This window comes from Nannobrachium achirus, assembly GCF_963921795.1.
Source record: "Nannobrachium achirus genome assembly, chromosome: 4".
NCBI lineage: Eukaryota > Metazoa > Chordata > Actinopteri > Myctophiformes > Myctophidae > Nannobrachium > Nannobrachium achirus.
In genome coordinates, this window is record NC_137813.1 from 37,423,303 (window position 1) to 37,531,392 (window position 108,090).

At 41.2% G+C, this 108,090-nt stretch overlaps 8 protein-coding genes across 10 annotated transcripts; 5 read left to right on the forward strand and 3 right to left on the reverse strand.

Annotated features, from left to right (window-relative positions):
* Positions 1-6,435: 6,435 nt before the first annotated feature.
* Positions 6,436-7,358, reverse strand: limd2 (LIM domain containing 2). The gene is made up of 3 exons (XM_080723772.1): positions 7,313-7,358; positions 6,892-7,028; positions 6,436-6,774 (listed from the first exon to the last, which is right to left on the reverse strand). Exons 2-3 carry the CDS (start codon positions 6,966-6,968, stop codon positions 6,615-6,617), a joined length of 237 nt encoding a protein of 78 aa, XP_080579898.1. The 5' UTR covers positions 6,969-7,028; positions 7,313-7,358; the 3' UTR covers positions 6,436-6,614.
* An 18,978-nt stretch (positions 7,359-26,336) lies between these two features.
* On the reverse strand, positions 26,337-35,918 carry ddx42 (DEAD (Asp-Glu-Ala-Asp) box helicase 42). Its single transcript, XM_080724169.1, has 18 exons — positions 35,870-35,918; positions 34,600-34,824; positions 34,309-34,459; positions 34,065-34,126; positions 33,682-33,718; positions 33,177-33,329; positions 32,813-32,917; positions 32,584-32,703; positions 32,307-32,483; positions 31,999-32,127; positions 31,785-31,884; positions 31,635-31,682; positions 30,905-31,002; positions 29,153-29,429; positions 28,804-29,030; positions 28,592-28,702; positions 27,987-28,097; positions 26,337-27,868 (listed from the first exon to the last, which is right to left on the reverse strand). Exons 2-18 carry the CDS (start codon positions 34,815-34,817, stop codon positions 27,170-27,172), a joined length of 2,823 nt encoding a protein of 940 aa, XP_080580295.1. The 5' UTR covers positions 34,818-34,824; positions 35,870-35,918; the 3' UTR covers positions 26,337-27,169.
* Positions 35,919-36,968: 1,050 nt separating this feature from the next.
* strada (STE20 related adaptor alpha) lies at positions 36,969-46,863 on the forward strand. Of its 3 annotated transcripts, XM_080723893.1 has the most exons (12): positions 36,969-37,099; positions 37,839-37,904; positions 38,247-38,304; positions 42,167-42,269; positions 42,879-43,000; positions 43,449-43,557; positions 43,688-43,811; positions 44,099-44,270; positions 45,042-45,146; positions 45,233-45,489; positions 45,830-45,872; positions 45,971-46,863. In XM_080723893.1, the coding sequence occupies exons 4-12, from the start codon at positions 42,218-42,220 to the stop codon at positions 46,124-46,126; spliced, it is 1,140 nt and encodes a 379-aa protein (XP_080580019.1). In that variant the 5' UTR covers positions 36,969-37,099; positions 37,839-37,904; positions 38,247-38,304; positions 42,167-42,217; the 3' UTR covers positions 46,127-46,863. The 3 variants fall into 3 exon arrangements, with proteins under 3 accessions (XP_080580019.1, XP_080580021.1, XP_080580020.1); XM_080723895.1 differs by lacking the exons at positions 37,839-37,904; positions 38,247-38,304 and having other exon boundaries at positions 36,994-37,099; XM_080723894.1 differs by lacking the exons at positions 36,969-37,099; positions 37,839-37,904; positions 38,247-38,304 and having other exon boundaries at positions 42,162-42,269.
* Positions 46,864-47,018: 155 nt separating this feature from the next.
* Positions 47,019-51,160, reverse strand: rnf113a (ring finger protein 113A). Its single transcript, XM_080723897.1, has 10 exons — positions 51,046-51,160; positions 49,960-50,039; positions 49,749-49,847; positions 49,300-49,407; positions 48,893-49,002; positions 48,675-48,781; positions 48,479-48,568; positions 47,909-48,002; positions 47,308-47,414; positions 47,019-47,169 (listed from the first exon to the last, which is right to left on the reverse strand). Exons 1-10 carry the CDS (start codon positions 51,146-51,148, stop codon positions 47,102-47,104), a joined length of 966 nt encoding a protein of 321 aa, XP_080580023.1. The 5' UTR covers positions 51,149-51,160; the 3' UTR covers positions 47,019-47,101.
* Positions 51,161-51,819: 659 nt separating this feature from the next.
* rundc3aa (RUN domain containing 3Aa) lies at positions 51,820-65,943 on the forward strand (the record flags this gene model as incomplete). The annotated part of the gene is made up of 11 exons (XM_080723813.1): positions 51,820-51,929; positions 59,976-60,103; positions 61,355-61,488; positions 61,727-61,812; positions 62,325-62,414; positions 62,747-62,827; positions 63,021-63,186; positions 64,086-64,243; positions 64,522-64,635; positions 64,973-65,079; positions 65,801-65,943. 11 exons carry the CDS (start codon positions 51,820-51,822, stop codon positions 65,941-65,943), a joined length of 1,317 nt encoding a protein of 438 aa, XP_080579939.1.
* A 3,394-nt stretch (positions 65,944-69,337) lies between these two features.
* On the forward strand, positions 69,338-79,602 carry fam117aa (family with sequence similarity 117 member Aa; the record flags this gene model as incomplete). Its single annotated transcript, XM_080724346.1, has 8 exons — positions 69,338-69,460; positions 71,011-71,159; positions 73,589-73,688; positions 73,846-73,955; positions 78,518-78,634; positions 78,769-78,982; positions 79,112-79,292; positions 79,389-79,602. Exons 1-8 carry the CDS (start codon positions 69,343-69,345, stop codon positions 79,600-79,602), a joined length of 1,203 nt encoding a protein of 400 aa, XP_080580472.1. The 5' UTR covers positions 69,338-69,342.
* A 2,126-nt stretch (positions 79,603-81,728) lies between these two features.
* Positions 81,729-91,087, forward strand: slc35b1 (solute carrier family 35 member B1). The gene is made up of 9 exons (XM_080724092.1): positions 81,729-82,276; positions 82,786-82,889; positions 83,147-83,277; positions 83,697-83,727; positions 84,617-84,774; positions 86,043-86,169; positions 87,766-87,872; positions 89,795-89,948; positions 90,324-91,087. Exons 1-9 carry the CDS (start codon positions 82,149-82,151, stop codon positions 90,371-90,373), a joined length of 990 nt encoding a protein of 329 aa, XP_080580218.1. The 5' UTR covers positions 81,729-82,148; the 3' UTR covers positions 90,374-91,087.
* A 1,240-nt stretch (positions 91,088-92,327) lies between these two features.
* Positions 92,328-95,013, forward strand: ndufa4a (NDUFA4 mitochondrial complex associated a). The gene is made up of 4 exons (XM_080724414.1): positions 92,328-92,471; positions 93,227-93,315; positions 93,790-93,850; positions 94,700-95,013. Exons 1-4 carry the CDS (start codon positions 92,427-92,429, stop codon positions 94,754-94,756), a joined length of 252 nt encoding a protein of 83 aa, XP_080580540.1. The 5' UTR covers positions 92,328-92,426; the 3' UTR covers positions 94,757-95,013.
* Positions 95,014-108,090: the final 13,077 nt, after the last annotated feature.

Sequence of the window (108,090 nt, forward strand, 5' to 3'; positions counted from 1 at the left end):
GTTAAAGGAGGGGCGCTGTGCTGTACTGTTCTGACAGACAGGAACATATATTGAGAAGGGCACTATTGTGCAGACTAGACACACACACACACGGTATAGCTGCTCAGATTCACCGCTCCACTTCGAACCGAGGTTTGATTTTTTCTGTTACAGAGCCTTGGGGCCCCAGGCTGTCCTGCATAGACCACAGTAGTGCATCTGTTGACCACTGTACTACATCTATAGACACTACATTGGTCTACAGATGTATTCAAGTGGTTTACAGATGCACTCGAGTAGTCTACAGATGCACTAATGTGGTCTACAGATCACAATATTGGTCTGCAGATGTGCTAAAGTGATGTACAGATGAACTAGAGTCGTATACAGATGCACTACAGTGGACTGTAGTGCATCTGTTTTGACCACTGTACTACATCTATAGACACTACATTGGTCTACAGATGCATTTGAGTAGTCTACAGATGCACTAATGTGGTAAACACAACACAACAGTGGCCCACAGATGCACTAGAATGGTCTACAGATCACAACAGTGGTCTACAGGTGCACTACAGTGGTCTATAGATGTAGTACAGTGGTCTATAGATGTAGTACAGTGGTCAAAAGATGCACTACTGTGGTCTATGCAGGACAGCCTGGGGCCCCTCAGGCTCTGTAATAGCTTGCCCCTACACATCAGAGCTGCCCACTGAGACTGGCAGTCCATGATCTTCCTTTACTGATGCTAATGTTTTGCTTATGTTTATTTTGATATTCTATGCTATTTATATTGCATTGTTATGTCTTGTCTATTATTGTTTTTAACTGTACAGCACTTTGGGTGACCTGGTCAAGTTAAATGTGCTTTAGAAATGAACTTTTAATTGTGTTGAGGTGAGATGCAGTGCAGTGGTCTATATAGATAGATAGATAGATAGATAGATAGATAGATAGATAGATAGATACCTATTTTCCTCCACACACATCGACATTGCTACCCTTGCCTGGAATCGAACCTAGGACAACCAGGGGCTCTGGTTCCCCAGGCGGGCTCCCCAACTATTCAGCTATACTGCCCCTATAAAGACACTACAGTAGTTAATGTATGTGGTCTAAAACAGATAAACATTTTTACATATTTACATATTTTACTGGATTCAAAAAACAGCATGGTTCTTACCCAACACTGCATGTGATTGTCCTAAATTTGGCATGTCTGTACAGGGGAGGCTTTCACACATTTCCGTTCACATAAATCGAGGTGAAAGCTTGATTGTCCATTTGGAAATTGGTGGTGTCCGTTTATCCCTTGCCAAAAGGGACTTAAGACCTTGTGTAAATCCGCCTATTGAATTGTCTGCATTTTAGCATTTATTTGAGTATTGATGATCCATAAATGTACATATTATGTCACTAGCCATCTCCCTCAAGGCCTCATGCCAAAATGAAACTGACAAATTGGACATTTGTCTCAGAATAATGTATAGTTAAGACATTATGTAGATTTTTTCATTTGCAAAGATTCACTATAGCAAACACTATGCAAGAATAAACATACATGTGTCAATATTTGAAGTGGGGAACATCAACATTTGTTTACTACACATGTTGAAGATTGTAAAAATGCAAATGTTAGAAAAAATATATCAATAAGGTGCATGGGGGAGGAGTTGTTGTGATCCAGTTTAGGCGAATTTTAACTTTTTTTGTGTTTATTTGGGTTTTAATGCACTAAACATGATTGAACCATGGCAAATCTTTATATCAATCAATTCATCTTGCAAAGACGAACATAAAATGGGGTGGATGGTTTCTGTCGGATGTATGGTTCAGGAGCTATGTTCATTTAAAGCTATTAGTTTTCACAGCCAAAAATCCAGGACGGACACAACATATGGTTAAAAAAAACATATATGGGACAATAATTGGATCTGGGAACATCAAAATTCATTAACTAGACACCTTAAGGATTCTAAAAAGGTAGGTTAGAAAAATATATCTTTCGGGTGCGCGGGAGGCATATCTTCCTACCAGACTATATAGGCTGGCCCCAGGCTACTGTAGCCCATGTATCCGTGTATGTATGTATGTACCGGTATGTGTGTGGGTCTGTAGCCTGAGTACCACTGAGTGACCAAAGAGGGTTGTGTGAGTCTAGCCTGAGCATCAACTGCAATACACACACACACACACGCACGCACACACACACACACACACACACACACACACACACACACACACACACACACACACACACACACACACACAGTAGTGCTGTTGCGCAGCCTCCACGACCACCGCTCAGTTCACACGGGTGTGATTTTTACACCACTGCTGCTGTTTTCATCCCACTGCTTCTGGGTTCATCCCTCTCAGTCCATGGGACTGCCCTCAAGTTTTTGTATTGATATAGGCCTAAGTCATATTGGAATATGATCTGATCTTTTCATGTCTTATATGTATATATTCTTTCTTAAAATTCAAGTTACAACCAATAATAATATATATTTTTAGGCAAACTTCATTGTAAGATTCAAAATCAGAAACGTCATTCATTTGCTTCCAGATCAGCAAGGCCTACACGTCAAGAGAAGTGTATAAGCTATGCACAGCACATTATTGTTTTTGTAGGTATAGCTTTAATGACCAAACTTTCAGATTCAGGTCTGAGCTGAAGATACTTCTAGGATAGCATCTACTTTACACATTTAATCTTAACATACACAATTAAATGACAACCAGTCACTCAACACAAGCACGTATTTTTAAAAATGTTTTTATTTTTTCCAAAAGCATGTAAAAAATGAAAATTTAAAAACTATGGAAAGGAAATGCACAAACATGATTGCGTGTGTTTGTGTTGAAAGATAAAGGTTACATTTTAAAATGCTGTAAACCAACTGAGCTCAAATGAGGATGTGAGGAGGAGAGAGAGAAGGTTAGAAAGAAAACACAGCCCAAACGTTCTTTTTGCTATAAGGCCACCTCATTCCACAGATCAAGTTTATAAGTTTACGATATAGAATACTTTTTTTTTAAAGAATGCATACAGCTAAAATTTGTCAATGACAACAGTGACACCTGCATAAAAGACAAAAAATTAAGTCAAACACTGAGATTTAGCACAAAACTAAAATGAGTCACACAATAAGTCACAGAGCTATCATTCACCTGAGCCTCTCTTGGCACCAGTGTAGAAAAATGTACCTTCTTCACTCTGCAATTCACATTGTGCAGTTGTACCTTGGCGCACTGCTTTACAGAGAATGACAGAGACAATATGGATGTAGTGGAAGTATCTATTCTAGAGATCACATCCTTGGTTTCAAATCATGCAGGGACCCTTTTTTTTAAAATAAAAATAAATATAAAATATACACTCTGACCGTTGGAGTTATGTAATTATTGTGTGGATATTATTAAATATCATAACAATGAATGCTGGTTGTACGTATGAAGTATCAGGTTTAATATTGGAACTCTTAAAATATTTCCTTTATCAACTTTGAGTGTATAGATCCTTACAGGTCCATTTCCCAGAGTTTAACACAGAGTTGTTTCTGTGAAGTGGAGGTAAGGAAATTCTTTTTTGGAGGTCTGTGCATTTAACCAAACTATTGTTTGAAAAAGCATTAAGGTTTGCTATTATTTACTAAGGCTTCTCTTTTTTCCTTTCTTTTTAAACCAAAAAAGAAAAAGTGAATTTCTTTATTCCCATTATCCACAGCATGCTCAGATTCACAGTAAACCCTCAAGTCACAAAAGGTATTTGTGTCATTCAGGTGTCAGTCAAGTGTCAGTGGTTTTTAGATTTTATTTCCCGTATTTTTTTAAACAATAGATATTTGAATGGCTTTAGTCTCATTCTTTGTAAAGAACGAATCAAGTTGTTTTGTCTGACTAGTCTAACTTGCCTCATCAGGGGCAGCTAAATAAAAAGTGACTGATAGTGCAGAAGCTTCTGCACTGCAGACTGAGGCAACTCACTTATTCAAAACTTTGAATACAAGCTGTAATGAGTTCAGGTTTCAGGGCAGAATTTAGGGCACATTTTTGATATTGACTGTCACACTACCATCTCCCCAGCAGGTGGCAGTCTGCACTGGGCTTTGGGTGCACTCACTGCACACTGCAGAAACCCCAACCTCACTGGGGATGGTTGTTTTAACAACCTCTGTTCAGTTCAATTCAGTACTAAGATAGGCCTATAGGTCCAGGTGCTAAGAAGCATTTAGCTAATAAGACATGAGATGAGAACAGGAAGGCATTTTCTTTTAAAGCCCGATATACTACTTTGTCCTATACGACGGTGTCGCCTGCCAAAAATAGTCGACCTACAAGCTCACAAAGTGAGGATGCTACTCATGAAGCTTGTAGTTCCGCCACTGTCATCGCACGACACCGTCGTACGGTACAATGGAGCATACATTATGCATAAGGGGATTCTGATTCCATGCTCTCTGGATGGGACTTGGAGACATTCATAAGAATGATGTAAAATGTGATCACATACTGTGGCCCCACAGTGCTCCTCCAGCTTACTAGCACACTCAAATACAGCAGAGAGAGAAAAAAAAATAAACTATTAGAGGCTTAACATTAAAGGCAAATAATGGAATATGAGTGCCATCATGTTAACTGGGGTTTCTACAAGGGTTGAGCCCTATCCAGGAACATACTCACTTTTGACAGACAGAAGTGGAAGTTAACAGATTCACCAACAAATTCAACTCATTTTGGATTTAGTTCTGCATTTTAGAATATAGAGATAAGAGAGGTGTATTGACAAGACCTATGTTTCCCTGTGTTTAACATCTTGCCTGGTGATCATGCATGGCCATAATGTGCAAGGCAAGTACAGTAGAATATAGTGTGGTACGTTCACTAAACAAGACTACAGCAATATGTACAGATCATATACAAACGACAATCTTAAAAACCCATTAATATTTCAACTATAAAAGCTCAGAGAGCATCAACTTAGGCTGTGACATCAATCAAATCCAGCAAACACAGAGAAAGGAGTGCTTCTCAGAACTTTTAAAAACAGGTATAACTGATTGTTAATGAAATGGAAAACACATGACCCAAGTCATCTACAACACAAGAGACTAACAGTTATAAGGGAATGGGTGATTCATACGTGATCGACTATTTATAATAAAAATCGATCAGTTTACAACATGTCGCTCAATATACATACCATGTATTTTCACATCATTTTTGTCGAGTGGCACTTGTTGAAAGGGTCGCGTGAAGAGTATAAATTACCCATAAGCCTAGTTCAGACCAAAGATCAGCCTGAAAAGACTCTTTTAGGCTACTAAGACCCAATCCCACTAATAGACATGCAAGAAAAAACAACAAAAAAAGTCATGCCTGTCATTAAGACAAACAAAACATGGAATGAAGTGGAATAACTACTCAGAGAGAGAAAGTTAACAAGAATGGTGAGCTACTGCCCATGTGTGCGCTCATTTTACAGTACATTGTACCCTGTTCGTTTCTCAAATATTTGAAACCTGACAAACTGACAAGTGTCATATTCTGACAGCAAAATCTAAATACAGAGGACTATTTTTTATTTGCGTTGTTGTGTAAAATGTTATAATAAAATAAAATTAAACTCCAAGTTTGCAAGTGAAAACCGTCCCTCAGAACATTGACCTGAGTGTATGCTCTACTGCAAAGAGTGAATGCTTTATAGCCTCTACTGATATGTTTGCCTTAGCATACAGTTTACTGATGAAAGAAAAAGATGCTCTGAAAGTAATCAAATATAACAGGGGTCTTCAACGTTTTCAGGCCAAGGACCCCTTAGTTGAGAGAGAGATGAAGCAGGGACCCCCACAACCTTATCATAGATTCCATAGTTTAATTGTTTGACAGCACAATCACCAATGTATTTTGTTTGGATTCATGTTAATTTGCGTTTTCAGATATTTAACCACTTGAACCATCAATACTTAATAAACTTGACCTTTCGGTCTGCTCTTTTTCCCCTCTACACCAAACGTCTTTGCCAAAAATAGCCGATCTACAAGCTCACAGCTGCGAGGCGTTGTGAGCTTGTAGATCTGCTATTTTTGGCTCAAGTTCTCTGAATATGGACGTGAGGATTCAAGTGGTTAATATAAAAAAGGAGACAGAAAAAGGTTTCTATCACACAAAGATTTGGAGGACCCCCTGTAGTAACTCTGAGGACCCCCTAGGGGTCCCGGACCCCCTGTTGAAGACCCCTGACATATAACAATCAAACTCATTAAAAGCTAGTATGATTATAATCCCAAACCTCCAGCAAAAATGCAACGCTGGGATTGTTGAGAAGGCATTTGGTCACAATCAACAACCAATTCCAAAGAGGAAATGTAAAATAAAAAAATGTCAACGAAAATAAGATGTAAAATAAAATACAAATAAAATAAAAAGCCACTCAATGTCTGGCCAGTCAATTACTAGGCGTTTGTGCATGCGTGTACCTGTGTTGATGATGTGGGAAAATTATGTACGTGAAAGATTTAAGTGCACGCTCCATATGAGGCATGTGTTCTTCGAGACGAATTGGAGGTTTAATGTAGAATAGAGGAGGAGAAAGGCAGGGACACTATGGGTGGGGACACAGGCAGACATGATTATGTGGTCTTCGTTATGGTCTCCGTCTCCTTGGGGGTCCAAAGCTCCTTGTGCTGTTTACGTCCAAAGCCCTCGTCATAGTTGCCTTTGCTCTTGAAGAGCTGCTGGAAATGGGCTTTACAGTAGAATTCACCCTGAAGAGCTGCGAAGGTGCCAAGGCTACAGGGTGGGCAATTGTAGGGTAAAATAAAAACAGATGGTGATCAGGAAAGTCATAACATAAAGAAAGTTACACATAGTTGATGGGGAAGAAGGAGAGAGAATGCAGAAACTCACCTGAGTTTGGTGTTGCAGTGTTTGCAACAGAAGCAGTTGGAATGGAATATCTGACTGTTGGCAACCAGTCTCTCCATTGGGTAGACCGTCTTCTCACATGAGGAGCACACTTCCTTCTGAGTCTTAAAGCTGAAGGACTGAAAACATGAATGCACCATTTTACTACTGCCCCAGATCCCAGGTGTTATCTAGTGGCTCAACAAGCCAGTACATGATGCAACACACAGAGATACTTGCAACAACAACTTTCCTTCCAAAACAAAGTAACATGTAATAAAGTTGCATAAATCTGGATAGTATAGCAAGTACATTATATGAAGATGATGAGAATGAAAGGGATCGACTAGGACAGCAGGAGTATCAGAGACAGGTTAATACAGGAACATGAATTTGAGATGAGCACACCTCGAGGCATATTTACCTTAGATCGCTGGACAGGTTTCTCTTCAGTGGTGGTGCTGCTTCTGTTTTCCTGGGAGGAAAGAAAACATAATGACATTTACACCACTATTTCAGTAACAATTGATGGTGCAAATGCAAAGATAATTAGTGTCATGTCATTATGTAAATGACATGACATGAAACATTCTTGTCACCGTCTCTGATTAGATCTAATAGTCCTTCCATGATGTCCTTATCAGTCTTTGCTCTCTATCAACTCTCCATCCAGGCCTCCATCTGTCTCCATATGTGCACCCCTCAGAGAGGATCAAGTGCCTTCTGTCTGGGTATGTGAGCCGAGCTGTGGGACGCTCTAGTCTGCATGGGGGCTGCCCTCAACACTACACCATGGAACCAGTATCCAAATACTGACTCATAGAACTGATCGTCACATACAGGTACAGATTACATGCCATGACCATTGGGTATGGGAGTCGCAAATAACATTTCAGCCATGTTTGCAGCCTTTCATCATCATGTTAATGAAGAAAATTATGATTTAAATATTTCAAACTGGGGCGCCCGCTGGCCTACTGGTCCAGGGCAGGCGCATGCCAAATAGGCTTTGTGTAGCCTGCAGCAGGTCGCTGGTTCAATTCCCGAGCCCGACCAGATTTGCTGCATGTCACTCCCCATCTCTCTCTCAGTTAGTCTACTGTCCTGTCAATAAAGGCATAAAGGCCCAAAAAACATATCTTTAAATATTTCAAATTGGATTTGGTGATGGATATTTATATAGTAAGACCAGCTTCTTCTTCCTTATCCAGATAAGGGGAAAAACTAAAGCAGTGCACATCTGCTTTGTTGCAGCTTCATAAGATTCTTCTACTGTTCAGCCTCTGATGATGACCCATAATCACAGAGTATACCAAACGGGTACTTTTCACATTTCTGGCAGCCTTATCATACAGGTCAACAGACTCAGCACATTTTTTTTAGCTTTCCCTGCAGGACATTCTGCAGGCTAACCAACAGATGTGGAGATTGTCACCTACTGTAATTGCAGCCAGGTCAAAAGTTTACGTTTCAACGGGGCAGATGAACACATCCCGAGGGCCCAGGCCAGGAGGCCAGCAAGAGCAAAGCCTCCTGGGTCTCAGGTGTCAAACCTGGCCGGGGGAAGCTGTTCTGTCTCAATGATTGAGCTGCTGTACAGTACATCTGCCTGCGTTTCACGCCAGTTGCAACATGCACAACCTCAGCATTTGAACCAGAGTAACAGGAAGTTTGACTGGGTAATAAATAACATGCATGCCAACACCAAAAGCCACTTAAAACCGCTGGTGCACATGGAAAGAAGGGTTCCTTCTGTTTGGGAAGTCCTTACTAACTTGACTTAAAACCATGTTATGTAAGGGGGTCAGCTTGGAGAGGGGGAGGGGTCGCCCTCTCAAAGTTGGACAGGACAGAGAAGAAAGCCTCCAGGGAGACAACAGCTGAGCTCTGTGTTTGCAACTGCCTTGACTTGCACAAGTCCCTGCTTGTAGGTTTGGAGAAATGCAATGTGAACAGCACACTGTGATGGAAACTTCACCACATAACACTTCAGTGATTGGCAGGCTTGGGAGCAGCACTCCACCTCCCCTCAACAGTTACAATCGGCTGAAACTGAAATGAGAGCTCTATTCATTCAACCAATTAATCAATTATGTTGCAACTAATACTTAATAATAGTAATACCAATACTTCAAGTTCCACTGAGGGTAAATCCACCCTGTTCTACATGTATCTGCAATGCCACCACAGCTGACTGTGCATTATAATAAGCAACAGACTTACAGCATTAAGGTTGAGAAGACAATCCTTATTATCTGTAAGTGATTCCAGTTATCTTCTAATTTACATTTTCTATTTTGTCACTGATTACTTTCAAAACTCTTCATAATCTTTGCCAGTCAATGAAGGGTCAGGAAGTTAAGCTAGGGTTTTATCTTAATTGGTGACCTGTTTTTGGAATGGCTGGCACATTGAGAGAGTAAACCATGTAACTTCCTTAAGATGTAATCAGTAAGAAACCATCCTTTTCCTTGTTAGGCCAGGATCTTGGTAAGCTCAGTGTGAGAGATTCCCAAAGCGTTGGAAAACACCCGGTTCACCTACGACGAGGCTTAAGTACATGATTAACAAGTCAGGACATTTTGCATGCAAGAATAAATGAAGTAACAAAATACAAATTTGCCCTGGGAAAATGTTGATTCTATTGACAGCATTTCACAGTAAAATCATCAATGTTAGAGTGTACAAATGAAACTGTAAGGAATGGATCTGTAAGGATCTATTTGGTTTTATTTGTACACTCTCTTAGTTAAATGAACGAATGTACCATGCTCTTCCACTAAACAACTAATCAGGTTTCCAGAAGAGTGTGTGCGCCTTCCGTTCCGTCTTCTTTTGCCTTATATGTACATGAGGAGAGAAAAGGATGCAATTGCCACAGAAGAGCTACAGTAGAACTTGGCAGGAAACGGTGATGACATGTCTGTCACCCTCCGTCTCACAGAATGGGGTAGTCAATATTACGGTAATACATGTTCAGATAAATGTATAATATATTATAAATAAATAACTGACAACAAAAGGGGAGTGCATAGTCCATCAGACAATGAGAGATTGATGAGAGATTAGTCTTAAATGGTCATGGTGCATCACTACCACATAAGTAAATAGATAACTTGTGCAATAATGTAATAAGTTAAGCATGTTCCTTTATTAATGTAGAAACAACCTGCCAAACAAAGACAACTATTCACACACACACACACACACACACACACACACACACACACACACACACACACACACACACACACACACACACACACACACACACACACACACACACACACACACACACACACACACACACACACACACACACACACACACACACACACACACACACACACACACACACACACACACACACACTTCAAGATTTCACTTTTAATTTCTATAACAGCAGCATGTATCTAAGTGCACAGACTGTGCCTTCCCCAAATGTTTTGGAGAGCTTGGTTGGCCTGTTGCGCACAGATCAGTGCTTGAGACTCTTCTGTTGAGGAACCTATAATCTTATTACTTTCCCAAATCCCAATGCCTTCTCTGCCCAGGGCACAGGCCCCTGTAGAGTTTGCAGAGTGAAACCCTGCGCCATCCCATCCCAACTTCTTAAGTCTACATTGAAAATTCCTGAGTGTTAATTTAACTCAGAGAGTACAAATGGAACCAAATGACAACCGATTTGTACATTTAAATTTACATGGCTGAGATGTCGTACTTTACTGTACAGCCACATCGCAACAGATACGCAGAGCGAATAGTCGCTTAGAAATCTGTTATTTTTGGCCGAGCGACATGGTCATATGACAAAGTATTATGCTCTCTTATGCAACAGCATGGGAGGACTACTAGCCTAGGGTGTAGTTTTTACAAATTACAATACATGCCTGCATATTAGCATGATGATGTGTGGATTGTAGTGGTGAAAACGGTTCATAGTAATCTTCACAATAAAAAGCTGTGGAAGTCCAGCATGCACCAAGATGTAAACCAGGCCTCTCTCATGCCATATCAGTGTTGCCAGTGATATCAACTGACAGAATTCCGGTTCATTTTTAGAGCCATTACAACACCACTTTGGAATATTACAAGGGAAAAATAGACAATTGTGGTTATGAGAAGTAGCCTATGCATGCAACGTGGAATTCCTGTAGTGAAGTTGAACGACTCTACAACAACAGATAAGCCTGATTTATACTTGGTTGTGCAGCGTGTCACGCAATGAAATGTACAAGATGCCGCTGATGCATTGTAGGCTTGTAGATCAGCTATTTTTGGTGCATAACACCATTGTACAACTAAGTAAATTATGAACGAGGCTTTGGCAGACTGTAGGACAGGGATGCTTCATGCTTACTAAAGTTCTGCACACAACTAGCCCTACATGGCAAACATGGAGAAGTCTTGTGCTAACAAACGTCAGTGGTCATTCATTCCAACATCTCTCCCACTCGTCCCTTATTTTTAGAACAGCGACCACCGTCTGATCCACTTGGGGGATGGAAAATAAACATAACAAATATGAAGTACCTCATTCCTCATACGCATCAAAAACACTGTTAATAGGCCTACAGTGTCAAATAAATAATAACTCCAAATGACGATCCATTTCAAGTTGATACATGGCATTGGCTTCAAGTTAAATATTTTCCTACTTCAGATAGCATCTTCGATTGCACTTTTTGGCCATGCCTTGCAGACATTGGCCCAGCTCCAGTGATGAAAACCGCTGCCACCGGGTAGATATATAGCCTTGCCTAGACAGTATTCTTCCATCTATTGCACCGAACATGAAGAGACAGAGTTTGGTTATGTGGGAAAAAGTACCTGGAATGAAACTATAAAGATAAAATATTTGTTTTGCACTCGGTGCAGAGTAAAATCACCAGTGTTAATTTAATTTCTAAGCATGTAGCAATTTCACTGTAATCTGGGTGATTAAGTATCAAAACAAAAAGGGACTGGATGTTTTTGTTAAAGTGTTAAATAGCGCTATAATCTCTTAGTAATAATTTGCTATAGTGTTTAATAATTTGCTATAGTGTTTTTGTAACAGGACAGGAGTCTCCACATCTCTCCAGCTCTTTAGTAAAGAAAAAATCATTTTAAGGTCAGGATACCAGTCAGGAGATGGATCTCAGACATACAGGATATAATGATTAATAAGTGGATTATATAACTAAACAAGCATTTCGATTTTTGTCATTGTTGAGACCTTTTTTTCTCCCCAATTTAGTTGTTCTGACAATTGATACCTCCCCACAAACATTTCTGTGTTGTTACTGCTGTTGTATCCTACTGAATACTGACTCACCTACCAGTGAGGAGCCCCCACCGGGAGGACGTAGAGCCTTCCTTCTACTCTTCCCACCCAACACTCCCTACTAGGGCATTCACCAAATAATCGAATATTCGAGTATCAAAGTCGCTATTCGACGTTGTTCACCGAAGTCGAATATTCGCTTATTTTTATTTTTTTATTGTTTTCTCTTTAAAAAATATATAGTTTATAAAGCTTGGCTAGATAGGAAGTCATAAGAATGAGTTGTCAATGCCCCTGGTGGATGAATTTGTTAATGCTCTATACCAGGGCTTCTCAAATCTTTTTAGGCTGTGACCCCCAAAATAAACATATTTATACTGGGGACCCCCACCCTGACAAGCACTTGGAATTTTAGGTATTAATGTGACTCGGTTCCACAGATAGATATTGTGAAAATAGCAGATCTACATGCTCACAACGCCTCGCAACGCAATGTTTGCCTCTTACTGTCCCAGCGTTACAGCAGAACAACTGGAGTGCGCGCGAGCAACTTGGCCGCACCGCACGGACAGTGTGTGCGTGCGTGACGAAGTTGCTAGCTCGGCACGCAGGATGTGCGCGTCCAAGTTTCTTGCTCGTGTGTCTGCACACAGAGAGCAACTTTGACATTGTCACATGAATAATGTGGAGGTGAACCAAACTAGTTCCCTTTTCTAACTTCCTGTGATGGAAACTACAATCAACGAAACAAGACAAAATGCACTTGTTGCTTTGGGTGCCATGTTTGGTCAGATAACTTACACAAGTCTGGGGAGGCCACTTCCTGTGAGGAAATGAAGTGTGTGAGATTGCTGCTGCAAGACAAGTGTCAGAGACACAACGCTATATAAGGCCTTTCTCATCATCATAACCACTTAGACCCATTATACTTTGTCGTATAGTATGATGATGGTGTCATATGACAAATTACAAGCTCACAATGTAAGCGTTGTGAGCTTTTAGTTCAGCTACTTTCACAAATGTTCCTTTTAAAGATATTTTGGGTCTTTTTCTCCCTTTATTCAAACAGTACAGTGTGACAGGAAGCGAGAGAGACAGGGAGCGACATGCAGCAAATGCCGCCGTCTCAGGAATCAAACCCTGGTTCATCCTCAGCCTACACTAGAATCTATATTATGTGGTATGCACCTTAGGGCAACCCCTATTCAATAAATATTGAAATTCTTTGAAAGTTTGTGCCTATTGTGACATGCTGAAAATAAGGGACACTAGGTTGGAAGTGGTTAGAGCAGGATGAAATGCCAACTCTGTGACAGATGTGCTTCTTCTAATACAGTGTTTCACCAGTGTGAAAAAGGTTAGTTAAAGCAGAACTCAACAGATCCATGTTTTGTAAATGTCAAAATGCAAACCAAGAGCTCTCTTTTACTCAAATAGCCTTGAAAACTGTGGAGACAAATCCCAGAGATGTTCTTCATAGTAACACCTACTTGTTATGTCAAGAGTCTAGAACTGAAGTCACTGAGCGGCAGAATAACATCGCTTAAATGTTCACGACTTTACGTTTATCTTATTCTTTTCTTAATTTAATCACATGAACCATAGTGTTCCTCTCCCTATATCTTGACATAATAGGCAAGGTATCTGCAAAAACAGGCAAACATTGGTGAAAATAGACTATCTACAACATATGTCAGCTCATTGTGAGCTTATAGATTGGAATTTTTCGGCCTAGAAATTTGGTGTAGAGGGGAAAAAAGGAGGAGACCATTTTAATTTACACAGTACTCACTAATGTGAGTATTGCATATACGTCTAATCAACCCAAACTTGTAGTCAAAGTTAATCATTCAACAAAAGCAGTGGACTGTTAGAGTACTCTGATGCCATTTACCCAAATTACTACAGGATGGCTGTACTAATTAACATGCAAATTGAGAAGGATGTTGCTTACTATTTCAGCTGACATGGAATGCAAAGCATCTGTGCAAAGTAACTTGTATGTCATCTTTCTTACTAGACCATAATGAAGCCTTCTAATGACAATAATGCTAGTGTGATTATTCTCACTTAACACATTTAAAGTGAGCTAAAGAGTGAAAGGTATACAATGTGTTCAGAATTTGAAGCATGTATTGACTTGAACAAGCAATAACCCAGGGAGAAACCACTGATATCTACACTTGGAAGTCTCTCAAGTCAAGATTAGAACCTGCCTTTTAAGTACCAAGGCAGATGTTATCACAAAGATTGAGACAGAGAGGGACAGGCAACATTTCACAACTGAAGCCTGCTGGGGGATTGGAATTCAGGACAACAGGCCTCATCACGTCCACAATATCTACCATGCAAATGTCTGGTTTACGTCTCACTACATTTTACACTACTCATAACAGATGGCTCCTGTTATAGGTAGGAATGTTTTACAAAAGCAGATCTACAAGCTCACATGATGCATCACAATGTGTTTTGATTTGCTTGTAGAGCAGCAAAATAGAATTTGTAGTAGTTATGTCAAGTGGTTAACCAAAAGGTATACAGGTTTGATTCCTGCAACTGCATGGGGACCCATCAACAGCAACTAAACACAGCATCTTGCTCAAGAACACGTTGACAGGACATGTTCTGTCAAAGTGTCCTTGCGCAAGATGCTGTATGTATCCTGTAGTGTAGAGTAATGTTCAAAGATGACAAGATGGTTGGTTTCGGCTACAGGGAGACATTGAACAACAGAGTAGTAGTTCAGGGTTGTCTCCAAAAGTCTCTGGAGGCATTTCTGCTCCTGGTCACGCATGCTTGCTCGCAGGAGGCAATATCTGGGTAAAACATAGTATAAACAAAACACCAGATGAGTGGAAATATCGGCACTACAAAGAAGAGAGAGGAAAAATATATAGAAATATATAATTTATATATATATATATATATATATAATATAATTTCCACATAGTTGCTAAGGCGTTTTGCTCCATGCCTAAACACATTACCAACCGCCAGCCTCATGTAGCCAAATAGTTAATTTCCACTCCATTTCCACTCATCTGGCGCTTCTTTTCTTTTTCTTTTTTTTTTAAAGATTTGTTTGCTTTTTATGCCTTTATTTGATAGGATAGTAGACTGACAGGAAATGAGGAGAGAGATGGGGAATGACATGTGGCAAAGGTCATCCGGATCGGGAATCGAACCGGCGACGCCAGCAGGCATCATAGCCTAGTATGTGGTATGCGCCTTGACCACTAGGCCAGCGGGTGCCCCTGGTGATATAATACCTGCCGATTTTTGATATTGGCCGATACCGATGTCCATCCCTAATAGTGACTGTAGCGCAGGGGTCTTCAACAGGGGGTCCGCGACCCCTAGGGGGTCCGCGGAGGTACTGCAGGGGGTCCGCGAAATGATTGCAACATTGATTTAACATTTATGTTAAAAAATAAATCATGATTCTATCCATTTTGAATAGCTTGAATACATGATTACTATGCAATTGTTGATTGTTGATTGTTGATATTATTGACATTGGTTCTCAGTTAATAAGTTGTATGTTTAGAAATGGTAGTGGTACGACCCACCCTGCTCGCTGTAACTTGTACATGTTTAAAATAAAAAAATATGTCGTAGCCCCGACCCCCCCACCCTACGAGGTGGTAGGGGGTCCCTGCTCCATCTCCCCATCAGTTTGGGGGTCCCCGGCCTGAAAACGTTGAAGACCCCTGTAAGCGGATCACTCACAGTCAAGGAGGCAATCAGAGGAAAAACACCTGCTATACATTTTGATTATGATAAAATATGTTAAGGTCCAGTACACATGGCAATTTAATAGAGCAAGTTCACAAACAACCTAGCCTACATTATGCAACAGATCACTCTACGTAACACTAAATATAAATACTGAGAAAACTGAGAAGTTTGGACACATCCTGTAATGCAATGTGAGAGTCTCTCGGGTCCCTTTGGAGCAATTAAATGACAATTATTGGATTATCTTTGTCATCTTACTGGAGATGATTCACTGGAAACATTGGTGAAAACACAGACTATCTAGGAATTGCATTAAGGCCATCAGAGATTGGGTTTAAACTAAGTGACAAGTGAGTAAGAACAATGCACAAACAAATGTTGCAGTTCAATGTGCATGTTGTGGAAACGTAATCCGAGCATACTGCCTGAATCCCTTTCACTTAACATTTTTGCGACCCATTTTAGCATTGTTGTATTCATCATGGTTAGAAGACTAACCCTCCTCAAACAAACGCCACTTTCAGACATTCACAACAAATCGGGTCTGTATGCCAATCAAATCTTACTAGTATACTAATTTTCGACTTTCATTCAGAGGAAAGCTGTTAACAGTGTAAAAGCCATTGATTCCTGTTATATAGTCAGTCAGACCTTTGATGTAACTCAATCTAGAATACCAGGTGGCCAGTAGTATGTGCTGCACAGTACAGACAGGAAACCCAGACAGATCCTTGACTGTTTTTTGTGGTGTAGTCAATGAAAATGACCATAATACTTACTTGCCCCTTGCCACACACAGGCCAAGGCTATAATTATACAGGCAGCTGTAGATGTGGCATCTTGAATGGATAAAAAAGTGGTTTGACAAAGCCACAGATAACCATGACAAAATACACATGGTGTAGAAGCAGGCTGTGACGTTAAACGTGTGTACAGTACAATATACATCCTTCCTTCCGCCACAGTCTACAAAGCAGCACCAGTATTTCAACAAGGGTTTTAAATCCAGTCGCTTCATTCATTCAGTATTATTGCAGCTATCTCGACCATCAGTGGTCGTACTGGTCAATGAGTTCATGCGCAGCACTGGATGCACAGACAGAACCCTATTCTTCACTGGCTGTTCTATATACTTGCTTTACAGACATTTACATCAGTGGTTCTCAATTTTTTTCATGTCAAGCCAAGGACCCCCAAATTGACACCCCCATTTGAAAAGATACGCCAGGGATCCCCATAAAAATATTTTGCGGCTCTATAGCAGTGATTCATTCTCAAGCATTTTGTTTTCAAGGACCCCCAGTTTGACATTCATTAAGCTACGGTAAGGACCCCCCATTTAATGGCATTTCTATCTCTGAGACCCCAATTTATATTGTAATAAAATCAATAATTTAACTCTGATAGTGTACAAATGGAACCAAATAGACCCGTTAGGGTCCATTTGTACACTCACTGAGTTACCCCTGGGGGTCCCCGGACCCCACTTTGAGAACCAATGGACTATGCATGCACGATTATGAGAATCCACACTTCGAACTGTCTGTGCCACCAGGCAGCCAAGCCAACATGGCCAGGGGACATCGATAGGTCCGTGAAATGAGCAGAAAGAACGTTTCCGGTCTGGGCGCTAGCAGAAATAAGCCGGGCTCCAGCCTTCAAAATAAAAGTGCGGTAAATAATGTATATTTAAAAGACACAAATGTATTTAAAAGATGAGTACATGATGTATGTCTCTATACTAGTGTACTTCTAATTGTCCTAACACATTTTCCAGGTTCTTTCAGATTGAAATTCGTGGAATGCGAGCTATTAAAGGCCACTTAACAAAATTAATTCCATTCCAATTCAATTCGTTCTACTGTAATCCCATAAAAGAGCTATCATAGGCTAGAGCAGGGGTTTATCTGTTTATTTTGACAGGACAGATGCAAAGTATGGTAGGCTACTATATTAATGTAATTAATGAAAATATACCTGTAACAACTCACCATAAAAGTGCTATATAAAAATACTCTGTTGCAAGTAAAAGTCACAGAATTCAAAATATACTTGAGTAAAAGTACAAAAGTATTGGCATTAAAATGTACTTAAAGTATCAAAAGTAAAAGTAGGACTACTCATTGTGCAGAATTCCCATTTCAAGTTTTCAAATGTTTAAATAAATATCTTTTGAAAATAGCAGATCTACAAGCTCACAATGCGTTGCATCACAACTCATTGTGAGCCTGTAGATCTGTTATTTTCAAATTAAAATTGAGTACAAAAAGTGCCGTTTTCAGAATCTAGTTGGCCCTGGACAGCAGACGGCTCGCTGCGTCGCAACTTTGGAGACATGCACGCGTTCGGGGAGACCTGCTCTATCACACCACACTCTCCGCTAAGCGGGAGAGGTGTAAAATCTATTTCTGTTGGCTTTCCAGTGCAGCCACCTGCTCAAAAAAGTTGACATTTTCAGACATTTTCAAACTCTAGTTGGCGCTGGAGAGCAGACGGCTCGCTGCGTCGGCACTTTGAAAACACGCACGCGTTCGGGGAGACCTCCTCTATCACACCACACTCTCCGCTAAGCGGGAGAGGTGTAAAATCTATTTCTGTTGGCTTTTCAGTGCAGCCACCCGCTCAAAAAAGTGACATTTTCAGACATTTTCAAACTCTAGTTGGCGCTGGAGAGCAGACGGCTCGCTGCGTCGGCACTTTGAACACACGCACGCGTTCGGGAAGACCTCCTCTACCACGCCACACTCTCCGCTAAGCGGGAGAGGTGTAAAATCTATTTCTGTTGGCTTTCCAGTGCAGCCACCCGCTCAAAAAGGTGACATTTTCAGACATTTTCAAATTCTAGTTGGCGCTGGAGAGCAGACGGCTCGCTGCGTCGCAACGTTGGAGACATGCACGCGTTCGGGGAGACCTCCTCTACCACGCCACACTCTCCGCTAAGCGGGAGAGGTGTAAAATCTATTTCTGTTGGCTTTCCAGTGCAGCCACCTGCTCAAAAAAGTTGACATTTTCAGACATTTTCAAACTCTAGTTGGCGCTGGAGAGCAGACGGCTCGCTGCGTCGCAACTTTGGAGACATGCACGCGTTCGGGGAGACCTGCTCTATCACACCACACTCTCCGCTAAGCGGGAGAGGTGTAAAATCTATTTCTGTTGGCTTTCCAGTGCAGCCACCCGCTCAAAAAGGTGACATTTTCAGACATTTTCAAACTCTAGTTGGCGCTGGAGAGCAGACGGCTCGCTGCGTCGCAACTTTGAACACACGCACGCGTTCGGGGAGACCTCCTCTACCACGCCACACTCTCCGCTAAGCGGGAGAGGTGTAAAATCTATTTCTGTTGGCGTTCCAGGTTTCCAGGTGCTAAGTCGTATAAAGAAGCGTGGTGTATAAAAATGACTAGAATCTGAAAATGTCACCTTTTTGAGCGGGTGGCTGCACTGGAAAGCCAACAGAAATAGATTTTACACCTCTCCCGCTTAGCGGAGAGTGTGGCGTGATAGAGGAGGTCTCCCCGAACGCGTGCGTGTTTTCAAAGTGCCGACGCAGCGAGCCGTCTGCTCTCCAGCGCCAACTAGAGTTTGAAAATGTCTGAAAATGTCACCTTTTTGAGCGGGTGGCTGCACTGGAAAGCCAACAGAAATAGATTTTACACCTCTCCCGCTTAGCGGAGAGTGTGGCGTGATAGAGGAGGTCTCCCCGAACGCGTGCGTGTGTTCAAAGTTGCGACGCAGCGAGCCGTCTGCTCTCCAGCGCCAACTAGAGTTTGAAAATGTCTGAAAATGTCACTTTTTTGAGCGGGTGGCTGCACTGAAAAGCCAACAGAAATAGATTTTACACCTCTCCCGCTTAGCGGAGAGTGTGGTGTGATAGAGGAGGTCTCCCCGAACGCGTGCGTGTTTTCAAAGTGCCGACGCAGCGAGCCGTCTGCTCTCCAGCCAGCGCCAACTAGAGTTTGAAAATGTCTGAAAATGTCACCTTTTTGAGCGGGTGGCTGCACTGGAAAGCCAACAGAAATAGATTTTACACCTCTCCCACTTAGCGGAGAGTGTGGCGTGATAGAGGAGGTCTCCCCGAACGCGTGCGTGTGTTCAAAGTTGCGACGCAGCGAGCCGTCTGCTCTCCAGCGCCAACTAGAGTTTGAAAATGTCTGAAAATGTCACCTTTTTGAGCGGGTGGCTGCACTGGAAAGCCAACAGAAATAGATTTTACACATCTCCCGCTTAGCGGAGAGTGTGGCGTGATAGAGGAGGTCTCCCCGAACGCGTGCGTGTGTTCAAAGTTGCGACGCAGCGAGTCGTCTGCTCTCCAGCGCCAACTAGAGTTTGAAAATGTCTGAAAATGTCACTTTTTTGAGCGGGTGGCTGCACTGAAAAGCCAACAGAAATAGATTTTACACCTCTCCCGCTTAGCGGAGAGTGTGGTGTGATAGAGGAGGTCTCCCCGAACGCGTGCGTGTTTTCAAAGTGCCGACGCAGCGAGCCGTCTGCTCTCCAGCGCCAACTAGAGTTTGAAAATGTCTGAAAATGTCACTTTTTTGAGCGGGTGGCTGCACTGAAAAGCCAACAGAAATAGATTTTACACCTCTCACGCTTAGCGGAGAGTGTGGTGTGATAGAGGAGGTCTCCCCGAACGCGTGCGTGTTTTCAAAGTGCCGACGCAGCGAGCCGTCTGCTCTCCAGCGCCAACTAGAGTTTGAAAATGTCTGAAAATGTCACCTTTTTGAGCGGGTGGCTGCACTGGAAAGCCAACAGAAATAGATTTTACACCTCTCCCGCTTAGCGGAGAGTGTGGCGTGATAGAGGAGGTCTCCCCGAACGCGTGCGTGTGTTCAAAGTTGCGACGCAGCGAGCCGTCTGCTCTCCAGCGCCAACTAGAGTTTGAAAATGTCTGAAAATGTCACCTTTTTGAGCGGGTGGCTGCACTGGAAAGCCAACAGAAATAGATTTTACACCTCTCCCGCTTAGCGGAGAGTGTGGCGTGATAGAGGAGGTCTCCCCGAACGCGTGCGTGTGTTCAAAGTTGCGACGCAGCGAGCCGTCTGCTCTCCAGCGCCAACTAGAGTTTGAAAATGTCTGAAAATGTCACTTTTTTGAGCGGGTGGCTGCACTGAAAAGCCAACAGAAATAGATTTTACACCTCTCCCGCTTAGCGGAGAGTGTGGTGTGATAGAGGAGGTCTCCCCGAACGCGTGCGTGTTTTCAAAGTGCCGACGCAGCGAGCCGTCTGCTCTCCAGCGCCAACTAGAGTTTGAAAATGTCTGAAAATGTCACCTTTTTGAGCGGGTGGCTGCACTGGAAAGCCAACAGAAATAGATTTTACACCTCTCCCGCTTAGCGGAGAGTGTGGCGTGATAGAGGAGGTCTCCCCGAACGCGTGCGTGTGTTCAAAGTTGCGACGCAGCGAGCCGTCTGCTCTCCAGCGCCAACTAGAGTTTGAAAATGTCTGAAAATGTCACCTTTTTGAGCGGGTGGCTGCACTGGAAAGCCAACAGAAATAGATTTTACACATCTCCCGCTTAGCGGAGAGTGTGGCGTGATAGAGGAGGTCTCCCCGAACGCGTGCGTGTGTTCAAAGTTGCGACGCAGCGAGTCGTCTGCTCTCCAGCGCCAACTAGAGTTTGAAAATGTCTGAAAATGTCACTTTTTTGAGCGGGTGGCTGCACTGAAAAGCCAACAGAAATAGATTTTACACCTCTCCCGCTTAGCGGAGAGTGTGGTGTGATAGAGGAGGTCTCCCCGAACGCGTGCGTGTTTTCAAAGTGCCGACGCAGCGAGCCGTCTGCTCTCCAGCGCCAACTAGAGTTTGAAAATGTCTGAAAATGTCACTTTTTTGAGCGGGTGGCTGCACTGAAAAGCCAACAGAAATAGATTTTACACCTCTCCCGCTTAGCGGAGAGTGTGGTGTGATAGAGGAGGTCTCCCCGAACGCGTGCGTGTTTTCAAAGTGCCGACGCAGCGAGCCGTCTGCTCTCCAGCGCCAACTAGAGTTTGAAAATGTCTGAAAATGTCACCTTTTTGAGCGGGTGGCTGCACTGGAAAGCCAACAGAAATAGATTTTACACCTCTCCCGCTTAGCGGAGAGTGTGGCGTGATAGAGGAGGTCTCCCCGAACGCGTGCGTGTGTTCAAAGTTGCGACGCAGCGAGCCGTCTGCTCTCCAGCGCCAACTAGAGTTTGAAAATGTCTGAAAATGTCACCTTTTTGAGCGGGTGGCTGCACTGGAAAGCCAACAGAAATAGATTTTACACCTCTCCCGCTTAGCGGAGAGTGTGGCGTGATAGAGGAGGTCTCCCCGAACGCGTGCGTGTGTTCAAAGTTGCGACGCAGCGAGCCGTCTGCTCTCCAGCGCCAACTAGAGTTTGAAAATGTCTGAAAATGTCACTTTTTTGAGCGGGTGGCTGCACTGAAAAGCCAACAGAAATAGATTTTACACCTCTCCCGCTTAGCGGAGAGTGTGGTGTGATAGAGGAGGTCTCCCCGAACGCGTGCGTGTTTTCAAAGTGCCGACGCAGCGAGCCGTCTGCTCTCCAGCGCCAACTAGAGTTTGAAAATGTCTGAAAATGTCACCTTTTTGAGCGGGTGGCTGCACTGGAAAGCCAACAGAAATAGATTTTACACCTCTCCCGCTTAGCGGAGAGTGTGGCGTGATAGAGGAGGTCTCCCCGAACGCGTGCGTGTGTTCAAAGTTGCGACGCAGCGAGCCGTCTGCTCTCCAGCGCCAACTAGAGTTTGAAAATGTCTGAAAATGTCACTTTTTTGAGCGGGTGGCTGCACTGAAAAGCCAACAGAAATAGATTTTACACCTCTCCCGCTTAGCGGAGAGTGTGGTGTGATAGAGGAGGTCTCCCCGAACGCGTGCGTGTTTTCAAAGTGCCGACGCAGCGAGCCGTCTGCTCTCCAGCGCCAACTAGAGTTTGAAAATGTCTGAAAATGTCACCTTTTTGAGCGGGTGGCTGCACTGGAAAGCCAACAGAAATAGATTTTACACCTCTCCCGCTTAGCGGAGAGTGTGGCGTGATAGAGGAGGTCTCCCCGAACGCGTGCGTGTGTTCAAAGTTGCGACGCAGCGAGCCGTCTGCTCTCCAGCGCCAACTAGAGTTTGAAAATGTCTGAAAATGTCACCTTTTTGAGCGGGTGGCTGCACTGGAAAGCCAACAGAAATAGATTTTACACCTCTCCCGCTTAGCGGAGAGTGTGGCGTGATAGAGGAGGTCTCCCCGAACGCGTGCGTGTGTTCAAAGTGCCGACGCAGCGAACCGGCTGCTGTCCAGATTCAAATTTGTGTAGGCTATGCACTCCAGTGAACAGCATTTATCCATTTATCATGTTTTTATGTTATTAAAATCTTTCTTTTTTACACAGAAACCTAATTTGCATTTTGTATATTCGTTTAGATACTTAATCTATATTTTTAACGTCCATATTATGGCAAATTATCCGTTTTTCAACGTTTTTCAATGGCTTTAGGGGTACTCTTATTCTGAAGAGATCGGCGCCGGAAGCCTTATTTCTGCTAACGCTATTTCTGCTCATTTCACATAGGCGACATCGATCACCATCAATCACACACCAAATCTACCGAGGAAGAGCTCGCAGATTCAAAGACAAATAGAAAACCTCCATAGAAAAATAGACCATTAAAGTGGGGGGCGCGAATAGCATCATATTATGCAAGCAATATTTCACCCATATTACCTTCGTGAGTGATTAATTAGCAAGCAAGCTAACGTGAACTAATACAACGTTTAATAATAGGTTGAAATCTGAAGCGCGCAAAGCAGAATATATGAACAACAACAATCGGCGTCGGCTCGTTTAGACGCTCTTTGATTGATTAGAATGGAAAATAAAACCATATGTTCTCATCCTTAAAGCCCAAGTTGATGATGGGTCAGAATCAAGACTGTGTGTGTATGCGGCTCCTGCGGGGCTAGCTTTAACATTAGCGAGTGGACGGACATGAAGCTCACCCATGAGCTCACCTCATCACACAGAAATCAGAAATCTGGCTCGATCTACAAGCCGATCCACATCGCGAGGCGACGCGTTGTGCGCTTGTAGATCGGCTATTTTCTGCAAATCAGGCTAGAAGGAGGAGAGGCTGCAGAGATACACACACCAATGGATGAGGAGGAAACGCTTACCATCTGTGCTCCCTGTCTCAGTCTCAGAACGACGACAATGTGGTGGTGGGCTCCGTTCACTCAATATGCAGGACGTTGACGTTCCTCGTTGGTTTCCGCGTGTAATGTAATGTGTGTGGTTGAGGATCAGTGCGTGGCTTTGTTATAGATGAGCTTCTTGCCACACAGAGCCGGCGAGTTACCTCCTCAGTGAGCTCGGTGCAGCACCACCCCTTGTCGACGTCGTCGTCTCGTTTTTCAAGTCGCTTTCCCACTGTTTCTTTTTTTTCCTCTTGCATTTCAGCAGGAGATTGCACGCTATTGGTTCTTCATATTTCTTCCCCCACCCCCCTCCTCGCGTGTCCCCTCCCTCAGTGCTTGCACGGTTCTTCTAATCTAAATGAATGTAATCTCCTACGAGCACGCCGCTTTTAATGCATTTCAAAATTGATGATTAGATGGATTATAAAAACAAAAGGATGCAACAGCTCGACATAAGTATCTATCTGTATTATGTCAATGAGTCCTTGTCCCTTGTATGCCCATATATGGATATATCTGACTGTATCTGTCAGACTGTCACTGTCATTCATTGTCCCTTTTATGCCCATATATGGTATATGATATGGAGATCTCTGTATTTATCAGTCCCTGTTCCTTTTAAGCCCTTTAATAATATATGGAGAGTCCCCTCATATAGCGATCTCTGTATCCATCAGTTCTTGACTGTCCCTTTTATGCTAATATATATGGATATCCATATCCTTGATGTCTTCACTCAGTATATGCCCATACAGGGGCATGGCCCCTTTTTTGCTCATATATATGAAATAGGATGTGATCTGTGTAATATTGTGTACAGTAGCCTATAAGACCTGTAAAACCCATGCATAAATCATGGCAAAGTAAAAAGAGAATGCATATTAGAGCAGAGATACAACTAACATTAATTATATAGGCCTAACTATTAAGAAATACCATACAAATATAATAAGGAGGACAGCAACAATAAGGCCTGCCAGGAGGAAATGCTTTCTCAAACCAGGTGCATTTCAGTCAAAATCATGTGAATTGGCTTCGCCAACTCCTCACATGGCCACAGAGGCAATGACAACATTTGACCTCACTGACTTATAATAAATAAATAAATAAAAGTTAAAGGAAGGGGGCTTTATTTGGCAATATACTGTAGATTACCTGCACCCCTCCTCACCCCCTTGTCAGACCAAGTGAGCATTATAATGGTTAATGTGACCATTATATGACCATTCCAACAACTCACAGCCCCAAAGACACTATTTTAACCCCACTGATTCTGAAAACAGAATTTAAAGGATGGGGGCATTATATAAATGTAGCCTTAGTGCCAGGAAATGCATGGTCCTTCGCATATGTGGAGAAACGGCCAACTAATAAGACTTGTATCTAGACCACACCAGGGCTGGGCAACTTTGATGATAGAGGGGGCCACTCTATTTCCACACTCACTCCAGGGGGCCACATTGCATATTGTTGCTGTCGACAGAAACCTCTTATCTCCATATTTGAACGTAACTTATTTCGTAAATTGATGTCCCACTCCATCATTCTGCTCTCACGAATAAGTAGCTAAAAATAGCCAGTCTACAAGCACTAAACATGTCGCAATGCAGCGTGTTAGGCCTACTTTATGAACTTTGTTATAAATAAGTTGGCCATAAAAAGAGTACAATTTTAATACTAGCCATCAAAAACTATACTAATATTGACTGAAGTAATTAAAGGAGGTCCTGTTTTGCATGTTTGGAGTTAATATACATCAGTTTTCCGATATTAACCTGTGGGCCTGATTAAGTGAAAGTGGGGGCCGCATAAGTAGGACTGGTGTGTTGAGGAAATCATCAGTTTTTTTTTGGCAGAGATTACATATTAAAAGTTTCACCCGTCAGCAAATATGCATACAATTGCACATTAGGTTTAGCAGACAGTTATTCTGGTCTTGGCAAATCAATTATCCACCTAAAATCTATTTCAGGCAAGAATCTTAAGGCCAGACCACACCAACACAACTAGTCGCAACTCCTTGCAACAAAACGGTTTTACGGTCAGTGCAACTGCCATTGGGGATAATGGTTGCATGTTGCAATGGTGCAGTCTAGCCTTGGCTATTTGGAAAGTAAACTTCCCAATAATATAGACCAATCTTTCTCCCTTGAGTACATTGACTAAATGGACCAACAAAACAATAGTTAATTAAACAGCCCACTAGAAAAGAAAAAGAAAACACACAATAGGATGACAGTGTAGCAGATTTATTTTTTAGAACATTTTTTCTTTCTGTATGAATGCATATAACTGAGCTTTTAGCTGCACAGATGATTAGCTGGGGCAAATACGCTGAGACACACAGATTTACAAACAGCCATCGATAATAGATACAAAAATAGATGAAAAGGAAGTCTTAGTCAAAACCTGACATCCACTCGTGAACGAATGCTTGAAAATAACCTTTTCATACAAACAAAATGCAGCTTGATGACATCAATTCCAAGAGAATAAAAAACACTAAATGCCAAGGAAAGGCACTTTGCTAAAACTCGACAAAAAAAAAAGAAGAAAAAAGAAAAGAAAGTTATGACATGTACATAACCCAAACACAATTCTTCATGGAACACCTTAAAAAAGCACTGTCTAAGAGTTAGCACTGTAGATTTTAACAACACACTTAGCAAATAACCATTAAGAAAATACGTCATCAAATCTTTGAGCACAAAAAGCATGTGGAGATGTATAAGAGAAGAAAAGACAACCACCAACACAATTTGGAGAGCTCTCTGACAAAAGAATTAACTCTATTGCTCAACTGGATTGACATTGATACAGTGATGAACATTATCTGAAGCCAGATTTAAACAGTCATGATATTATTATGTATTGTGGCTGTGAGCTGCATTATGTGGGCCTGTCTGATGTCAGGAGGGGTTGGAGCCCTATCACAACTTCCTCACCAGTATCACAGTATCATCCCTTATCGCTCATCACTCAAGACTACATCTGAGGTTCACCAATTAATTATTAAAGTCGCTTGCTTGTGCCAGCCTTCTGATATGCTGTCCGACTCTCTGTCTACAGATCCTACTGCTGGGTCCAGATGTTTTGTCTTTTCTTTTTCTTTTTTAGTTGTCCCACCTGCTCTTTTTACGCTTTGGTGGGTCTGGAACAGCAAAGCTGTCTTTGCTGTCCCCCTTCCCCTCCCCGCTAGCCTTGTCGCCACATTCCCTGTCACCACTCTTCCAATCATCTCGGTCTCTGTCCCTTCTGCTTCCTTCTCCCTCCCCGCTAGCCTTGTCGCCACATTCCCTGTCACCACTCTTCCAATCATCTCGGTCTCTGTCCCTTCTGCTTCCTTCTCCGTTGCGGCTGCTGCCGTGGCGATCCCTGTCCCCTGGACGATCACGCTCTCTGTCGGCGTGGCGGTCTCGGTCGCCGTGGCGATCCCGCTCTCCTCCGCTGCTGTGCCGGCGCTCACTCCTGTCGCCATGGCGGGAGTGATCGTCTCCATGGCGCCCTCTGTCATCCCCATGCCTATCTCGGGAGCTGTCCCTGGGTGTGGGTGATGTTGGGGCAGGAGGAGGGGGGTATGTAGTTTGTGAACTGGGCTGATTGTTGGGCACCATGCTCAGGGAGCCAGCACTGGTGAAGCCAGCCAACCTGGTTCCACCACTGACAGCAGGTGGAGGGGCCATGGGGGAGGAAGATTCCGTGGGCACCGTGCTCAGGCTTCCAGCACTGGTCCATCCAGAAGAGCTATTGGACTTGGTGGTGAGCTTAGGAGCGACGCCAGTTGCAGCCACAAAGTGGTTCTTATACTGGGCCTGAGGAAAGATGAAGACTCAGAGATAAATGACAGCCATGATGAGGGAAAAACTGAACAAGAACACATGGAGTCATTGAGGACTCAACAGCATACACAATGAGGGGCAGTGGGAATACCTGAAAGGCTTGTTTCATTGCCGACATGCGGTCTCCCATAGCCCCCGTGGTTGGTTTGCTAAAGCTTTCAAAGCTGCTAGAGGAGGAAGATGACAACCCACTACTGCGTTCCTGGAAGTGAATACGACAGTTAGTAATATTATGAGTCACACTATGACTTTAGTCCATCTATAATAAATGCCTTTTCTATGTACAAAGCTCTTTTGAGTGTACTATTGTGTACATTCATGCAAACAAGTGATTAAGCCAGCATTGATCAGACAGCTTGCTTTATAAAATTCTGTTAGGATAAGTGTCTTCTAAGACAGAACTGAAATTAACTCATTTACGGACACCATTAGCGGTGGTAGTTCCCTGGCACGCTCTTTTTAGTTTTTCTTACATTTTAAAGGTACGGGGCCGATCACAAAAGACTGTTGGTTGATGCGTTGATAAAGTATTGTGAGCATTTTGTATCACGACAGCTACTGTGCCAAACATGCATAGTTTTTACTTGCATTGCAATACCATCACTCAAATGTTTTACATATAGTTAACATAATACAAAATCACAAATAGCAGATATATTACTATATTAATATACAGGTGAATAGTTTTGAACTCACTGAGCTTTCAGCTCCCAGGCCGGGTCTCTCTCTGTACCCCAAACCACCTCCTCCAATATTCATCTTCTTTCCTTTACCACCCTTGAAACGGGATTTTCTAAACCAGGGATTCTAGGTGGTAGGAAAAAAAGAAAGGATTGAACAACATTACAATTTTACTGTGTGAAATACACAGATGCAGTTTATTTTAGAACCTTGCTTATGTAATTCACCTGCATGGCCAAGTCCATCAGCTCTTTTGACACACTCTGGTTGGCCCCCTCCATATTACGGACGAGGTCACCAGCGAATGACGTATCTTTATTGGTGAGGAGGGTGTAAGCCACACCTTTTTCTCCAGCACGACCCGTTCGACCAATCCTGTGTGTATGCGTGTCAATGTCTCTGGCAACGTCATAATTCACTACAGTGCGAATTGATGGGATATCCAAACCACGAGCTATGGATAAATACAAAAAAAAACAAAAAAAAAACAGGAGATTAGGCATCATTAAAGGACTATATTAATTTGCTTCAGTAGTCAAAACAATTACCTCCCTCACTCTTATGACTGGCACACACCTGCAACATCAGTGGCCACCAGAACGGGCAGGTTCTTCTTTTTGAAGTCTGCAATGACTTTGTTCCTCTCACTCTGGTCCATGTCTCCGTGCAAGAGACCTAGACTGTGACCTTCCTGGGTCAGATTAGCTGCTAGTTCATCGCTGTTGGCTTTCTTAGTGACAAAGATAAGAACGGAGCCAGAGGATGTGAACTCAACCAAACGTCGTGTCAACCAGCTCCACTTTTCTGCTCCACTGTGAAACAGCTCCACCATCTGGGTCACATCTTCATTGGCCTGCAAGAAGAGTGTGATGGGTGATTAGTAGGGGTTTAACAATATGGTAACCGAATCGAAAAATCTATTTTAATTTGCAACAATCTACTATATCGATATGCAAATAGCAAAATATCACACCGTTTGACAATGCATATAATCGGTATCGAATCGTTTTGCAATGCAAATAATTGATTGTATGGATACTAAGTACTTGTGCCTTGTATTTAGCTAATTTAAGAATAAAAATGAAAAAGAGGGGTCTAATTACTTTTCCATTCCATATAGCTACTCGGACCAATATCGTCCATGTATCGTATTGTCAACCATGTATCGTGATGTGTATCGTATTGCTATTAAAAACTCTTTTACTGCCTATGACTAGTTTGACGAATTATATTAACTAGCCCTTACCCGTTCAAAGATATGAGCTCCGAAATGATGTGCAGTGTGTGGGTTATGGGATGTGCACTGTGCACACAGTATATGAGGGATGGAAAGTAACTTTAACTGGTGCTTGCATGCTAATATGTGGGAGCATCAATGTAAGAAATACCCGTTCCATTTAACGGCTACAGAGATACTGTGTACCGATCTGCATGATTTTTGGACATCAACTTTAACTGGTGCTTGCATGCTAATATGTGGGAGCATCAATGTAAGAAATACCCGTTCCATTTAACGGCTACAGAGATACTGTGTACCGATCTGCATGATTTTTGGACATCATCTGTAACAGGGCCAGAACCCCCCCCCCCCCCCGCCCGCCTGCCTGCACACACCCCCCGCCCGTGTGTGTGTGTGTGTGTGTGTGTGTGTGTGTGTGTGGGTTTGTGTGTGATTGTGCATGGCCTGAACAACAGCGCCCCTCCCTTAACATGTGTGGTCACAAAAGGTACTGTAGGCTAAATAGATATAGATACACCATAAAAATGCTAATATACAGCATACGATTTGTGAAAGTGACAAACGGGCTTCACAGTTATGTCAGGTGTGTTCATATGCTGATGGTGATGCGTTTTCAGATCAATTGCTCCAGCCACCGAGGAGAAACGCTGAGACAGACAGACAGACAGACAGACACTCACTCACTCAGACATTCGCAAAATTATAGTATAGATGGGTCTACTCTGCCTATTTGGCCTAATTTAGTCATGTTTACTATCTAGTAAACATGATTTTAATCGTGATACAACCCCATCTTTCAAACAGGGCAGCCATCTTTGTTTACATAACATGTAAAACATAATGGTTGCTATCTCATGAATGCCTGAACGGATTTCCAATCGGTGCATGATCCGTGCACTATAAATGACATGGCAGGGAAACCTGAAAGACGGCATATTCAAATTAGCAGTGGGTGAGTTAAATGTATCGTTACACCCCTAGTGATTAGGCTCCTTTGCTCTCTAACACCAGAGAAGTACAGTATCAGAGCTGCTTAAGTGTATTAGGCAACATGCTAACACTTTAACAGGTGCACAAACTGCACATACCTCTCCTATGTCTCCTTGCACCACACGAATGGGATCTACCAATATGTCTCTGGCCAGCCGTTCTATCTTCTTTCGGAAAGTAGCACTGAACAGAAGGGCTGTAAAGGCAATCATGTTTAGATTCAATGGAAAATGACAACTAATGTTGTACGTTAACACTGTATATCAAATAGAATATTTTATACAACACACTCGACTAACATTTATTACTAAGAACTGGGTGCTAAATCCCTAGTAGTTAATACTAATTAACAAGGCCAGATAGCGCTCCTCCATCTTACCAATATAATATACTGAAGAGGGGTAGTAAGACACAATCCTTCTCTAGCTAGAGTGAGTCGTATATACTTGTGATACTCTTTCCCTATGATGGGTTGAATGAGTTTATTTCATTTGATTTTCCTATGAAGTGAATGTAATTTCTATATTTTTTTAAATAAATAAAATGATATATTAATCTACAATGTGATCATGGCTCCCTCTGCTGGGAGGAAGCCCTATTGTGCTAGGTGATATTACCTATGACCCAACTGCCAATGTAAACATCTGTATGGCAATAAACTGTCAATATGGAGAGTGCTGTCCTTCTTAATTACAATGTATCATAATATTTTTTATTTACCTGTCAATCTGATTCTTGATTACAATGTCTGGCATAATAAACATTTTCCTTTTTTATAGTACCGATGTGACATAATACACACAATCACATTAAAGGTTATCCACTTACTCTGTCTATCTGGACGGACATGGCTAGCAATAGACCTCACTTGGTACTCTGAAATACAGAAAAGTATCATAAGAACTCAAGACAAAAAAACACAAATATATACATATTTAATATATATATAATTTTCTTCCAATATTTTAGGCAACCCACCAAAGCCCATATCAAACATGCGATCTGCTTCATCAAACACTAGGTATGAAACCCTCTGCAGGGATGTGGCCTTCTTTTTCACATGGTCAATCAGACGACCCTGTGGGCATACATAAACGGTTAAAATTATATTTGCAGTAGCACATTAATATCCCTCTTCTAAAAATACATAGATTGATGACATCCAGAGATCTGCTAACTATTCCTTCCTTACCGGGGTGCACACCACTATTTCTGCCCCCTCCTGAAGAGCCTTGGCTTGCTCCCACATACTGCCTCCTCCGTAAACTGCCACTGAACGCAGAGAGTAGATTTTCCCAAACCGCTTACATTCTGCATGGATCTGTACAGAATTTTTAGCCATATTGAGTCATTTTAGTCATTTGAAACTTTCTCCAAGATAGGATCACTGTATTCTTGATTTTATCATATAAAAAATGATAGATTCTTATTTTGTCTTAGTATTACAGTATGTGTTTTAATGTCTTCCAATAAATCTGAGCCCACTTCCACAGTTCTTACCTGCTGACAGAGTTCCCTGGTAGGGCATACTATGACCGCTATTGGCCCCTCTCCAGCCTCTAGTTCCTTCTGGTCCATGATATGAACTAACATGGGCCAGATAAAAGCTGCAGTTTTTCCACTACCTGTTTTAGCTATTCCAATCATGTCACGTCCAGAAAGGGCTATCGGCACTCCCTACATCCAAGACAACATAAAAAATAGGTAAGATTAAAAGAAAGGAACAAAATGAGTTATTTGTGGCATTATTTAATTAATTCAAAACATTTTACTATACCTGACACTGAATAGGTGTGGGCTGAGTGTACTCAGACTTGCGAATAGCTTGCATTAGCTGCTCATCAAACCCGAAGTGGGCAAAGCTGGTACATGGTTTAGGGGGGGCTGCACCAGATGCCTAGGGACAGTAAAAAGAAGATGTAGGAGAATGATAAATGTGTTAAGTTGCCTAGATTATAACAGCACACATTTCAAAGGCCTAAATAACGTTTACATCCTGGACTTACCCGCAAGTTGAGTTTCTGTCTTAATTCCAATTCTTGAATTGGTGTTAAAGAGTTGAGTTCTTCATGCTCTATATAGAAATTCTTCTCAAATGGTGGATAGTCGATCTACAAAAACAAAAACATGTTAATACAAGTGACAAAGATCATATTGCATGAAAGACTTTAATCTAATAATGGCTTAGCTAGTGATGGCAAGTCACTGTGTTTTTTTTATTTTATTATCCAGATCCAGATTTCACACTCTTCATTTTCACATAACCAAACATTTCAGGCCAAAGGTGGTTCTGTGCTGTCAAGTAATGTATATATTGGAGGGGACATACAAAACAAATCTAAAGATGCTCTATCAGTACTAAAATGTTACCTCAGAATGGTCAATGGGTGGTAGAGGCATGATGATTTTCTTGGTGGTTGGGGGAATTGGGTTCCCATCACTGTCATAGTCAATGTTCTCATCCTCTTCCTCCAGTGTCAGCCCGGCAGTGGGATTCTCTGCCATGTATCGAAAGTATGCTTCCTGTGGAGAGTACAGAATTACTTTGTAAAACACTGGGCTAGCTTGCTGCATAACACAGCGTACATGCTGCACTCATGGAGTGACCTGACGGGACGGGACATTCATCTTCATAATTAGAAGTCAAAGTTAATTTTCAGCATCACACATCAAACACATTCTCATGCTTATTTTGTCACTTCAACAGTGTGAAGGATTATATATGTTCAAAGAAGTAAACCCTTGATGATGATTAACCAAATACGCAACCTGCATGTTTAGACAAGAGGGGTGAAAAGTGGGAGGGGAATGGTTGAAATGGACACTTCTCTGATCAGAGATGTAGTGCATTAAGAACTTGGGATGGCTCACTCACTTGTTCATCTTCCTCTTCAATGTCATCACGAATACCCCTGAAAAAACAAGCGGAGAAAAAAAACTTCCCTGCGGCTCGTTCAAACACCAAATGCAGCCCACATCCCACTATGACTAAGGTCACTTATCCGATGAAAGCCTGTGTCAAATGGAGTTTGTCACATGTCATCTGAGCCAATTGAAGACATTAAAAATAATGTTCATTGTAAACTATCGGGATAAATTATTTTCTAATAAAAAACAACCCCATGCCAATTTGTCTTGATCGATTTGTCATTAGATGATACAATGATACAAATTTGGCCATCTGCATAAGGACCTTAGAAAGGACTAAAACAAATAAACACAAACACACTAGAAAGAATAAACAAATACACGTCTTACTTTGCAGATTTCTTCTCTTTTTCCTTTTCTTCTAGTTTCCTCATGTCTTTGGCTGCTTGGCTCTGGGAAAATGACAGAACATTTAATTTGGAACCAGAAGGAAAATCTAAAGCACACCCTCTTAGGTCTGCACTCTGCAATAATTTGTTAACAGTCTGTGCGTACTAGTTGTATGTACTTGTTCATTTTTATTTTAAACGTATGTCAGTTGGCTGCTGATATGTAAGTATGATGCCCCTCTCACCTCGACCTCGGCCATGAAGGCATCAAGCGGGTCGTCCTCGCTGTCAGAGCCACCTCCAGACTGTAACTGTTGCCGTGTGGGTGAGTTCTCTGCCGGAATATATGGCAGATCCATATTGTTGCTGGACTCCTCTTCATCATCCTCAAAATACCTAGATGATGAAGATAAAAAAAGGCATGGGAGAGACCTTTTTTTATTTTTATTTTTTAGGAAGCATCAGAGCCTATTGAATTTATGTTTGTCACGATGGTACTTCTACAGTGCAATATTTATGAACAGGGGCACACTCACGCATTTTCTTCATCAAAATTGGCTCTTTTTGTCCCTATTTTGTAAAATGAAGGAAGCTGCTGGTTTTTCCCATATCCCCCACTTGACCCCGTGGCTCCAAACGTTGTGTTAGAGGCTTGAGGGAGGCGAGGTTCTTCTTTTTTCCCAGAACCTCCGAGAGCGAATCCTCCAAAACCAAAGCCTCGCTTCCCCGCAGGACCACCCTTATTCCAGTTCATATCTGCACTGTAGTAGAAAAGAGAAGGAAACATAACACAATAATTTATGGGACTGACCTACAAAATCAAAATGTGACACCAACTTCATAATCTCAGTGCCCCAGAGTAACTCAAGCACAAGGTCACAGTGCTTGATAACCGGTTAGGTAGAGTGTTTATTCATTCCACGAATGGAACCACGGGTACATTGGGTTGCATTTGTGGACTCTGAGCAACACCAACTATTGGCAGCCTATACATCCAAACAGAAAGGTTAAACTCACCAACAATACAGTATGGAAAGCTTAAATTGTCCTCTTAATGTCTGTAAAGTGCTTGTTTCATAAAAAAACACTGTAGACATGTTATGAGCTATACTATACTTTCTGTCAAGACATTCCGTGTAAGTGATTATTAATAATGCTGCATTACATTGAATTACCAAGCCAACCATTAGCTTGGCTTCTCTCAGTGTGAATGCAGCATTAGAGTTTGGAAGTGCTGCGTACCACCTGTTTCTGAATATCAAACAATGCAGGAGACAGCAGTTGCGACATTAAAAACGAGCGCTTCCAAACTCCAACACTTAGAAAAATAATCACCTACACGGAATTTCTTGACAGAAAGGTCTGCGGCGGATTTTTATCAAACAAACACTTTTGCAGATAGAAAGAGGATAATTCAAGCTTTCCATACAGTAAATGTTATGTTGGTGAGTTTAACGTCGTTTAATACAATCAGATAGCACTTTTCTGTTTGGATGCATGATGGGCTGCCAATGGACGTGTTGCAACTCTATATTCATTATATTAAAAAAATTAAATAAAAATCTAGAGTTGCAATTTGCGGCTAGAATGAGACCATTGTGTGTGACCACCAGGACGCCGAGGCAAGGCGTCTTGTTTGGGCCGCGAAGCACGGCGACAGACCGAGGCTCGACGACGGGCTGGCGGTGCGTTAGGTAATGGTTTCAGTTGGGTCGACCTCCACCAAGCGGGCCGCACTCTAACGTTCTTAGTTCAAGCTGTACGCGTTTATAACGCTTACAGGAGCACAATGGACGACATATTTACCTGTTTTCTGATCCTAAATTATTATTATGGTCCTCTGTTTTTCCCAGATCCGTCCGACCTGTTTTGACGTCATTTACTATGCGACGAAGCAGGCGCACACATCGTCCGTCATCGTTTCGATATGCATTGCTATTCATCCGTACGGCGGTGTCGCGCGCCAAAGACAGCAGATCTACAAGCCATAAGCCCACGATGCTCCCCGTTCAGGCGTCCACCACCAGCGGCGTCAGTTCAGAAAAAGCTAAGGTATGGCAACATGACTGGTGTCTTGCACGCGACACCATGTTGCCATACCTTAGCAAAAGGCACGATTACAGTACATTTTATTATTTCCCCCCTGTAGCCAAGGTGGCAGCTGCCATAGCTTGCCATACCCAATTGACGCCTCTGTCAGATTGTAGCAGTGCAGTGGTGGAAAGTAACCAAGTACATTTACTTAGGTACTGTACTCAAGTACAATTTTGAGTTGATTGTACTTTACTTGAGTATTTCCAATTTCCAATAATTTTACTTCTACTCCACTACATCTGTCAGATAGCCTGACACTCAGCCTGAATTGACATTTCGTTTCACTCCATTAATATAGTACTTTTCCTCCACTACATTGATTTATTTGAAAACTTTAGTAGGCTACTAGTTACTAATATGTAGATTGATTATTATTACAAAACATACATAGCCTACAACCACTTCAGCCATTTGACAATAGCTAATCAAATCATGTGAGCTTGTAGATCTGTTTTCAAAAGATTTTTTTATTACACTTCAAATCATCAAATGGGACATTCATAATATTACTTTTAATTTTGTTTAGTTTTTAAGTACATTTTGATACCAACCAATATATCTATATATTTTTTTTTAACTTTTACTCCAGTCAATTTTGAATTCCAGACTTCTACTTGTAACAGAGTACTTGAACTAAATTTCGGTATTGAAATTGATACTTAAAAAATAAAATAAAAAATAAAATAAAAATCTGAGTAGCTTTTCCACCACTGGTGAGCTTGTAGATCTACTCATGTCGGCACGCGACACCGCCGTACGGGCCTTATAGTACAAGCTCCAGCCAATCAGAGCAGAGAGCTGTCACCCCGCTCTGGAAAGGGAAGGGAAAGATAAAAGTGCTGTGTTGTGTGTGTTAGTTTTATCCTCCCCTCATTCACTTCATAACGGTACTGATAGCAGACCTATTCATATCCCGCTGCAGCTTGAGAACACATCCCACCGGTAGGTTGCATTGGGGGCATTTATCTGAAACTGGTCTATTCACGATTGTTAATGTGATTTATGATTACACAGGCTAACGTTAGCTTGTTCCCTCCAACAACATGGCAGAAAAGAAGAGCCGTCGTCAAACCCATTAAAACGTCGCGGTTTAGCACCACCATCCAGCGAGCCTCTGTAGAAACGCTTTCGCTGCAGCGTTGAAACAACTCGTTGGTTGATTTCTAATAACGCAGTTATTACTGAGTGGAGACACTTGACACGTCATTTTAGCGGCAAGCGCTGTTGTTAACGCCAGAGACATAAGTGGGATTGGCAATGAATGCTTGAGTGAGAGACCGTCACTCACTGAATATATTGTGATTTTTTTCATTGAAATATATGATTATAAGGTTTCTCAGAATGTGTGTGTGTGTGTGTGTGTGTGTGTGTGTGTGTGTGTGTGTGTGTGTGTGTGTGTGCGTGTGCGTGTGCGTGTGTGTGTGTGTAAACAACTGACAACATGCTATTGCAGAAAGTGATTGATTAGTGCTAATAAATCACTTTATGCAATAGTAAGTTGTCCATCTCTGTTCACTGGAGTTTGCAGTTCCTTCCTATGGAAGGTCCATCCCTTTTTTACATTGCATCTATCACACTGACATAAGCATGTGTGTCTAAATACTAAAATATGTACATTTTCTTGGCATCAGGAGTTTATGTCTATACATCTTGGTCACAGTAGTTGTACTTTTCTCCACAGATATTCCCTGGTTGGGTTTTTTTTTTATTATAGTTTATGCTGTCAACTGGATCCATGTCTTTTCTCGTAAGTGAACAAGTCAAGAATACTGCTCATCATGAGCACTACTTAATCTAATCTGTTCTATACCCACATTGCAAGCAGTACATCTGTTGTCAGCCACCTCCAAAAGGGGAATGCAGGCTTTACTTGTTATTTTTTCCCCAGTGAGGTTTGTTTTATGATATTAAATGTTACCTATTAATGTTTAGGCTATATTCAGAAATTTTGTAAATCACAGCATCACATACTAGATAACCTGTAGAAGACATAATCATTTGAGAACAATGGAAACTGTAAAACCGCTCCTTACATTCTTTTTGCATTTTCTCTTTTTCCCCCATGTTTGTAATTATACTTCTGTGTCAGCGTTGGGTATCAGAAAAATTGAGTGTGGAGAGCCTGCGGGATTTGGAGTTATTTGGAGGTGAGGCCCCAAAAAAATCAAGTGACCAAAGTGCTCAATATTCTTAAGCCACAGCTTCACACATCACGAGATGTACAGTATCGTTTGCAAACACACACCAAAAAAACAAACCAACATTCAACAGAAATTGTTGCTCTCAAAAGGAAATTGGTTTGCTTCTACAATCAACACTGTTCAAAGCATTGCAGTTATTATATGTTAACTTCTGTTCTGCAAGTGTGGTTTAACCCCAAAGCTTTTGTGCGCTTCTGTTGTTAGATAGGTGGGCAGTAATACAACCAGTCATGTGTCTTGTACTGTATGCTTGCTGCTCTTAATCAATGCTGCTTCTTTCTATTTTTATCCAGAGTGACACAAAGGTTGTGTCGTTTGTGTCCTAATTTAGGTTGTTTGCCTTTTTTTTCATCTTTTTGCATAGATTGATTTATTATTTTATTTGACAAGAATGGAGAACAGTACAATATTTGACAAGAATGGAGAACAGTACAAGTATAGTCAATACAATTGAACATGTAGTACAGTACAAGTACAGTTAAACACCCTGCCTAAAAGGAACATCCCAAATAAGACCTTTTACGGTCTTTTTTACGTTGCCCTCTGTATTTAATTCATGGACATAATAAATAGCAGATAATCAAAAGCATCATCATGAAGTTACTCAGGTTAGGGAAAGTATATAATGTCAATGTCAAATGTAACTCATTTGACTATATTAAACTTGATCCTGACAAGATAAAATGAACTACAATTCATTTTTAATTGGCACGTCAGGTTTTGTGTAATTTTAAAGCCTGAAGATTATCTATGCAGAGTTTTCATGATAAACCTTATATATGAATTGAACAACATTTTAACAGCTGAACATTTAAAGGACGAGGAAATAAAATGTCTTTGGCACAGAGATTATGAAGGTTTAGGTGTCAAATAAAACATCTATGGGGTGGTTTAGTCTTATGTTTTGCAAGCTTTGCCTCATTGTCATTTTTACTGCTGGCATATCATTGCATTATGGTGCATGTTTGTACAAGCATTTAATTTTTGTTTTGGATGTGCTCTGTTCCCATCATTTGCATTATGCTACGTATTATGTGGAAGAACAAAAATACATGCAGAGGCTTACATATTTTATTTTCTAAATTCCTACATTGTAACATTTTGCTTTCAATAGTGTTTTTATTTTTTATTTTAATTAGTATATGTGAATTATGTACTTTATTTAGCTTAGATAGAATTGAAGTTTGTTGAAACAAACTGACTGACCAAATCAATTATAGTGACAATATTTTATTTTGAGTAAACAGTGATTGTACCTCCGTGGCAAATAATTTTGGCCAACATGATACTTCTACTATATCCAGCCCAATGATCAGGTTTAGATTAAAGTCATTTGTGATAAAGTCATGATCACGTTCATCCATCAGTAAGACTGGCAGTGGCTCGTACTGGTTCAAGAGCCACTTTATACATGGGTCCTTCTCTTGTGCTGTGTGTGTGTATGTATTTTATTTCATTGATGTGGTTTTTCTGCCCCAGAGCAAGCTCAGGGACCCTCTCACAGGAAAGTAAGTGTGGTAAAGTTGTCACAACTTTGTCATCCCCCGTGAACCTTCTATGTGTGTGCGTGCATGCGTGTCCACATTGTGAGAATACACAACGGTATGTAAAGGACCACCAGCCCTGAGGCTGCGCATTTTCCATGCATGAGCATCTGGTTCATGACACTGCTTAATGGCCATCCCACTTCACTCACCAGGGTAACTATTAGAGAAGATGGGGGGAAATGGTAGAATCTTTGTGCCGACGTCAGTTGAACAAAATAACAAATATTTATACTGGTCAAAAGTAAGTTCACCTCACAGTTACAAGAACAACGAGAAATGGCTTAATATTTACTACGGGCGGTTGCCACCTGGCCAGGCACATCATCCATTTTCACTACACACACATACAATGGATTCTCAAGGCTTTTCGGTTCAGAGAGAGGGGTTAAATAAATGGGTCTGGACTCAGGCTTTAGTGTGGTGTTTGTATGTGGTGTTCCAAATAACACATTTGGTTTGGATATAAACAGTGTTTAGTCCCTCACTAAAAGTTGTGACTTAATCTTTATGAAACTGACAACTGTTTAATGTTGTGTGAGTAACTGAATGTTTTGACTTTTGACACTGTCTGTTTGTTGAATTGGTTGCAACAATATGTCACACTTGGGGTTAAATGTCAGCTTGTGACTGTAGGTTGGATGGAATGGATAAAGTTCTGTTGTAGCAATGCATGGCAACCCCTTCTCAGTGCGATCATCATGGCAATCGTAATGGTACCTGCAGAATTAGAATGGATAGACTGGGAATGTTTTTAAAGTCTTTATTTGTACGTAGTAATTTGGCTGGTAAATGATATGAACATGACATGACTGCTACTGCATGTTTGCTGCATTCATGCCAATTTACAAGGCCTATATAAAGACTCCGGCTTAATTTTGGCTGAAGGAGCAGCAACCGAGGCTATCCATTTTTGGTCGTACGCACTGTTCACACAAACTGCTCATACAAGATTCCCCAAATTCTATACTAAACATGGCAGCTCTTTTTATACGCTCTAATTCTGGGATCGTGCCTCTTCACTGGTCACCATGGAAACTCTGCAAATGCTTAGACAGCTTTTTGACTCCCCACACCTTTTTTTTTTTGCACTGAGAAAAGATGATGCTGTCGTTGCTATTTACGGTATCCATTTCCATCATTTATATGGCTGTTTTGTTAAAAATCGGAAACCTTTAAATATACTTTGCCGCACAACCATTTTGAAAAGAGTCGCTCAAAAAACTACTTATTGTCAATGTCAACTGCCTTTTTAAATTTGAAAATAACATTTGTATGATGTGTTTTGAGGAAGCACAACTTGTGAGAAATATCTGGTTCCTACTTCCTATGAGATATCGTGTGCCTGTAATATCAATACATTGACCTAATTTATGCAATTAATGTATTGGCCTAAATACCCACTTGTGTTTGCTATGAGGGGACAACTTGCCAGTGCTGGATTGATTGTTGATTGGTTTGTTTTTAATGTTTTATTCTCGCTGTGGTGCCATTGACAAGCCATGTGTTGTACTAAAACACTTGCATTATTCAATGTACTGTGGTGTTGGAATCCTTAAGCAAAGTCAGGATTACAGATGACTGAAACATTTGTTCATGTCATCTGTAATGAAGGAGAGTGAGCTGTATTCTAATGAAGACCATGTACGCAGTTAATCGACAATGATGTACTGACATTACATTATATCGTCACCGTCGGGCAGAAAATCTCCAAGTTTCAAATGTGTACGTTTTTTTCACTAAGTAAAGCTCTGCTTCATCAGACATGGCCGTCGCACAAAAGTAGTGAAAACAGCTGATCTACAAGCACACAACGCCTCACGGTGCGAGGAGGTGTGTGCTTGTAGATCGGCTGTTTTCACTAGTTTAGTAAAAAAAAAATGATAAAAACGAACGTTTTTTGACATACAAGGTTTCCACCCGGCGACAACGACAATATGAATTTACCATCGAGAATGTCATTCTGCAGGTATAGGCCATAGCTTAATGGCTTGTGAATATTCCTGTAAATCAAAAATGATCATGTACAACAGTTGTGCCATGACAATAATTAGTGGACAAATGCTGAGATGTAATAGAATATAATAATGTAATACATACATTTATAACAAAAAACAGTGAATTGAGGTACTTGTGTGAGGGTGGACTGATTCAGACAGAGATGGGTACAACTTATTGAGTCACAAAATATAACTTCTAGTTCTCATAGGTACTTGAGGCAGTGCTGCACATTAGCTTCCATTAACCTTCATTTTCCCCCCCAGGCCCATGAAGACAGCCAGGAGAGCCTGACCTCACTGCCCCGGAGGGACACCATGGGTAGCTTCATGCCTGACAGCAGTGCCTATGAGCTCCTCACCGTCATCGGTCAGTAAACGCTAGAGACACTGCCTAATATTTAGCTTAACACCAGCACTGTGCTGTTTAAGACCTGGAACGCATCCATGTCACCGTAGATTTTAACCACTTTAACCATTATTGTTTGCTTTAACTATTAAAATAACAGATCTACAAGCTCACAGCGTGCCCCGGGGTGCCGTGCTGCGAGCTTGTAGATCTGCTATTTTCTTTTTTTAAATCATGACATTTGTTACTCCGATTTTTGCTTCTGGGGGGTCCCTGATACATAATATTTTGAGATGGGGGTTGGCGGCCAAATACATATAATTCTAGGGGTCCTTGACATGAAAACGTTTAAGAACCACTGACATAGAAGCATGCGTTTTTCAAAAACCGTAGAAGGATTTGGAAGACATTTATAGAATCGGGTCAAAATATTCAAAGACTTGCACACATTTTCAGGACTTTTTATAAATAGCAGAGCTACAAGCTCGCCCGCGCTGTGAGCTTGTACATCTGCTATTCTTTAAATGTTAAAGTAATAATGCGCTCCAGGTCTTAATGGGAGTCAGGGAAGGGATGAAGATGTCTTTTGTGATGTTTTTCCCCCATTGCTGACCTGTATGTACGTGTCAGGTCGAGGCCTGGAGGACTTGATGACAGTGAACATGGCCCGGTACAGGCCCACAGGGGAACACGTCGCTATCCGCAGGATTGACCTGGAGTCATGCACCAATGACATGGTTACCTACCTGCAGGTATGTGCATCCTTACTATCTCCTGGGTCAACCACGCCTCTTTAAAAGAAAATCACACCTGTGTGAAGTGAGAAGTGCTGCTGCTGTTGCTGATGGTGATGGACCCACTTGACGTCACAGGATAGGGATCACATATCAGTATTTTGATACCATGGGTAAACACATAGACATACACATAAAGTCACATATTGTAGTGGTTGGAGCCGCTCAAAAGTTCTTTATTGTTCCTGGGGAGCACATGTGGGGGTGATTTTAGTTATCAACTGTTGACCTGATATCTTGATATTAATACAGTATATGAATAATGACTGTTATTAAAATGTAAAAGCCTTTTCAGCCTATCTTGCCTCATTACTGTACATCACATAACGTATAACAAATTTTGGATATATACGGTAACTTTTTCCATCTGTTATTTAATGGTGTTCTCTCCATCTCTCCCATGCAGGGTGAACTACATGTGTCTAAGTTGTTCCATCACCCCTATATTTTACCCTATAGGAGCATCTTCATAGCTGAAAATGAGCTATGGGTCATTACACCCTTCATGGCTTATGGTGAGAAAATGAATCCTACAATGTACAGTATGCTACAGTATGGTGATTCAATATTGCAAACAAATGTATGTGAACATTTCATAGGAAATATGAGACGCTGACTTTTCCCCCCTGATTGATCACTCTCCAGGGTCAGCTAGAGATCTGATCAGCTCTCATTTCACTGAGGGGATGAACGAGCTGGCCATCGCTTATATTTTGCTTGGCATGCTCAAAGCTCTTGAATATATCCACCACATGGGCTATGTACACCGGTAAGTCCTCTATGTGTGAATATCCAGTACATTCCATCAGTAGATAGAGAAGTGTATAAACGTTATTACGAGAAATCTCACATAATCACCAACACAACTCAACAGGGTAGGTCAGATATTCTTGGCTCAGTTTTTACTGCTCCAAATTGGACAAGTCTCACTTAACAATCACCTCTAGAGCGCTTTGACTGGATACTGTAGTTTGAATTGGGGAGCTGTCCCGCACATACATTTGTTTTTCAGTGATGTTGCAGACCAGTCATTTCTTGCTTCTCTTTTCTCTTTAGGAGTGTGAAGGCCAGCCATGTGTTGATCTCTGCTGACGGACAGGTGTGCATGTCAGGTCTGCGAAGCATCTTCAGTCTCATCCGTCATGGCCAGCGGGCCAGAGTGGTCCATGACTTCCCCCAGTACAGTGTTAAAGTTCTGCCCTGGCTCAGCCCAGAGGTGCTGCAGCAGGTAAGGCATTAATTTCAGCAACACCTTACTGTTACATGGTACCTACGCTACTATCATGTAGAAAACTATGGGAATTTTCAAAATGCATTTTCCAATAACCTTTAACTTTCTTATTCAGTATGATGTTAATTGATAGAAAAAAATCTCATACGTGCACAGTACTGTTTTAAGTACATTAAAATGCACTCAAGGGTGTAATAATATAATACGGTGAATACAGTTTTGTGCTATTGTGGTGTGGTATTGTGTATACACTATTTTCCATAGGTTAATACTGGAGTATGTCAGCAAATTGCTGAATAAATGTACACATTTGACACTTATTCATTTATGAATGAAGTTTGCAACCATGGTGGTGATATTGTGAACTCAATACTGCCATCATCTGGCAGAGTCAGGTTAGCTGAACTTGTCCATGGTGTAAAACACGCACGCGCGCGCGCACACACACACACACACACACACACACACACACACACACACACACACTTCTTCTTTCTTTAGTCTCTTTACTCCAATAGTTAAATAGTCCAACATAGTCATTGAGAGTGTCAGTACTGTGCACTTTGTATGAGAGTGAGCACTGAGCAGATGATCTAAACAATGCAGTATCGTGAGGATACAATGTAGACTGCATTATGATTCTGATTTAATATGTTGGATGTTAACTTTGAGCTCATATGATCTAAAATATATAACGGTGAAAAAGAACAGAATATTGAAATCCTACTACAGTAATTTCTTATTATGGTTCATTTGTCTTTATCTCAGAATCTACAGGGCTATGACTCCCGGTCGGACATCTACAGTCTTGGCATCACAGCCTGTGAGCTGGCCAATGGGCATGTCCCCTTCAAAGACATGCCAGCGACACAGGTGGGAAGAGGCTTGATAACTGTGTTCACATATTTCTCAGGTACAGCTACCAGCCCCTTTCCAACTCCCCCTGCCTTGCTCCACAGATGCTGCTGGAGAAGTTAAATGGGACGGTGCCGTGTCTACTGGACACCACCACTATCCCACCAGAGGAGCTTTCCATGAAGCCGTCTCGCTCTGGTGCAGACTCTGGGATCTGCGAGGGCCCTGGGGCCAGCGGGGCCGGCCGCCACTCTAATGGAGAACCTTCCTCCTCCTCGTCAGGGCATCCTTACAGCCGCACGTTCTCCCCGCACTTCCATGCCTTTGTGGAGTTTTGTCTACAAAGAGACCCTGAAAAGAGGTGAGCCAAACGTTGATGCTATAGTACATGTATATGTTTAATAATATGGTGGAGAGATAAACACCTCCTGGGGTACTGCCCATAAGTCCTACTGTACATCTCATTAGTCCGAATTTAGTTAGGGTTAGGTTTAGGCATAGTTTTACTGACGTTAGGGTTTGGGTTAGGTTTAAGCATTGTTTTACGGAGGTTAGGTTTAGGCATAGTATTTTTCACCAGGTTAAAATCACCAGATTCTGACTAATGGGATGTAGGAACAATGAGATTTTGGACCAATGCCATGGCACCAACTTACTGATGGTCAAGTAATTAGTAATTAAATATGAAATTCTCCCTTCAGACCGTCTGCCACAGCTCTCATAGGCCACTCCTTCTTCAAACAGGTGAGTAAAAGATAGAAATAGTAAATATTAAAAAAAAAGACAAGTTAAAACATTATTACGTTTCCATAAACTGTCAAAACTGTTTTTTTCAACCCCAGATTAAGCGCCGGCCATCAGAGGCCCTTCCCGAGCTGTTACGGCCTGTGTCGCCCATCACCAGCTTTGAGAGCTCCCAGCCCCAGGACTCCCCATCTGGCCTGGCCAGCCTGGAGTCTGGCCTCAGCCACTTGGATGTAGACGATTGGGACTTCTGACAGTGGAGTGGAGATGGGAAGATGTATAAAAGGGATTTTGACAGCAAAATACTCTGAGCTTTTCTTTTGTAACGCCCTTCCCTTGTAAATAATTCATATCTTAAAAAACTAAAAAGGAGTGTCTCTTCTCTGAGTGACTTAAAAGCCAGCAACCATTTTGCCTCTTTGATGTCTCTTGCAAGCTTTCGCTCTACTAGATATGCACAGACTGTTGCACTGATGACCTCTTTCTCACAAACACGCGCCTATGTATCTACCAGTTGTTTTCCACTCATTACAAGCCACCTGGAGCTGCAACAGGACGACCCCTCAGTCTACTGGAGCTGAGCAGTTTATGGATCTAATTTTAGATACAGTAGTATAGCCTTGTGCTAAAAACGACCATGAAAGATCAGAGGAAAGCTGCTAAATATATTCAGAGGGGGATACTCTACCTCTTGTATGATCACAGCTACTTGATGTGACTCCATCTGCTTCATGAACATCAGAAGTGCACAGTTTTGCACTTCTGATGGAAGGGTCCACTTGTTGGTTCCAAGGTATGACAATATACAGCATGCGTATGCATCCCTTACAGAAGGCCTCTGCCTGTTTTATGTTGTCCCATGATTTGCTTGTTTTATGTTACAATATGTGCTATGTCCCATGGGGTATTGCACAGGAGTTAATGTTTATTATAAGAACGAAGGACTGTCTAGTTCCCGAAACAAACTTTGGGCAATGTTACAAAAAAGGTGAATGTTATAATGGTGCTTGTTGTTGGGAAGTTTATCTGATTGCATGTACATATTAATGGAGACCAGAAAAAGGTGTTACAAATGTCAATATTGACTATTTTACTTGATAATAAACATTGTTCACTTATGTCTTGATTTTAACAGCAACAATCACATTAACTATGTAAATCAACATTTTATTCCAAATTGGTACTAGTTTACAATTTACAAAGGGGAGGGGGTTGTGCACACATGGAAGCTAATTTTCCTCATCAGACGGCGGCTGGTCTGTCATGGCCTGATGTTTCTGGATCTTTGTCATCAGTTCTGGAATAAAAGGGAAATCGGAACACTCAGGAGAATTAATTGATGTTGATGTGTCAATTTAATATATGTAATAAGTCGCTAGTAACAAATTATTCCTCTGATGCTCCCCATAATATGTATAGTATAGGATCTTCCTACCTTTAGCGGGGTTGAAGACACCATTGGTTTGTGCGTTGCACACATAGCAACGTTGGGACTTGCGGTAATGCTGTAGTGCACAAGCCTCGCAAAAGTAATGTCTACACCTGTGGGAGGAAATGTTTGCGGGTTAGCAAATGCACAGTGGTTGAATTATCTCCACACAGTTAGGGCTGTCACAATTATTACATAATCGTCTAATCGCAATTATTTTACATAATCGCGAATATTTTTCATAATCGTTTCCATGATGGAAAATGTTCATATATATTTTTTTAAGTAAAAAAAATAGTGGAAATAGCAGATCTATTTCCACTATCGGATAGTGAAAAGGAAATCGACTATTTCAAAAATGTTATTTTTTTTTTAGTATAAAGTTGTCAAATATGTCAGTAATTTCTTTGTATATTTAGGTTATGTTTCATATCTACCGTGTGCAACTTCAAAGCCTAAAAGACAACAGAAATGTAATTGTGAACGACAAATACACAATTAAATCGTCAATCGCAATTATTTGAGTGAATTAATCGTCATGTAAAATGTAATAATTGTGACAGCCCTACACACAGTACACGGCAGTAGTCCTGAAGTAGAGGCTTACTTTGTGATAATGGGGTTCGTGAAGGAATTCCTGCAGATGAAGCACTTGAAAGGAAGGTCCTCCTCATCACTGCTCACCTCATAGTTCTCTTCGTCTAGATGAAAACAAGTGTGTTCAGGGATGCCATACTTATACTATGGAAGTTGGCCGAGCATAAATGCAACACAGCCAACACTAATCTACGCCTAATCTTCTCAACCTGTGGGTCGGGGGGTCCTCAGATGATTAACTAAGTGCAACATTGTTTTCTCACTCAACAGTAAACAGACTAACATAAAGTTTGACTGTATAGGGGGTTTATGCACTTTTCTAACGTGACAATTTAAGGATTAAAAAAATACCTCAAAAATGACAAATGAAACATTGGCCAAATTGCCAAATATTAGAGACGGAAATTTTGAAAATAGTCGATCTATTTTCACAATAGAACCGTGTCATACAAAATGTAATTGCTCAGCTCTTAGTGCTCGTCAGGGTGGTCCCCAGTTAAATATGATTATTTTGCAGCCTGAAAAAGTAGAGAACCACTGATCTACGCAGACAGAAAAGCATGTTTCTTGTCATACTCACCATTAGCTCCATATCGGCCCTCATCCAGCTCTCTCTCAATCTGCCAGCCATGCTTGTAGTCTGAGCGGTCGTGCAGGAACTTGCAGCTGTCTGTTAAACAGGAGTGAAGCTCATGGTAATATTCCATAGTAATGACTTTTGTTTTTAATGGAACAGAAGACCAATCTTTCAGCCTCTACACTACAGTATAACCCACCTCCAAAGCCACAGAAGCCAGTCTCTTTGTAATCTTTGCAGATGTCTGGCTGGTAGTCCCACCTGACTGTGGCCCTGAGGTGTTCAGGGGCCCGAATTGGTCCGTTCCTATTAAAAAGGGGCGGGAAAAACTATCTCTGTTATCTGTATTTTGAATTGACGACAGGACTGGAGAATTGGTCTCGGATGTACAAAATAAATATGATTTTGAATGCTCACCTAACCATGCCCGAGGAAGCGTTACCCATGGTGGTGTCTTTCGGCTTGATGAACTTGGTATAGTTGTTGATTCCACGATAGATTTTATCATCCTCTTTACCTTCTAGCTCCTGTTAAGAGGGGGGGGGGGGGGGGTGGAGGAAAGAGAATCCCTATGAGGGTAGAAATATGGCATGCCGAGCTAAGACCGTGCAGTGGAAAAGCACCACAACAAACAGGAAATATAATAGCCAAGTCACCTTGACAGTTCTAGAGAATGTAATGTGTGTATCAAGAGCATCTGCTGTCTCAGAACTATAAGCTCTAGGTACAAATATATTATCTCTGATCTGAACCTGCCATTGTTGACTTTTCTAAACACTGCAAAGCAACCACAAGACTTTGATTATTCTCAGCATTCTCCTTACCTCCTGGACTTTCTGACTCCTCTCAAAGATTGCCTGTGCATCCTTGTCCCTCTCTGTGTCCAGCTCATATACAGCGGTTGCACCCATATCATCAGGCCCTTCTGGTTTCTTTTCAGAAAGAGCAGGAGGTGGGGACAAGAGCAGAGTGGGAGAGCAAGAGAATGGGAGGGAAAAGAGAGAAACGTTTAAAAAGCTTTTATTGGTCAGGTCAGCTGAGATGGTATGCAACTAACAACAAAGTAATAAGATATGAACACAAAACATAAATATTCTATGTAAAATCAACGAAATCAAACATACTGAGACAGACAAAATGGCTAGGGAGACTACTGATGAATAAAGTACCATATGTGACCCAGGGCTTGATTTGTGTCAGTTTTATAAGCACCGGCACCAAATAATTTACAAATTAAGCACTGATGTGACCCATAAAACCTCTTTGAACTCACTGCTGACCGTGTAGACTTGTAGGAAACCGTGATCTTCTTCTCCTCTTTGTCACCTTCACTATCACTGGATGACACAGCCTCTTTCTCCACTTTCTTTGTCTGTGAAAAGAAGACAGACTGTCAGACTGGCCTCAAGTGAACGAAACAGAGGCTGGCTAGGCTGAAGTGTGGAACAAGGGTTTAGTCAGACGATGTAAAATGAACACACTACCCTCTGAATCATAGGGTTCAGTCGAGTTCCTTTCTTCTCCCTTCTGACCACACTGTTCTGGTCTTCATCGCTGTTGCCATCTGAGAAAAAAATTAAATAAATAACCCATCAAGCGTCACGTCACGTGGAAACTTAAGGAAAACACACATTGTTACGCGGATGCACAAACAAACAAATGCCTAAACAAATCAGTCACCTGGTTTGTTATTTGTATTTGAGTCTGCCAGTCTGGAGACTTCCCCCCCTTTCAGATGTCTGATTGTGATACAGATCCATCTACAAGAATATATGTATATTTGTGTAAAAGTTAATTTTCTTCTGTAATCCCAGGGTAGATGGCTGTGTTGACTCTGAACTTGATAAAACACAGTGCTTCCATAGGTTGTTAAGCTTTATGGAGACCATGATTTCCTTTAGCCAGAAGCACTTGGCACCTGCCCACAGAGACAAAACTACTAGTAACTAACTGGTGTACTGACCATGGTATTACTGGGCTTAACTGACCAGCCAACTGGCCTGACCTGAACCCCACAGAGAATCTGTGTTGTATTGTCAAGAGGAAGATGAGAGACACCAGACTCAACCACACAGATTCTGTATCATAAATCTTTCTTTTGAAGTAATATTCTAATATTTTGAGAAATGGATTTTTGATTTTCATGAGCTGTATGCCAATTGCCAAATAATAATAAAATAAATTATAACAAAAAAAGGTTTTGAATATTTCACTGAATTCCAAATAAATCTTCTAATGGATCTGTATGATGTTTTGCAGCATAGTACTACTGTGTATATTTGTCTGTAATGTATTATCTCATGTGCTTTCTTGGATTTAAAACCTATAACTGCTGTACTTTTCCTATGCGAACTGCTAATAAAGTTTTCAATCAATCAATCAATGAGCTGATTTCAGAGACTGCTGTTGTGTTAGTGAGCTGTCTTATTGGAGTCTTTTTTCAGTGATTCAAGCTAGCTAGCCTAGCAGCAGCAGTAGCCTAGTGGTAGTAATAATAAATAATAGTATTTTTCTAGTCTAATAGGTACAGAGAATGAACATGGTAGATTCCGTTTGTGACAACCTCTTACCCTTATCACTGTCGCTTGCTTTTCTCTTTCGTCCGGAGAATTTCTTGGTAGATTTCTTGAACAAGAATGTGCAAGAAGCTTTAGGCTCTTCTGAATCCGCCATTTTCAAAACAATGTAAAAAACATCATGGTCAAACTGACGTCAGTGACTCCTAGTGGCCTGGAGCCAGTATGTTTGAAGGACAAGTTGCGCTCTCTAGTGGTCAATAACAAAACTACCACTGCAATTTTATTCTAGCGTATCGTGCAGAGGCGTCAATTGGGTATGGCAAGCTATAGGCAAGCTATGGCAGCTGCCATTGAAGGCTTGCCTACAGGGGGGGGGGGGGTGAACTTCTTAAAATAAATTCATCGTGCCTGTTGCTAAGGTATGGCAACATGACTGTTGCCATACCTTAGTTTCTTCTGAACTGACGCCACTGGTATCGTGTGGCGCTGGGTGATAGACCTACTGATATAATACCAAACGCATCTTTAGTGAATAGTGACAACAGACTGTAGCCTACTGTAGAACACCCTTATTCTACTAAATAGATGATATATATTCATATTATTTTAGGAATATAATTCATATCTTTTCAGTCATCAATCATTTCATTGGATCTGTGGGGGTCTGTGTCGTGTCCGTGGCCGGTTTCATTGAGTGGCGCTGGAAGGAGTTGTTGGCATCTCCTCTCCTCCGATCCTGGAAGCGGACCACAGCGGGCAGCATTACGACCGACGCAGGCTCCAGGAGGGAGGGGTCCGCCCAGAGCAGCCAGCGAACCCGAATGAATGGAGTCTTCTGGCTGCATCCACACAGCAATGGCTATGGGCTTGACATCGAAAAAGGCATCAACCCGGAGCGTCGGTGTGGAGCGGAAAAATCTCATCACGGTTTGCAGGTATCGTCACAATGCAGCCCGTCTCTGCGGGCGACACGACATTCACATTGACAACAAATATTACCATTCCTTGCATGCTTCACGGTCCTCTGTGTCTGAGATCGTTCAAGAAAACATCCGGACAGTATTATTAAGGTAAAAAGAAAAAGAAAGACAAGGCAAATAATAATATCTTTTTTCTTCAAGGCCAATTATCACCATCGTTATTTTGTTAAGAGATGGGACTGGAGGCAGGTGCGTTTTCACCTTGGTACCCCGGACATGATGACACTGACACTCTGTTTAAATCACTTATGTTAATTCCAAACTATAGGCCTGTATTGTAACACCGTGGCATAATTATGTCATTATTCATATCATAACACCTTCGCGATATGGTATATGGCAGTATGGGCCTTTATTCCATCACTAGCTGAGTGATGACGAGGGCCTGTTTTGGACAAGGACATTCTGAGGCTTTGACTGTGCTGCTAGAATGTGGAGGCTATTATTGATCAATGATCATAGCAGAATGTATATTGATACTGTACTGTAGGCTACTGTAGACGTTGCAGTCTAGCTTTAAGAATAAATTATGTCACATGGTGGCCTGAGAGACTTAGCCGAATAGTCTACAGTTAGCCATCATTGTTGAGGAAAATACCTTTATTTACACAAGGTAAACCTTATACATGTTTGCAATTGAATAGTCAGTAGGTTAAGCCTAGCCTTCAATCAAGACTATCAATGATGTATTTTATCGAGTCTGACTTTTACCTTCGTATACATGACATGCATGCAACTGTCAGATTGATAACATGCATCTATGATATTCTTCTAGATGCAGGCTACATGTTTATATAAGCTAGGCCTACATGTTTATTTCCCTGATCTAGCACTTGACTGAGCTTATCATGTTTATGTATGTAGATGGTTACTTGAATTTGATCTCATCCTATGTGTATCATATCACGGAATTCTAGATATTGAGTATGCTCATTGCAGTCCTCCTTATGAAAAGTGTCTTGATAATTGTCTCAAGTGAATGTACAGCATTTGTTGTGGAAATTAAAATAAACCCACACAATATTATAAAAATATTCAGACTCTGAAATAGACACACAATCAAGCAAGTGTTTTATTACAGTACCTTTCTGTCAAAGGTTCACCTGTCTCTTAGTGACACATACATTGTAACTGAACATATAGCATCACACAGTGCATGCTTCAAAAGAAAAAAAGTTCTCACAACAACAGACATAAGACAGCAAGAAAGATTAGAAAGAGCACAAAAAGACAACTGTTTGTATTTGGCCTTATTTCAGTGACTGACCATACTAAGACCATTTTAATCCAAACATTTAAGACGAAAGACAGAGGACACGAGAGACTGAAATAAAGTCCATCAGTAATGCTTATTACACAAGAGTCCCCCCCACCCCCATTTCCTAATGGAAGACATGACATTGATTAGGTACAGTTTGGAAGGCACTTCTTCCTGGCGTTGAATATTTGATCAAATATCTGAATCACTGTCAGGTCTGCAGATCTGTTGTTCAGTGCTGACGACATTTGTTTCTAGAAATGGCCATCAGGTACATCATACATTTATTTCTCTTCTTCATATCAACCATGTATTCTGGTGACAGTAGATGGCATTCAAGTAGTTAACGGTTGTGACCTCAGGTTTTGTGGCAGAGATACTGTAGGCTACTTGCTGTCACATGTGGCTGTGCATTGTGTCATGCTAAATTGCTGTGTCCCAGCTATCATGTTTGTGTAGATCAGCAGGGTGGCGTTGCTTTTATGCAATGCAACGACACCGTATACAGCCTTGTTTCTGCTGACAGAGATGCAGCTACTTTCAGATCCGTAACCTCGCTAAAGCTCACATTAGTGCTCAGTTAGAACAACAGTTCAAGCATTTTCTTTCTAATACACGTGTATATAAAGTTTAACATCTGTTCCTTCACTATTACATCATACACATTTAACATACAATCAACACACACAGATTAACATTTTTTCGAATCCCTTAGAGTTCATTTGATGAACTCACTAATCTTATGGGACTTAAAAGGTGGGCTCTTTTGTGTCACTGTTTTAACAGATTTTTACCTAAAACCTATCCAGGTTGGGGGTCATGCAACTTTGATCCTTACAGGCTTGATACAAGAATCATTCGTATTGTAATACAATGTTCGTTCAGTGTTATATCTCATGGGAGGGGGGTCTTAAATTAGCGTTATAGTCCCATTGAGAGTTCACTATTATATCTATTTAAAGTTATTTTTTACCAGTTCTGGCATAGTTTAGTTACCAGTACTTGTGTTTCTAGGCTCCTTTGATAGATGTATCATGTCAGAGGGTTTCAGGGCCCCATTTACTATGTCATATGTGACAGAATGTACATTTATGATGAGACATACATATACAGCAATAGACATTTGTTCTTATAATAAAGGAAAACCTGCTGAACATTTTTAAAACACCATGGGAAATATTTTCTACTTTAGGTTTATGTCATAGATTTGGCCTTGATGCATTCATATGGTTTAAACAAAATGAAATTAGAACTGAGATATGCATCTTTGCCAAGTTTGGAATCCTAGGAATATACTCATGAGGTCTGTAGACCTGTTTCAATAAATGTTTCATGCCTATAAAGATCAATTAATTGGATTAGGCCTATATTTATTATGTCCGCGGTGATGACAGTTGACTTTGGTCATGATCTCACATATCGTTGCATTGTTGCTATGGGTATCAGCTTTTGTCTTACACTGGCTCTCAGAGCCAAGATGCAGTAATCTTTTAAGAATTTACACAAGATTCCATTTGATATTACTCTGGTGTATTGAAAAAGCCTACTGTAAACCAGGGAAGTCAGCAGTCACAAGTTTCTTTTTTTCCAGGCCATATGATGTAATTAATGTACAGGCCTAATATTTACTGTTTTTCTATTTTTTTCATTATTCTTGCTAAGGGCTCTCATGCCGAGGTCGATGACTGGATGAACAGTGTTGTTGTCGACACAGGGAACCTAAGGAAACATAGACAAAATTGATGAGACTTTAGAGAATGTTCTAGATTTTCTCACTATTTCTTCCTGCAAACAAAGGGAAGATGAGAAAAGGAAGGAAGGAACGTTGGTGTGTTGCATTCTGTCTGAGGCTTTAAGTTGTCATAATCCTAAATCTATATATTTATAATTTATACTTTGTCATACAACAAAATACAAATTAGCCATTAGGTGTGGCTCAACAATATTTCAGGTGCAAAGTGCTAAGAGTAAACATTACACACTGTAGCACTAGCACTTTCTATATTGAAAGTCTGAGATGAGATGAGATGAATGGGTAATTAAAAATTCTGAACAGCTTAAAAGTGGTCACTGCCATTACCCTTCATAGACTTCACCACTGCTAACGTGTTACTCATACTTTAAATTGGACTGCTTCAAACATGCACGTTGAAGCAAGCATTTCTGAGGCAATGCTCTAATTTCCCATGATCTCCTATAACACCCAAGTACTTGTCTTGAACAGCATATGTTTATAAAGATTTTAGTATTTTTTGTGTTTTTGTCATTTGTTCCTTGTTTAAGAAATCTTCCATATTGTAATTATTCACAGTGACATACTGTTATCTTTCATGTTACTCCCCCTGTTAAATACAAACTAATATCTGCACTCAGTTCTCCCCATCCAGCACCCTTTTTGCCATCTTGCGCACTGATCCATTCTCACATACTCTGACCATAAAACACTTTGCCTGGACTCTCGTTCACAGGGGGAGAGGAAAGGAGACACACCCTCCTTGTACTATCTCATATTTCGGTGTGTTTGGATATATGCCCAGAAATCATAAGCATTACTCCCATTATACGTTTCCATTATAGCACAGGGGAATCTCCTTGTCTATACTCGTGCTGTCTGGATGGAGAATGCTGATCCAGTACAGGACTGGGCCTCTCCACCACAGTCCAGGTTGTTAAAAACAAACACACCCTCAGGTGGGGTGATACAAGTCTGTAGCCACGGAGAAGTCCGCCTGTGTCAGCTGTTCCAAGACTAAGGAAAGAGAGAGGCAGGAAGAGGAAGAAAGGGAATGAGAGCGAGAGAGAAAGAAAGAAAGAAAGGAGTCAAGGATGGGCTCATGGGGAAATGTGAAAAAGTAATGAAACCGAACACTCGAGGAATTAATTAAAGGCTTGATCTGTTGGAATAAGACATACAGTAGCTGCTGACACAGTATGGTCCATTTAGACCAAATGAACACTCAGGACATTACTGTGCAGATGAATTATTGGAGGAGATAGAAGTTGTTGCTGATCAAACAGAGCTGTGTAAGTAAGTACAGTAGAAGAACAAGAGGGCGTTTGAAGAGAGTTGCGAGTGGGCCTGGCTGGGATCCAGAGTGAGTGAGAGGGGGCACAAAAGACTCTTGTCATAATGCCATGCAGTTGTTTTTCAGTGTCAAATCGTACCAAGAGCATGTTGCTGTGGCAGTCCATCGATTTGCATTTTGCGGCATGCCAGTAATTCCTACTTGTTAACTCCCCTTCACACTAGAATACATCGTCCACTTCTAATCATTTCAATATAACATCAGCTTTTGTTACATGAATTGCATCAGCACAAATTATAATGTCATAATATCAATGGTGTCTTAATGTCAGCCTTATTCCTTATGATGTCATGATGTACATTTTGAAACAATTTTCTGTAACTGAATCCAACAGACACACTGCAAGCTTAGCTTAGCCCCTGAACTATTCTGCAAGCTTAGATTAGCCCCTGAACTATTTGAGCTTACTAGAAAAGTGTTGACTGCTGAATTGTACTGTATGTATGGCAAAGCAGAGTCTATGGGTCACAGTGGAGAGCAGCATCTACTGGGAGGCATCCTAACTAACAAACTACAAGTGTAGCATCCTCTACCTATTTATGACCACCACCCAGGAGGACTGTCCTACATGGTTTGGTATAGTACATAATTTTGATAGAATTATGATGCTACTGACCTGCTTCCTCGATAAATCCTGCATGATCAAAAAAGAAAAAGTTCCAGAAACAAATGTAATCCAGTTTTTGAAGTAAATTTCGATAAACCCTGTGCAGAAGTTGTCATGGCGTCTCTATGTTCCCTGTGATGGCGTTGTTCTGTTTTGTCTTTTTGTGTCGTGGAGATAACTGCCAGCCCCCCCACCCATTGATGAGACCCCCTCTCATCTAGAGGGTTTTGCGTTTGGGGAAGAAGGCTTTCCGAAACGAAGTGGTTGTTGTGCCCCTGCTGAACGAGGCACCCCCAAGGTTGATCTTGGTCTTCCCAGTGACAAAGGTTTGGTTTCCCAGGGATGTGGTCTTCCTGCCCCGGGTGATGAAGGATTCTCCCATGGCCAGTGTGGATCGAAATCTCTTTATTTTGGTGCTGCCCAACGTGACGGCTGTCTTCCCCTCGGTGATGCTGGTGTTGCCCATTGTGGCGACGTTCGTCTTCCTGACCCGGCTGAGACGGTTGTTTTCGGGGTTCACTCGGCACAGCGCATCGCACACTCATGCAGCACACCCTGCTCTGCGAGCCCTTGGGTGTGATAGTAACAGCAGCTACGTTCCAGACCAAGCCAGAAATGCTAAGCACGGTTAGAGCTACCCCCGTGTCACATAATACTTTCGTTGAGCTGGTAAACGTGGGCTCTGGAAGGCCACATACCACCCATGTGTCCCTGTGAATGGACAGAGGCAGCCGTAGGTGGCCACAGCCTATCTGGGGGGACCAGGACAGTGGAACGATTGTCCCGTCACCACGACGACATGGGACAGCTGAAGGAGACATTGTTGCACAGGGGACAATCTGTGGTGACATCACTTTAATCTGAACCATTGTTCCTTATGTCACCTAGTTGTAAGACATTGCTTCTGTGAAAAACGGCATATTGCATACTTGAAAGGATCATGCACGTGTAAGATATGAAAAATGTAAGGTTGTATGTGTTCATATTTCTCAGATATAGCTGAGGTTTAAAATGTTAACATTACTGTATAATATTTTCATGTCTTAGCTTTCCTTTGAAATATGGGTGTGGCTCAGTGTTTTCGCTTCAGATTTGTTTGAACTTTCATTGAAGTCATTACTCCATTTGAGTCTATATTTTCTTCCACCTTTTGTCAGTTTGATCACATTAATATATATATATCTAAAAAGTCAGAGTTGTTTAAAAAAAATCAAGCCAAGTAATGTTTAAACATTGTTACTTTTATAAGCACTATTACATCAGACAGTCTTCTTCCTAAATACATATTTTCCTAACTATTTTGCTGTTGAACAGCATAGTTAGCATAGTTATTTGAAATGCATGCAGACTTGGAAATATAGACCAGCATGCATGGTGCAAGGTGGTAAATACCAACATGCAAAATGAAACATGCTTTAGCACCAAAGATTTCTGAATGAACAATACAGTATATAGGATGGGGTTCTTAGGAGAACAGTGCTGATGGCATGCTCTCTTGTGTGTCCACATACATCACACACACAGCTCTGTCACACTTCCCCTCCCTGCCAGCAAATCCTCATCTCATTACAGGCATAATTTGAATAATGATCACAGCATGGCTGTGGAAAATCTTTCTCATTTGAATGCAAGCCCATTAGACTTGCAACTCATTTTGCACTTACCGGTACACACAGTGTTGGATATACCTTTCACAATTAAGGGACAAATTAATTATACATTGGAACTCCTGATTCACAAACATAGAGACATTATATTGGCTTTAAGCTACTGACCTGCTAAAACTGACACGATAGATATCCAGCAGTTTTGAGTGTGTGCACAGTATTCACGTGTGAACATTCCAGTAGAGGTTGCTGTGAGTTTCTTTTCCCCTTGTGAGGGTGGTTTTGACCACGGACACCGACTTGGCTCCATGGGTGAAGGTCACGGTTGTGAGAGCGCTTGTGGTCTCGCCTCGCGTGACAGAGGTTTTGCCCACCGCTAAAGAAATATTGCCCAAGGTTATAGTGGTTCTGCTCCAGGAGATCGAAGATTTACCCCAGGAGAATGCGTACTTAGTCTTCAGGATCAAAACCCTGCCTTTAGTGAAGGATGTCTTACTCGACAAGTATGTGGTTGTCCACTCATCGTTAGTGTCTTTTTTCAACTGCTTTTCCAATTTTGACGTTTTAGCCTTGGTCCCTGGAGTTCTGTCCATTTAGGTGGTTCTGCGCTTGCCCATCAACGCTTTGCGGAAGGAGGTTTTGGTGGTTCCTCGAGTGAAGCTGGCTCGTCCCAAAGCTACAGTCGTCTTTTCTCTCTGAATGGTGGAGTCTCCCATGGAGGTCTTGGTCACTCCCCTGAAGATGGAGGAGTTGCCCATGGAAACGAGAGTCTTACCCCTGGCAATAGAGGTTGTACCTAGGGCCAGGGCAGTCTTGCCCTCAGTAATGCTAGTGTTGCCCATCGAACCGGAGGCGGTGAGCCCTGGTCCGTGCCGGATTTCTTGCTCTTAGCATGCAGCCTCCTGCCTCTGCCTACAGCAGGGGTCCAAAGCCAAACTAAAGCAGTGGCAGAAACTGCCCTAAATAGATCAGACCATCGTGTATAAAGGAGGGGGAGGGAGTATTTCATCATTCTTTGATTATGGTCGGTCCTCTTTTGAAAGACCCAAAGTGACCTGGAAGCCCAAGTGGACAAAGGCTGCAGCGCCGCTGACCGTGTCATCTGCCACTGGAAGAGACAGGGTGTTAATTGTATGGTTGTCATGGTAACACTGCCAAAGAACTGAAGGGTTACATTGTGCAGCACACAACACAATCAGGGTGACCTCAGTAGCATCAGATGGCGTGGCTCCCAAAAACCCTACTTCTCGCTATTGTTCTGACCTTCAAATACAGTAGTACATTTGTCTTGGATGTTAGTGCTTGCTGCTTGCACAGTACACTTTGGCATTTTATCTTATTTTATACATCAAAAGTAAATTTCCTTCACATGACTACAGTGCAAAAAATATTGTAATTACTAAAGTAATGTTTTCTTAAGTTCTGTTTTTTGTTCTTGTCCAGATTCTCTGTGAAGACTCTCCTAGAAAAGTACACAGCAGAGCCTATAGATGACTCATCTGAGGAGTTTGTCAACTTTGCTGCCATTTTAGAACACATCCTCAGCCACCGCTTCAAAGGTAACACAACAGGTAACATACAGTAGCCTATGTCATGTCACAAAGACTAAATTAGTCCACTGATCAATTCAAACTACTTTGAATGAGTGTCAGTAAAGGTGAAGAACAAGCAATATCTAAGATATCACATAAGAAGTTAAGTTATGAACTCTTCATATGCTTATTGGCCAAAATGTGGTGTGGCAGGGGAGTGCGTGGCTTCTCATAAAAAGGTGCGTAAATTCCAAACATTTGATGTAATATCAAGAGCAGTGTTGAATTAGTCCGGGGTATGGCGCGCCCCCGCCGCCCCATATCTTTTCTGAGCAGGGGTCACGCCTCTCACACAAACGGACATGCATTGATCCCAAAATCCCCATGTTCACACCTCGCCAACGCTTAGTGTCACAACAGGGTGTTTTAACCTGTAAGAAGCCTGTATGCATATCAATAGACCTGTATAGTAGGTGTTGAGTGACGTGCGTGTGACGTCTCTAGATAAGCGACCCCCCCAAACATTGAATAACCAATGCACCACTGATCATGAGCAGTTGAATAATGTTTTCTCATTTGGCAGTGAAGAACTCATGGGATGCACACCAATTCACCCTTTGTCAGCCTTCTGATTGGTCCCTGACTGGCCAACCAGAAAAATCATTCTCTTTTGCTACTGGGGGCGGAGTTATGCAGTGGGACAAAGTCCTCATTCTTTCATTCAAACCAATAGAAAGAGTGTAGTTTTAAATTGATATTTATTTTTATTTTCTATTAAATTCTTTGCTTTGTCATGATAAATAGGAACATTTTGGAACACAATGGAGTGAATACACAGTGAATATTTGTTGAAATGATAAAAAAAAAAATCACTGTGTGGATTACTAGCCTTGCATAGACATCTCCTGGCTAGACTTCTGCATTGTGACTGATGCGGAAGTCTCGGTAGGAGATCACCCTGCTGCTGGCGGTTGAAGGCTGAATTCCAGCCGGGAAAGAGGCACTAAAAACGGACACATTGTGTTGGCTTGTAGATCTGCTATTTTCAATAGCTTTTTATACATTTGAAAACATGAAATGAGACATTCCGGATAATGAGTACTTTTACTTTTGGTACTTAAAGTACATTATAGTGCCAATACATTGGTACTTTTACTCAAGTACATTTTGAATTCCAGACTTTTACTTAACAGAGTATTTCTATATTGCAGTATTGATACTTTTACTTAAGTAACAAATGTGAGTACTTTTTCCATCACTACTCATCACTGTGTTTCAACCTCGGACCAGGTTCAGGAAGTTGGTTCAGCTCAGATGGCCAGCGCAGTTTCTGGGAATACATCCGGCTAGCATGCAGCAAGGTGCAGAACAACTGCATCGCCAGCATAGAAAACATTGAGAACATCAGCACATCACGAGCCAAGGCAAGGATGCTGTGTGAGTGTGTGTGTGTGTGTGTGTGTGTGTGTGTGTGTGTGTGTGTGTGTGTGTGTGTGTGTGTGTGTGTGTGTGTGTGTGTGTGTGTGTGAGCGCGTGCCTTTGTGTGTTTGAGTGGGACAGAGAGATGGGTGGGGCATAGAGAGAGAGAGAGAGAGAGAAATCCCTCTGTTCCTACTCACTACTTTCTCAATCTGTGTGCATCATTCTCTGCCCACTCTGTAGGGTCGGGCATGGATTCGAGTTGCCCTAATGGAGAAGCGCCTGTCTGAATATGTGGCCACAGCCCTGAGAGACACTCGAACAACCAGGTCAGACTGACCACAGCATCATTTAATAAATGATAATGATGTTTTTGGAAGAAGAAAAAAAAGATTGAAGAAAAAAAAAAAAAAAAAAAAAAAAAAATATATATATATATATATATATATATATATATATATATATATATATATATATATATACACACACACACACACATATATATTGTTGTCAGGTGGAAACCTTGTATGTCCAAAACTGTTCATTTTGTATTTATAATTTTTAAAACGATTTAAACTAGTAAAAATAGCCAATCTACAAGCACACAAGGCATTGTGTGCTTGTAGAACTGCTATTTTCACTAGTTTTGGGCGACAGTCTTGTATGACGAAAAAGCGTGCACGTTTGAAACTTGGAGATGCAAGGTTTCTGCCCGACAGTGACTATATTTGAACATTTCCATTTGAATGCACTCAGTATCCTCTTATATTGAATACAGTCAAACTGAAACTTCACACTATCGTATAATGCTTAGTGATAATGACAGCTATTCATGTGGCAGGAGGTTCTATGATGACGGTGCCATAATGCTGAGAGAAGAGGCTACAGTTCTCACAGGAATGCTCATTGGGCTCAGCGCTATTGACTTCAGGTGAAAACCCGTTTAGTACTTCAGAGTAGTCGTCCTTAAAGATGTTCATCCTGGGATCCACATTTTTGTTAAAAATATTCTCACCCTTTGAACCCAGCTTTCTAAAAAATGTAATACACTTTATTTTACAATGTAGCTGCCGTACCATACATCCTTAAATGTCCATTTTGAGTGCTGACACACACTTTCCACTTTCCTCTAATGTGCTTACAAAGCACATTCGAGGGAATACAAGAGGGAAACCTCTTGTATTAAAGAATGGAATAAAAGCTTTAAAGAACAGCCTTAATATTTCAGTCTCTTTGTCTCTATCTGTACATTTCTCTGTACAGTTTTTGCCTGAAGGGGGAGGTACTGGATGGTAAATCTCCAGCTGTGATCGACTTTACACCTTACCTGAAGTTCACCCAGAGGTGAGACAGACCCAGCTGAACTATTTAAACAACCAGTCTGGACAACCATAGCTGTGTTTGTCTATGTACCATAAATGTACTGTACAGTATATACTGTGCGTATGTGTGTGTGTGTGTGTGTGTGTGTGCGCGCGTGTGTGCGTGTGTGCATGTGATTGATGTTGTAACGCTCTCTTATGTTTTTGGTGTGAAGCTATGACTACCTGAGTGATGAGGAGGACAGACGTAGCGTAGACAGCAGTAACAGTGAAGAGAGCGTCCCAGAGCATCCCTATATCCCCCTGGTCACCGACGAAGAAAGCTGGAGCAACAAGTGTCGCAAGATGGAGCAGAGATTTAAGATTGTCTACGCCCAGAAGGTGACCGACTAAAGACCAGTTGAAAATGTGTTTCGTCCTAAATGATGATGGAAAGTGAAGAGGTGGCTAATTTTACAATTGTTTGTTGCACTGGTTTGTGACCTTTCACAAATTGTGCTTATAATTCTTATAAAAACACCAAGGCGCATTCACTTAGTCAACTCGTGCTAACTAGTGATCTTTCTGGGTTCCCCTGTTTTATTGTTGTAAAGTATTTAGAAAATATATTTATTACTCATTAGATGCATTTGTCTCTCCTTTCCTATTAACTAAATCAAATCCTTGATTTAGTTCATCTCCCTGCAGAACGAGCACCCTGACCAACCTGTAGGAGTTGGAACCCCCGGCCAAACCCCTAGTCTCTGCGGTGCTGTGCAGGAACTTTAACCCTGCAGTTATAGTACATGCATTTGTACATGATACTCTCAAGGAAATTGGGAGTAATTATAGTGCGCTGCTTCTGTAATGAATGATGCAGTGGTTCTCAAACTTTTTCATGTCAAGGACCCCCTAATTGACACCGCCGCAGACCCCATTTGAAAATATATTCCAGGGACCCCATAAGAGAAGATTTGTACGGCTCTAGTGATTCCCAACCATTAAAATCAATGTTAATTTAACTCTGAAAGTGTGCAAATGGAACTAAATGGACCCGCATTTGTACACTCTCTGAGTTACATACTCATAACGGTCCATTTGGTTCCTAACTATCATTTAGCCAGGGACCCCATGGAACTCCCTCAAGGAGCCCACTTTGAGAACCAATGTAATGATGTATCATACAAATGATAGATCATTTGTATCACCATTGTGTGTCCACAATCACTGTTTTATATTGTTGCTATATGAAAATTGTTCACCCATCAAACCGATCCCATTTACCTTTGTGTGTGGTGCAGGGTTACCTGGAGGAGCTGGTGCGTCTACGGGAGTCCCAGCTGAAGAACGTGGAGTCAGAGAACAAGCGCCTCAGAGCCATGGTAGAGGAGCTGACATCTCAGAGCCAACAGGAGAAGAAGGAACTTGAGGCTGTTGTCCTGGAGCTACAGGCACAACTGTAATTCTCACACACACACACACACACACACACACACACACACACACACACACACACACACACACACACACACACACACACACACACACACACACACCACACACACACACACACACACACACACGCACGCACGCACGCACACACACACACACACACACACACACACAGACACACACACACACACACACATGCACTCAGGCACTGTAATAATGAATTTAAAGTGCATGTTATTTCTGAATGGATGTAAATGAACGTGTCTTCCTATGTGCTTCCATCAGATCATCCCTCATCCCCTGTGATTCTGCCCACCTGGCTAAGGACCTCTCCATCCCCCTGGTCAACCAGTGGTCTACCATTAAAAACAACCAGAGTGATGTCAAGTTATTCCGCAGGTAAACATACATGTGATTGTTTCTTTTACTTAACAATAAGATAGGTGACTTTCATTTTATTTTAATTTCAGGAATTGTGAATTTAATATTATTTTATTTCAAATAATTTGTTATGACATGGTGAATTAGATTAGAGTCGGTAGGCTATCACTGCACAATCATGGCATGATGAAATTGACTTTTCCATACAGGGACATATAACTATACGTTGACACCAAAATACACAACTGTAATTAGATCAAAACTGAACTGACAGCACACATTGCACGATAAGCAAGTAATGTAAATATTGACCAAATGAGTACAGACGTTGTTCAACAAACATATATTCATCCAGGAGGAGTTTCCACAGTTTGGAACAGCTGTCTGCAGACGTCAGCCTGAACTCAGACTCCCAAAGGACAGATGGGAAACAGAACGGAGACGCTGCCTGGTCCTCAGCAGGTATGACATCTTTGAGAATACTTATAATATGATACAGAATATTCATGTGTTTAATTAAAGCATGTACATATGTCCAGACTGTAATGCAGTGTCTAAACAACACACAGATGCCATCTGTATTTCGTGGACTGAAACAAACTCCCCAACCCCAACACCAACACATACTGTACATCATTCAGAGGCATTCACACAGCCACGTGTACGTACGCACACATACAAAGGCATGCTTGAGGCCTGTGTGTGGAGTGTTTTTTGTGTGGGAGTTTCAAGTTATGCTGGACTCAAACTCCAGGCTCCAGCCAACGAGACAATGTTTTATTGTACAATTTACAACTACAGTTTAGGCAAAAAAAGCGAACATTGTCATGAATTCGAAACAAATTGTTGTTTTTTTTTGTATTATTTTTCAGTAATATCATGAAGAAATAAAATAAATTCCATACATTTGAAAACAAATGTTTAAGAAGTAGTGAAAATAGACGATCTACCGTACAAGCCCACAACACGGTGCAAAGTGACACATTGTGAGCTTGTAGATCTACTGTTTTCACTAGTTTGGGTCCCGGGGCAAACATCTAATCTCTCTTTTGGTTCTCGAGCTTAAAGGTTTGGGAACCACTGGTCTAAACTACATGCTATCTACAGCAAACAATATACTTTGCTTTTTATCTACATAACTACATATCTGTATAGTTATATTTCTTCCATTCTCTCCCTCCAGGAAAAGACTGTACCCCTTCTATGCTGGGCCTGTGTGGCTCTCTGGCATCTTTGCCAAGCTCCAAGTCCCTGGCTAGCCTCAAATCCAGCGAGTGCTTGGTCAATATCAGCACTGACCCCAGCCCTGCAATCTCTCCCAGCTAGGAGGTGCAAAACAACAGTGCTATCAGTTGTGCCGAGACCAGAGGCAGGCTGGAGCCTAATTTATACTCTGTCGTACACCAGTGTTGCTCAGCGAAAGCAACACATTTTCAAGTGAAAAACACAATGCCATGGTCGTACAACAAAGCATAAATTAGGCTTAAGAGCCAACCTCAACCCCCCCGCCAGCCTTTCTGCCTGGTGATGCTGCATTGACCGTGACTAAACCACCTAGCTAAACCCACTGCTTCTTATCATTATCAGTCCTGGCATCGAACACTAAACATGCTCTACATCCCAGTGGTACCATGAGAATAGAAGGCAATCTCCTATCAGTCACCATCCCTGGATCTTTCTTCAAATGGATGTAATATTTTGACGAAACTCAAAGGATGCACATTCTTTGGTTTTGTCCTTGCTTTTTTCCCCACAGTACACATACTCCCACTTCCAACTGCAATATCTGTCATACCATCAGGTCAAGATCTTGTGGTATCCCGGCACACATCTGGAGTATTTCACTTCAGAACTTCAGTTGAAAAATAAGAAATACATGCACATCCAAATTGTGGATTGGGCAAATGCTCGCACACTGCTGGGCTGAGTGGGCTCTATTTGAAGAAAAGTATTAATTGCACCCTTGAAAGTGCTGTGTGACGCTACACGCCCTTCATCAGACAGTCTGATGAAACGTCACACTGCACTTTCAGGGAGCACAGCACTGTGAGAGTTTGTTCATTTCACTTCAGAACTTCAGGACATTTTAAACTAAAGCATCCATTTACATACTGCATTTAAAGCCTTCTCCTACCCTGGTCCTTCTCTTAATGTCTTTATTCATCCCACTGCTTTGTTTGTGTGTCAGTGTGCCCTTGTTGTCGGCCTGTTTCATTATATTTCTTGTCAAAATGTGACCATGGCTGTAGTTACGCGTCTTTGGATGCATACAGAAGCAGATTGATAATATAACAGTTGATGATCATATTCACAGATTAAGATTGAGAAAGACAGAGTTTAAGATTAAGAAAGACTGGCTGTCCTTGTGTTAAATTGATACTGATGCTGAGTGTTACTAGAATAGCATTAAAGGCTAATGTATGCTTTGGTGAAAAAGTGGCATGTGACAAGTCACTCTTTTACGAGGTGTTTTTGTTGTGTGTGACGGACTGGGATCAGTATCACAGTTGGGGGTGGGGGGTTACCCGCATCTTGAAATGCCATTATTCTGCTTGAGAAATCAAACAGTACTGTTACAGTATGTGTAAATCTGTGCAGCAATTTATTGATCCTATCAAATGTTATGCTTAGCACCTCTGTTAGTTGACTTTATTTGATAGAATCTTCCTGTACAAATGTATTTTACTTATATATTTTGTTGTTTTATGACCAATGTTGTTTTTTGTTGCAATAAACTGTCCTTTTCTGTTCTATACCTGACTGTGTGTTTGTGTAAGCTACAGATATTGTGTAGAAATTAATTAGTGAAAGAAATATTTGCATAAAAACTGGGACATTTTGCACTAGACTAGAGAGAACCACCTGGTAGATGGGAATGACCTGTGCTATGGCACCATCTTGTGGTATGTTTACTTACATACCACTAAATTCTTGGCAGAAAAAAAATGTGTTCAGTCATAAATTTCAAATATCTGCACTGGTATCATGAGCTAAGACAAGGTGAACAGCTGGGGATTTTCCACACACATCTATTTCCTGAGAATTACAGAAAAGGAAATACAGTCGGTGTAGATGCACAAGTTTGGTTATTTGAAACTCTTGAAAATTCTTGTTACCCTTGGTACAACATATTTTCAGATGGTGGTCCGCGGCCAAATAACTGAATGCAGACCACTTACTAGAAATAAAGACAATTGTTCTATTATGTCCTATTAGCATACATTTTAATGTGGTTTTGATATAGCCTACACCCATAGGCTACACAGTAGTATTTTAAATTGTGCTGTCAGCTGCTATCGCTTACACTTCCATCCAAAATGAGTAATATGCTGGAGCCAAAAAGAAAGCTTGTTGTATTGTTTTGGTGTCAGTCCACTAACCTCTGAAGACATGTTGACTGCATGAGTAGGTACTATAAATGTCCTGCCAGATGTATTTACTTTATTACTACTATAACTGAGAGCCCCAGTTAGGCTGAACAGAACTTGATCCAGCAGCATCAGACCTCCCCTCCTTGAGGGGGTTTGAGGAGGTTTGAGGGGGTTTGAACTACAGAGGAGGTGCAGCATGCAGGGGTGTCGCACCAAATTCTGGGCCCCGGGTACAAGGATTCACTGTGGGGCCCCTGTGCTTTAACTATTGAAAAATAGCAGATATACAAGCTCACAGCGCGGCACTCGGTGCCGCGCTGCGATCTTGTAGATCTGCTATTTTTGAAAAATCATGAAAATCTTTGAATATTTCAAATCCTTTTTTTGAAAAATCTATGTTTCGAGGTCAGTGGAGCTCAAACCTTTTCATGTGAAGGACCCCCAAAATGATATGTATTTGGCCACGGACCCCCATCTCAAAATATTTAGTTTCAGGGACCCCCCCAGAAGCAAAATTTGAGTTACAAATGTTCGCTTAAAAAATACATATATTCAAAGATTTGCACACATTTTCAAGACTTTTCAAAAATAGCTAAAGTATAAAATAATTAAGGCCCCTCCACCACCTTGGGCCCTAGTAACTCAGTCCCACTTTCCTACCCCTTGTGACGCCCCTGGCAGCATGCATAATATACCCCTGCTGCACCACCACACTGACTGGTGGAAAGAATTTCAACAAGTGGGTGGGAACTCCCAGGCTTTGGGGGCTTACCCCAAGAGAGACAGATGGTTCTTATGACCAATACGTATCAAGTAGTAGTCTGCACTAACCAACCGGATAAAGTTTTTGCCCTTCGCATCGCCCCCAGGAATAATCTAGTATTATTGCAGAGGTTGTGCTCTCTTGTGTTGTCACTTGGCACAAGGGGGTTATAGGCAGCAGTGGACATGCTTGTGCATCAATGAATAGTTAGCCCAGGTCTTTGTGTGAATGTGTGTGCGCTTAAAAGATTATGTAGGCTATATTGTACGATGTGTGCTCCATTAATAACAAGAACCACTCAGCTCGGGTTTTTTTTTTTTTTTTTACTTTTAGTTTCCGAAGATGAGGGGAAATCATGGTCATCACAAAAGAAGGCTCTTGCTGGCTAGCTAACGCTAACCATCATTTTGGATAATCAGCCGAAAATACTCTTTTGAAGTTAAAAGCCTGTTGTGAGCTGAATTTCCGTACAAGAAGAGGTGAAAAATAAAGCACTCCTTCGAAACTCCAGCAGTCCCCTTGCTGAAGTTGTGAAAAGAGTGGTCGACAGACAGACAGACAGACAGACAGACAGACAGACACAGTTGGGGGATGTCGGGCAGAAGTGGAGCGGTGGGTCGGGGGGGCAACAACTGCCTGCAGCCTCTCAGAGCTACAGTCCCCTTCCAGCTCCACAATAAAGTACTGCTCTGCAAAGATGTCAAGACAGGTAAATATACCACAACACAATAAAGACACCTTTAGCCTATTAATAAAGATGTTCAATTCACCAATAATGTGCTTTTTCCTTTTATTTTGTTGTAGTTTGTTTGCTGTCACTCAGTGGTGTAAAGTAACTAAGTACGTTTAGATTTAGGCCTACTTACGTACTGTACTTGAGTACAATTTTGAGGTGTTTGTACTTTGCTTGAATATTTCGAATTTCCAATACTTTTACTTCTACCTCACTACATATTCCAAACATTGTACTTTTACTCCACTACTTGAAACATTAAGTTACTAGTTACTTTGTAGAATGAGTATTACATTATTATTACAAAACATACATTAACCACTTTAACCTTAATCCTTATATACTGCTTTTTTCCAAACATTTGTATACATTTGTACACTTGAAATGGGACATTCTGCATACTGAGTACTTTTACCTTTGATACTTTAAGTACATTTTTATACCAATACTTTTGTACTTTCTCTCAATTCATTTTTTGAATTCTGGACTTTTACTTGTAAGAGAGTATTTCTACATTGCAGTATTGATACTTTTACTTAAGTACAAAATGGGAGTACTTTTTCCACCACTGGCTGTCACTATGACTGATCGATAACAGTCAGACTCGGAATGATCGATTTCCCAAGGCCTACATAGACTCCTCGGTCCTCAGCCTCCCCAGAACCCCTGAGGCCCACCCCTGCGCATGGGCTTGGCTGTTTACATGAACTGTAGCATGTTGAAATGTTTTGAAACAAAGTTGTGGCAAGCTCAGTTGTCAATTTACCCACTTGGCAATTGTAAACATTTTCTAAAGGAGAAATACTTAACGTTAAAACCGTGCCACTAGAAAGGCATTTGTGTTTAATTTGGATACTCAATCACCACTTTGCACTCTGACCCCTTGTGATCTCTGTTGCATGTGCCATGCCAGCAAAGCAGCAGGTTTAAAGGGCCCTTTGTTTTAGTTCTGGTCGCCCTGTCATTCACATGTGTCTGACTGTAACGATGAAACTCAAGTGTATATGCTATGGTGTTTATTTATACATCCTGGCTAGTGGCTACCCTCGGAAGTGGGGTGTTGGGAAGCTGTGTGTGCGCGCTCACAAGTTGGTCTGTCTGTGGGGGTGGGTTGGGGGCAGATATAGTGGCCTTTGGGAACTGTTGCCAGGCTCTTTCAGCAGCATGTCTGTGGACAGATTTGCTTTAAGCTCAGCAACAAGGCTCACACCTGTCAGAGATTACAAAGAGCCACCAACACACAAACACCTACTTCCACCGCAGGAAGAGAAGTGTAGTTTAAGTTGTAGCCTAGGGGGGGGGCTGCTATTTTTTTACACAACTACCTCTGCTGTTGCTTAGGCGTCTTCTATACCAACTCTTATTATTCAGATTTGCATTGTCGTCACAAGCATCACGTTACTACATGCATGAGTTTGCCCGAGGGAGTTTCCGGTACTTATGCAAGATACAAATACCGGTAGTTTGGTGACCATACACTATACCGTTCAAGTTATCTGTTCAATATGTTTATTTTATCTCTCCAGAAGCTGACAGGACCAAGTCTCGTCCCCCGAAACCAACGATCCGCCGGACCCTATCCTTGGATGCAATTGTTGGACCATATCTATTGGGACAGTGGCCCAAGGAGTCAGAGAGCCCAGCCGTTAATTGTGTCAATGACAAGGCAACACAGGTGGGCTCAGTTGAAAATACTTTAAACTTCGTCATTTAAATAAAATCTCACAAATGTATTTCTTATTATGCAGGCTCCGGGCTATTTCTTATTTATTGTTTTGTTCAAATGGCAATATCACTGACACCTGACCTCAACTGATCTCTCTCTCTCAAAAAAAAAAAACACTTTGAAAACAGGTAATTCAGTATAAAACAAATGTTCTACTTATTGCTTATCTTAAAGGTTTCTAAGCTACAGTATCTGAAATTGTCTCTGCAGGTGTTTAGCGGTTCCAGTTTGACGCTTTGAGCAAAAGGCAGCGAACTGGAACTAGATGTTTTGTTCTTTTCAACCAAGCTCTGCCGTCTCCCCCAACTGTATCTACCCCTAACTAGTGCACAAAAGGCTCCGCTAAACTTCCCAGCTCTCAGCTACATCTTCATTCTCGACACAGTTTAACCCGAACAAACCCCTTTGCCTCCATTGTGGAGAACAGACTCCTCCTGACCTCATTATACAGACACCCCATCCCCCAGCACGCTCCAGATCCTTGCCCACACACACACACACACACACACACACACACACACACACACACACACACACACACACACACACACACACACACACACACACCACCGTCGCCCCTCCCAGCACTGAGCCTCCTGGCATAGTTTCTCTTCATTAAGTCTGTTGATGTAACTGATTATTGCCATTATGTCTAAAGCCATATGAAAGAGATGCTAAAACGGCAAGATTATGATTACACACGTTGCATGCACAGTTGTCTCGCTCATTGTCAATGCTGTGTCTAGAATGTCTATGTTCTGCAATGTCTTGTTCTTGGAAGACCTTGTTAATTATACTTTATTGTCAATTGTCATTGTTCTATCATTACTGTTCTTAAGTCCTTGTATGTATGACCCTTACACTTGGCAATAGAGCTTTTCAGAATTTAGCTGAATTTATGATTATTTAACCTGGCTATAAGATGAGTCTATGGATATTTATACTTTATATCGTCATAAAGGAATGTGTGAACTAATAGTTTCAAACATAAGGCAGAGCTGGTCGTTGAAACATTAGCTCTGCCACACTGAACGTTCTGTCACCTTATTGAGTCTGTCTTTTTATAGGTTCATGTCCCATGATCCCCCCACGTTCATGTTTTGTGGAGGAGGGAGGGGGTTGGGCAGTGCTAGTTGTAACTCTACACCGACGTCACTCTCACTTATTTAGCCAGGCTGTCTGATTAGAAGCCCACTACAGGGTAGAAGATGGCGTCCCCGTTTCACACTTAAATGTACAATTCCCTCTTGTAGTGAGTTGTGTCATCGGCTTGGAGTAAGATGGTGTTTCTGACTGGTGAGGAAAGAAGAAAGACATGAACCTGTAAAAAGATGAGAAGAGAGATATGCGGGCTGATACCCAGAGGACAGGTTGGATATTGGCCACCAAAGACACCGAGGACATAGCCTAGCCATGCAGTGCTGTGTGCGCGTTGCCATGCTTTATTCTCGCTGATGTTGGCTCATGAATGACACAGGCCTTGACATTGACTGGAACAGAACTCCTTGCATACAGTAGTCAAGGTTGTGTGGAAGCAGTTGACTGGAAGAGTAGAGGAACTGGATTGAAGGGTCTGACAATTGCCCAGCTCAGAACGGGGCCACACTAGAGGATGAGCCACCATGATTCAACCGCTTCCCCGCAACAGCCAGCAGCACTCATTCCAGCCGCTGCCACAAAAGGATCAAGAGTCAATGTCAAGAAGTCGGTATGAACATTCCTCCGTTAGGTGTGGCTTCTCGGCCCCCTCTTGAGTGAAACTAGGACGTTATTGATGCGATTGGCACAAAACGGTGCACAGTTGATCTAGTTGTCTACCTGTTGATCTGTGTATTTGTCACAAAACAGTACACACTGCACAGCAGTTGATCTAGTTGTCTACCTGTTGGATCTTTATATTTGTAATGTGAACACGTTTACTGTGTGTGTGAGTACTCGTGAAGAAGTTTGTTTGAATGCTGATAGTCGCATGTCTTTTTACTGACTGTGATGTGGTTTTGTGGGGTTGCTGAGTGGCAGTCTGTGTTTTTCTCTTTGCCTGCCTGTGCACAGCTGTTCGGAGGCAGGTGTGCAGAGACAGCTGTGGAAGAGACCACGTCTGTCCTACATTCAAAGTAGCTTTAGTGTTGCTTAGGGTTCACTGGGTTTCATTGTCAAATAGTTTTTCTTCGTAACAGGGCCTCAAGAAAGTAAATCCTACCGATTGCCAGAATGACAAATAAAACCTACTGAAGCCGTTTTATGCCTACTGGACCAAAGTCGCCAAATGTTAAATGTCGTACTCTCTTACTTTGTGATTAGTCACTTCATGTTAATGTTTCATACTTTTTTGCATTTAAATAACAAACTGTAAAAATGTATTTTTGGTTTCTCTAAAGACACCGAGCTCTTGGGCTGGGGAGACCCGGGGAAGAAGGACTGTTGGTGGACATAAGCGCTCTGCGTCATGGGGCAATGCAGAACACTTGAAGGAGGCATGTACTTTAATGCTTATAATATCGCACGCACAGATTTGACTGTGTACACATGCAAACACTGTGCTCCCCACCAGTGACTTCTCATCATTTTTAACCCCTTCTTTACCTCTGTAAACATGCTCCTGACCCCCTTTTCACTCTACTGTGCCCTCAGGTAGCCAAGCTGAGACATCAGTTGCAGAAGCGTTCCAGGCATGCCCCCCCGCCAGCGGGATCTGATCGCCCCCCTCACCCCCTACCTGGGAACCAGGCAGCAGGAATCACTCAGGTATGCAACGCAACGTCGTTGGGGGCATGCGTACAAGTGGCTAAATATGTCATTTTTACACAGAATAAGCCCATTCCCAAGATACAACGCAACCTTTCATGGTTGGATGTGACTGTGGCTAAAAGTGTTACTGTTAATAGCAATAAAGAAACTGCTGGCTTATTGTGTCTAAAAAGACATATTTAGCCACTTGTACGCATGCCCCCATGCGTACGCATGCCCCACATTTTAGCATGGTAAACGTGATAAAACAATAGAACGAAGCAAATGAAAACATTTTAACACTCACCTTTTCTTTTCTCTAATTACAATCTAAAATATGAACCCTTGTTGTAAAAAAACAAAGTTGTCCTTTAAGTAGAGTGAGAAAAGTCTGAAAGTGATTGCGCTTTAGACCTGGTCTAAAGTCTAGTACAATCCCCCTACATTCACCAACTGTAATCTTTGGAACCCACGCATGCTGCTTGCAATCAAATTCGAATCACTAACATTCAACATGGTAGATGGCATTTGCTGAGCTGGGAGGCACCAAAATGTAATCTGTGGTCAGAAAGGAAGAACCTTTTTTTCTCTTCCAAGCACTTGATTTTTAGCTTTTATTTTATCATTATTATTATTATAAATATGATTAATTATAATAATGTGACTGGTAAAATACAGTATGATAATTATGTTATGCGAAAAATATGCCCATGAGTAATTCAGAGACTTACAGCCCCTTTACGACTAGATCAGTGGTTCTCAAACTTTTGACTCTCATGGGCACTCATGTAACAAATGTTTTCATCTACGGCACCCCTGAATAATTTGTTTTTAATCTTATGTCATATACGCGAAGTAAATATGCAAATCTTTCCCAGTAAGATGCAGTAGGCCTATGTCAACCCCAGCATCCCTATTCTTGAGGGGGGAACGTTAACCAAAAATAGCCAATCTACAAGCTCACTACAACAGGGTTCCCACGGTCATGAAATTCCTGGAAATATTTTGAAATTAGAAATATATTTTTCCAGTACTGATTTTTTTTTTTGGAATTGATCAAGGGTCCTGGAAGGTCCTGGAAAAAATAGCTTTGCATTGTTTTTGGTTATTGATTTTGTTAACGTATTTACTGCCATGACTTTGAGGGTTCCCTGCCACGATTTTCATACCTTTTGGCATGGGCACGTGCGTGTCCATTGTGCACGATCCGCATGCATGCCACAGTCCGTTCGCAGCCCGCACGTTTAATTTTTGCTACACTGCCTGTCTTTGGGCATTGCACATAGGAGTAAGCGACTTGTTATTGCGCTGAATTATTGTTATATAGTCCTGGAAATTGGATTAAATATTCTGGAAATGTTTTGGAAATTCATTGGTAAAAATGTGTGGGAACCCTGAAGGCTGGAGACTATCGCTCGTGTCCATCCAGCCAAAGAAGAACCACTGCCTCACAATTTTCAAATTGGCCTCATGGTGGCTCTATAACAGGGCCCTTCAACTGTAGGTCATATTATTCAAATAAGATTTAGGGATTTCTTGGATCATGACGCAACTGACTGCCCATATACTTATATTTGAGTCAGACTAGATTTTCGGCCATTTCTCATTTTCTTCAAAACACACTGGTAGCACTTTATAATGAAGTACCTCAATAAAGGCTAATTAACAGCTAATAAGGCACTTATTAACAATTAATTAACAGCTAATAAGGCACATTAACAATTAATTAACTCTTATTCAAACGTTATTAAACTGTAAATAACTAGTTAATTATAATGAATTAACAACTAATTAAACACTTATAAGATACTTATTAACCTTAATATGTGCTTATACATCTTAATAAAGCAATAATAAGGGGGGTAGTGTATTATGAGATACTTAATCGCTATGTGCTTGCTTATAAGTTTCTTGTTCTATCTTAATTAATAGTTATAAATGTATTATAATACTATTTAGATTTATAAATGGTTAATAATAGGCCTACTTAATTAATAATTATTAGTCCCCTTATGGGAAACGTAATATCCGTTGAGTCCTAATAGTGCATTTATAAACCCTTTACTATGCACTTATTATGAGATCAATTAACACTAACAAATACTTAATAAAATCTTTATTATAACAGTATAAACAACAACAAGTCATTAATTAAGCCTTTACTAAAACTTTATTAGGAAATTTGCAGCCACCTATTCTAAAGTGGGAACACATCGGTTACACCCGCCACTCCGACATTTCTCACTCTCCTTTCCGACATGTCTCCATTCCGACACAAACCCTACCCTTACCCTAAACTTAACCTCTATGGAAGTGTCGCCACTCTGAAATTGACTTCTTATTGTCGGAATGGAGAGCGACACCCGAACACATCGTATAAATGTTAACAAATCCTTTATAAAGTCTTTATTCACAATTGCCATTGTTTATAAGGACCTTATTAAGCATTTGTTAACGTTTATAAGAAGTGATCCCACTTTAGAATAGGTGGCTGCAAAATGTTTAATTAAAGTGTTAATAAATGCTTTATTAGGGTTTTATTGATGTGAATAACACATAGCTTGATTGTTTATAAGGACCTTATTAAGGATTTGTTAACGTTTATACAAAGTGTTCCCACTTTAGAATAGGTGGCTGCAAAATGCTTAATTAAAGTGTTAGTACATGCTTTATTAAGGAGTTTTAATGTTAATAACACTGCTCCATTGTTTATACATTGCCTAATTAAAGTGTTAAGGCTTTATTAAGGATTTGTTGATAATAATACACCGTTAAATTGTGAATAAAGACTTTATGAAGGATTTGTTAACGTTTATACGATGTGTTCGGGTGTCGCACTCCATTCTGACAATAAGAAGTCAATTTCGGAGTGGTGACACTTCCATAGAGGTTAAGTTTAGGGTAAGGGTTAGAGATAGGGTTTGTGTCGGAATGGAGACATGTCGGAAAGGAGACATGTCGGAGTGGCGGGTGTAACCGATGTGTTCCCACTTTAGAATAGGTGGCTGCAAATTGCCTAATAAAGTGTTAATAATGGCTTAATTAATGACTTGTTGTTGTTTATACTGTTATAATAAAGATTTTATTAAGGATTTGTTAGTGTTAATTGATCTCATAATAAGTGCATAGTAAAGGGTTTATAAATGCACTATTAGGACTCAACGGATATTACGTTTCCCATAAGGGACATTAAGTCTTATTAACCATTTATACATCTAAATAGTATTATAATACATTTATAACTATTAATTAAGATAGAACAAGAAACTTATAAGCAAGCACATAACGATTAAGTATCTCATAAATACACTACCCCCTTATTATTGCTTTATTAAGATGTATAAGCACATATTAAGGTTAATAAGTATCTTATAAGTGTTTAATTAGTTGTTATTTCATTATAATTAATAATTATGTACCTTATTAGCTGTTAATTAATTGTTAATAAGTGCCTTATTAGCTGTTAATTAGCCTTTATTGAGGTACTTCATTATAAAGTGCTACCAACACACTTTTTGCTACAACTTTTGTCCAAAACTCACACAAATTCGTACACATTATGTCTGAAGTTAAGATGTATCAGTCAGATCTTTAATATTTGATTCCAATTAGCTATAAGTGCCTTCCAAAGTTTGTGAGCCCTAGGTATGCAACCTGACCTGACCTGACCTTGTGGACACTTTTCTAGTATTTAAGATTGAAACACAATGTAGTGGTTCAAAAAGCAAAATAATAGAAAGTTACAGTAATGTAAACATCTCTAACACAGAACAGTAGCCTAACTAAACCAGTATAATTTGACATTTTGAGGGGGCAACAATGTTCACATTTATTTGTGTGTGACTGTACAGTAGTAGGCCTATACAGTATAATGTAGTATATATTTATGTATGTATGACAAATTACTTACAAATTGAAAGTTTCATACCAACGTGAATGTTTTAGTCCAGGCCTTTTGAGGACCTCCCAGGTTGTAGATGGCCCTGCGCATGTTGCTGTTGCTAAGCGGACGTTCATAGAAAGAGCTGGCAGAAGCTAGCAACAGAGCTATAAAAAACAGCAGTGCTTTTCTTAGGAACTGGTGTCAACTGACTGGGCATGTGCCATGATATCACAATAAGACAATTTGAAACTAACATACCACATGGAACAAGCACAGCCAGAACATAATCACCGACAAGACCATGTGTATTCCCCGCTGATCTTTTTAAACCCTTTATTCACAGCTCCCTTAAAGGACCATCCATACCCATGTCAAAACATTTGATTACATTACAGACTATTCTATTCACAGCGACCATAATATTGTACATAATCATAGACCCTTTTCCCATTAATGGCTTTTATGTTTAGATATCCTAGATCTGTTTACTTTCATACCGTACTGAAAGCGAACAGATTCCAATTGCTTCCTCGAAAATCTAACAAACCATTGTATCCTTTGGGAAATGGTTGGCAATATTGTCAAGTATACCATGAGTAGTAGTCAATGAATTAAACAGGTATGGTCCTTTAAAGCACAATGAATGCATATTTTAGCACATTGCTTTAGTCCAGCTTTTTTGTTATTTTTTCCATAGACATTGCCCCTGATTCCCCTGAACAGACTGGCCTCGCGGCTCAGGCGTAGCGTTGAAGGTCTGAACCTCGAGCTGGAGGAGGCGTTTGTGTCTGAGAAGCCTGAGGATCAACATGAGGTTAGAACCCTGAGCTACTCTTTCAACGCTCTGGCTATTCACAGCTTGCAGAACGCAAACTATTGGCACTCCCTTCTTTTGTAATTTTAGTTGGTAGTTTGGCACCTCTCCCTCATCTCTCCTGAATGTTTCAGATTTTGGATGTCCCAGATGGCCACAGGGCACCTGTTCCTGCCCAGCGATGTAGCAGTGGATCCCAGAGTGACCATTCGCCAGCCCCCATGGATCCCTCCCTTCTCTCTCCATCTCAGTCTCCATGTGCCTTGGACCTCTCACTTCTGTCTCCATCACCGCCCCCACGTCCTATGAACCCAGCACCCTTGTCTCCTTGTCCCATGGGAGGGCCAGGTTAGAGGACAGAAAGTTGTTTGTTTTGTTTGATTGTCGATTTGGTTTGTGATAGATGCTAGATGTTGGGTTAAGATAGAAACATGTTTTCTTCAGAAAAGTAATGTTTAGTTTGTTCCTTTTGTGCAGAGCTGGTGGAATGTGAGACGCTGTGCTCTTCTGTTTCGCCATCACCTCCTCCGGTAGCTCTCCTTCCCTCTCTGTTGCAAGCCTCCTCCTCTTCTGCTTCCCCTCGTCCCAACAAGACCTACTGCTTCCAGAGAGAGCCACCAGAGGGCTGTGAGCGAGTTTGTGTTTGTGAAGAGGCAATGTAAGTAATATGTACCTGTATATTGATAAATAACTTGATGAACATTTTGATGTATCTGTGTTATCTGTTTAATCTAATACCTCTCTCTACTTGCAGGTCTCCATGCCAGGCTGAGTCTTCCATCCAGCCATCCTGCCCTGACCCTAACAAGGTTAACTTTACCCCTCATGGGGGCTCAGCTTTTTGCCCTGTCAGTTTGCTGAAGCCCCTTTTACCTTCTATGGACCTTCTCTTCCGTGGCTTGTCAGTCTCTCCTGTAACGGGCTGTCCAGGTCAAGCTTCTCCTACCAGACAGCTGGGCATGCAATAGGAGGACATCTGAGTAGAGAGCCATATGGACTAAACAGCACTGTAAACAACGCCTGGGCATGCCCTTGGTGATGGAGAAGAAATGAATTATATATTTTTTTGTTCATCATTGACGATGGATACCCATTGTCATGGATACTGGATACTCATTATCATCTTGTCCATTACAGCTGTAAAGTCATGATCAACTGAAACAGAACGTCTGACAATGAACTTATGTTGTTATACTTCACTGGTTGATGTTGCCAAGAAATGTTTGGTTTGATTGATCTTGATTATTATTTACTCACCAGAGAAATGGACTCAATGCTGATATTTGTTCCATCAGCACTTGATTTGTTGCGATGTATGGGTCATATCCTAGGCTTGCTCTATATTATGGATAACAAAAAGGGTTATTCATTTTTTATACAGATAACTGAATATTTGACATGAATGATCTTTGATACATTTGAATGGCATTTTTACTCAGCCTTTCATTATGTTGCAGATACACATCTGTCTGCTTATGAATTCTTATTTTGTTGGTGTCAATGTGAGGACAGATTCAATTCCTCCTGGCACTTGGTACATACAGTGTGTTGTCTGCCATTACCACCTTGATGTTAAGTTTAGATTAAACTCAAAAGTCAGTCAACACTCAATAGAGAGTAGAGACCGAGGACAATCTCCCAGCTTTTGTTGTCGGCTAAAACTGGGTGGAAACTGTAATGGCGCTTTAATTAAAAGAAAATGCATTGCAGAACCAATCCATTGTCTTTAGGTTGGCCCTTCATATTGATGTGGTGACTGACATGATTGGTTTCCAAAGCAGTGGGCTGAGCTTTGTTATGGCTTATGGGCCACTCTTGTCACTGTTACAGCAAATAGATTGCATTTAGAAGTCTGGAGAGGCATCAGTAGGTGGAGATACACTGGCAACACATGACTAGGTTTATATGGACAACCTTCCAACCTAGTTTGATAGAAACAAACATCACCAGTGGATGAATGACATAAATACTCAGTGGATTTGTTATTGCATTTTTTTTTAGATAAAATATTGACACGATATATTTTCTGTTTTCATAGGCTGTGTATTTTGTGGTGTTTTTGTATTCAAAATTTCTAATGAGATATTTTTCATTTACATTTTCTCGAGGGAAAAAGGACACTGACAATGCTATTTTTTTACTCAAGTATAAAATAGGCAGATCTTTTCATGATAATACAATCTTATTATATGATGTTTTAATTTACATTATGATGTCATGATAGACCGTTTCATGTTTACATTTCCAAGATTTATTATTTACATACAGGATAATAAAAGCTAGTATTTCTCAATCCAGGCTGACAAAAAAAAAAAAAAAAAAATCCACTTGGCACAAATGAAATATTTCAGGATGCAATGATGTTTTATAATGACATTCCTCTTCCCCAGTACCTGTCACACTTGTCAGCCTGTTTCTATGCAATGTTAGGTTTAAAAGAAAACAAGGGCTTTTGTTTTGCCATTATTTGAAAGTTGTCGTGGCTGATGTATTTGTGTAATTCTTTTCGTCTGAGGTGAATGGTTTAAGAAGACAAGTGACTCGTACTTTTAAGGAAAATAAAATGTAAACAACAATGCCGATTCTGCCTTTGTATAGTTGCATGAATAGGCTACAGATAGGTACAGATACAGATAGGCGGTCGCTTTGTTGTCATCTTATCCTGTGACACGTGTAGTTGGGGGTTTTAAGTTTAAGCACCGCCTTTTGCCCAAACCTGTCTACGTGATTGGTCGAAAATGTGGTTTTAGACCTTTATTTGGGCCAATGGCATTCCTCCACATCCGAAGACGATAAAAAGCTATGCGACATTTCACAGGAAGGCCCACTCACATTTGAAATAGTTGACCTGGTAATGCCTGGTAATGAATATCGCCAATTTGTAAAAATCCAAAGTAATGTGTTGAGCATGCGACTGTTTATTAATAACATAGTTTAATAAGAGATCGCGCTGTACCACGTAGTCTTCCTTATGTATATATTTGATTAAAAATGTAGCTTAGGGTCCTAATCAAAGATCAGGCCTGGTTGTTGACACCACTTTCCGAAACCCCTTCTTCTGACACAACACTTGCATTTTTTCCTCAGATGAAAACCTGATGATAACTACGCCTTTTCTGTAGCGTATTTGAATGCATTTAGGAATATCATCTATCCTAGCAGGGTTGTTTCTAAACGACACATGACCTGGAGCAGTAACAGTCAGTAAGCCGGAGGTGGTATACTATAAAACAAACGAAATGGATCAACAAACAATAATGACATGATAGTATGTAGTTTGTTGTCAGTGCAGCAATCTACAGGGTTCCTCCCCAGACTGAACGTTAATGGTGTACCGGCTGTTTTTACAGGGTTGAGCCGTGGTTGTTGTGGTTGTTTATGTTGTAGCCCCGTTGCCTTGGGGTAACGCAGCAGCATTATTGTGGATCGGGACGTGGGTCTGAGGGGCCTGGCAGGGACCGGAGGAGGAGCAGTATCGGTTTCCATACCAGGACTGACCGTCATAGAAGACAGCATGGCAGCGGGGAAGGGAGCCACCGGGAAGCCCGCCTCGATGTTACAGAACGAACGCGTCCGATTCACCGTGTGTTTCCTGGGGGTCTTCGTTTGTTATTTCTACTACGGCATATTGCAGGAGACTATGTGAGTTGCTATGGTACCGTGCAAAATCCGAGTGTACACATGTAACCAGAATGGACTGTAACAATCCAAATCTGAGTGTACAATGTACATGCTACACATGTAACCAAGTGGGCTCGGGTCCATTTGGTTACATTTTGTACACTATCAGATACAAATGGATAAAAATACTGAGGATTTTTACTGTGTTGGTCAAATCAAATATGGATCTATAGTGACCAGATTTGTTGTTCATGTTTCTCTAGCTACAGTGTGTAAAATACAAATAGCATGACAAATGGTCTGTTGCTGCCGAGGTCAGTAGAGGGACAGAGATTATGTTACATATGGTGACTTGTAGTAACCAGTGTCTCACCCAGGCACTGCTCTTCAAAATGTACAATGTACTTACTTTGCATGTTTTTAATATTACATGACATTTATTTTAGATTCCTGTACTATGGTGTGTGGTTGATTTTCTTGACCATTGCAATCTGTGGTCATTATCACTGCTGTTTCTTTCTGTCATTCAGCACTCGGGGACACTATGGAGAGGGTGACAAGAAAGAGAACTTCCGATTTGCCCAAACATTGGTCTTCATCCAGTGCATCATCAATTCTGTGTTTGCTAAACTCTGTGAGTACATAGCCACAGATGAGAATAGCCACAGGGACCAGGAAGCATGACACCACATTATAGCCTCTGAGGGAAAACTATGAGGTGTAACTTTCACTACAACCTTTGACATTTGTATAGGACTCTGGAAAAGCTTAACTGAAACTACAGCGAATAATGTATTTCATAACAATTTCAGGTTTCCACCGTTACATTTAAAGTCGGCAGTATTTTATGTTTGACAATATTTTTCCTGCATTCCTCTTCTTCATCCCCAGTGATCCAGTTTTTTGAGGGCTCCAGACCGGACCACACCAAGAGCTGGCTCTATGGGTTGTGTTCGCTGTCCTATCTTGGTGCTATGGTGTCCAGTAACTCTGCCCTACTGTATGTCAACTACCCCACGCAGGTGAGCCTGTCATGTTAGATTACAGTACGTTTATTTAGATCAGTGGTTCTCAAAGTGGATTTCAGGACTATCTAGGTTCCTTTATGGGGGTCTAAATTGACCCTGTAGCAACTCATAATGTAATAACGGCTCATAATGTAATAAGGGCTCATAATGTAATAAGAAAAATGTAATTTACATTATGAGCCCTTATTACATTATGAGTTGCTACAACCCTTACAAGTTTGTAACTTTTTGACAGTGTACAAATGGAACCAAATGGACCCATTTGTACACTGTCAAAGTTAAGGGGAGACCTTCAAATTTCAAAGTTTGAGAACCACTGATTTAGATGAACCCTCCTGACCGTATATCATTTAATGTATAATTTTGTGGTGGTCTTGGACAGTGAATGATTTGTCTGTCTTGTGAAATTGTAGGTGTTGGGGAAGTCGTGCAAGCCCATACCAGGTATGCTTAATGTACATTTTTATCTCTGGCTTGAGTGAGCAGTGTAGTTGTGTGGGGATTGATGTGTATGACTTGTTGTTACCTTTTACCATGATCTTTTGCTTTTTGAAGAAAGCAGTGTCCTGTGTCACTATAAATAAACACACACACACACACACACACACACACACACACACACACTCACGCACGCACGCACGCACGCACGCACGCACGCACGCACGCACGCACGCACGCTCGCTCGCTCACACTCTCTCTCTCTATCTCAGGTCAAGAGGCATAATTTTAGAAAGAAATAGGGGGTGTCTGTCAAAAAAACTGGTTTCCACTTAAGCCCTATTTCTAAAATAGTGAAAATGTTTGAAGATGTTCGTCTATAGCCTAATGACATTGCCAAAATTGGGATGCCACGTTGAATGTGGTTGCTAAATTAATGGTTGCATTAAACAATAAAATGTGTACAGTATATAATTATAACACATGTGTAGCAGTTGCACGGGCATAGATTGTGATGACATCAGATTAATCTGCAAAAACAATTCAGATTGGTGGACAATATACTGTAGAATAGAAGAGCTGGTTGGCTCTAGAATTTGAGGTTAAATGTGAACCCAAATGATGTCCCTGCATGTCAAGGAAACTTTGCTTTAAGTACGTTTGCACTGACTGGTTTTCCATATGGTGACTGTGTGGAAGGAAAGTTAACTTCCATGTTATCAATAAATTCTACTGAAGGTCATCTCTTGTTGCTCACAGATCAGCACACACATTTTAAGTGCCTTATCTATGTTCACTCTCAGGGCTAATGATGACATGTTAACCTTTGACATTAAATATTCCTGGGTGCTTAAATCTGTGTGTTACTTATATTCCGGTGTGCTTGGTCTTTCAGTGATGATCCTTGGTGTGACTATACTGAAGAAGAGGTACCCCCTGGCCAAGTACCTGTGTGTGCTGTTGATTGTGAGTGGTGTGGCTCTGTTCCTCTACAAACCCAACAAGAGCACAAGTACAGATGACCATATATTCGGCTTTGGTGAGATTTTGCTGGTGAGTGCACTCTTCACATCATCTCTTAATCAACCAGGCCAACCTGTTATAAACATGTAGTTGTGATTATATTGTGAGTAATGAGAAGCTCTCTCCCCCCCATCACGGAGGCATGGTTATACTAGGACCTTGCCCGGGGGTGTGCACACTATATGATGGATTGAATGTAGGATTCTCAGAAGTAAACAACATGTTGGAGAAGTCTTGTGAGAAGTCGAGAAATTCGCCTGGGCTGAGGAAGTGAAACTCCACTGGCCCGTTCTCATGTGTTTACTGCTCCTGCTGCAATAACAGCAGTACTGTTCGTCTTTAGGAACCATAAATAGACGATTCGTAAAAAGAACAAAAAAAATGTTTTAGCTGTGGGGAGGGATCAACAGATCTCAGAACAGATACAGCAATGAGGGAAATCCACCTAACCAGGTAGGAAGGTCTATGAAAACATCCACATTTGGGGGGGGTCATGTTTTGGTCTGAACCTCTTCCTTTAATGTGGTTGACAGATATAGTAAATCGTATTTTCTCCATTGAGTTTAATTAAAATTTAACTTTTCCCAAATATGGAGATGGCTGACATCATAGACCACATGAGACTGACACAGTATGTCCATATATGGGCTTTCCAAGATATGAGCTTAATATTGATTAGAATGATTACATCAGGGACACCATATATAGGCATAAAAGGCACAAGGACTGACACAGAGATCTCCATATATGGCCATTAATTTATTTGCTAAATTCACGTCACGGCAACCACACTTGCAATATCCAATTGCATCTTTTTAGTTACTTGCGCCAGTAGAGCGTGAAAGTACTGCGTTCGGCTGCGTAGGTAGGTAGCTGTGTGTGTTTAAGCCCGTAGTTAATCAGGGACCAGGGAAAAACATTTTCAGTTGTAGTGATGCAATAATATTTTTACCCTGATAAGGCTATATTGTAAAAACAAATTCGTACAACCGCTTAAAGCAGGGGTGTCAAACTTATTTTGTATTGAGGACCTTAAGGGTTTTTGGAGGAAGGGGGCGGTCTGATAAAATGAATATCAATCAATCTAAATACTGAATCAAACTGTGCGGTGCAAAAAAAAGCCAGACTAGACATTAAAATGACCCCAAACATTTTTGAAAGTGAAAAGGACTGTTGGTATGCCTTCAGTTAATATTTCTGTATTTGGCCAATAACTTTCATTTGGGTGCATCACTAACAATGATTATTGTATGTCCATTATATGACCAACATTAAAGGAATACTGATCTATGTCCTAGCTGCTCTCTCTCACTATGGACGGTTTGACTGGCGTGGCCCAGGACCACATGAGGGCTCGCTTCCAGACGAGTCCCTATCACATGATGCTGAACATTAACTTATGGTCCACCTTGGTGCTGGGACTCGGTAAGTCTTTTTTTGAAACTTTGCCTTTCCGTCAGATTATTGTCCATTACCTGCGATAGGGAACAGACCAGGGTGCAAACGTAAAATAAGATACTCTTGCCCTTGAAAAATTAAGGCAGCAAATGTGACGTTTTTGAGGCTGGTTGGCTCTTCTACCTTTGGATCATATTCCAGTGTGTGGACTCTACTATTTTTTTTATTTTTTTTACTTTGGACATGCGCGCTCTTCTTGTTGCTGATTCTCTCAGAAACACATGACCATTTAAGTTGTCACAAACAAGAAAATACAATTTCAATCAGCTGTAAGTTTGATTGATTGATTGAAGAGTTTATTAGCCGTTTGCAATAGAAAAAAGTACAGTTTCATGACAGCACAAATCACTGGTACAAGGTCAACTAAAAGGAGATCCTAGAAAGCCTTTCAGCTTATTTACACAGGAACCACTTTATGTATCTCATACAACATTGACAGACAGACGGATAGAACATAGTACTTTACCTAGGATAACATCATTTTCAAAAGCAGAAAAAGTAGCAAACCAATTGGGGACTGTCCCATAGGTCGACCTCCCGTTGGGTCGAACAGCGTCGGCAGGTTAGATAATGACCCGCGAACGTCGGCAGGTTAGATAATAACCCGCGTCACGGTTACTGAGGTTAGGTTTAGAGTTAGGGTTAGAGTTAGGCATTGTTTTACTGAGGTTAGGATTAGGGTTTGGGTTAGAGTTTTGTGGTCGATCCAAAGGGTGTTCGACCTAATGACATGTTACCAAACCAATTATCACTGCCAATTTTCTGACATATTGTGGAAAGGATTGCATGCGTGTGCCATTTTGCCCTTCAAAGAAGACGAATAAAGCGAATCGAAGAGCTGTCTGTGTCTGAATAAAGTAATGTTTTAACTTGTGCGAGATCAAGGGGTAATTTACATTCATATTTCACAAAGACTCGTACAATGGCATAAAAAGATAAAACACAAAACTCATTTTACAATGTTAGAGTGGTGATCTGCCCATTATCTCTGTAAATAACATAAGGATATTAATCTGAGCTTGCAATTCATTGGCTGCTTCCACACTTTCTTTGTATCATCCATAACCAGACAGTGCCCAGACAAAATTAAATCCAGTTATTAGCCTAGACAATTAAATCCAGTTATTAGCCTAGACAGAACACAGTGGGGGTCTTGAATTTACATTATATGATAATGAGAGAATGAAATCGTCCTTTATTGTCCCCTGGTGGTCCCAACTGTTAACTCAGATACTGTATGTCCTTAGTTAACCCTGCTGTGAGCGTGGAAATACATCCATTGCTCTAATTCTCCTCTTCTCTTGAAAAAATAAAATCTTGCTTCAAATTGCTTTCCTTTTTCTGTAACTCTTCATTTAACTGCTGTCACCACTAGGGAGCGCCCTTTTACAACACTTTGTAATTAGATGATCTATTTTAGCCTATTTAATTCAATGCAATGAAATGCAATTTTAAATGGCAGTTGAGTTGAACATAACATTAACATTTCTGTGTATTTCTGTATTTAGTCGTGTCAGATTTATGAGATTGACATTTATTTCTGTTGACACGCATTCTTTTCAGCTGTATTGACGACTGGAGAGGTATGGGAGTTTCTGAGCTTTACAGAACGCTATCCCAGTATCTTCTACAACATTCTTCTGTTTGGATTAACCAGTGCTTTGGGCCAGGTGTGTATGCTTGCATATGTATTTTGAGTGATTGAGATTGTGTGCGCGTGTGGACAAAAATGCTTATTACGAAAACTGTCTTTGAACTAATTTAATTAGGATGGTATAGGTATTGGTGTTACTTTAAGATATGACAGTGCTAATATGTCTTTGAACTAATTTAATTAGGATGGTATAGGTATTGGCGTTACTTTAAGATATGACAGTGCTAATATTATCAGAAAATATCTCACATTTTGGGACCTAAAGGTATAACACAATACAACTTGTGTTACAACACATCATACACACTAAATACTGCATGTTCAGAAAATGGAATAGCCTCCCTAGACCTGTCCTGCCAGCACTCCTTAATTGAGCAGGAGACTCCTGAATGTTTACCCTTTCTCCTGCTGTGTTTCTGTATTGTAATTCCTCCTGAAAAATATCCTTAACCTAGACCTTATATAGTAACAGTGAGCATACCTACAGGTGTTACACATCCCACTGATATGCAACCAGGACCATAATGTTAATACTTAAGTCAGTGAAGTATTCAGTGGCTTAGTGTTCACTGTCCTGACTTGGTATTCACTTAATACTAAGTATTCAGTGACTTACTATTCACTCTTCTTACACATAGAGCCACTGTATTGTATTGTACTGTACTGGACACGACGTAGACACAAACACATCCAAGGATTTCCCTGTGACGTCACCAGAAGACAAACGTACTGACCGCACACCGCAAACAACCATAGAGTAGAAGAAATCTCTCTCCCCCTCTGTTTATAGTGTAGACCTGCGGCCCTTATGTATCACTAAGCATGGTACTTTAAACAACAACGTCACTGATGTACCCGAGGGGGACAGCACCCGTTTTGATATAGCTTTGACAGCAACAGGTCTGAAAAGCCATATTTCCCTGCATGTACGTTTTTCACTCAAACATGGATCAACATATGACAAAGCCCTAAAACCCTCCCTATGATTGGCCAGTAATCCCCATAGAAACGCAATAACGGGGTTGATACAATATTTAGCTTTCAATGCATTTTGAACACCTGATAAACTACCTAAAAAGAAATTTGTCTCGTCAACAACAAACACTTACGTCTCATAATATTTTATTCAAAGAGCTATGTTTAGCTCATCGTCATCTTCTCTTCGTCATGACAAAAATGGGTGTTAACAAAATCGTGTTGTCGTTATCAACGAAGACAACACTCGTTTTGTTATGGGAAGATTTGTATTTAACCACGCAGTGTAAAGGAATAAGGTTTATTAGAAGATGAACAGTGCAGAGCATAACAGCAAGCTCTCTTGCCCTCTGCATTCTCCTTCCAATTGTCTCTCACAGTGACTTTTAACTATCAAGGCATCAGGGGTTGAACATTTAGTCTAGTAAATCTAGGGGAAAAATACACTCAGGTTGGACAAAATTGTATTATTTCGTTTTTCAACTGATTCTGACAGGAAATTAGGTCTACTAGCCAGGATAAAAAATCTACCCTGATCTGCTCACTGTAAATACCCACAGTGGCCAAATCAAGTTGGGCTCCCATCGACTTTCTATACAGGAGGAAAATACCCAGGAAAGAAATCTGCTTTAAGTAGGATGTGAGGGGTCTAACTAGGGGTTTGTCATGATGCTGAATCCATTGCAAGCATTTGTTTTGCACAAAAAACATTCCTTGGGCTAAAAATGGCCCCAGAAAATGATGGTTTAGTGATGAAAAGTAATGAGTCATCACCTTTTGTGGGCGTTTTCTGGGGCCAATGAATGTTCCGCCTTGCCTATACCCCTTGACTGCATGTTTAAACGCCTTCTTAGGGTAGTGAAGTCAGAATTATCACCATGTTTTGTTGTGAGAAACATACTAAAATGTTTGTTTTGGGGAGCATCCTCTGATAATCTTAAATATCTTCCCTTCCTCCACTAGACCTTCATCTTCATGACAGTAGTGTACTTCGGGCCTCTCACCTGTTCCATCGTCACCACCACAAGGAAGTTTTTCACCATCCTCGGCTCTGTCATTCTGTTTGGAAATGTCATAAATTCCATGCAGTGGGTCGGAACAATCCTGGTGTTCCTTGGTGAGAATTAACGCTGATTTAACACTCTTAAGTTAATACGTGCTGTTTCTGACAATGTTGTTGCTATACAAAATAAGCTGGGCACTAGAACCATGCAGCATGTGTATGTTTTGGAGCATACTTCCGTGGCTTTGTTTCAAATTGAATTCTGGGAATTCAGTTTGAACAGACAACGGAGCCACCAAAGTTGTCACCAAAACTAATGAAATGGATGTTACCTTGTATGAAACACACAGCTGTGATTGACTGATATGTTTTGGAGAAGGAAAAACAAATATATATTACATTAAATGTATACAAGGCTCAAACATGCAGTACATTGGCTTTAATCTGTTAAAATGCTCAAACGTAATATGTTGTGTTTTCTCATTTAAGGTCTTGGACTGGATGCCAAATTTGGCAAGGCCCCAAAGAAGACAACATAAAGCAAGTGGAACATGTGATAAAGATCCCAAAGAAGACAACAATAAACAAGAGGAACACTAGTTGAAGGCTTAAATGGGCATCACTCTAAAGCCAGTATCTTATTTTCATAAGACATCCAGTATAGGCAAATTTGCCTATGATTTGTTTCAGATGTTTTTTTATTTTTTTAAGTTGAAGGGCAAAGCCCAATAGTTTCCAACTCTATCTTATATTGTATATAGCATACTTTTTGGATATGTTGAAAATACATATTTTTCAAACTGGAATGTAGACGTAGGCCATAACATGTCCATTTATATCAGCAAATATCATGCCTTTGTGGAAGAATATTGAATGGATGATGATGATTTGGAAATCAATAACGGATTAATTATGAATGTTTTGAAGACTGCAGCCCCTGGATGGACAACAAACTAAAAGCCTATACAAATACATTTCAACATACATTTCAATAGCTGTGTCTGGGTTACAAAGATTTTGCTATTTATTCTTTGACACAAAACAAGCTACTGAATGGCTTTTATAATAAATTGTCAGTTACTAGAAATACAGTGTCTTAAACAAATAAAATTGTGTAATGCAATTCTCATCAGATATAAATGGTTAATTATGTTTACTGTGTTCTGTTCAATCTTGCTATTGATTCTTTTTTCAGAAGTGGAATATTACTTGCCATAAAAGGGAAAGTGAAATAAATTATTTCATGATACCAACCTATAAGTAACTATTGTCTTTACTCATTTGTTTGTTCAGTATATCATTTGACACGGCTCATGGATTTGTAGCACAACAGTGACCCCTCTTGGATTATGGACAGTTAAACATCTCAATGAATGGCTGCTGCTTATTTCTAGTATCTGTAGCCTAATTATTAAGTTGAAAGCTACCACCTAGGCCTACCTGGCTTGAATTATCAGCATCTTGGTGTAACACCCGGGATTTGAACCCGGGTCTCCCACGTGAAAGTCTAACATCATAACCACCAGGTCAAAGGGACATCCCTGTAGCCCGGGGGGAGATACTAGACTGTTAAGCAGTAACAGCAAGTCACTCTGCTACACTCCCCTTTTGACCTCCTCCCACAGGGAAACCCGATCCGGGTCACGGCACTATTGTGCCACCTGGGAGTCAAACTCGGGTCACCCAAGTGAAAGTTCAGTATCTTAACCACCAGACCAAAGGGACATCCCTGTGGACCAGGAGGAGACACTAGAATTTTGAGGCCATCAGGCTGAGGCAGTGAGTCACTCTGCTAAAGCTGCAGTGTGCATAAGGTCTTGGGTTCAGCTAAAGTACAGTAGAGTAGGCTATATTATATTATAAACTGTCAAGTATCCAGTTTTCTTCAGAATATGAATTACACTATGATTACACTATATGGCATATTCCACTAGTAGGCCTACTAGTAGCCTTGAGAAGAACCACTAGTAGTTGCAGCTACTAGTAGTTGTTCTCAAAGGACCCCCAAACTCATTTTGTCTGTGGCAAAAAAAATGGACAAAAAAATTATAATCGTTTAAGAAACACTGGTTTAAACTACAATAGGACACAAGCCCAAATAAACAACTACACTTCAGAGAATTAAAAAACAAACAAAAAAAACGCAACTGTCGCGCGTCAAATATAGCCGACCTGCAAGCCCACAGGCGCTATTTGTTTCGACTCGTTGTGAGCTTGTATGTCAGCTATTCTTGGCACGGGCTTAACCTCACGTCACCACCAGGCTTACTGCAGTACCAGTGCAGTACCTGTAGATTGTGGAATGCCTGGTTATTATTTCAGATCCGGTATAGAGCCCGCCTTCTCTGCATGCACGCGCGCGCGCGCACACAGACACACACACACACACACACACACACACACACACACACGCACACGCACGCACACGCACTTCGTATCCGCTCTAGACCGGATCTGCAACCTCATAAGCTAATTGAATTGATACGAGTCTAATCATCACACAGACAGACTGCAGTGCGTTGAGGTCGGAATCGACCGCTGTTAAATCCTATTATATTTATATTGGGAGAGAATCAAAAAGCAAACGTCAAGATGGTGATTGCTACAATCTCTAAACAACTGAAAAACCATCCAGCTGTAAGTACTGTTTATTTTGTTAAATGAATACTACTCCAAAACACTGTCGAGACATTCCAGTGTGTTAGAGTTGCTGTCTAGTTAGCATTAACTAGCATAGCTAGTCGAAGCTATACGAGTGTTAACGAGTTATATACTAACGTTAGAATAAACTAATATTTATAAATGGCTACCTCTACTCTTTCTATAATACATGTATATTAACTGTTTTGTCGTGTTCGTTTCTTTTGGCAACGGGTGCTGACTGAGGAGTCAAATCAGGTCATAGCTTCTGTTAGTGTTGTAAATCATTAGCTCAATGGGCCTTGCTGCAGCGGCTACTAGTTAGCAAGTTAGTGTACACATAACAACGAGTTCTCATCGTCAATATGACATTTTAAGATACACATTATTGCTATCGGAGTGCTATTTGCCATCACAAAGAATTGCCGCAATACAATAATGTCGGAACGAGTGGACTTTTAAGAGAAAATTGGGCCCGGCGCGACGTCACGTGACAGCTGTGAACTTGAAGGGCAGTGGGTGACTTGAGGACAGAATTTATTTAGGTCACATTTCTTTACCTCTGTGAATGGACTAGCTCCTCTCCTCGTGATGAATTGTTTAAATATGATGTATTCACTTTCAATAGAGTATTGAATCTTATTGCTTTTTGTATTCAGAATGGCAATATATGACATTTGTTCATTACAGCAGCTCCACTCTTAATAATGAAAGGCCCTTACCCATGGTGGTCTCTTTGTTTTTACCAACAGTTGATCCCCCTTTTCATCTTCATTGGTGGTGGGGGTGTAATGTCCATGGCGTACCTCGCTCGACTGGGCCTCAGGAACCCTGAAGTCTGGTAAGGACTGTCATCTCATCTCATCTAGAGTGGAGCAGTTGATGCTGTATCGTTCACTGTAGTATAGTGAGAGACAATAGCTACAAAATGACCATGTGTGGCCTGCTTCATTGCCGAGTTGCTGTTGAATTGTTGCTGAATTCAATGAAATGGCACAGAACTGGTTAACGGCAAGAATGAGGTTTTCCTCCTTTTTATTCAACAGAGCAGGAATTGTAGGGAGAGCGAAGGGGGTGGAAAAGGTGAAACAAAAACATGACTGACGCTTTATTGCGTCATAGGAGCACTGTAAAAGTTAAAGCCAGAAGATTTTTTTTTTGTTGCAGAAATTAAGATCATGTCAATATTGATGCAAGTAAAGTAATGCTCAATGCTAATGTGATACCATTAGTGCTGTAAACTTGCAGGTACAATGTCCTCAATGTATATATTATTCAGTAATTTGTTAAACTATCTCTTTCGCTGTCTATCCAGCTGGGACAGGAGGGAGCATCAAGAGCCATGGAACAAGATGAAACCCACTGACCAGTACAAGGTGAGATTCAGACTCTTCAGTTGGAGCACATCATCAGTAGGGCTGTCATGATTATGACATTTTACATGACGATTAATTGTCACTCAAATAATTGTGATTAACGATTTAATTGTGTATTTGTTGCTGACAATTACATTTCTGTTTGGCTTTTAGGCTTTGAAGTTGCACAAGGCAATTTTATATGACAATTTTATACTTAAAAAATCACATTGAGAGAGGAAATAGCGTTGTGAGCTTGTAGATCTGCTATTTCCACTACTTTTTGAAAGTGTTTGTAACTATATTAACATTTCTGAACATGAAACGATTATGCAAAATAATTGCGATTACCTCAAATAATTGCGATTAGAAGAAAGATGCAGACTGTTGCTGAGCTTGTGGATAATCACTGCACTAAGGGCACGGTCACACTGGAATAATATTCAACCTATGAGATATCTGCTCCATTCCCATTGAAATGCATTGGCGAAATCGGGAATCCACTCTCATAGGTAGTTTGGTGTGACTGTGCCCTAAATGTATCAAATAGTTTTATATGGTTACTTAACTGATGATGTCTGATGATGAATAAGCTAGTTTGGCACTTTACTGAGTGGAGGTTAGGAGCAGGAGCTGAGTCTGTCAGGCCCTCTGTCCTCAGATGATCCGTGTTCAGTGACTAGCATTGTCAAGCATGTGATTTGATAGATGACATTTTGTTTTCACCGAATTGTCTCATGGCAAAACGATCAACTGACGCTGACCTGAGATCACTATGCAGTATGCACTGAGCACCATGGTGCCATGTTTCTGCATTATTGGTCTTGAAGTGATTTCTTTTACATTATTGCATTTTGTTCCCCCTCTCAGTTTTACTCAGTTAACTTGGACTACAGCAAGCTGAAGAAGAATGGTCCCGACTTCTAAGATCTTATCTGCTGGCAGGGAACTGGACCAAAAGCTTGAGAAAAGAACAAGTGATCCGCACATCACCCGCTCCTCCTTTGAACTCCTTCCCTAAATTAAATGACTAATGGATGTAAAGAGGCAAAAACCGCACAATATTCTGTTTTATCCATTTGTTGCATCCCATTGACTTTTTCTGTACCAATGTCTCTTTTCTCACTCTTTGTGGTTGTCTAATAATAAAGTCTAAAGAGTCTCCTACATAACAGAGAAAAGAACCAGTCTCCTTCCTCTCTGCTCACTGTTTGATGGACATCTTTGTTTTGTTTCGCATTACATCACATTCCTGACTCGGATATCCTTTCAGGCTTTCACTGTCGAGGAGACTCTTATGTCACTACCCTTTCACATGTTGTTTACAGTCAATGGTCGTGTTACTATAAGGGCTCTGCACTCGCCTCATGCCACCTTTGTCCTGCCTTAACCGGGCTGCCGCTATATTTTATGACACTGTATTCTTGGCCACTGTCCAGGGTCTTATCTGCATGGGTCATACATACACTACATACCATATACTTGATCCTGCTCACAACAAAACACCCGGCTCCCTCTGGTGGTAGACACGATAGTTCTGGAATCTTGTTAGTGCAGCTCTGCATGTGTTTTGTTCATTCACATGACCTAACCATCTGCCCAGTGCTGCACTGCAGCATTAGTGTACCGTCCGTGTTGGCTTATGATGTGTTATAAGACCTACTGTAAATAACTCTCAGGAAGGTGAACTTAAAAGACAACATTGCACTCTGAAAAGGTTGGTTTATATTTGGTGAGTAAAGCAATGATTTGTTGTCCTGGAGTTAACTCGAGTACAGCAGACGAGGCACAGATACAGGAATGCACCGAGGTGTTTCTCCTTATAGAATGCCATCGCTCTCTGCCAGATGAGTTTGTAAATGTCAACAGGTCATGCTGTTCGTCTCTCCCGCATGGAAAAATGCGACAAGGATGAGCAGCCAACGCAATGCAGAAAATGTCAAGGAGACCTTCACATTTGAATAGAAACCCACGTCCAGAACTTCACCTACCCTCTTAAGGCTTGAGTGTGCCATCTCTTACCTTTTACACTTTATTTCCTCTCAATAGAAATGAAAGTTAACTTCCTTTGCAATATGCCTACAACAGCAGTATTTCACGGTACACTTGACTTCTAACCTCTGGCATATCTGTTTTTCCCAATTCAAAATTTTAATTGCAACAGCAACAACCTAAGTAGCCTACAGATTCAAGAATTCTTTGATAAAACTATTTGTTTTCATTCCTCAGAATTTCAGAAATGTAATGGACATTGGTTATAGACCTTTATTGATCCTGAGGGAAATTCAGTATCATGCCAAATGGCTGAAGTTCATCATTTAATATCTGAATTGTGACCTGAAAAGCAATTTCTTAAAGATATTGTATACAAATATAAGGTGAACAATGAACATCCAATGAAACTCAAATAGTTAAATTAGTAAAATATAATTAACATGTTTGTAATTATGTTATGTTAAAAATGTTATTTAAGTTTAAAATTGATTCTTTATTTGTTTTGTGGTTTATTAGTTGTTGAAAATGGGCGCTACCTTACATGACACCTCAATGTTTTGCTGATTTGGTTGGCTAAAATATATTTGCTTTAGGATTATTTTACTAAGGTTATGTACTGTAGTAGTAGTAGTTGGCCCTGCCTGTCACCAGCGAGGCGTTGTGAGCTTGTAGATCTGCTTAATCCACATTATCTGTGGAAACGAGTCAAATGCCTCGACTCCTACAATTCCAAGTGCTTGTCAGGGTGGCGGGTCCCCAGTTTCAAATACGATTATTTTGGGGGGTCACGGCCTGAAATGATTGAGAACCACTGAGCTAGATAACAGTCAATGTGGACCTTACAGAGGTCAAATGGCTATGAAGGAAGAAGGTTTTCTTGGCTTAACAACTGCACAATCTATCTGACCTGAATCTTAACTCTTGTCTTACCAGACCCCTGACCCCGTTGTGGGACCCATCCTTTTTTGTTGTAGTTGCTGCTGTGCTGGGGTTACTATATGAGAAAATAATGAGCTAAGGAAATGTGGGAGGTTCGGAAGATCACAGGTCATGTGGCAGAGTACAGGGGAAATGCACATCATTCATGCTAACATATAATTCCCACAGTGTATGTGTGTGTCCGTCCGTCTGTTAACAGCGAAATCTCCGGCAACGTTGGACTGATCTGCGTGAAACTGCACACACTCCCTGAATGCCAGAGCAGAATCAGCTTTTCACATCGGCCTGTTATAGAGCCACCAGCAGGCCCATTTTGCAAAACGTTTTTTTGGTTATTACTCCGTCAGATTTTGTCCAAACATCACGCAAATCATTATCTGCATGTGACCTGTCCGATTTGTCATATTCCATCCGGATTGGCTTTCCATTAGTCTGACAGTGGTTAGGGTTAGGGTTAGGTTTTGCCATAGTTTTACTGAGGTTGAGGTTAGGGTTAGTCGGAATAATGGGACGTCGGAACAACGCTACGCAGACGTCTTTTTTTGTGCCGCCAGTAGGCTGATTTATGCAGAGACCTGTGCTCCAAGGAGTATGTTTCAGGCCATGCTCAGTATAGCAGATTTAACTTTTGGATAAAAATGCATAGTGTTTATGGAAGGTACAAGTTACGGTCATCTCTTTCATCATCTTTCATTTAGTTTTGTATCAACCGTACGTATGTTCCTATACTCCTAGGTTCACTGTTAAATCCTTGTTATAATTTTTGATCACACATAATGTGTATTATACATGGCAGTGAGATTCATTGTTCCCATGATTGTCCCAATTAAATAAAGACAATAGATCCATAGATTGTAATACAGGTACAATATAACAACATAGAATATGAATAAATCAGATCAATAGCAATTATAGTAAAACATTAATAAATGATAACATATTACACATCACACAATTTGCTGTATAAAGTGATATTGTGACAGTGACAATGTGACAAACAACAGTAATACATTAAAACAGTGGGGTTGTAGGAAGGTGGAGGGAGTTTGAGGGGACAGTTCAGTTAATAATAGAGCTGCACAGTGGTCTGTTGTCTCAGTGGTCTGTTGTCTCAGTTAAAATAGCTTGAGGGTAAATTGAGGTGGTTGGTCATGCTCACATCCAGGCTTCCTCTCTTGGATAGCTTCTTGATGAACAGGGCATGGCTTGTGATCTGGTTGGCCTTTGTCTTGTCATGTACACCTCACCGTGTACAGGTCCCTCAGGTTATTTGCTCTGAATAGCAATGCTTTGATGAAGAAATAAAGCATGTCAAAAAGCAAAGCAGTGTTCATAAAGCAAGTGTCACAGCCACTGAAGGAGGAGAGGAGAGTAGACATGTATAATGAGAATACTGTATGTGTATGGATTATGAGCTGTCTGGCAGTCATACTGTACAATGCTCTCTCCACTGGAGCACTGCATACAGAACATAGCAACGTCCAGGCAGACAGTGATATTTTACATTAAATACTGTTTGCCTGTTTGTAATTGCCTTCAGAAATGAGTGGGCACTGGGCAGGCCTATTTCTCTCACTCTCTCACACACACACACACACACACACACACACACACACACACACACACACACACACACACACACACACACACACACACACACACACACACACACACACACACACACACACAATATATCATGAAAGCAACATCCAGTCAACCCAAATTGGAAATGCATGTTCAGGGGCTGGGCCTCTATATAGAACACACCTCCAAAAGCTCTTTCACTTCTGCCCATATGCCACCACAAATGTGAAAGTTGAACCTTATGTTGTGCAAACACAATTTCCCCCACAGCTTCCTCTCGTCCTGCAGGCTGCAAACCATGTCTGACAGCCCTGGGTAGGCCACCCAGCCTGGCCAAAACCTGCGCTCGTGGAGCTCCCTTTTCTTTTTCATAATAATTTGTCTGGCAGTGAAGGTGCATTGAACCAAAAATAACAATTCTATGTAATGTAAATAAATTATAATAGCAATAAAGCATAACATGTTAATGAACTTGTAGGTGCATCCCCTGACAAAGACAAGAGCCTTCTTAAGTGTGCTGCAACCGTTAGGTCGCAAGTTACTATGAAAAGCTCCACCGGCTGTCTGTCCATCCGTCTGTCCCTCCATCTGTCCGTCAAGTCACATCACACCTTTTTTTTCACATTTTGCCTCTACTCTTATCTCCGCCACCATTGGCCCTATCGATGCCAAACACACTCCTTGGATGGAAAATCACAACCTCCACCCCTTATTTCTCACATGGCCCTCACCATCAGGCCGATTTTTGCAAAACACATTTTTGGACACTGCTCCTACAGATCCATCAACAAAGACCATTTCCCATATTCCCTCCTGATTGGCTACGATTGCCTTCTAAAGTTTGTGTACTGTATGCGACGTGACGGGCACTTATCTCCTGTAGAGTACGGGGGCAAGAGACCAGTCAAAGTTCACAGTTTGAGCCGTTCCAGACGGCGTTTATTTAGAAAAACAAGGGAGAACAGCAGAAATCAAACTTAAATGTTCATTCACAACATAGGATCGAGTGGGCAACAGTCTTTGGGCCGGGGCGGTGCCAGGAGGCACAGGTAGGGGTGTGACTACTCGGATACCTAGGTGAGTCTTTGGTTACTTCAGGCAGGTCACCCGGCCTCCAGGCGGGGCGGTAGGAGCTGCACCAGGTAGGTAATCGGACACTTCGGGACAGGGGAGTACAGCAGGTAGGTATTGGTACTTTAGCAGGTGGGGCCAGGTGAGTATCCAATCAGGTGAGTAATCGAGTACTTTAGCAGGTAGGGCTAGGTAAGTATCCAATCAGGTGAGTAATCAAGTACTTTAGCAGGTAGGGCCAGGTAAGTATCCAATCAGGTGAGTAATCAAGTACTTTAGCAGGTAGGGCCAGGTAAGTATACAATCAGGTGAGTAATCAAGTACTTTTACTCAGTTCAAGGTTTCTGGAGCCCAGGCAGGCCGTTGCCTTCTCAGCTCATTTAAGGTAAGGGGAGTATTTATACTCAACACAAGTTCTTCCCTTCTTCAGGGGTATTTAAGAGTCCATTCTCATGCCATCATCATCATCATCATTAACTCAAGTAAGCATGCCAGGCCAGGCTCGAGGGTTGGCGCGGGACAGCCCTGCGGCCTGGGAATCAAAGAAACTGACATTACTATTCACGCTTTTCAACACTTAACCATGACTGGAAGGAATAGTGGGGTGAAAGGCTCTTACCGCAAAGCTGTGTTCCCGCAGCACGGGAGGAGAGGAGAACTGAAGCCCAGCAGCCCAGGGAGCCTACTTATATGTTTGGGGTAGGGCACTCACAGGTGCCCACTGATCACACTGACGAGCCCAGTTCATTGGCAGGCACCGCTCTACAGTGACACGGCTCCAGTGTGAGTGTGGCTCCTTCTGGGCGCCTCTGTCTCCTCTCCACTTCTCCCCTGTGTAACACAACTTAATACAAGAGCGGTTAGAGACCGAGACGCCACACTCCCGATTAGGGAGTCTTACTGGTACTGCACACCGTTGTTTATTGATGACGAATGTTTAGTTTGTTCTTCTCATTTTTCTGATGATGGTTCTAGTTGATGAGTGTTTGGGGTTTAGTGACAGAGTTGATTACTGGGAACAGGATCCAAGAGTTATTTCAGTTTTTTTAGTGTTAGAATTTGACATTTATGACAGCCTGCTCAGTCTTTATGAGTTCTTTTAGATTAATGAGGGATTCAGGGTGTTCAGTATTTCACTTACGTTCTGCTTCTCTGCATAATATTTGGGTTGTATTTTGGTGTTAAAACAGTCAACCGTGACATTGTTAAGAGAGAGTATAGTATCAATAAGCTTCTCATGAGAAACATGAAAAGGGGGAATTTATAGAAACAAAAACATGTGATCTAATAGGCGTAGTCTGCTTTGAGATAGGGTGGAGGAGTGGGGCATCTAGAAACCAAGGCTTTGTGGTCAGTTACACCTATGTCTCAATTAACTCATCAATTAACAACACAGTACTGAGAGCCAAACCCAAGGATACAACTAAGTCTAGAGTGTGACCCAAGTGGTGAGTAACTGTATAAAATCAAATTACTCAAAATCAGTGGAGAGAGAGTTTGAAGGACAGCAGACAGGAACATTAATTTAAAGTCCCCCAATAAAGTTATTCTGTCAAAATGCTGCATGGTAATAACCAGAGCTCAGAGAATTCAGCAATTGCAACTGGAAGTGCAAAAAGGAGGAAACGGAGAAAGATGGGAAGTATTAAGAGAATGAAAACAAAAAGAAAAATACAGGAGGGTGGATCAGATGAACTGGATAAAAACGTTAATCGAACAATGAAATCCCCCTACTCCCTGTACACCTATGACGTGTGACACGAATAATCCTGCCAGCCCCCTCCCCAGTGCCCCCACCACCCCACTACTAAACATTTATTTATTATTATTATTATTATTTATTTATTATTTATGAATATTTTATTTAGCAATAATCTGTTTACACACCTTGAATAGGGGCTACCCTGGATGGAGTGGAGGAGGAGGTGGCGATGGTGCGTATAGCGAATAAGCTGGACGCTATCATGGTCAACCACTCACACTTCCCCCACATTGTGGGGCAATTGAGCGGGAGGGGGAAGATATATTCACCCTAAATACTGTAAATACAGATTTCCTCATTCAAAGAAGAAAAGGGTAGAAAATCAAAAAACAAGAGAGACAAGTAACCTGCCTGCTGGCCCCTATCAATACAACAGAGGTCTAATTTTGACAAGTTTAGTTCCATGTTTTGATTGCTTTATTATGGTTGTCGATACATTACATTTTCAGCACCATTTGACTCCAAACTCTGGTAGACTATGTCACATAGGCCTGTCTCTGGAAACAATTCCTATAGCTCTAGCTCTGATAAGACTTGTAATGTTCTCTAATAATACACTGTAATTGTCAGTCTAACATACAGTATAGAATATGACAGCAGTACATCCAGAAATAGAATCCGCTTTTGCACTTCAAAATCACTATCAGGATGTTTGTGCTATCCACATTCACCTCTATAACAATACCCATCCCTAATTACCTATCTTATTTTTCTCTATGTCACTCTCTCACGCACGCACGCACACGCACGCGCGCGCGCACACACACACACACACACACACACACACACACACACACACACACACACACACACACACACACACACGCGCACGCACGCACGCACAGACACACACACACACACACACACAGAGAGAGAGAGAAAGAGAGGCTTCCCCACAGGGCACCCACAGGAGTTAAAGAAGTTTTATTCCTGTTTTTTTATTTTTTCCTTCAGCCATGTCTGAAGTTGTTTTTCCTGTGAATTCTGCTGCCCGAGTTGCTATCCCCTACATCCCACTCTCCAGTAGTGGACAGTTGCTTTTTCTCCCCCTTTTCTCTCGTTATGCTAATTGATTCCTATATCCCCACACACATTGTTGTGTTGTCACTGCTGTATCCTACTGACTCACCTGCCAGTGAGGAGCCCCCACCTATAGAGGACATAGAGCCTCCGCCCTACTCCTCCTGCCCAACAGCCCCTGCTGACAGGTGCCACCCACTGACCCCAGCCAGTAGGAGTATGTGCAGTGACAAATATCACCCTCCATCCCCTGAACACAAGCCAATAGTGTTCGTTTTAGATGCTCAACAAAGCCGGATGGACTGCAGGCACCCGAGTGCCTTTTGAGGGGTGCGTAGCTTTGTTCCGAGTAGCCTACTGTACTTAAATACAGTTTTTGGAGTATGTGTACTTTATTTTTGTATTTGTATTTTTAGGTACCCTCTCTCCACTACATTTTGTTCTCTCATTCTCCCTTTTCTCAGTTTTTCTTCTCTTTCCACACAGCTGTTCTGTTCCTTTGTTTCTATCTTGTGCAGACAAAACCTGCACAGAGATATGCAAACTGAGGCTGGGAGTGTATAGATGTTTTTGTACCATCTTAATTACATAAGCCCACTTAAACTCATTCAGTCATGCTGACAAAAAGTGCCATTTGCGCAGAAACACAGAAAGGTCAAGACTGTCAACGTGTCTTTGAGTGAGCGATTGAGTAAGGACTCGACAATTTAGCATAGCCTACAATTCCAGAGGATTTGTATGAATTAATCATATCCCAATTATTGCTGGAACACACAGCAAAATCCAGTGTTAACTGAGAGTAGGCTATACAAATGTAACCAAATTGTATAGTGTGTATACTGTTTAAAGGACAACTTTGTTTTTTTACAACAAGGGTTCATATTTTAGATTGTAATGAGAGAAAAGAAAAAGTGAGTGTTAAAATGTTTTCATTTGCTTCGTTCTATTGTTTTATCGCGTTTACCGTGCTAAAATGTGGGGCATGCATACAAGTGGCTAAATATGTCTTATCAGACACAAGAATAAGCCATCTAAAATATGAACCCTTTTTGTAAAAAACTAAAGTTGTCCTTTAAGCATAGGGCGGGATACTGTGATATAGAATAGCCTACTGCCCTATATCATTGTGGGCTCGCCTAAAGGCGAGCACACTTTAGATATTGTCATTATTTATTTATTTATTTATTTATATACTATATCAAGTTCTCCTCAATACTTTGGCACCTTTCTACTCCTACATACTTAATGAGAAAATGAAAATAAAAACATCAATGTGTTCAGCTTACAGTGGCGACGTGTGCTATTACTTTATACAGCAATCGGCCAAATGGTGGCGCTGTAGGAAGCCTTCGAAAGTGCGATCTTTGAACAGGTATAGCTCATGCTGTGTTATACATACAGCCATGAAACCTGTATACACGTATGCGTCTCCTCATGCCGAACAACTTTTAGCCTCTGACTTTTGACCTCTGACCTTTAGGTCTCCCACAATTTGGAATTATATGAAAAACAATAAAAATCTATCTCCTCCTGGGTTTTTTTCGTTACGCGCACGAAACTTTTTTCACATGAACTTTGGACCAATACGGTCAAACTAATCTCGGCGGATTTCTTTTAAAGTGAAATATAATTTTTTAATAATTCAATAAATATTGCGGTTTTATGCAAATTATTCTTCGGCCTCTAAATCATACATGCAAAGTTACACGTTCATGGCATTTGGCAAAGATGTGGAGGGTTAGTCAAAGTATCACTGAAACCAATTTTATTCCAATCGGCCAAAGGGGGGCGCTATACGAAGCGTCTGAAAATTCAAACTTCAAACGGGCACAAGTCATGACTCGTTTCGTTTGAAGACATGCAACTTGTTACACGCATGCTTTGACTCAAGCGGAAGACATCTGTGTCTTTGTTAAGTAAGCTCCGCCCTTCGATTTTACGCCATTTTGAGCAGTTTGTAAAACGCGCAAACCCGCTTTTATTCTGGAATTTTCGCGTCACGTGCACAAAACCTTTTTTACGTGAACTTTGGACCGATATCTAAAGATCTGTAAGATCGGATTTCTTTAACATTGAAACATGCTTTTTTAAATAATTCAAACAATATTGCATTTTTATGCAAATTATTCTTCTGCCTCTAAAACATACATGCAATGTCACATTTTCATGACAAAATAGTGTAGAGGGTTAGTTCAAATATCACTGAAACCAATCTTACCCCAAATGGCCAAAGGGGGGCGCTATATAATTTTGAGCAGTTTGTAAAACGCTTAAACCCGTTTTTATTCTAGGATTTTTTTTGCAATTTGCATGAAACATTCTACACGCAATCTAAGGACCTTTATCTAACATGCCTATGAAGTGCACACAAAAAAATTATAAAATAATAATAATAAATATAGCTGCAAGCAGCGATAAAGTGTCCAAAGCCAAAAACACCTCAAATCATGAACACAGCCTGGGATGTGCGTGAAATCTTGCAAGCACATTCCCAATAGGTCAAGGAACAGATACCAACCTTCTCACATTGGCCTGTTATAGCGCCACCAGCGGGTCAACTTTTGCATAACACATTTTTGGAACAAAATGGACCAATCTTTGACGTCAGTAACGTCAAAGAGAGCACTGCCTGCGATCTTGACATTTTGTGCTTTTATAGCCATTGTTTTCTGGCTTGAAGCGAGCCCACAATTGTTTCGAAGGAACAATATTTTTCTAGTGACAATATCTAACCGTCATATCAAGTTCTCCTCAAAACTTCGGTTCCTTTCTACTCCTACATACTTAGTGAGAAAATGAAAATAAAAACATCAATGTGTTCAGCTTACTGTGGCGACGTGTGCTATTACTTTTTACAGCAATCGGCCAAATGGTGGCGCTGTAGGAAGCCTTCGAAAGTGCGAACTTTGAACAGGTATAGCTCATGCTCTGTTATACGTACAGCCATGAAACCTGTATACACGTATGCGTCTCCTCATGCCGAACAATTTTTACGCTCTGACTTTTGACCTCTGATCTTTAGATCCCTCAGAATTTGGAATTATATGAAAAACAGTAAAAATCTATCTCCTCCTGGGATCTTTGCGATACGCGCATGAAACTTTTTTCACATGAACTTTGGACCAATACGGTCAAACTAGTCTCGGCGGATTTCTTTTAAAGTGAAATATATTTTATTAATAATTCAATCAATGTTGCGGTTTTATGCAAATTATTCTTCGGCCTCTAAATCATACATGCAAAGTTACACGTTCATGGCATTTGGCAAAGATGTGGAGGGTTAGTCAAAGTATCACTGAAACCAATTTTATTCCAATCGGCCAAAGGGGGGCGCTATACGAAGCGTTTGAAAATTCAAACTTCAAACGGGCATAAGTCATGACTCGTTTCGTTTGAAGACATGCAACTTGTTACACGCGTGCTTTGACTCGAGCGGAAGACATCTGTGTCGTTGTTAAGTAAGCTCCGCCCCCCGATTTTCCGCCATATTGAGCAGTTTGTAAAACGCGTAAACCCGCTTTTATTCTGGAATTTTCACTCCACGTGCACAAAACTTTTTTTACGTGAACTTTGGACCGATATCTAAAGATCTGTCAGATCGGATTTCTTTAAAATTGAAACATGCTTTTTTAAATAAATTCAATGAATATTGCAGTTTTATGCAAATTATTCTTCTGCCTCTAAATCATACATGCAAAGTAACATGTTCATGGCATTTGGCAAAGATGTAGAGTGTTAGTCCAAATATCACTAAAACCAATCTTACCCCAATTGGCCAAAGGGGGGCGCTATATCATTTTGAGCAGTTTGTGAAACGCTTAAACCCGTTAGGATTTTTTTTTGCAATTTGCATGAAACATTCTACACACAATCTAAGGACCTTTATCTAATATGCCTATGAAGTGCACACACACAAAAAAAATAATAATAATGAATATAGCTGCAAGCAGCGATAAAGTGGCCAAAGCCAAAAACACCTCAAATCATGAACACAGCCTGCAATGTGCGTGAAATCTTGCAAGCACATTCCCAATAGGTCAAGGAGCAGATACCACCCTTCTTACATTGGCCTGTTATAGCGCCACCAGCGGGTCAACTTTTGCACAACACATTTTTGGAACAAAATGGACCAATCTTTGACGTCAGTAACGTCAAAGAGAGCACTGCCTGCGATCTTGACATTTTGTACTTTTATAGCCATTGTTTTCTGGCTTGAAGCGAGCCCACAATTGTTTCGAAGGAACAATATTTTTCTAGTTATTTATGTTTTTGTTTTTTTGTGATGTTTTACCTCAACCGTAAAACATCAACAGTACTCTGTATCTGTATGTATGTGCCGCCTCTGGTGACTGAATTTCCCCAGCTGGATCAACGACAGTCTATACCCTTATACCATACCTACAGTATTTGGTTACATTTGTACACTCAGACTTAATAAACTCACACACTCACAGTTTTACAGTTCCTGAGCACACAAGGCTAACTTTAGAGTCCAATCTCCTGATTAAGTTAAATGGAAGCAATGTTCTGTGTGATACTGTTTTCACAGCGCCTTTATTCTGATGGCACGGAATGGAGAATGATATCAAATAGGTAGATAGAAACAAACAAACAGCTTCCAAGTTTCCATCATCCTTGGCATTTGTGTTTTGATTAAATCTTCTCTTTTTCTTTTTTTTTCTTTGCATCCATGATAGAAAAGCAGGTCAAAATTTAAATAGCTGAAAATAGAACATCTGGCTGGGCCTTGTCAGTCAGCAATGCGTAATGAAATATGGAAATTGGGGCGCTCTTCAAAGAGATGCGGGCTTTCCATGCTGTCCTGGGTCTACAGCAGCCCCCTCCACAGGCCTGCTAGTGCCCCGCCCCCCTGAAACGTGTGCTACATTTCCAGGTGCTCGCCGCCACGGCCCGAGCCGTCGGCAGTGCCAGCTCGTTAGTGCTCGCAGACTGGCAGAGCTGGCAGCTGGCATCATTAAACTTCAAACCGGCTTCCGACCTGGGGTGCCGCTGCAGGGATACCGCCCGCTCAGTCGCTTGCCAGTAGCTGATTAGAGCCGCACTACCACCATGCCACAAACCATGCCCTCTATTTTCCATGCCCCCCTTCCCCCCAAAAGCCCCTAACCACCCCCCTGTGCTTCCCTTGCGTTGACCACCAACACCAGTCCGAAATCATATCAGTACCATGTTATTGTGTGATGCATTGTGAGTTTGTAGATCTGCTTTTTGTAGATCAGGGCGCAAGTATAACATCCGGCCTATAGGCTTCAGTGAAGCTGGAAGAACATTATGCACCTTGCCAGCTTGTCCACTCTGTCATTTTCCCATAAGTCACGCCTCTCCTCTACTGGGCACCAACAGAGCCTTCTGGTCATTTACTAATGGCTAAATGATTTGCTGAATGGGTCGGTCCTTTACATTATTTTCATGTCCAGTGAATTGAGAGGTTTTGTGTAGGTAATACTAAACCTGAAATGTCCATTGGTCATATCTACAGTAGGCCTATGCAATTATCAGTCTATAATATGGTGTGAGGAGACACTGACATGCATTTTAGAACGGCATGGTCCTTTAAAAGCCAATTAAAAAAGTGCTTTGGATGTCTCACTGATGTCAGCGCTTTCATTTGGACCCCCAGGCCATCTCTGAATTGTACATTCAGTCACTGTCATGACCTGGAGTCTGAAGGAGGAGGGCACAGCCACTGTACACTGAATATCAAGATCCACCAAGAAGTCTGAGATTTAAATATCAATAACTGCTATGGGAGCTGGGCTTATTTCTTTAGTGCTGAGAGGAAGCTTTTTGCTACAAGTTAACTGCAACGTTCCTCCTGTGTAGTGGAGGAACCATTAATGTGCTCTAAAGGCACCTTTGGGAGCTGTAC

What these genes read in the sequence shown, in the direction of transcription:
- limd2 (XM_080723772.1), bottom strand. Translation starts at nt 6,968, where the DNA reads ATGGAGAGACTGGTTGCCAACAGTCAGATATTCCATTCCAACTGCTTC. An exon ending in CACTGCAACACCAAACTCAG is followed by an intron (nt 6,775 to 6,891) that starts GTGAGTTTCTGC and finishes CCCACCCTGTAG; the next exon opens with CCTTGGCACCTTCGCAGCTC.
- strada (XM_080723893.1), top strand. Translation starts at nt 42,218, where the DNA reads ATGGGTAGCTTCATGCCTGACAGCAGTGCCTATGAGCTCCTCACCGTC. An exon ending in TGAGCTCCTCACCGTCATCG is followed by an intron (nt 42,270 to 42,878) that starts GTCAGTAAACGC and finishes TGTACGTGTCAG; the next exon opens with GTCGAGGCCTGGAGGACTTG. An exon ending in TACACCCTTCATGGCTTATG is followed by an intron (nt 43,558 to 43,687) that starts GTGAGAAAATGA and finishes ATCACTCTCCAG; the next exon opens with GGTCAGCTAGAGATCTGATC.
- slc35b1 (XM_080724092.1), top strand. Translation starts at nt 82,149, where the DNA reads ATGGCAGCGGGGAAGGGAGCCACCGGGAAGCCCGCCTCGATGTTACAG. An exon ending in CACCTTGGTGCTGGGACTCG is followed by an intron (nt 86,170 to 87,765) that starts GTAAGTCTTTTT and finishes CATTCTTTTCAG; the next exon opens with CTGTATTGACGACTGGAGAG. An exon ending in AACAATCCTGGTGTTCCTTG is followed by an intron (nt 89,949 to 90,323) that starts GTGAGAATTAAC and finishes TTCTCATTTAAG; the next exon opens with GTCTTGGACTGGATGCCAAA.
- rnf113a (XM_080723897.1), bottom strand. Translation starts at nt 51,148, where the DNA reads ATGGCGGATTCAGAAGAGCCTAAAGCTTCTTGCACATTCTTGTTCAAG. An exon ending in AGCAAGCGACAGTGATAAGG is followed by an intron (nt 50,040 to 51,045) that starts GTAAGAGGTTGT and finishes TTTTTTTCTCAG; the next exon opens with ATGGCAACAGCGATGAAGAC. An exon ending in GGGCCGATATGGAGCTAATG is followed by an intron (nt 48,003 to 48,478) that starts GTGAGTATGACA and finishes GTTTTCATCTAG; the next exon opens with ACGAAGAGAACTATGAGGTG.
- ddx42 (XM_080724169.1), bottom strand. Translation starts at nt 34,817, where the DNA reads ATGAACTGGAATAAGGGTGGTCCTGCGGGGAAGCGAGGCTTTGGTTTT. An exon ending in AAAGAGAAGAAATCTGCAAA is followed by an intron (nt 33,719 to 34,064) that starts GTAAGACGTGTA and finishes TTGTTTTTTCAG; the next exon opens with GGGTATTCGTGATGACATTG. An exon ending in TGCAAGGAGACATAGGAGAG is followed by an intron (nt 29,430 to 30,904) that starts GTATGTGCAGTT and finishes CTCTTCTTGCAG; the next exon opens with GCCAATGAAGATGTGACCCA.
- ndufa4a (XM_080724414.1), top strand. Translation starts at nt 92,427, where the DNA reads ATGGTGATTGCTACAATCTCTAAACAACTGAAAAACCATCCAGCT. An exon ending in AACTGAAAAACCATCCAGCT is followed by an intron (nt 92,472 to 93,226) that starts GTAAGTACTGTT and finishes TTTTACCAACAG; the next exon opens with TTGATCCCCCTTTTCATCTT. An exon ending in AACCCACTGACCAGTACAAG is followed by an intron (nt 93,851 to 94,699) that starts GTGAGATTCAGA and finishes TCCCCCTCTCAG; the next exon opens with TTTTACTCAGTTAACTTGGA.